The following is a 144,179-nucleotide window of genomic DNA, read 5'->3' as shown; positions in this document are numbered from 1 at the left end:
TATGGAAAGAAATAACAACATATATTTGTAAATGTGAAATATTATATCGTTCACAATTTATTTTAGTAATAGTTTTAACCTTTATTTCATAGAGCCTTGATTTAATTGCGGCTACTCTGTAAAAGGGCGACATCAATTAGAGAAGCCAATATTGTTCAGACATGTATTGTATAACAACAAAAGAGACGTCTATTAGAGGGATTTATGATTGGTCTTAGATTTGGACGTCGACTTAAGGAATGAATGTCGATTAGAACCCGGAAACCAGTCTGGGCGACAAAATAAATGTCGATTATGAATCTTTAAATGCCCTGTACCAAGTCAGGGAAATGGCTATTGTTATATTATAGTTCGTTTCTGTGTGTGTTTCGTTTTAATGTTGTTTTTCTGTTTTGTCGTAATTCTCTTATATTTGATGTGTGTCCCTCAATTTTAGTTTGTGACTCGGATTTGGGTTTTTTCTCTATCGATTTATGAATTTCAAACAGCGGCATATAACTGTTGCCTTTATTTATAGACCAGATATATATCTGATAGACTATAAACAATTCGTGAGTTATTGATATTAACAACGTTTCATTAAACTCATCATAGACACCAGGACTAAATTTTGTACATACAAAAGACTCATTAGTACATTTTAAAGCTAAACAAGTACAAAGTGAAAGAGGATTGAGAATCTTGACGCACGTGTCGTCTACAAAAGACGATGAAAGGTGAGTTTGAAATCAAAACCGTTTCTTTTTTCATTTGCTGTGATCACCATATGTCGGTTTGATATTCACTGAAATATTATGTTTAAAGCTTTGTAGTTGAGTTTGTGCTGATATTAAAAAACATTGTATAAAAAGTGTACAATCATTGAAAATATTTCCAAGTTTGAAAGATTCTCTCTTTATATTGATATTCTAACCCACATGTGTATATACTGGACATTTTAAGTAAACCTGACGCGCTTAAGAGCCTGTGTCGCTCACCTTATGTCTATGTGCATAATAAACATGGCAGGGCTGGCTCATTGTACACACTTTTAAACTAGATACCCTAATGATGATTGTGGAAAAGTTTGGTTAAATTTGTCTAAGTCGTTTCAGAGGAGAAGATTTTTGTCAAAAGATTATCAAAATTTATGAAAAATTGTACAAAAATTCACTATAAAGGCCAATAACTCTATAAGAGGTCAACTCACCATTTTGGTCATATAAAAAAGAAGATGTGGTATGATTGCCAATGAGACAACTATCCACAAAAGACCAAAATGACAGGGACATTCAAAACGATAGGTCATCTTACGGCCTTCATGTTGACTTATCTGTAGATCTGGCTTTGCTGAACGTTATTGCTGATAACAGTTTATCTCTATCTATAATAACATTCACGATAATAACCAAAAAACGGCAACATTTCCTTGAAATAACCAATTCAGGGGCAGCAACCCATCAACGGATTGTCCCAATCATCTGACAATTTGAGAGCAGATAGATCTTGTCCTGATTTTATTTTATTATGTATGATTTCCTTTAAATGCTTTAGTTTTAGAGATATAAGCCAAAATCTACATTTAACCCTTATTTTCCCTATTTAGCCGTGGCGGCCATCTTAGATGGTTGACCTCGTTTCCGGACATATTTTGTAAACTATATTCCTCTATGATGAATGTGGCCAAGTTTAATTAAATTTGGCCCAGTATTTCAGAGAAGAAGATTTTTGTAAAAGTTACCGACGACGGACGACAGACGCCAAGTGATAAGGAAAGCTGACTTGGGCCTTTGGGTCAGATGAGCTAAATAAAGTGGATTCCTCACATAAACACAGCATAACAGAACCATGCATCGTATGTCGCTCGACTTGATCGACGCACAAAAGTGACGTCACAAGTAAATTTCTAAACATTTAAAAAAAAACAGACCCAATAAAATCAAGAAAAACTGTTTTATTTAAACGTTTATAAACTCTTTGAAGATTCCAGAATTCAAATTTTTATTTATGTGAGACGCGCGTTTTTGTATACAAAATTTCTTCAGTGACGCTCAAATCAAAACAAGTTCAAAAAGGTATGTCATTGTAAACTTTTCACAACTCAAAATATTATATAAATAAAATATATAAGTCTGTTATAAAAAAAAACCAACATGAACCATGTTTTTAAGATTGTTATCAAGAACGTCTATTAAATTTGACGACAATGTAGCTGTGACTGTCAAAGAATACAAATAGGGCTGTAACAAGACAAATGAAGGCGACTCCTACACATCCTATGAATTTAGCCGATAAACGATCATCTGGAGCTGATGTCTTGGAACGACACATCTGCGATGTATTGTATTTGTTTATACTCAGTTCTTTCTTCATTAAGTCTAATTCTGGTTCCTGTAATTCTGTTAATTGATCAAGAGTGAGATTCATTCTTCGCAAGAAATTCCATTTGCCTTTCCCGACCTTAGAACAGGGACATATGCATTCAATCATCATGTTTGTAGTTGTCAACCGTGATTGAGCATGGGTTGTTTGTTTTGTTGTTGTCAATGTAGATTCTTTCCGTGTTTTCATATCTGTAGTTTGCACTGTAGATTGTTCAGGTGTTGTCATCTCTGTAGTTTTCTTTGTAGATTGTCCAGGTGTTGTCATCTCTGTAGTGTTCACTGTAGATTGTCCAGGTGTTGTCATCTCTGTAATTTTCACTGTAGATTGTTCAGGTGTTTTCATCTCTGTTGTTTGCACTGTAGATTGTTCAGGTGTTGTCATCTCTGTAGTTTTCTTTGTAGATTGTTCCGGTGTTGTCATCTCTGTAGTTTTCACTGTAGATTGTTCAGGTGTTGTCATCTCTGTAGTTTTCACTATAGATTGTTCAGGTCTTGTCATCTCTGTAATTTTCAGTGTAGATTGTCCAGGTGTTGTCATCTCTGTAGTTTGCACTGTAAATTGTTCAGGTGTTGTCATCTCTGTAGTTTTCACTGTAGATTGTTCAGGTGTTGTCATCTCTGTAGTGTTCACTGTAGATTGTTCAGGTGTTGTCATCTCTGTATTTTTTTACTGTAGATTGTTCAGGAGTTGTCGTCTCTGTAATTTTCACTGTAGATTGTTCAGGTGTTGTCATCTCTGTAGTTTGCACTGTAGATTGTTCAGGTGTTGTCATCTCTGTAGTTTTCTTTGTAGATTGTCCAGTTGTTGTCGTCTCTGTAGTGTTCACTGTAGATTGACCAGGTGTTGCCATCTCTGTAATTTTCACTGTAGATTGTTCAGGTGTTGCCATCTCTGTAGTTTTCTTTGCAGATTGTTCAGGTGTTGCCTTCTCTGTAATTTTCACTGTAGATTGTTCAGGTGTTGCCATCTCTGTAATTTTCACTGTAGATTGTTCAGGTGTTGCCATCTCTGTAATTTTCACTGTAGATTGTTCAGGTGTTGCCATCTCTGTAATTTTCACTGTATATTGTTCATGTGTTGTCATCTCTGTAATTTTCACTGTAGATTGTTCGGGTGTTGTCATTTTGGTTGTTGAGGGCACTGTTGAAATGACTATGAAAATATAAATATAACAAATTACAAAATAAACCAAGAACATCTGTACAAATTTTTTAAATGAATTATTTTGGCTTAATTCCTGTTGCTGGCTTAGATTGATGTCTATTTATCACTCAATGTATGATAAAAAAAAAAGTTGGAGACACTGTACAACAAAATAAAAAAATATATAAGGAACACAACACTTACAAAGAATGAATAATAAACGTCCGAGGTACTTTTTCTTTTGCAAATATTTTATACCCTTAGGAGGTATAAGTACTTAAACAAGAGTTCCAAATATTAAAATCATCCCTTCGTAAATTTTACGGACTCCATCACGAGTTGGTTGATCGTTATGGAATAACCGTTTCACAAATGATATTGGATATGTTCCTTACGTCGTAACTACAATACCCTTTCCTTTCATGAATGTGACCTACCGAATTAGACTATTTACCGGATTTGTTATAACATTAGCAACAGGACGGGTGCCACAGGTGGAGCAGCATCAGCTTACCTTTCCGGAGCACCTCATATAACCCCTAGTTTTTGGTGGGGTTCGTGCTGCTCATTCTTTAGTGCTCTATGTTGTGCCATGTGCACTATTGTTTGTTTGTTTGTCTTTTTTTCATTTTTCGCGATGGCGTTGTTAGTTTATTTTCGATTCCTGAGTTTGAATGTCACTCTGGTATCTTTCGTCCCTCTTTCATACTGCCCACCGGTAATTGCAATGTATGAAAGTAAATGCATAGTTTGGATAAACGAAGAGAAATAATTCTGAATAGGAAATTCCCTTATCCAACCATATATTGCTTACTGATATTTATTATAGTTGAATCCGAAATCTATATTGACATTATATATCATTACGCATCAACATTTCATTGATTATTGCTGACAATTGGTTTAAATGAATGATATCACATCCAACGTATGTGATAAAACACCCATTATAGATACCAGGATCAAAATAATGTAGCACAGATGGGCTTTCGTCTGAATGAAAATTAAGAAAATGTCTGTTCGATAACATAGTGTGCGACAGTTAAGTTGAAAACATATAAATCTTGATTATAATTGTGTTGTTGAAACCCCCCTCCCCCCCAAAAAAAAACATGTTGCAAACTACATTTGAATTTTAATTCTCTTCATATATTTTGGGTTATAATTAGAGAAAGGATAAGTACCAGAAACACATTAAAAAAAGTTACATTCATAAACAGAACTTCGCCAGAATCCACCACATTTTTGCGACGAATCCCCTTGACATGCGTAATTACATTCACTTTCATTTGTCTTTTGGTACACATCTGAACCGCCCAAAGAATCGCCACAAAAACACTCATAGGAATTCTGTAAACAAATCAACAATTTGACAAATTAAGAAATATGATATAAATGTTTATAATATAAAATTGCCAACTACAGACACAGGGTCGATGATATAAGTGATCATAAGCTAAACACACTAAACTTGTGACTCACACCAAACACTGAAAATTAGTAGCTTAAATTTACACAGATATACAAAGAATGCGGCGAGGTTAAACCTATAAGTGACATGACAGTGGATTAACAGCAACACCAAACAACAAACTGATCCCTTTGAGATTTAACTGCTTCACATTTTACGGCAATCGGCTCATAAACATGTTACATGTGGAGCAGGATCTGCTTATCCTTCCGGAGCACCTGAGATCTCCCCTAGTTTTTATTAATGGGATTCGGGTTGTTTATTCTTTAGTTTTCTATGTTGTGTGTGCTATTGTTTTCTGTTTGTCTTTTTCATTTTTAGCCATGGCTTTGACAGTTTTTTTTTTCGATTTATGAGTTTGGCTGTCTCTTTTGTATCTTTCGTCCCTCTTTTATGAAGCTAAGGTCTTCGTCGTAGCCGTACGCATCTGGTAATAAAAGTTTGGTACCGTTAATGTAATTGTTACCACTAGGTCGATGCATCTTCTGGTGATCTTTTAATCCATGAGAGTATTAGCAGCCCAGAAATTGGAAACTGGCATAGTATGGATATGTGTTTTAAAAATTCTTATAAGCTTGGTACCTTTGATAACTATTTTAGGCTTAACATTTTTGGATTTTTAAATATTTTGGCATGATTGAACATGAGATATGTATTGTCGAAATGCGCATATGTTGCACAAAATTTTGTACCGTTAATGTCATTTTATACCAAGTCAGGAACTAGGCGGTTATTTTTCATGTGTATGATGTGTTCTAAAATCATTCATAGAATCATACGAACAAGAACAAGTATCACCTCAAGTAATATGCTTGTAATTATAAAGGCTACTTATCTAGAAATTTTAAATTAATCCATCTTGGGCAGCTTAAATTTTGCTATGTTTATTCCTATTGACGGATTAGATTGTGGCAAGTCGTTCTCGTCAAAACTATGTTTAAACCCTTTTTTCGAAAAAAAAATACACACTGAGATTTAAAACCCTAAAATAACACACTGAGAAATCGAAATTACACACTGAGATTTTAAAATTACACACTGAGATAAAAAAAAAAATGAAAAACACACACTGAGAAATGGTAATTACACACTGAGATTTAAAAAATACACATTAAGATTAATATGCAAATTACAAATGAATATTCATGAGATGAATAATTCAACAGATTAAAATCTTGGTCTCTAGAACTCTTGTCATTATAATAATGCGGTTCCTTCAACCAAAATTAATAATAAATTTCATAACACATCGTCTCATACATATTAACATCGTTTTTAGCTAACTCATAGTCATAAGTTTCTTGTCTATATAATTCAGATTAATATTATTGCTAACGCTGTATCATGATTGTTTGCTGAAAACTGTTTAAGCAAAGGTCTTTTTTCAAAAGTTTTTCAACTGTTACCCTGATTTCGCAGGGTTATCTTTTATTTTTTTGTTACGTTTATATGCTATAATAGACACTTGGTCAAACATGTCATTGCATTGTTGGTCTTTTTGTAGATCGTTCCAATGTTTTGTACAATTTTTATAAAGTTTTTCACCATTTGATTGTATCAGAGACATTTTAATACATGTCTCTGGTTATATTTTGTAATGTGAGTAAGTGGGTATTTTTCTTGTACTATTGGTCTTTTACGTTGTATTTCTAATGTATTTTATCAAACATTTGGCGCCAGATTAAAGGACTTCCGAATTCTGTCCCCTAGTTGTTTTAAGCTTGTAATAGATTAAGATTACGTATGCTAATTAGATATGTGCCCATATAAAATGCGCAGAAATCTCAGTGTGTAATTTAAAATTCTCAGTGTTTAATTTCAAATTCTCAGTGTGTGTTTTTCAGTTTATTTCATCTCAGTGTGTCTTTTTGCAATCTCAAATTGTAATTTTCAATTCTCAGTGTGTAATTTTCAATTCTCAGTGTGTGTTTTTATTTTCGTAATCTCAGTGCGTCTTTATGAAATCTCAGTGCGTCTTTACGAAATCTCAGTGTGTAATTTCTTATTCTCAGTGTGTGTTTTTAAGTTTTTTAATCTCAGTGTGTTTTTTTTTTAAATTCTCATTGTGTAAAATTTTCGGAAAATGTTTTAAAATAGTTTTGACGATAACAGCTTGCCATATTAGATGTCAAATACACTCGCTTGCAAAGAAGTCCACAACAATCGAAAAAAAGTTGTCCAGTTATTTACGAACACCAAAATTTAAATAAGAGCAGCAGGAATCTTTTGTACATATCTTTTATTCAACATTTATATTATGAAATATGGAATAACCGTTTCGCAGATTATATCGTATGTTCACTGAGATGGTCACAGATTATCGTGTTTAAGATTTTTTATATCAGACTTGAGCTTAAATTAAAAAATGTAAACAACATTCGCATTATTTTTCCCCAGATAGCAAATTTCTTTTCTCGCTAGACTCTACTAGATATTATACATATCAACAAAATTCCCTTTTTTATATTCTTATATACATAAAACAATGGCTATACAATCACATAGAGCTATCGTTAATAGTTCTCCTACAAGAACGTAACCACAATACCCTTTCCTTTTAACTATTGTGACCTACCGAGTTATACTGGATTTGTAATAACATAGCAACACAATGCTTGCAACATGTGGAGCAGAATCTGCTTACCATTCCGGAGCACCTGAGATCATCCCCAGTTTTGATGGGGTTTTCTATGTTTTGTCTTCTGGATTTTTATTTGTCTATTTGTCTTTTTCTTTTTAGCCATGGCGTTATCAGTTTGTTTTCAATCTATATCTATGAGTTTGACTGTCTCTCTGGTATCTTTCGTCCCTCTTTTATACATCAACTTTAATCACCAGTCATAGTAAGGTACAATCAGATGAACGATAATAAATTGTGCATCTCAGTCACACATTAGTCGAGTTAAATCAGATTAAATGTTAAATAATGTAAAATTATCAATTGTGCACAAAAAAAGAAAAAGTGGTTTAAACCATAATCCCAAACGAAACAAGTGATGCATGTCTCCCAAAAAAAAGGGACAAAAGATACCACAGGGACAGTCAAACTCATAAATCGAAAATAATCTGACAACGCCATGGCTAAAAATGAAAAAGACAAACAGACAAACAATAGCACACTGACACAACACATAAAACTAAAGAATAAACAACACGAACCTCACCAAAAACTAGGGGTTATCTCATGTGCTCCGGAAGGGTAAGCAGATCCTGCTCCACATGTTTCATTGTTTACCACTTACTTGTAATCCTAGGTACCGGTGATTAATGCATAAGCCTTTGCACTTTTCAAGTGTCATTTGACCAAAAAAACAGTACCATGGCCTTCATCTAACATCCGGCTTGAGTCATCAACGTAGCAACCAAGGTATTTAACTTCTGGAAACAAATATTCAGAATGAAAAACCTTATCTATAAGGACGACATGCAATATCAAAATACAGTTAAGTAAGTGGTAGTCCTAAAGAGCAGGAACTACAGTTGCCCAAAATGACATTAAATTTCAACTGTTTCATAAAAGGTAAAATCACAAAAATACTGAGCTCTAATCGTAAAGTTCATGATCACATGGCAAAAATAAATTGACAAAACACATAAAAAACGAATGGACAAGAACTGTCATATTCCTGATTTGGTACAGACATTTTCAACTGTAGAAAATGGTGGATTAAACCTGATTTTAAAGCGCTAAAACTCTGACTTTGATGACAGTCTCCTCAAATTCCGTTATATTCATAATGATGCGTGAACTAAACAGACAATATTAATAAAATATTCAAAATATGGGTACAGCAGTCACCATCGTGTTACAATTTTAAAAGCAACAAAATAACAGAACACAAAAAAAAACATCCATATCTACAAACAAATTCATTGATTTGCGTGTCTAACGTTAGAAAATACGTCACGAAAATACGTTATATACAAACAATTTAAAAAAAAAAAATATGGGCAATGCTAGCATATAGGGTTAAAAATGAAAGTATGTATGAAATAATTTCAGAAGTAGACCGAGATTCAAAATAGTCCAAAATAAAGTTATATAGAATTGATAAGAATTCACAAATAGTTCATTCCACTTCGCGATTGCATAATTTTGACGTATGTGGTTCAACGTATTTTCTTATTCATAATAGAAATACATCATAATGATATATTATAGAACAATAACATATTGACGGGATCTTTTAAAGTACAGAGTCACGTTATAAGAACCAAAGAAACACAAAAAGTCGCATATAAAAAGCACACCAGAAAAAATGAAAGATAATACAAACACATTGACCGGATGTTTAAGTACCGAGCCACGTTAAACAGATATCACGTAAAACAATCCAACAGTAACAGTAATATTAATAATAGAACAAAGACAAATGAAAGAACAATATAATACGTTGTTTAGATGATAAACAACATCAGTATGCAGAATCTACACATCAAGACCATCATGTAATATTTGTGCAGTTGATACGGAATATTTATCAACAAGGTATTGATACCTTCCGACAAACTTTTTTTAGAAAAAGGACGAGACGTTTTTTGACATACCCCTGGTTCATCAACTTTCTACTCAGACACTGATGACGTTTTACAAAGTCTGAGTAGGAGCTGCAAGCTCATGAATATTGAATAAGTTGGGAAATATATATCCCATATGCAGGTGAAGTTGGTATATTGCTACTAAGGTGGGGGGAGTTTATAATTTTCAAAATTAAAATCGTCTCGTGTGTCATAGATTCTGGTACTGAGATGACTGTGTAAGACAAATTCGAGATATAAGTCTAAAAATAAGGCGATGAAAACCGTGTCTGTTGTTTCTTTAATTTCTAGTTCTGGGGGATATATTAATGGAACTCAATCAGAAAAGTTCTGATTGTTTATGGAAAGAAATTATCAAAAGAAAATGAGGACATTTGGTATGATTGCCAATATGACAATTTTCCAACAAATTCAAATAAAGTGGATGTAAGCAATTATTAGGAAACCGGACGGCCTTCAACAGTGACAAAAACTAATATCTTATGATCGGCTACAGAAAGCCTCCACATGTAAACTATGAAACAATTATATTGAGAAAGCTTATGACCTCAATTAATGAAAACAAATATAACCGATCTGAATCAACGACGACAGCCACTGGACTACATGCTCTTACAAATGTTTTTGATTGCCCAACCCATCCTAATCTGGGCGGTGTAACAGTTTGACATAACAACAAACTATAGAAACAAACAGTAGAAAAAGGCTAAACTGATCAGTTGAATACACATAGAAATATAACTAGCATAAACACAATGTGGACGTACACAGGTACTTAAATTTCCTCAAAACGAATAGACGTTCGGTACAGATTTGGGAGTACTCGCGCAGTTACTGACAGCTAGGTCCAGGGGCAATTACAACTTATGAAACAAACCATTTATTTAAGACTTTCATATTTATCCGTTCACATCCACGAGTGAAGAGATTTAATGAAAAGCGTCATTAACATTCAAAGAAAAACATTATCTTCTGATGTGCAGTTGTTGCTGTTCATATAAATTTATTTATAGTAATTTCCTTTTGGTAAATTTTGTCAGCATTGTAATAGAGTTCGTGATTATTAACAAATAAACTTTATTGCCAAAACGTATATAAATTTTGTTTTAAAGAAAAAAAAATAGTGTTTCAATCCTTTCATCACAAAGTTAATCTAGCATATTTCCCTTTCTCATAGAGAAAAAAAAATCATATATGAGTTTTAGCAAAAATTTTTGCAACCAGATTTATATAACGATCATTGACTTAAATAGGAAAACTTTAGTTATATTTTAAGGAAGTTTAGTATTAACGCTTGAAAAAATCAAAACGTTCAACCAACATAAAAGGACCATCAAAATAAATTGAGAATGGAAATGGGGAATGTCTCAAAGAGACAACAAATCGGCCAAAGAGCAGAATATAGCAGCAGCCAACAAATGCGACAAAATCCCGAAACCTAAATGCAAGCTTCAGCTGGCCCGTAAACAAACAAAAAGATTTGGTTTTGAAGTTTGGTTGTACCTGTAGAAAACTTATTTGAAACGGGATAGCACATCCTCATTTTTACGGAAATATTGTTAACCGTGCCCGGAAATTTAGAAATGATCCATGTAAACTTGTCGCTCCTTTAAATAAACTTAATCTAAAATGTTACCTATTCAACACTGTAATAAGATCATTGAATATTGTTATATTGGTATAAATATTGATTTTGTAATCAGTAAACTAAAAGCAAAATATTACTAGTATGTTATATACATATACAAATTCGTTGATCTACAATCTGTCGATACCTGTAACTTGGCATTGCACAAGGTCATGATTTTCTCTGGCTGGTTCGATCAAAGTCCGTTTTCAGAGACAAAGAGGCCATGGAATGTCTATCATCTCTTCATGATAAGTATGTTGCTGTTCCTGCGGAGAAAGCTTCAGATAATATTATCTTTGTATGTATATCGTATTAATACGAATGTCTTGTAAAATAATTGGGTATAAAACAGCACTCAGGTAATCCCACATACAAAGACATATCATTTTACAAGTCCTTCATGAGTTCAATAAACATTACATTGAACACAAAATCGGAGGACTTACCTTGTTTGTATTGGATACCAAAGCTTCATAAAATTCCGTACAAACAACGGTATATTAGTATTATTACTGGCTCATCTTCATGTTCCACTAAAGAATTGTCCATTAGATTGAAAAAAATTCTGTCAGCAGTGAAAGAGGGTCTTCAGAAATACTGTGAAACTGTTTACTCGCGTAGTGGTATTAACCATATGAGGATTCTTAAAACTTCTACAGAACTTCTAGACAATTTTAAGTCTTTGTCTTTTTTTAAAATAAGTTCTATCAAAACTTTTGATTTTTCAACCCTGTATACCACCATTCCCCATTTGAAATTAAAAAATTGCCCTAAAGAAATAATCCACAATGCCTTTCAACATAAAAATGGTAGCATACGCTATAAATTTATTACTTTGGGATTTCATAAGGCATGTTTCGTTTATAGTGACAAACAAAAAGGTAAAACATGCTACATTTGTACACAGAAGAACAAGTGGTCAGTATGCTGGAGTTTCTTATCGACAACATATTTGTTGAGTTTGGGGGTAGACGTTTCCAGCAAATTGTCGGCATTCCTATGGGAACACACTATGTGCCTCTTCTTGCCGACCTCTTTTTATTTTCATATGCATCGGAGTTCCTCCAGACACTTGTCAAAAACAAATGGTCAAAGAAGCCAGATTATTTAATTTCACTTTCATATATATTGATGAGGTTCTTTCCATAAACAATCCGAACTTTTCTGATTGGGTTACATTAATATATCCCCCAGAACTAGAAATTAAACAGACACGGCTCATGTTTAGATTTATATCTCGAAGAAATTTACTTACACAGTCATCTCAGTACCAGAATCTATGACACACGAGACGATTTTAGTTAGTAGCAATATACCAACTTCACCTGCATATGGGATATATATTCCCAACTTATTCGATATTCAAGAGCTTGCAGCTCCTTCTCAGACTTTTTAAAACGTCATCAGTGTTCAATGTTCTTTAACCCTGCTGACTGCCATTGGCGATTGCCAAATAAAATTTATCACAAGATGTAACAAAATGGATCTTAATACAAATTTAATACTAAACAGAACAAATTTTACTTGTGGCCACGATGTTATGCCACAAACATAAGTTGTCAATATTTTTTTAGTACACCAGATCCGGATTTCGACAATAAATGTCTTTCAGTGATGTTAGGGATCGAAACGGTATTTGGAAGGTCATATAAAAAGTACCCTCATTTTTAGATGATTCTTGAATTTTAAGAGTCAATATAGGATGAATGGATCATAAAAACCGGAGGGAAAATATGATACAAGCCAAAACGAAAAGATATAAACGAGTCTAAAATGAAAACTACGTTCAAACCTATGATTGCGTTGGATAAAAACCGCAATTTTTATACGTGTGCGTGTAAAACAAATTTCGTTGTAGAAGGGTCTAAAAACAGCACAAACAACATTTTCCAAAAGACCAAAAACGTGAAAAAGTATATTTAAACAAAACGCATTTGACTAACAGGTCGAACAACTGATGTGCTTTAACCCTGCTGACTGCCATTGGCGATTGCCAAATAAACTTGATCACAAGATGTAACAAAATGGATCTTAATACAAATTTAATACTAAACAGAAAAAAATTTACTTGTGGCCACGATGTTATGCCACTAACATAAGGTGTCAATATTTTTTTAGTACACCAGATCCGGATTTCGTCAATAAATGTCTCTTCAGTGATGTTAGGGATCGAAATGGTATTTGGAAGGCCATATAAAAAGTACCCTCATTATTAGATGATTCTTGAATTTTTAGAGTCAATATAGGATAAACGGATCATATAAACCGGAGGGAAAATATGATACAAGCCAAAACGAAAAAATATAAACGAGTCTAAATTGAAAACTTGATTGCGTTGGATAAAAACCGCAATTTTTATACGTGTGCATGTAAAACAAATTTCGTTGTAGAAGGGTCTAAAAACAGCACAAACAACATTTTCCAAAAGACCAAAAACGTGAAAAAGTATATTTAATCAAAACGCATTTGACTAACAGGTCGAACAACTGATGTTCTTTAACCCTGCTGACTGTCATTGGCGATTGCCAAATAAACTTGATCACAAGATGTAACAAAATGGATCTTAATACAAATTTAATACTAAACAGAAAAAAATTTACTTGTGGCCACGATGTTATGCCGCAAACATAAGGTGTCAATATATTTTTAGTACACCAGATCCGGATTTCGACAATAAATGTCTCTTCAGTGATGTTAGGGATCGAAACGATATTTGGAAGGCCATATAAAAAATACCCTCATTTATCATATATATATATACAACTCGTCTAAACATCAACCCAACAATGTTAGATCTGCAAATTTGATTTCGCAATTTTTTGTTCTTCCCTCGTCGGGTTTCGAACCCATGCAGACTTCACTGACCCAGGTGGTGGTGTGGTCTAGCGGGACGGCTACAGTGCAGGCGATATGGTGTCACGATATCTCAGTAGCATGGGTTCGAATCCCGACGAGGGAAGAACAACAAATTTGCGATAGCAAATTTGCAGATCTAACATTGTTGGGTTGATGTTTAGACGAGTTGTATATACATAATGTACACAGCCATGTATCACCATCATTGCTGGTGATCCGATGGAAAAATCTGTTGTAGTGTTGTCACTGACTTAGACATACTTATATATATATATATATATATATACCACCTCTGTGTTTATTATATCAAACGGACAGAAAGTCACATATTAAAACGTCACAGGACATAACGTCACAAATTAGATAGGATAAAAAGGATAAAAGGGATAAAAAGTCAAACATGATTCGTTGAAGATTATTTGAATAGATATGAGAAAGATACTGACATTTTTTTTTAATTTTTATTACATATAATCATTTTAAGTTTAAGAAATTGTACATAAGATTTGAAATTAAAAAGTTTAAGTAGTATTAATCATGCAAAGGATATATTTCTTGGCTCAATGACGCCAATATAAGTACCAGGCTACTTTACACTCTGTTTTCATAACAATTATTCGTTCATTATTGAAACTTATTGAATACACTTTAATTACAAAGTTGCTAAAATATAATTGTTCATGAAAAAACAAAACATATTTTTAAAATAAGGGTTTCTTGTTCAAAGAAAAATAATCTCAATACTTTATTATAGATAAAGGAACATTTGGTGTGAGTGCCAATGAAACAGCTCTCCATCCAAATAACAATTTATAAAAGTAAACATTATAGGTCAATGTACGGTCTTCAACACGAAGCCTTGGCTCACATCTTCACAATAATCTATAAAGGGCCCAAAATTACTAGTGTTAATCCATTCAAACGGCACCTGTCTGAAATCAAGAACCAATTTAATGTGCACGTACTTTTTTTCATAGATCATGTAGATAAGGGCTACGTGTTGAAGTCCGCACTTTGATCTATAATGATTTACTTTTACAGACTGTAATTTAAATGGAGAATTATAATTATCTCTTTGGCACTGATACCACGTATTCTTATATTGATTTAAACAATCGGCTCGAAATAAGAGTAATAGCTCATTGAAAATCGCGTTAAATCTGATTCTGAGCTTCAGACAAATCCTCTGGTATTTAAAGACACTAAACAGTTATTATCTATAAAATTGTATACACTGTAGTTACATAATGTCAATAAAGGCAATAGGAGTTAATCGATGTTTAGATTCCTATAAAAATATACTTTTGTCGTTTTATAATTTGTATGTCTGAAAGCGATAATCTGGTTTTGGATGTATTTGTTTTGGTAGAGATGAAGTTCTAAATGATTTATTTTTTATAATGTCATACAAACTTTCCCCATCACATCTTAATATCCATCATTTTTTTATTCTATCTTTTCATTTACTCACTGATATTTTTTTGGTTGACAACATGCTATAAATAATAGAAAAGTTATTAGTATGACAGCAGTTCTAAATAATTCTTATTTATTATGTCACATCGATGCCATTACATCTAAATATCCAATATTCTTTAATCCTATTTTTCCATTCATATCACTAATTACCATCATCATTTTATGTTTCAAAGTTTGATAAAACGTCTCTTAAACTTTCCACTTAGCTTCATATGTTAGTGCATAACAGTTTATTATTGTCAAATTTTTATATCTGAAATAAAATTTTATTGATCGGCTGCCATTCCAGTACTTATGTGAAGTTGGCATTGAATATACTTAAAATTACTCTAAATTCTATTTGTCTGTGTCCAGGATTTTTGTTATTTAATTTTTTACTGACTTGCCTGTTCACTATGACGATACATTTTCACTTCTGATCTTTTACTATGAACTGCTAATTAATTTATTTTGTAAAAACTTTTTTCGTACTCCATGTTATCCTTACTTCCAAATTATATGTATTTAACTGTTTACGTTATTTTATTTATTGACAATGTGTTCAAGGTCGTAGTTGTCTTTCTAGTTTTGTTTAACAGCTCATCCCTTTTTTTATTATTTATTTTGTGTTTACAAATCAATTCTATTCGTTCGCTGTAAATTAACTTGCTTCTGTTGATATTACTTTTGAGTGAGTAACGCTATTTCAATTGATATTTTAAATGTTGCCTGTCCATTGTGTTATGTTTCACTACTATTTCAGGATAAAGTGAAAGCTAGTTTCTGTTAAACCCAAAATATTTTTTTGTACCTGTCTTCAGTCAGGAACTTTTTTTAAATGCACGTGGTTGTAGTGGTTGGATATTAATAAAGGCAATAGTAGTATACAGTTGTTTAAAAGTCATAAAATCAATATGTTTTGTTTCCTATCGAAAGTTACTTTTGTCGTTTTGATACTAGTATATATGTCTGTTGATTCTAGTATGCATGTCTGTTGATTCTAGTATGTACGTCTTTTGATTCTCTGTTGATTCTAGTATGTATGTCTGAATGTGATCAATCTGTTTTTGAATGTTTCTTTTTGGTGACGATATAGTTCAAAATAATTCTATCGATAATGTCAATCCCACTATTCCCATCTCATCCTAATATCCATCATTCTATTATCATGATAATTCTATCGCTTCATTAAATCAATTATATATTTGCTATACTCAATAACAAGTTAAAAGTCGGACAGTAGTTCTTAAAAATTCTTATTTATAATCACATAATATCCAATACTCTCTTATTCTATCTTTCCATTCATATCACTTATTACTATCATCATTTCATGTTTTAAAGTTTGGTAGTACGCCTCGAGCATTTATATTCGATTATTTTACCCTGAGCGTTAGCGGGGGGGGGGGGGGGTAAAATACGTATATAGATGCCAAACCCATGGTTAAATGAAAACAAATCTCAGACTGCCATGAATTATTTCGATTCTAATAGAACAAATACGGTAATTTTGTTAACCGTGAAAGCCCTCTACATACGATACTGTTTTGGCTGTTCCGTTTTACCCAATTTTGATAATATTAGTAATATTATATAATTCAATGATTATTTTTATTTCAAATCGCATTTTTAACTTATATATCGTCTTCCAATGTAATTTTATTCGTTCTGACGCGTACTAAGAGCTTCATAACGCCTAGTGTTTACATTTACGCTTTGTTTACGGAATCATACTTGTTACGTCACCACGTTTCGTTGCCATGCAACTAAAATAACATCATTTCGTGGAATTTTGCCATGAAAAATTATTGAAATGGACTGATTTGGACTGAGATTAATATATGTATCTGAATTTCGGCCTACTTAAAATGGGGTTTTTGATGTCGAAATTGAGAATATCTGGTAGTATGAACAATTGGTCGTAACGCGGAACAGCCGTTTTTGTGTATTACTGCGCTTGCGTTAAAAGTCGATATAGTATAGTGTGATTATACTGGTTGACGATAATAGGTCGTCATTATGGTCATATTAGAATTTAAACTAATTAACCACAGATTACTGATAGAAAGTGTTAGATAGAAATCAATTCAGAGTGATAAAAAAATATGCGAATTATGTGACTTAAAAGATCTTAGAGATGAATTCTATAATGTAATAAGGTGTAAATTTATGGCTATAGAAAAACAGAAGTATGTTGATTATCAAAATATAATTAAATTAAATGAAGTTATGAATATGACAAAATAATCATATGTTAAAAAGTTGTTTACATTTTAAGGTATATTAAGTCAATTGTGTTTTTTCTCGGCTAAATTCAACTTCTATTTGTGAATAGTGCATGTACATAGTATGTTTTATCATAATGTATAACTGTGATATTCATTACATGTTACTTCTACCATCTGTATACCATTATATTGACGAAAGTTTATCAGAATAAAAATATATGATATAACATACTCTTAGTGATTTAATATTAATCATTGTTATGTATTAAAGACAAACGTTATCCCTCATTGCAATAACAAGCTGTTAAGGGATTTCTCAAAATATGGTATACAATATGTACGATCAAAATAAATAAATGTAGTAACGGTCCCGCTTTAAAGTGTAGCCACTGTTTGTTTATATGAAAACCCCGGGCCTTTGTTCAATCTATAAATGCATCAAGTAAATGAAAATAATTCAGTCTATACACATCTTGGAACACTTTTCTATAAAAGAGGGACGAAAGATACCAGAGCGAGAGCCAAACTCATAGAAAATAAACTGACAACGCCATGGCTGAAAATGAAAAAGACAAACAGACAATTAAAAGTACAGAAGACACAACATAGAAAACTTAAGACTAAGCAACACGAACCCCACCAAAATAGTCTTATTCGGTAGGTCACATTCGTGAAAAGGGAAGGGTATTGTAGTTATGACATAAGGAACATATCCGATATCATCAGTGAAACGGAGAATTTATGAAGGGATGATTAGAGGCGAAAAATCATAGGTCTAAAACTACCTTCAACGCCATGACAAATATATGAAAAAATACGACAACATGACAAACAACAGAACATAAAAAAAAAACGTTTTAGAAGACTGAATTACAGAACCAAGTGTTATATTAGTTGCTCTGGTAGGGTTTGTAAATCCTGCCTCACTTGTGGCACCCGTCGTGTTGATATTGTAAGTACCAACCCGAAGATTAGTCAAAACGGTAGATCATTCTATGATAAGTGGACGGGAGGTCCAACAGTCACATTACGTTATAATTCCTTACGCAAGGTAGATACTATAACATTAACTTGTTAGAATGCTTGTTGTTTTATGCTGTTAAACCGTGATTTATAATGCTATTAGGTAAAATTAAAAAGAGGGTTTAAAGATATACAACGGGAAAATTAATAATCATAAGGGAAGGGTTGAGATCTCATAAACATGTTCAACTCCGACGCAATTTTGCGCCTGTCCCAAGTCAGGAGCCTCTGGCCTTTGTTAGTCTTGTACGATTTTTTATTTTAGTTTCTTGTGTATAATAAGGAGTTTAGAATTACGCCCAATATCACTATTCTAGTATACATATTTTTTAAGGGGCCAGCTGAAAGACACATACGGATGCGGGAGTTTCTCGCTACATTGAAGACCCATTGGTGGACTTCGGCTGTTGTCAGCTCTATGGTCGAGTTGTTGTCGCTTTGACACATTCCCCATTTCCTTTCTCAATTTTAAAGTCGGAGATATACTGACAATACCACGACAAGGAACAACAAACGGCAAAAAAACACTTACCAAAATCTACACAATAGTACATAGAAAAAATATTCATAAACTGAAAGTGGATAAATTTTAAAAAGTGACAATGAAGAATACTTTTGACAAAGCCCTAATCTTTTAGTTTCCGTTTGTTCGTATAGAACCTTATGAAGCTGAGCTTTTGTTTAGTAGCTTACTTATGGTACTTATACATTTATGGCTTCCATATGTTTAATCATTCATGGTACAAGTTTAATCCAAAAGAACGTCGAAGCCTAAATTATTAGTTTTTGATATCTCCAAAAATGTCTTTGGTCAATGTTAAAACATCCCGCGGTAAATTGTGACCTACCATTACTGTTACGACTACAAAGATACAGTATCATTTATTTTTACATGAAACCAAACATTAGATACAATTTATATATGAGTATCAACCATTTACGTTTGAAATATCATTTATTTGTAAATGAAACCAATACATGGATACAATTTATATATGAGGATCAACCATTTTCGTTTAAAATATCATTTATTTGTACATGAAACCAATACTTAAATACAATCTATATATGAGATTAAATAAAGATAATTACACACTTACTTTTTTCAATTTGACTTACCTATTGTATTAACTATCTGTAGCATAAAACATATCCAATACAGAAAGTAAAAAATATGTTTAGAATTGATGAATTTAATAACAAGCATAATGCCAATAACAGCCTTGTCTCTACAATCTACATTTTATTCATCCTCATATTAACTCAATATCTATAAAGACGCAATTCAGATGACGAGTTATTAAGTAAGAAGAATCGTCGATGTGTAAAACAATTTTTAACACATAACATATTTATTGAAAACAGAATGTTAGCAACTTACCTATTCTTTGGATGTCAGTTTTTGTGAACCTCCTCTAGGGACCCGTGTTCGAATAAAAACATTAAAGCCTTTCTATAATCAATAATATAAAGTGACGATCTTGTATATCGATCATAATGATATAATGATACGAACACTTAAGCATGAATATTGTTTATTTTTTTTAATAATTATACTTAGACACGGGTCTAGCGAAAACTATGATGAATCTGGAATATCTGATGAGTTGCATTTAATATGTCAAAGAACGTCTCTTACTTTTTTTTCTAAAAAAGATCATCGGATGGTACCAAGACCCTTCTCTTTCTCATTTTTATATATTTTAGACCGTTGGTCTTCCCCTTTGAATGGTTTTACACTTGTAATTTTGGGGGCCCTTAATAGCTTGCTGTTTGGTGTGAGCCAAGGCTCCGTGTTGAAGGCCGTACCTATAATGGTTTACATGTATAAATTGTTACTTGGATGGAGCGTTGTCTCATTGGGACTCATACCACATCTTCCTATGTGTACTTGTTCCGTATCAACTGCACGAAAAATAAAAGATGGTCTTGAAGTATAGATTCTGGGTTCTGACGTTGTTTATCATCTTAATAACGTCTTATAGTATTTTTGTATTTGTATTTATTAATATTACTTTTACTGTCTAGTCTGTTTTAGTGATATCTATTTGACATGACTCTGTACTTTTACATCCCATCATTGTGTTATTGGTTTATGTTAATTTCAGTTGTTTTCCTATTTTTGACATTTTTACCTATTATGTATATTTGTCATATAACAAAGGAGTTAAGCTAGCAATAAAGACCAGGTTTAATCCACCATTTGCTACTTAAGAAAATGTATGTACCAAGTCAGGAATATGACAGTTAAAATCTATTGGTTTGATGTGTTTGAGCTTTTAATTTTGTAATTTGATAAGGAACTTTCCGTTTTAAATTTTCCTCGGAGTTCAATATATTTGTGATTTTTCTTTTTACACTACCGATAACCCAAATGTCGTCGTTGAGGTAAGCAAACTAATTTTGTTCTGTATTCAGAATATTAATGCCTAGTTTGAAAGCATGTTACTAATAACTGTGAATGGCTGTTTCATTTTAAATATACTGATAAACCGTACTTGCATTAAATTTCAAAATAATTGAGGTCTGCGCTATGATAAGTGTGTCATATTGTGCATGCATCCATCAACTGCCATGCAAATCAGAGTCAGAAAAATTTTCACGATGAGTAAAGGTTAAGATTTAGTATAATTCATATCACAGTACTGTATTGGTCTTAAAACCATAAGACAACGAAGACATGTCGCTGTAATTTATCTTTTTATAAACATGCGCAATCTATCAGTCGTTATATTTACCTTAGATCTCTGCAAAAATGTTTTAAATTTTTTTTCTCGGTGTTATATGTTTATCATTTAAGGAGAATATTTATTATAAACGAAGTTAAGGATTGATACGACTTGTGGTTTACTAAAATGGAAGGGATGATTTAGTGTGAATGGCATTGAGAGATCTAAAAAGGCATGTTTACAAAATGTTCATTTTGAAGTTTGATGTAAGTACGGGATACTTGTATATTCAAATTGGAACAGCCATTCACAGATATTTGTAACACGCTTTTAAACTAGGCAGTAATATTCTGATCACTGAACTGGATTATATTGCTCATTTTAACGCCGACATTAAGATTATTGGTTGTAGTCTAAGTAAAACTCATCAAATATTCTGTTTTGCCAGACACGTATCTAAGTATATATATTATAAAAAGTATTCATGCTGCATGGTTTTATCATAATGAGTATATTAGATTGTCACTTCAAATCATTATTTATATGAGTGCTGTAATGTTTTAATTTGTACACGGGTCCCTAGACGAAGTTCAAAAAACTTACATCATTCAAACTACAGTTAAATTGCTAACATTCAGTTTTCATTAAATGTGTTAATAACAATTTTACCTTAATAACACATTATTTAAATATACTTGTCATATATATTATGTCAGTGCTTAAGGATGGCTAAAATATAGATTGTTGAGACAAAGTTCGGCATTATGCTTATTATTAAGTTCATCAATTTAATAACTTTATTTCACTGTTTAATTTGGATATATTTTATGCCACAGATAGTTAAAACAATTGGTAAGTCAGATTGTAAACACGCAGGGCTTCTTGTACTATATGTATTAAAGTGGGAGGTTAAAGATTAAAAGTAAACGGTTAATACTCATATATAGATTGTATTTCAGTTTTGGTTTGATGTAAACATTAATGATACTATATAGTAATTGTAGGTCACAATTTACCGTTGGGATGTTTTCACACTGACCAAAGCCATTTGTAAAGATATCACAAATTCATAATTAAGGCTCCAACGTTCTTCTGGATTAAACTTGTACCATCAATGATTAAACATATGAAAGCCATTATTATATAAGTACCATACGAGAACTTCTACACATGAACTAAGCTAAATAAGTTACTATCACTAAAAACCAGACATATCTGTAGTCGACTACACTGATGTTTACTCTGAATTGGTCTAACATTACTTAATACTACTCGACTGTAGTCTGAACCAAACTTAATAGTCTGAACCTGTACTCGACCTTTACTCGACCAGTATTAACTATTTTATATGTGTCTGAACCATACTCGACCTAGCCTGAACAATATTTGACCAAGTCTTATCCAACCTATGACTATTTTCTTTTTCGATCTATTGTATTTCATCAATCAAAGAACTGTTTGTTTTAGATTTATGAGTTTGACTGTCCCTTTGGTATCTTTCGTCCCTCTTTTTTTAACAATTTTTAACTATTTTTCCTTGTAAAAATTTGAACAACAATTTGAAACAGTGAACATTTTTTTGTTTTATTAGAATAGATATAAAATAGTATATAAAGCTATTTTATAATAAATGTAAAAAAAATAATATTATCATGATAATTAAACTTCCATAACAATCCTTGATAACCTTTTAAAAAAGATAATGTGTTCCAAAGTTTAAACTAAAAACTCAATTCAAATGCAGCTACTTTTGTCAACTTAAAGACATGACATACAAGAAGCACTTATATAATGTTAAACTATCCAGTATATGCGTTTTAACAGGTTAAAAGAGAGCCCTATTTTTCTTAAATGCGTATATGACTAGTCTAGTGCATTCAAAAGGCCCTGCGATTTAAGTTGAACAGGATGTTAAAAGTTTGACAGATTGTAATTTTGATTTCATTACTCACTGACCAGATCTTTTTTAAGAATTTAACCCAAGCAGGAGGTATTACTCTATACTTTACTACTTCTCAGATGATCAATTCTAATAATTATATCTTTGATTTCATGTTCCTTTTTTTATATTTATTATATACAAAATATTCCAAATTATAATAAGAAAAGATATATTTCAGTGATTTCATAATACTACACTTCCACAAGTTCTTATCTAACTAATATTTTCCAATTTAAGCTAATGGTCGTTTGATAAATCTGGTTTCAAATTTATTTGCTGCAACTTATATGATTTTTTTCTCTAATGAGAAACAGAAATATGCTAGATATAGTTCATGAAGTTATATGATGACATGATTAAAGCACTAGATCGTTTTCCTTGACAAAATGTATATACGATTCGGTAATAAAGTTTATCGACATATTTTAAAACTATGGGCACCAATTATGCCCATTTAATAACAGATTTGTTCTTTTACCATGGATAAGAGTACTAGTTCATGACAAAACTCAGAAAATACTCTTTTGCATTGCATACATTTGATAAATATATCAACAATAACCGTTATCTTAATCGTACTTTTTTTTCACAAACTATCTAACTATAGATTTTACTAAAACAAAAGGAAATTACTATAAATGAATCTAATATGAACAGCAATAACTGTCCTTTCATAGATTTAGATATTTCAGTATTAAACCAGAAACTATACACAAACATTTAAGAAAAGAAACCCCTATTTTCTTACCTTCCAAATTAGACTATTAACTGCGTTTGTAATAACATGAACAACACAACGGGTGCTGCATGTGGAGCAGTATTTACTTACCCTTCCGGAGCACCTGAGATCATCTCCAGTTTTGGTGGGGTTCGTGTTGCTTAGTCTTTAGTTTTCTATGGTGTTTCATGTATACTATTATTTTTCTGTTTGTCTTATTCATTTTAGCCATGGCATTGTCAGTTTATTTTTGATTTATGAATTTGACTGTTCCTCTGGTATCTTTCGCCATTCTTTTAAGACCAAAAGGTTGTTTTTTTCTTGCCCTATTGTTAATGTTTCCTTGGGTATTGATGTTGCTTTTGGCATCGTCTAATGGGGATTATATATTCAAACTTGATCGCTATGAGCGTGTATGAACTGACATTTTGGATTTTTAGGAGCGTTATCTATGTATTACTAGTAAATTACTAAGTTAGGGACTCAGTTAACACAAATTAATTAAAATCTTTCCTAAATTCACTGTAACTATATATACACAATAGCCTATTTCATGATAAACAGTTTTTTGGTATTATTTTGTTAATGTTTCCATCCATAAAATGTTACAAAGGTCAAAAGTTAAATCGACCAATAGAAAGCTTTGTTTTGTTTAGCACTTACATTGATGTTCAAGATGGATTAATATAAGTCCATAATGAGTATATTAGATTGTTACTTCAAATCATTAATTATATTAGTGCTGTAATGTATTAATTTGTACACGGGTCCCTAGACGACGTTCAAAAAGCTTACATCATTCAAATAACAGTTAAGTTGCTTACATTCGGTTTTCAATAAATATGTTATTTGTAAACAACAATTGCGTTTAACGGTAAACCCTACTCTTCAGGACTTCCACAAGCTAAACTGTATTTGGATATTACTAGTCATCCTCATAGAAATGTTAAACTTTTTTTTGCAGACGTTAAATACCTTGGTTGCTACAAAGATGGCTTCCGGAGAATGTTAGATGAAAGGCATGATAATAGTCTAATGACACTTGAAATGTGCAAAAAAATATGTTATAATCGACGGTACCTAGGATTACAAGTAAGTCGTAAGCAAGGGCACTTTATGAATCACTGGTGTCACAGGGGTTTAGGGCATGGAGCTCTTTTTATCTTTGTATGCCCAATTTTTAAGTAAGGATTCTTAAATATTTTATCTGATATTAATCGACGAATGTGTGTCTGTGCTTCGAGCATTAGCTTTAATCAATAGTTTATATATGCTACATATTTTCTTATATTTTCCTTTAAGGTAAAAGTAAGATGCAAAATGCTTATTGTTCGTCTGCTTGCACCTTTAATTTTGTCAATCATTTACGGATGGGGAAAGTTGATGTAGAAATATTGTGGAAAACATGTTAAAGATTATCAAAGGTAACATGTATATAATTTGCTACGCCAGACGCGCGTATCGTCTACATAAGACTCACCAGTGACGCTCACATCAAAATAGTTTTAAAGCCAAACAAGTACTAAGCTGAAGAGCATTGAAAGGTGTGTACAAAAGATTCATGCTGCTCTTATTTGAATGTTGGTGTCTGCAAACTATTTCTTTTTGATTTTTGTTGACTTTTTGACTTCACGCTTTGTAATCGCTATTTAATTCTGTCAATAAGGATTAAACATAGGAAAATTTACACTACCGAACAGGGTTAATTTAAAAAGATAGCTTTTATGATTTAATATTGTGTAAAATATATGTTCAAAGAATTCCTTCTGCTCTTATTTAAATGTTGGTGTCTGTAAACAACTGGACATTATTTTCTTCACTTCACGCTTTGCATATGGAGTTTGCAAGCGAGTGTGTTTGACATCTAAATCCGTCAATAAGAATACATAGCAAAATTTAAGCTACCCAAGAGGGTGGTTTTAAAATTTCTAGACAAGTAGCCTATATAATTACAGGTATTATTTACTAACCTAGAAAATAAACGCAATTAAACTATCTGAGTTTATACATGGTCTATTTCGTATGATTTAATGGATGATTTTAATACACATCATACACATGGAAAATAACTGTCAATGTTACTGGCTTGGTATAGGCAGTTTCCTAAGAAAATGGTGGATTGATCCTGGATTGACAACAAAATAAACCTCTCACTTGTATGACAGTTGTTTCTCAATACTTAGCATTTTCTTATCCCAGACATAGATAACCTTAGCCGTATTTGTCACATTTTTTTGCAATTTTGGATCATCAATGCTCTTCAACTTTGTACTTGTTTGGCTTTCTTACTAGTTTGATATATGCGTCACTAGTGAGTCCTATGTATACGAAACGCCATATGGGCATACTCAATTATAAGCGTGGTGCATTGATTACTATAAGAATGTCGGAATCTACTATTGTATTGTTTATTTCTCTGTCCTGAATTGTTCTTGCATTTATCTTTATTGAGTCCTGTCCTGTCCTTTAGTCTTATATTTAAAAATGCTCAAAGCTCTGATTCCTTTCACGGATTTTGGCTATAGTTTTTGGACCTTTTGGATTATAGCTCTTCATCTTTTATATAAGCTTTGGATTTCAAATATTTTGACCACGAGCATCACCGAAGAGACATGTATTGTCGAAATGCGCATCTGGTGCAAGAAAATTGGTATCGTTAATTTTATTACTACCACTGGGTCGATACCTCTGCTGGTGGACTATTAGTCCCCGAGGGTATCACCAGCCCAGTAGCCAGTACTTCGGTACTGGCATGAAAATACGGATTTTTTGTGTTATTAAAATTTGCTGTTACAAAATATTAGAAATTATTATAAATTAAGGAATGTATCTCCCTCATGCAAAGCTCTGATTCCTTTCACGGATTTGGCTATACTTTTTGGACCTTTTGGATTATAGCTCTTCATCTTTTATATAAGCTTTGGATTTCAAATATTTTGGCCACGAGCATCACTGAAGAGACATGTATTGTCGAAATGCGCATCTGGTGCAAGAAAATTGGTACCGTTAATTTTATTAGTAACTTAGCCAAAAAAAGTGAGGTTTTGCTAGCCACAAAACCAGCTTTAATAAACAATTTTTTCTTTCAATGTCCTGTACCAAGTTAAGTAAATGGCAGTTGTTACTTTATAGTTCATTTCTATGAGTGTTGAATTGTCGGTTTTGTTTTTTTTTGCACTTCAGTGTTTCTATTGTTTCGATGTTTTCCTCTTATAGTTGATTGGTTTTACTCAGTTTTAGTTTGTAACCCGGATTTATTTTAACTCAACCGATTTATGACTTTCGAACAGTTGTATACTACTGATGCTTTTGTTTATAGTTTTATTATATTGACAATATGGGATGAGCAACACAAACAGACATTATCGGTAATTGTGAAAATAATTGGGATCCAGCACCTAAAACTAGACATACAACAAAACCGACTTTATACATCAAACAAACATACAAATAAAATGACATTGATAATATGTGTGCAACATATGCGCATTTCGACAATACATATCTCGTCAACATGTTCAATGAGGTCAAAATATTTAAAATTCCAAAAACGTTTAGCCTATAAACCAAAAAGACTTTTGTAATACATATATATTTTTCAATGGCAGTTTCAAATTTCTGGGCTACTAATACTCTCAGGGATTAATATATCACCAGCAGAGGCATCGACCTAGTAATAGTAATTACATTAACGGTATCAACCTTTCTGCACCAGATACGCATTTTGAAAATAAATGTCTGTTCAGTGATAAACGAGGCCATACAATTTGTAAATCCAAACTTTTAAAAAACTATACCAACAAATCATATACGTCACATCAAATCGCTGTACATGTCGTCTTTCATTATACTAGATTTTCCCCAAACTTTTGAACTGATTATGACAAATTTGACAGTTATGCTTAAGAAAAACAGTTTTACAATGGAAAAAAGTCACATTCAGTTTATACAACAAAAAAGTCTTCTATATGTAATACCATCAAATATAGTACATCGCATCCGGTTGCATACAAAAATAGGTCGACCAAAGATATTCCCTTGAATTTGACAGTTGTAGGTTATTAATCCTACATTTCCTTGCAGTTAAACATTTCTGGGTCAAAAACAAATATCTTGAGTATTTTACAGCACCACTATTTTTTATAGTAGGTTGCTATAGAATATTTTGGAAACTTGAGGTTACTTAAGCTCGTACACAGGTTAAAAGAGGTAAAAATTTGATTGGTTAGCTTCCAATGATGGTTATTTTCTTATATGCAATGAAATGTTACGTGGATTTTTTCTATAGTACGGGACAGGATAAATTTTATCCATGTCAAGTATTTCGTTATTTGAAACAAAGATTAATTCTGTTATTTTTTTTTTAAAGTGCAAATTAAACAAACTCTGATATGGAAAAATTATTGGTGGTGGTATATCACCTAGAGAACTTATAAACAAAAAGGACAGAAAATATAGCTTAAGTGGGTCTTTGTACGAGGGAGATACATTTAAAGTTTATTTCAAAATGCTGGAACAGCAAAGTTTGAAAACACGATATCTGTATGTCTGGTACTGGCGATTGTCGTTGTTAATGCCTAATGAAAACTCAATTAACATGTTTGATTGCCTTTGAATGAAAAGCAGAAATTTTGAAAAAGATCGGTTTGTTGCTTGCTGTTGCTGTTAATCCACTGTAATGTCACTTATATGTTTAACTTTACCACATTCTTTGTGGATCTGTCTAAAGTCAAGCTACTAATTTTCAAGGGTTGGTGTCAGTTACTGTGTACCATATTTGATTTTCAGTGGTTGGTGTTATTCACTGTGTACCATTTTTTTTTTCAACGGTTGGTGTCATTTACTGAGTACAATGTTTGATTTTCAGTAGTTGGTATCATTTACGGTGTACCATATTTGATTTTCAGTAGTTGGTGTTAATTACTGTGTAAAATATTTGATTTTCAGTGGTTGGTGTCAGTAACGGTGTACCATATGTGATGTTCAGTAGTTGGTGTCAGTTATTGTGTACCATATTTGATTTTCAGTGGTTGGTGTCAATTACTGTGTATAATATTTGATTTTCAGTAGTTGGTGTCAGTTATTGTGTACCATATTTGATTTTCAGTGAGTGTTGTCAGTAATTGTGTACTATATTTGATTTTCAGTAGTTGGTGTCAGTTACTGTGTACCATATTTAATTTTCAGTAGTTGGTGTCAGTTACTGTGTACAATATTTGATTTTCTGTGATTGGTATCAGTTACTATGTACCATATTTGATTTTCAGTGATTGGTGTCAGTTACTGTGAACAATATGATATTTTCAGTGGTTGGTGTCAGTTACTTTGTACCATATTTGATTTTCAGTAGTTGGTGTCAGTTACTGTGTACCATATTTGATTTTCAGTAGTTGGTGTCAGTTACTGTGTACCATATTTGATTTTCTTTGGTTGGTATCAGTTATTATGTACCATATTTGATTTTCAGAGGTTGGTGTCAGTTACTGTGCACCATATTGGATTTTCAGTGGTTGTTGTCAGTTACTGTGTACCATATTGGATTTTCAGTAGTTGGCGTCAGTTACTGTGTACCATATTGTATTTTCAGTGGCTGGTGTTAGTTTCTGTGTATCATATTTGATTTTCAGTGGTTGGTGTCAGATACTGTGTACCATATTTGATTTTCAGTGGTTGGTGTCAGTTACTATGTACCATATTTGATTTTCAGTGGTTGGTGTCATTTACTGTGTATCATATTTGATTTTCAGTAGTTGGTGTCAGATACTGTGTACCATATTTGATATTCGTTCAGTTTATTGTTTTTAGCTTATGATAACTCACATCCACGACGCTGTGGTTTGTATATTATTTTATTAACATTGATATCCTATTTCGTAATTTTTCAAATTCTTATTTGTTTTACAGAGTTTCTATGAGTGTTTTTGTGGTGATTCAATGGGAGATTCAAATATATACCAAAAGGTAAATGATACTGAATGTAATCTTGAATGTAGAGGGAATTCGTCGCAAATATGTGGAGGACTCTTTCATTCTGTTTATGAATGTAAGAAATTTTTCATAGGATTCTAGTTCCTAACCCTAACCCTTACCCTAAACTTAACCCTAAATAGATGAAGGGTATCTATGACTTATTGCCCTTCTCTTATTCAATATTATTTATTTACAGTTATACAGGAAATACCGTAACGTTTCCGAAATTGGACCTGTTGTTTGTGACACTCAAAGTCTCATAGCAAACGATACCAGAAGAAAGAATGATTTCTGTGCAAATGTGGGAAATAAAAAAGTTATTAAAACAAGGTTAACGAGTACATTGAATTTTTTTTTATATTTTTTAAAAAAAAATTTCGTGAACACACGAAGAACGCTAGATTGAAAATTTTATGTCATTTCAATTAACGAATATATCTTTCTCATTCAAGTCTCAAGTGGTTTTTCAAATATTTTCGAGAATCACCAAAGAGTCATTACTTGTAGATACTCAAATCTGTTGTAGAAATAAAAAAAAATTCTTTATAAATGTTAACGTTCAAAAAGATTATTGAGAAAGGGTAAGTAATCAAAATTAATTCTCAAAGAGGCTAAAATATTTTACGCAAAAAAAAATATTGTTACAAATAATTTTGATACTGACGTTGATAAATACAAAGTTCACAAACTAACAAACTAACTAGAGAGTACAGTCTGTCTACAAAAGGCATCCAATGTTTAAAAGGCAATGACAAAAACTCCAGGATCATCTGGTTTTATATATTTTGTCATATAGGTCTTTAACGGTCTCGGTACATATACATCCTCGAAATTAAATGTTTGGCTTTGAGCGTTCTTGATAAAGATAAATCTAGGAAAGCACTTCAGACGCATGGAATTATTCAACGTGTTGTTTTTCAATGTTTTACAGAGAATTTTTTTTAAGTTTCCTGTTTAGAACTGGTCCGTTTGTTGTAAGATCTATAATTATGGCTTCGAAAAAGGTCAACTCTGTTTCGCAGAGAAAAGGTAAAATCACATGAGATAAACCTCGACAGTTAAATAAAAACTGGACGCCAATTACTCTCTTAAACATTTCTTTAAAAATTGCATCTGGGGTGATTGCTAATCGATTTAACAAGTCTTTGGAATCTAATAGAACCTTATCATAATGGTTTTATTCTTTGTAGATTTATAGGAGAACACACTAAAGTTTTATACGATTTGATGCACATTTCAGTAGAAAAAAACATATCAGGACTTTCCTATTGGTCGGTTTAAAAAAGCTTTCGATTCATTATCATTTGGTTGGTTTTTTTATAAGAAATATTTTAAAAAAAAATCAATTTGAATAATCTATATCACTTTAAAAGAAAGGTGGTAAGTTATCACATTTTTTTCACATACAACGGGGTTGTCGACAGACTTAAGATAAAACTTATCTACAGTAAAACCCAGGTTATATGGATTGGCAGTATGAAAAATAGTAAGAATGTACTTTGTACTAGCTTAAACTTATCATGGGGTAAAAGTAATTTTGGTGTAAACAATATTTTTATTATGAATACTACAAGTATAATTATAAACACATAAACAATTAAATAGTATTTATTTGTTCTACACTTTGTTATAACAGATAATTAAGATCATCCGGGTTTCAATACTTATACATCCTTAGCTTATAAATATATTTACAAACAAAGCACTTCGGACGTTTATAATTCATAAAGATTTATTGTAATTCTTTGAAAAAGAGGGACGAAAATACCAGACGGACAGTCAAACTCATAAATCGAAAATAAACTGACAACGCCAAGGCTTAAAATGAAAAGGACAAACAATAGTACATATGACAGAACATAGAAAACTAAAGAATAAACAACACGAACCCCACCAAAAACCAGAGGTGGTCTCAGGTGATCCGGAAGGGTAAGCAGATCCTGCTCTACATGTGGCACCGGTCGTGTTGCTTAGGGGAATGTAGTTACGACGTAAGGAACATATCCGATATCATTTGTCAACTAGTGATGGCGTCCGTAAAATTTACGAAGAGATGATTTCAACTTCACCATGTGGAACTCTTGATTTAATAGCTTCCTTGTCAGCAACAACTCTCTATCAAGAAAATTATAATAGGAAATGCATGCACGGGAATATCATATCAATTGGGAGATATATACACCGTATACAGGCGCTGCTGGAATGTTGCTACTTAGAAATGGAAAGTTCACAATTGGAAAGCTGAAATCATCTCTTTTGTCGTAAAGTTTTGTTGTTAATCAACCCTCATTGTCAATTTCTAGATGTAAGTCAAGATATGAGTCCGACTTTACTGTAATTGTTGTGTTGTGTACATTTTTAAATGTTGTGTGCATAGTGTTCAACTTGTTTATTATCATAAATTAAGTAAGTAATGGACATTAATCAGAGCCAGCAACAGGAAATTAACCCAAAAAAAATTATTCAAAAAATTATCAAGATGAATTTCTTTTTTTTGTTATGTTGGAATATTTTTTATTTAACAGTCATAATAACACCAGCAGTGCCAACCACCAAAATTACAACACCTGGACAATCTACAGTGAAAACTATCGACATGACAACACCTGGACAATCTACAGTGAAAACTATCGACATGACAACACCTGGACAATCTACAGTGAAAACTACAGAGATGTCAACACCTGGACAATCTTCAGTGAAAACTACCGACATGACAACACCTGGACAATCTACAGATCAAACTAACAACATAATAACACCTACACAATCTACAGTGAAAACTACCGACATGACAACACCTGGACAATCTATAGTGAACACTACAGAAATGACAACACCTGGACAATCTTCAGTAAAAACTACCGACATGACAACACCTGGACAATCTTCAGTGAAAACTACCGACATGACAACACCTGTACAATCTACAGTGAAAACTACAGAGATGACAACACCTGGACAATCTTCAGTGAAAACTACCGATATGACAACACATGGACAGTCTACAGTGAAAACTACCGACATTACAACACCTGGACGGTCTACATTAAAAATTATAGAGACGACAACACCGAGAGAATCTACAGTGAAAACTATAGAGACGACAACACCAAGAAAATATACAGTGAAAACTACCGATATGACAACACCTGGACAATCTACAGTGACAACTATAGAGATGCCAACAAAGAGTGAATCTACAGTGACACCTACAAAACAAACAATCCATGCTCAATCAGAGATGAAAACTTCAGTCATGATGACTGGATGCCTATGTCCCTGTTCTAAGGTTGGAGAGGATAAATGGGATTTCTTACGTGGAATGAATCTCACTCGTGATCAATTAGCAGATGTAATGGAACCAGAATTATACTTAATGAGAACAATACTGAGTATCAACAAATCAAATACCACCCGGATGCGTCGTTCGAAGACATCAGCTTCAGATGATCGCGTATCGGCTAAATCCATAGGATTTGTAGGAGTCGTCTTCATTTGTCTTGTTACAGTCCTATGTGTATTCTTTGACATCCATAGCTACATTGTCGCTAAATTTAAAAGACGTTGAACTTCTTGGTTACAATTAAAAAACTATCTGTCATGTTGGTTGTGTTTTCCTATCACAGACATATATCATCTACTTATATGACATCTTCAGGTCTGAAATGTGCACATAAATCATTCACTGCCATTCGTACAAACATAACAGTTTGTCTTGATTCTAATTAGTCTATAAGACTAAATCATTTAATTCACAATTCTTATACAGGGAAACATATTTCGTTGAACCAGTACTGAATATAAAAACAAGATGTGATGTGATTACCTCTGAAACAACTCTTCAAAAGACTCCAAATGATACAGAAATTAACAGCAACAGGTCATCGCACGATTTAATAATGTTGAGCGATTGGTTGCAAAACTTATATTGATATATTGCACGAATTATTCGGCAAATGAAATTCTTATAATTAGTATTCAGCACATCTATCTTCAAAGAATTGTGTTTATGTATAATAATTGTTTCAAATAGTTATCAAAGGTACCAAGATTATAATTTAATACGCCGTACAGTGGCAATGCTGCTTCTGTCAGACTATCAATAAAGATGCACAAATAATTCCTTGCAATGCCAGAAAAGGACAAACCTGATCTAGATTATCTTCTGATAATACTGTTAGGTCAACAGTGAACGGGATAACTTTTTTGCTTTTCTGTTCCTGTAACATTATACTTCAGAACAATGGTAAGCACCAGTTATTACGTAAACTGGTTCAAATACCAATTAGTAATAAATTACATGATCTTTTAAAGGAGTGTGCAACCATCTCTTTCGTCATGCCACTGTATGAATATTGGCGTATAATTACAGTTTTTTGCCACCATAGGCTGTACTTGCGTATCGACAAACCTGAAGATCATAAACGTCATTTTTGAAAATTAAATATGAAAGCAGAGTATCTAGTATATTTAAAGACTCTACCGTACAAATCTGTATACCTCCCTATTTTGATATCACAGAATCACCTATTATTTCATACATATACAAAAAATCCACAGAAGTTTAATTTTCAATTATACGTCGGAAAAATCAGACGTCAATGTAGTAAATAGTACTCTTCTAACTTGAAACTGTGAATCGTCGAATCTTAGATATGTTTCCTATGGCCATGTTATTAAGGGCCCAATATCTTCCTGTACACAAAGGTTAAATAAATTCTAAAAATAGGACAACATATTGTCCTCCATCTGATATAGATTGGAAACAGTGTCGTCAGGTCACTAAAGATGCTCTTTCCTCGTTTTGTAAAAGTTCGTGTGCACGGGGAAAATTTGATTAAAAATCTCTTGATTCTTATTTAAATAAATGTATGAGTGTTATGGGTAATATAATCACATTTTGAAAATAAGTTAGAAGTAAATAAAAGAGTACATAATACACCTATTTCCAGAATAAGAAATACACATCAAGAACTTTCAAAGCTGTTTGTGTGTCACTGTGAACCGACCGATAAAGCAGCCAACACTGTGGTGGTGGTATGTCGTAAATACTACATGGACGTTAAATGGACGTTCTTTAGAATTAAATGTTAAATTCATCTACATTCAAGACCATGCGCTCTACAGAGAGTTATATAGTACACACACATATCATAACCACATCTCAGCTTAAGGCTTCTTCTACACATTTGAAGAACCCTACTATGTATTAGTTACATAAACTACACAAAACAAACAGGAAAATCGTTTCATCTCGGCCTCTAATAAGTGTTATACAATTAATCTTTCAGTGCTTTTACCAAGTTCAAAGTGCTTATCATAAACTACTGTAATAAAATATATAAAAATAGTGGACTTAACTATTCTTGAAGTGTAAAAAAATCTTTGGATGTTTAAGATAGATTACGTGCTTTCGATAGTCCTTTTGATTGTGTTCAGTAAATTAAAAGCAAACTAAATATTATTGTAACATACATATACACATTCATTGATCTACAATCTAATTTATTGTCTCATGTATCTTGGCATTGCACAAGGTCATGTTTTCTCTGACTGATTATGACGTCTTTACACTAAATTCATTGGATATTGGCACTGTACTGATTGATAAATAGTCATAGATGTATGATTTTTTTATTAGTTGGTATTGGCTTTGAACTAGTTGCCAGTAGCTGCGAGTACCCTCAGATCTGTACTCAGTGTCTTTTTGTTGTTGGATGTTTAAGTACCCGGCCACGTCCACTTGTTTTTTTTTTTTTTTTTATTATTTGAATTTGTATCCATCTGATGAGTTAAGCCTTGTTCAACTGGATTTTATAGTTTGTTATTATGTTGTACTGTTACACCAATGTCCCTGGTTTACAAGAGGGTTGGGATCCCGCTAGCATGTTTATCCCCGCCACATTCTGTATGTATGTGCCTGTCCCAAGTCAGGAGCCTGTAATTCAGTGGTTGTCGTTTGATTGTGTGTTACATATTTGTGGTACATAAATAAGACGGTTAGTTTTCTCATTTGAACTGTTTCACATTGTCAATTCGGTGTATTTTGTATAGTTGAGGATAGTCGTACGGTGACCAATAATTGTTAATTTCTGTGTCATTTGGTCTCTTGGAGTATTACCTCATAGGCAATCATACCACATCTTCTTTTCCAAATTTAAGTACGAACGACAAAAATAGTTGTTCTTGTTTATCCTGCACAATGACGCTCAAAAGACGCTTGTTGAACAAAGATGCACAAAATTGACGAACTTTTCCCGTGAGGGAAATAACTTAAAAGTTGGCAATTTGCTGTCATAAAAATGAGAAGTTAACTAGCGATAAAATCAGGTTTAATCCACCATTGTATATATAAGGAAATGCAAGCCCCAGGTCAGGAACATGACAGTTGTTTTCCATTCGTTTGATGTGTTTGAGCTACTGTTTCCCATTTGATTAGGGACTTACCGTTTTGAATTTTCATTGGAGTTTGGTGTTTTTTTGTTAGTTTTTACCTTTTACAAGGCGGTGTCAAAATATACACATGTGAGTTAGAATATAATATATAGAGAGATAATCTTCCCAGTTCGGACAGTAGTTGTACAAAGTTGTGTAAAGTTCTATAAAGCTATTGACATAAGGTTTAAGAAAATATCAAACAGGAGAGAATGTTACGATCAATACCTGGTAGATATAGAATACACATACATTGTTTTGCGAGAAATTAATATTTTATGTCTTTATTTGCCAAAATATAACGAAAACTAATTTAAGATGATGCTAAAAAATGCTTCAAATTAGATTTGGTCAAGATTTGGAAAGGAACAAGAAATTACATGTCTCATGGTGAGCACAGCAAATGAATAAAAAAACGATTTTAATTTCCCACTCAACTTTGAATTTGAAAATTTTGTTAATATTAATACCCAACGAATTATTATAGTCGCTCTATAATTGACATGTTTTGTATATATGAAAACCAACATAAGCATCGAGTAGATTTAGACAAAATAACCATAGACTCAGATTTGAGGAATGACGTCATAAACGAATTATTTATAGTCGCTCCGATAGATATCCGGTTTCTTGTGCGATTCTTATCTACATTCATTCCTTAAGTCGACGTCAACTTCTAAGACCAATCATATATCCCTCTAATAGACGTCTCTTTTGTAGTTATCCAATACATGTCTGAATAGCACTGGCGTCACTAATTGATGTCGTCCTTATACAGACTAGCAGCAATTAAATCTAGGCTTTATGAAATGGTATGAGAAACCTAATATTCTAATATGACGTGTTTCTTCTGCTTTGTGAATAAACCCATTAAATTCAATAAAATGTGTTTGCACATGCGTATATTGACTACTGCAGAATAATGAATTTTATCAAATTGGCATTATGACGTCTTTGCGCTAAATCCATTGGATGTTGGATGTGTACGGATTGATTGTTTAGTCTTAGATGCATGATTTTTTATTAGTTGTTAGTGGCTTTGAACTAGCTGTCAGATAACTGCGAGTACTCTCAGATCTGTTCATTGCGTCTTTTTGTGTCGGGATGTATAAGTACCCGGCCACGTCTACTTGTATTTTTGTCCATCTGATGAGTTAAGCCTTTTTCAACTGATTTGTATAGTTCGTTCTTATGTTGTACTGTTATACCACTGTCCCAGGTTAGGGGGAGGGTTGGGATCCCGCTAACATGTTTAACCCCGCCACATTATTTATTTATGTGCCTGTCCCAAGTCAGGAGCCTGTAATTCAGTGGTTGTCGTTTGTGTATGTGTTACATATTTGTTTTTCGTTCATTTTTTTACATAAATAGGGCCGTTAGTTTTCTCGAATTTTATTTGAATTGTTTTACATGGTCTTATCGGGGCCTATCATAGCTGACTGTGCGGTATGGGCTTTGTTCATCGTTGAAGGCCGTACGGTGACCTATAGTTGTTGGTGTCTGTGTCATTTTGGTTTTTTGTGGATAGTTGTCTCATTGGCAATCATACCACATCTTCTTTTTTTATATGCATTAAATATATTGCATTAACTTAAAACACTTCCAAACTCTTAAATGATGCACTTGTTGTTACTAATTCATTTATCATGATTGTAATGGGTTGCAATTCGAAATTGACATATTTGACCTAGATACGACAACCGTTCATGCCGGCTGTTCAAACTCCTCCATTTGAACAATCACATTGCCAGTCGTTTGCCTGTTTACCAAAATAGAAGTTCATGGAATAGACTACACATACGCTCTACACATCGGACATAAAAATTACCTTAATTGTCCTAGTCAGAATCGAAATAATTGCTGCAAGCTATACTTAATTGTAGTTTTAAAATGGGTAAACATTATATTCGTGTTATTTTAGCCCACACTATCGCTCGGGCAAAATAATACCGAATCGGATATAATGCCTAAAACTACAATAAAGTAAAGCTTGCATCAATTATTTCTTAACTAAAATCAATTGTGTGTTAATGATATAATATATTACATCATTCTACAAATACATGAAATTTTTTTTTTCAATAACAGTATGTACTTTTTTATATATTTTTTATTGATTAACCTGTATATTGAACTATACTTATATTATCTTTTAATTATTTTTTGCGATGGGTTGTCGTATTGTTGAATAAATTCATATGATATTTATGTATATGAAAATGCATGAAGGAATATGGCAACGTAAATCCAGATTCACCAAAGTATTAATATGCATTTGATATTTGACCATTTTTTTTAAACCGTAACTTACCTTGTTACTAGAGGCTAGGTGCCATGTGTTTAAACAGGCGAACTAGACTCAAAAATACATTGTCAAAAGACCATGACTAAGGGGTTGACCAACTAATATCCATTAATGAGATGTTATATTTCGTATATATGTACAACAACATACCAAATATCATTATTTATATTACCCCTTATTTTTTGCTTAAGTTAAGTGGGAATATGAAACGGAGTGGACCACAACTACAGAGTCATCGTACTACCATGTTCTTAGTAGTTCAATTTCAACTTATTTGTCACTGTAAAATATGAACACTGTAAAATTGATGTATAGCTGCAAGTAATATCATTTTTTTTTTAAATGCATTGCATTTATATGCATTGTCAATATAATAATTGTAGTTTACTGTTATATCTTTATTTCAGATGTTGTGATACATAGTCTTAATCAAAATTTACACAAAAAACATGTTTATGTCAGTATAGCATTTGTTATAGTTTTATACAAATAACAGACATTCTTGGAGTTCAGCTGTATACCAATAACAACAATTCCTTTCGTTTAGATTTGTACATCTCAATTCCACTGAGCAGACCAGTTCATAATATCACATGTGATTATAGATATAACTGGAACTGCAATAATACCACTGCCAATAACACCAATACAAATGGACGACAAACGTGTGTCTCGTTGTGAGGTTTTAGATCTCTTATATTCAGATGTGTTTTTCTTATCAATTGTTAGTTCTTGTTTGATTCTGGTTACAAGAATATCTAATGGAGTTATTTCATTCGCGTGAACATCCAAATGAGTATTTACGTTTGTTTGCTGTTTTTGTTCACAAGAACAGAAGCACCGAGTGTTATTTTGTGGAGGAATTATGACCGATCCTTCTTCCTGTCTTGTTAAAGATGATGATATGGTATTTGTTGATTCATCACAAGTAGCAGCTGTTGCTGTGGTAATAAAAGATAATATTATTCATAACTGTTGTTCTATTGATTGAACATATTTGATATGAAAACATGTTTGTGAGAAGTTCATAAGTTAACGAAGCCTTTTTATGGGTTTCAAACTTTCAATATGTTCTTGTAAATAGTACTCTCTGGTGCCCAGTGTAGGGATATCCAGTCGAACTCGGTTGTGTCAAACACTCGGTTCAGTTCGACTGTATTTCCTTTTGGTATTTTCGTCAAAAAACTGTGACAGAATTTAGTATCAACGTTAAATTGAAATAAATGCATTTAAATTATCAACAAAAAGTGATGGCGACCTTGACTACAAGGGACATGCTGCAATGTTAACACTATTTCCTTTTAGTGTAATTATTAATAACTATATCGATCTTATGATAAAGTCAAGTGATTCGCAACTGTTTGTCATTGTTATTATTAAGATCAATAATTTGTGTTTGCAATCGTTGGAACTTGTCGTGACGTGATCAGAAACGATAAACAGTTAACATTTGTTAAAGTAATTGCTATAATGAGAACCCACATTTTAATCTTATCAACTGCAATATGTCAATGGTAAGGAATCTGAAAAAAGGAATATAAAAATAAAACACTGAAAAGTTTGGTTTTTTTTTATTTTATTTTATCCTATTTTTGAAGTGTCATATATCTTTAAATAGCACGTGTAAGTGGAATTTCCATGTTATACTGATATTGTGTTATAAAAAATTGCTGTTTCAAAATATATCTTCTTCATGCAAAGCTCTGATTCTGCGGCTTTTTGGCTATACTTATGTCCTTCCTACTTTATAAGCTTTTCATTTTTTGGATTTTCGTATTTCTTTTACCACAAGCTTTATTTAATAGACATTAAATGGCGGAAGACGCATCTGGTGCAGAAAAATTGGAACCGTTAGTATTAATATTTAAAAGTGCGCAACACATTTTTAGGTTATTTCCTAGGCAAAAAAATGCTAGGCCAATCAGAAGACGTGTTACATCCATCATTAAATTATAACATACACTTAGTGTCATCAGATACGTTAACAATTGTTCCATGAACCTCGACTTCACATAAGGTTAGATATTCCTCTGTCAACTTGTGGATTTGTATTCGCACATATCTACCAATGGTGTCCAGGTGACATCTGTGTTCTGCATATATTGTTGCCTCATCTTGATAAGAACAACGTGTGGTTAAACTATTATCGAACCATCCAGAATGGTTGTTGCATGGTCGTGTTGCGTCAATGCTGAAGTTTGACAAGCGTTCAACTGAAAATATACCATATAGTTTGGATAATGCTCTTCTTATAACTAAATAATTAGTATATATACATATATAATGTGAATAGTTGAGTAAACCTTGTACTTGTTTATATTTGTACTTACTTATATTTGTACTTACTTATATTTGTTCTCACTTATATTTGAACTAATTTGTATTTGTACTTACTTATATTTGAACTTACTTATATTTGTTCTTACTTATATTTGTTCTTACTTATATTTGTATTTACTTATATTTGTACTTACTTATATTTGTACATACTTATATTTGCACTTACTTATATTTATGGTTACTTATACTTGTACTTACCTATTTGTTCTCGTCTATATTTGTTCTTACTTATATGTGTAACTACTTTTATCTTACCTCCTATACATTTCTAGGAATATGATTGGTCATGAAGCGTCCGCGTGCAAACCGTGCATATTTGATATTAGGTTAGTAGGGAGGCGGGGCTTATCTCATACACGGTTAGTAGTGGTGTTACGTTCCTTTATATTCTATAATAGGTAAGAAGGGAGGCGGGGCTTATTTCATACACGGTTAGTAGTGGTGCTACGTCCCTTTATAAAAACAAAACGGTACTGCGAAAAATCTTAACGGTTTCAACAGACGAAGAAATTGATGAGTACGATGGAAATAAATTCATAAAACACATTTAAACCTAACAAGATGTTCATGTTTGCAAGTGTTTTTTGTAGGATCAATGGAAGTAGTTTCTTATTAAATTCTAACAGTATCGAAGACTTGCTCATTCTGATAGGTCACTAGTCTAAATTTCGCACGTTAAGATAGTCGGTAAGATAAATTCGTTACATAGTGTGCTAGTGACGTAATACGGTATATATGTGGTCAGTAAATCCCACATAGAATTTACTGACCCCATATGCACCGTATTTGGTCACTAGCACACTAGTAACTAATAATATTTGTACTTACTTAGATTTGTTCTAACGTTTATTTGTACTTATAATTGTACTAACTTTTATTTGTTCTTACTTACATTTATACTTATTTATATTTGTACTTACTTATATTTGTACTTCTATTTGTACTTATATTTGTTCTTACTTATATTTGTACTTACTTAATTATATTTGTTCTTACTTATATTTGTACTTACCTATATTTGTACTGACTTATGATACTTACTTATATTTGTACTAACTAATATTTGTACTTACTTATATTTGTCTTTACCTACATTTGTACTTATATGTGTACTTACTTATATTTGTACTTACTTATATTTGTACTTACCTATATTTGTACTGACTTATGATACTTACTTATATTTATGGTTACTTATAGTTGTACTTACTTATATTTGTTCTTACTTATATTTGTTCTTACCTATATTTGTAACTACTTATAATTGTTTTTTCTTTAATTTTGTACTTACTTATATTTGTTTTTACCTACATTTTTCTTACTTATATTTATGGTTACTTATATTTGTTCTTACTTATATTTGTTCTTACTTATATTTGTTCTTACTTATATTTGTTCTTACTGATATTTTTTCTTACTTATATTTGTACTTTAATTTAATTGGTAGGGGATTAATTGATCATTAAAGCAAAGTTTTAGTATTTTGAAAATTTTTGCTGCTCGCTCTAAAAGAAAACTTCCAGGGAACTACTAATAACAACACCAATAACCCAGAATACAGTTTTAAAAATGACTTTTCTGAGAACTCTACTTTAAGGGACTATTAGTTACACAGTGTGTAATTGTCCTAATACGAGAATTTATCGGGTCAATAAAATTCATATCGGGTGAGGCGAAGCCAAACCCGATATGAATTTTATTAACCCGATAAATTCCGTATTAGGACAATTGAACACTGTGTAACGAATTTATCCTGATTTTGTTATATTACTTATTATTATATTTAAATTCAGTATAAGGACAATATCAACCAAATATATTTAAGATATTTAGTCATGTTAATCTAAAACTGTGAAAAATTAAAAAAAAATTATGACTATGAAGCAACTCATTTTTTTAATTTTTTTATTAGGTCAATAGTAAAAGGGAGATAATCCCAATTGACGTAATAAATAAGGGAGATAATTCCTATTGACGTAATAAAAAATTGTACTGAAATTTATTAGGACAATATCAGCCAATCAAATTGCGAGAAATTACTCTAAATCAGGATAATATTTTTTACCTGTACTGTTCTCTTGAATTTTCATGTTTTGATTTTGGAAAAGGAGGGGGTCGTTTGTCTTGAAATTTCTTCTTTTTAATGTCATTTTCTTGATGTTTCTTTGTTTGTTACTCTGGTATGCTTTGAAGCCAAATTAGGACCTCCCAAAATAGGCCAAGCAATTTGTATGGCTAACACAAATATTATATCTACTATAACAGTTCACATATCTAAATATCGCCACAACACTTACCACTCGTCCTACTGATATTATTGCAGCACACATTTCAAAGGTCTTCCCAAGCAAATAGGATAAAAAAAACTTTCTTTATTAAACTGTGTAGCCGAGAACAAAAATAGATAAATGAAATTTTTCTACGTATTTATACATTCCCAACCTTCATATGTTTGATTTGGGCATTCCTGATAAGGTTAATCCAGAAAAGCGCATCTGACTTATTCACGAAACTCATTTTGTTTGCACCGTCTACAGCTGTAATCACGAACATACACCGTCACAAAATTAGTCTAAAAGCCTGCGAAGCCAATTTAACAATAACAGACGACCTTTTCAGTCCTTACTTCAAAAGTATGTTTGTTTCAATACCACAAAGAGGATCACAACCACATTACATCATATTTAACTGAACGAAAGCAATGCCATGTAGTAAGCTATAAACCTGAGTGTATCTATCACAACCGCACTATATATAATATGTTACTGAACGCTTAATACAACAGTGTGTTTGACCATTTATAGCGCGTATCAACACGGTATGTTTAAACATTGGGTATTAAAATGTATAGAGTGCCAGTGAGACAACTCGCCATCCAAATGACAATTTATAAAAATAAACCATTATAGGTCAATGTACGGTCTTCAACATGGAGCCTTGGCTCACACCGAACAACAAGCTATAACGAGCCCCATAATTACTAGTGTAAAACCATTCAAACGGGAAAACCAATTTTTATACCTTTTACAATAATAGCCTTGCCTGAATTAATTTGAATAGACGTACCACAGCAGTCCGTTCTCCCAAAGACTACTACGGTGTGAATACTGTAAACAGCTTCGAGGTCAACTGCCCACCAAGGCTGAAGCTCAAGAGATGTATGTGAACACCGTGCATCTAATTCGTCAAGGTCTTGTTTGTAAATACCATCAACTACCGTGTTCGCTATAAACCTGCTTTGGTTTTCAAATAAACTCGACTGTTGTGTTTGTTTGTGCTGTGCAATATTTGGAGTCTCTGAATAGAAAAAGCGTTGTTACTTAACAGTGTATCTGCGTAGTTATAAATGAAAAGTCATAAACTAAACTATATAATTATGCAAACAAAAAATTATAAATGAATAAAGAAATTAATAAATATACATAAATATGGAATTCAAATAGTTTATTTGAATACACTAATGATTTTGAAAACTTACTATATACACCTAAGTCCTTCATTGCGCTACTTTGTAGACATATGATTTAAAACTATTTAAAATTATTAAAATGTCTTATTGGAAAGATGATCAACTACATATGTGTTATAAAATAGGGCAGTAAAATTTGATATATAAATAAAAACGATGATACATATTAGTGGAAAATGATATATATACACAAAAAAGTTAACCCCTTTAAATAAAATATGTTATATGTAAGGAGATTTAAATCAAATTACGCAACATTGGCTTCCATTTATTGTGTGTATGATCATTTGCAAAGTACTGACGTTGTTTATCACCGCTATCAATTGTTATAGTGTTTTTTATTTGTGTTTGTAAAGTATTACATTAACTATGGTTAGGTTGGTCTATTTTATGAATATTAATTTGCCGTTCCTTGGTATTTATAAATCCAATGATTGTGTTACTGTACTATGGCAAATGTTTGTATTCTTTTCTTTCATATTTGCTAAATTAAATGTGTTTTGTCTATGTGTCTTTTTATTTTTACAATGTTGACTGATGTATCCCTATATTTTACATTTTCACCTATTATTTCTATTTCTGTTGTTGTGAATATACGACTGTCAAACAAGTGAGAGATTTAGCTAGCTGTTCAACCAGGTTTACTTCATCATTTTCTACATAAGAAAATGCCTGTATGAAGTCAGGAATATGACAGTTGTTATCCATTCGTTTGTAATGATGTGTTTGAGTTTTTCATTTTGTCATTTGACAAGGGACTGTCCGTTTTGTATTTTCGGTATTTTTGTTATTTACCGTTTTCAATTATCTTAATGAAAAATATGCGTATATAATTAGTAGCAATAGATATTTTAAATACTTTTAATATATTGTACTTATTCTGAAATGTATTATATTGTTACATTGTTAAGTTTATTTTCTAATATTGAGGATGACTAAAAATTGCTCAAATTTAAAAAAAAAAAAACAGAAACATATATAGTTTTATTTTGGCTAGTAAATATTGTATTATTTGTTTTAATGTATGAATGTTGATATACAGTGGAATGGTTTATGAAGCTTTACTTATAATAAGCATTATTTGCAAAAGGCTATATTTTATTACGTACCAATATAAACTAATAAGATATTGTTATCATTACCAATGTACCTACAGCATTTTCTTCATCATTTTTCACATTTAACGAAAAAGTATATCAAATTCTTGTTTAGGCCAGGGATTTGTATGCGATACTAAATCCTTCTTTAGACAAAATTGTTGGTACATCATATATCCACATGTCAAATATACGAGTAAATTAGAAAATTTTATAGAAGAATTTGTGTTATGTGATATTTAGATGGCATAACATGTTGATTCTAAGTTATTCACGTGGCGTGAAAGAAACCCTCTTATACAATGCCGCTTAGATGTTTTTTGGTTGATCTCGAACTTCTCGTCAAACAGGGGTTCCCTAAAATTCAACTTAGGGTAACTAACAGATAAAGATAATGCGGAAATACTGTGGATTCATTATTATTCGTTGGATATCCATTTTCATGGGTTTCGTCAGTACAAGTGAACCACGAATTCAAATGTTCAACGAATTACAAATTTTCTATGGCTTTGTGTGCACAGATTGACAAAACCACAAAATCAAATTTCCACGAATATGCAAGTTTTTCTCAATCCACGAAAATTGATACCCACGAAAATAAATGAATCCACAGTAGCTAAAATATACTTCATCAGAATGTGATGATAAAAATCACAATTTAAAAAATACAGATTTGAAATGGAAAATCATCAAAAGTGAAATAGGAGCCGAAACCGTTAAATATTCTTGAAAAACATAAATGCGGGAAAAACATACCAATTCAGAAACATATTTAGATAAAGATATTAATACACTATTAATGGATTCTTAATCTGTCTCTTATCCTACAGAAAGATAAAGACAGAAAGCACTTGTCGGACTGGCGTCCTCTTTCTCTCTAAAATTTTTATTGCAAATTATTAGCCAAGTTAATGCGAAGACAGAATGAAACTATTTCTTCCCAAACTAATAGAGCCGATTCAGACAGCATATGTGGCTGATAAATACATATGCAAAAATCTACTACTCATTGCTGGTATTATTCTATTTACTGCCTCAAACAATTATCTAGGTCTTATATTACTGTCCGATTTTGAAAAAGCGTTTGATACGCTAAAATTGAAAGTATTCAAAAAGCACTTGTTTTAATTTTGATACCAAGGTCGCGAAATTGATTTTAACATTATAGTCAAATATATATATGTAGTTAATAATAAATTTAGTTCTAATCCTTTCAAAATAGAGTGTAATTAGACCGTGGAACTGCTTAAATACGTATTTGTAAGACCAATCAGACACCTTGCATAACAATTTGGGACACTGAAACAAAGATATTACAGTCATCTCAACTCGATTGCTTTGCTCACTTTCGACGTACCGGCTAAAGCGAGAAAATCAATCTCTTAAAGATGACCAATGATAAACTATAATTATCATCCAAAAACATATATTGAACAAGGGAGGCAATTAAAAAAAAACTATATAATATGTCTTACCAGTCATTGTCCCAAAATTAAACGCACAGAATGTAAAAGAAAAACACAAGCATCTATCATACAGCATGTCAACAGGTCAATGTGTGTAGAAAGTAACAGAAAACAAAATCATCTATCATACAGCATGTCAACAGATTAGATTGTAACGATTTAAACTGATATAAGTATAATGTTTTGAATGTCATCTGCCCTTTTGTCATAAATAAGCAAACAATCCTTATGCTCGGCTCTTATCAGGTATATCATATATCTTATACATTTTAAACAGTTTCAGTTTACCGAAATTTCATCCACATTTAAGCTAATCTTATACTTGTTTTATACTTTTTTGTCTTTATATTGAAATATAATCTAAATTTAGTCAAAAGAATGATGCATAATTTAGTACATTTCATATACATTACTTTTGAATTGATCAATTGGGTTGTCATCTGACGTACATGTAGGTGTAGAACATAGGTAATGAAAAGTCAAATCACAAAAATACTGAGCTCCGAGAAAATTCAGACCGGAAAGTCCATAATTAAATGGAAATATCAAAATCTAAAAAACATCAAATAAATGGATATCCTGACTTGGTATATGCATTTTCTTAGGTAGAGAATTGGCGATTAAACCTGGCTATATAGCTATCTAAACCTCTGACTTGTTTGACGTTAACCTCAAAGGACTAGTATGAGTTATTGCTAACATTCAGCTGCCTTGTTTTGTCAATCATCCCACCAAAAAATCATTTCCAACGATGAACTAAATGAATTGATTGATATATTTGTGATTTAATGTCGCTTTCAACACTATTGTGCCATTTCTTGGTGGTCAATTATTATTGGTGGAGTGTGTAACAAAGTTACTTGAATCATCAATATATTCGTAGCAAATTCTTAATCTGTCCAGTGATTAATATATATTTATATAGACTTATACTTACATCGAGGATATGTCAGTCGAACAATGGAACAATGATTTATCTACTTACCTCGTGATCTTACAAATGACCAATACATTGTGTTATGAAACAATAGAACGCAACACATGTTGCTGATGTCAGCCGAATGTTTAGATATATAAACTGTGTTGTTTTCTAACCAGGGGGTAACTTGTGCGACTTGGAGCGACTTCTCTGATGCCACTATACGCACGGTGTCTCTCACATACATTGTAAAATAATGTAATAAAAGTTTGTCAAATTATCTAGTGTTAGTGTTACACTAGTAATTTTTGGAGCCGCGTGACCAGGATAGAATTGGATTCAAGCTTTAACAATGCAAAGGAATATAAAACGTAAGAACTAAGTTACTTTCATTTTTCTTGATGGACAATCAAGATATTTCTTGTATGTCAGTACAAAGAGTAGAAATGGCTTTTCAAGGGATGGCACACATATCAGTTAAAGTTTTTAGTTTCAAAGGGAGTGAGGCCGTTAGTTTAAAAGGCTTAAAATCAGAAGTTTGTTCGCGAGATGTGGTTGGCACGAATATTTCTATTATGTACTTGTAGGTATTATAGGTCAATTTAAAACATTATGAATACACATTTTTTTATTATTAGAATGAAGGGTTATTTGGGTTATTTTTTTTAGTGTTATTTTATGCTGCTATTGAATGGATAGGATTATCATATATATTCTTAAAAAAAGAAAGAAAAAAAAAACCTAAAATGTCTGATACTATATAGCATTTTAACCCTTGTATTTTAATGGTGGGTTTTGGTCATATTATGGGTTATTTTTTGAAGATACATTCAATTATTCTAGATATTATATGTTTACTTTAAATTTGTAGAGCACCGGTAAACATTGTATATAAAGGTTGAATTGGAACTTTTGTAGATGAAGTTAAGGGTACATTGAAGATAAATATGTTTGCGTATTATAACCATTGGTGATTATGGTTTACGCAGTTGGGAAGTGTTAACACACGTTTGTTTAGAGAAAACAAATAGTCTATAATTTTAGATTCCAACCCCTTCTTAAGAGAATTAGTATAAGGGATGATAATTAATTTACATAATGTTAATAGATAAAGAAAAGTATCTTCAATAATAATAATGAATTAAAGAAAAACATTGATATGTTTTGCCCTAAACAATATACAGTATTTTTGTAGTAGATTGATATTTGAAAAAAATTCTCCGTGGGGTTAGGTGCGATCTTCATTGGAATAGCCATATTGTTGTACTGTTAATTTATTGGTAATATGTTTTGGTTAGCCAAAGAGAAATATGTGAGGTCTGGTTCTAATTCCACGAACAATGGGTACAAAATGGTGTCAACACAATTGGTTGGGACAGATGTTACTGCATCCAGAGAGATATCTTCCTCTGCACCATTCGATGTTCATAGAGCCTAGATGTGTCAACAACTTAGTAATGGGAATAGATTGTAAACCTTACAGCGTTGATTCCTGGATTCACAAGCCTGATGAAGAAGTGGTGGGTTTCACAGATGAAACTCGGAGCGTGGTCACCGCAAATGAAGATGAACAATCTAAGCCACTATCATTTATAAAGGGCTTGAGACAGAAGTCGAAACGGAAAAGATACACTTCGTTGTCAAATCGAACACCTCAGCATACATATATATGTAACAAGGAACCTGAAGAACTTTCATTGGAAAATCGGTTGCTGAGGATAAGCCGAATGCCAACCCTCGGAAATATTCCCGAGTCGATTCACGAAGTGGAATCAGAGCACTAATTTGTACAGAAATACTATTATATAACATGAATTTTGTTGTGATAATAATTATATATTATTACTGTGGGAACTATATAGCCATAGGAAAGTGAAGAAACTGTATACCAGGAATAAATATGTTTAAGTATATATAACATAAACTTTAATATGAAGGAACCAGACAACGTCATGATGGACTTACCTTGGAACATTCCGTATAAATATTTTATTTCCATATAAACATTTTATAAAAAGATATATATATATATATCTTACAAGGACACTGTTATTAACATCGAACTTTAAAGAAAGTTTCTATGGTTAGAAACTTTCTTTTTTTAGCATTGGAGGAATGTAACAAAGTTACTTGAATCATCAATATATTCGTAGCAAATTCTTAATCTGTCCAGTGATTAATATATATTTATATAGACTTATACTTACATCGAGGATATGTCAGTCGAACAATGGAACAATGATTTATCTACTTACCTCGTGATCTTACAAATGACCAATACATTGTGTTATGAAACAATAGAACGCAACACATGTTGCTGATGTCAGCCGAATGTTTAGATATATAAACTGTGTTGTTTTCTAACCAGGGGGTAACTTGTGCGACTTGGAGCGACTTCTCTGATGCCACTATACGCACGGTGTCTCTCACATACATTGTAAAATAATGTAATAAAAGTTTGTCAAATTATCTAGTGTTAGTGTTACAAGTGCCCAGAGAGAACCACTGACCTTCAGAAGGAAAACTGACAAAACTTTTCGATTAAGATTGGAGTCGACCATCATATATCTGTTCACTTAATTTCATAATCGTGTTATGATAGTAATGGGATATAAATGAACTGAAAGATCAGTACGGCTATATATGCATGTGTATTGTTGACAAACAATTATTTACAAAAACAGTTTACGCATCAATTGCAACATCTGGTATATTGAAATAGTAGAATGGTACAAGTATTTTCTTTATTTTACGAATGATAGGATTACGAATCTTGATGCAACGGTTGCCGCCTGAAGAACACCTCCAAAATGGCAAAAGACTAAACTGTATTAGTATCAATAGAGGTTGTGAATAATTGTCATTTAAAACAAAATAGCTAATCCGAATAGTACACCATCTATTTGCCACTATACATTATTTCTGTGTTACAACCCATGATAAATAAATACCGCTGTTTAAAAGTCATAAAAAGATAAAGCTGACGAGGAAAGACATAATATCGACCGCCGAAAGCTATATATGTTTATGAACCAGAGGTTCATGAGTGGTCTAGGGCACTGGACATGGTGCAGGTGCTGTTGCCACGATGTCACATACGCAAGGGTTCGAATCCTGCTGACGCAATTTCGATAATCTAACATTGTAGAGCTAAATTTGAGACGAATAATATAATTTCGTTAAATAATCAAAAATTTTAGAAATAAACTGCCAAAATTTACCCAGCGGAAATTACTTTAAATTAATCAAATATAAACGGTCATAGCTGTCCTTTCCTAGATTTGGATGTATCAGTTTTGCACGGGAAAACTACACTAAAATAAACTACAAAAGTTACGATTTTTCATTCCCTATTGTTATTTTTTTCCTTTTTTGGATGGTGATGTTTCTTTTGAACAATTTTACGATGTTTTTATGTCACAACTCGTTTGCTATACCCGTGTCTGCATCTACTGTTTCATATTTCAATGAACGTAATCTTTGTATTACTTGCGGTTAAACAATTAAAGCAACAGTAGTATACGGCTGTTCGAAAGTAACAAATCGATTGAGAGAAACCAAATCCGGGTTACAAACCAAACTAAATTCGAGGGAAACACATCAACTATAAGATGAAAACAATGAAACAACAGAAACACCGAAATGTCAAAAGAAAACGACAATGCAACACACAATTGACATGTTCCTGATTTGGTACAGGACATTTTTAAGACAAAATGGTAGGTTGAACCAGGTTTTGTGGCTTGTCAAAATCCGCGCTTGTATAGCAATGTTAAGTATAACACTAAAATGACAACTTACATGACATTATACCACTGTCCCAGGTTAGGGGAGGGTTGGGATCCCGCTAACATGTTTAACCCCGCCACATTATTTATGTATGTGCCTGTCCAAAGTCAGTAACCTGTAATTCAGTGGTTGTCGTTTGTTTATGTTGTCATATCGGGGCCTTTTATAGCTGACTATGCGGTATGAGCTTGGTTCGTTGTTGCAGGCCATACGATGACCTATAGTTGTTGATGTCTGTGTCATTTTGGTCTCTTGTGGACAGTTGTCTCATTGGCAATCATACCACATCTTCTTTTTTATATTACATGACAAGAATACAGTACAAAAAATGCAAGAACATTCAAGACAGAAAAACAATATAGAACAGCACACAAAAAACAGCACAAAAGAACCACGAGCTGTCAATCACACGACAAGAGCAACAAATGGAAGTTTTAACGACCTTGACTGGCTATACAGCCCTTGCACGGTCGTTAACGACAAGAGCAACGACACAAAAGTGACTTCACCGGTAAATTTCTGAAAAGTTGATATAATTCAAGAGTAAGTTTGTAATTTTGTTATTTGGTATATTTTATAACAATTACAAGAATATTGATGCATAATTGTGTACGAAATTGGTTAATTAATTGTATTTTTTTTTAGCTACAATGTATGTCGGTAATTCGTCTAGATCAAACTATAAAAACAAGTAAAAACATATCGTGTACATATAGGTACTTTAAAATTAAATCTTATAAACTACCTTTACATACAAAAAGAACATTAAAAAAATAGAAATACATCTACAAATTATTAATCTTTCCATATATATAAACATTTGGTTTTTAAGTTTGATTGCACCTGAAAAAAACTTATATTTAACGGGATAGCACATCATAATTGTCACGGAGATATTGATTACCACTAACGAATAATCTTATCAATCCACTACAATCAGATTTTTAAATATTGTTTTAATTGGTGTTAAAATTAATTGTGTTATCAGTAAATAAAATCAAACTAAATTTCATTTTATATACATATGCACATGCATGGCTCTACAATCTGTCGATACATGTATCATCTACATGTATCGTTGCATTGCACAACGTACCGTAATGTTTATCTTTGACTGTTACTTTCATCTTTACACTTAATCCATTTGATGTTGGATGTGTACTGATTGATGTTTTAGTCTTAGATTCATGTTTTTTATTACTTGTTATTGGCTTTGAATTAGCTGTCAGTAACTGCGAGTACTCTAAGAACTCTGTTTTGTGTGTTTTGTTGTCAGGATGTACCCTGCCACTCTGTGTTTTTGTTAGATGTATTTCTGATTTGTATCTGTCTGATGAGTTAAACCCTTTTCAACTGATTTTTCTAGTTCTTATGTTGTACTGTTACAAAACTTAACCAGGTTTGAGGAGGATTGGCGCATGTTCAAACATCCTTAACCCTCCAACATTCCGTGTGTGCCGGTCCCGAGCCAGATGCCTATTATTTAGTGGTTGGTGTTTGTTAATGTGTTACATATTTGTGGTGGTTCATTTTTTTACACAAATTAGGCCGTTAGTATTAATTGTTTGACATTTGTCATTCTGTGGCCTTTTATAGCTGACTATGAGGTATTGGTTTTACTTATTGTTGTACACCGTATGGTGACATATAGTTGTTAATTTCTGTGTCATTTTGGTCTCTTGTAGGAAGCTGTTTCATTTGCAATCATACCACCTCTTCTTAAGTTTATATATAGATACAAAATCAAAAGCTATTTCAAGTCTCAAATTTTAGGAGTCAAAGAAACAACACAAAATTACTGAGTTCCGAGGAAAATTAACTGTCATATTCCTGTCATATTAAATTTTAGGAGTAAACACACATAATCCGTAGCATGTTACAATTTGCCTTATGGAAACCTAAAAGTGTTTCTACACCAAAATGAAAATGACATTACGTTGTTAATGATATTGTAAACCAATCAGAACGTTTTGGTGTACGCTTTACAAATAATACCCATAATGCATCATATTCTGAAAATGCAAATTTTCCAAACGTACACATTTCTTTTTTATTAAACTCTCCATATTAACTAAACAAAACTGGTACCATATTTGTCAACTAGACATGCACAGATACGCTTCCCGAGATTAAGATCGAACTTGGACAATAATATTTACAATATAAAAATTGTGTTACTGAAACACGAAACATACAAGTCTATACCAACTGAACTCCAAAGGGTTGGTGAATATGGCTACTTCAAGTCTTCTTCTGACCGGCAGTAAAACCCTTGCCAAAGTGGGGCTTCTGTTTGAATGTGTGGGATGTATAAGTTCGAAGCCACGTCCGGTCAATTAGAGACGTAAAATTCAATACCTCGTGAAGATAGAGTGTCACGCTCTCTTTACGTTACAACCTTTTATAACAGTTCTTTCGATGGTCCATAGTTGGCCTGTTGCAATGTTCAAATTTAGTCTCTATTCAATTTCCCCCTTATTTACCAGTGGCTAACAAAATTTTCCCGACCTTCATCCCGGTTGTTCTCTAATACAGGACCTACCTATTGTATTAACTGTTAAGTTGTTCTCGTTCTTAACATGCATGAAATATTTGCCACTGAACGTTAACTACCAATCAATCAAACAATCAATCTACCAACAAAGCACATTCTACTCTTTGTAAAAAATATAACTTTATATATCCTGTACATTGGTTAATTATTTTACAGAGACAAGGCTTGTGCGAGTCAGGTTCTTTACCGTTCTTATAGTAATTATAGTTTCACCGCGTTTTTTTATTTTCTTTGTCGTGCGTCTCTAAGCAGAACTTATTCCTATACGGTCTTTAACCTATATTGTGGGTAAGGTAAGATATGATTTCTCAACAATATTGTTTAAGCATTTCAATTAGTTTGCACACTTTCAAAAAGAATGCATTAAACGCATCCTTTAACAAATTTAAATTTAAAAGTGAAATAAAATTGAATTCATGAACATATAAAGCATGTTTCAGAAAGCAGTTTGGTTCAGCTTAAAGTATTGGCTAACATTGAATGCAGACACAATCAATTTTAATTGTATAACAACAACATACATATTTACTGTATGGATACGGTAGATATAAAGTATAATTTGAGACAGAAAAAGAGTCATATTCGCTAATTATAAAGTTACTTTTTTGTTTGCACATTGTTATTGTTTTTTCTTCAGTGAAATATACTCTTAATTATAATGATAGTAAGAATCCATAACATTGTTATAATATTGTATCATTCAAATAAAGGCAACAGTAGTATGCCGCTGTTCAAAAGTCATAAATCGATTGAGAAAAAAAACTAAATACGGGTTACATACTCAAACAGAGGGAAACACATAAAATATAAGAGAAAAACAACGAAACAACAGAACAAGTGCAACAAAAAACAAACGACAATGCAACATACATAGAAACGAACTATTAGATAATAACTCCCATATTTCTGACTTTGCACAGTACTTTTTAAGACAAAATTATGGGTTGAACCTGGTTATTTGGCTTGCCAAACCTCCGCGCCTTATTGCAATGTAAAAATATACCGCTAAAGATGAAGACACCGATATAATTTAACAAGACTTATGATAATATTGAAATCTCCTTCATTTATCAGTATAATATGTATTTGACAAGTGGAGAAGTGCAATGAATTAAAATACCCTATGTAGGTTCTTTGATATTTACTCACCACTGGCTAATGGACACACTAATTTTCTTAATAGTTGTTTTATTTGGATCTGTCTAGTTTAACAGTTCACCTTTTTACTGTAATTTTAACTATATCGTCAATGCAAAATAAGTAACACCAGATACAACATTACGAGCCGTAGCCAGCATTGTTAGTTTTTTACATCTCAGGTTTTTTTCAAATTAATCTATCATGGTTAAATATGATTGTCTTAAATATTTTATTTAGTTTCATTTACTTTGCTAATTGCATTTCAAAATTTATATTTTCTTATTTACCTGTAATTAACTTTCAATGTTGTATAGTATTGTATAGAGTCGAATGGTCAACTTACTTTAGTGATTAATTGTCAACAAGTCAATACAGTATGTATGGAACACGGTATAGTGAACCCAATCAATATTATTACCGCTCAGAAAATGAAGACAGGCATTATCAGAATTATGATCAAAGAATACCAAGTCAATTCTCATATCAAACAGAACTAGAGACTCGAAACATCTGCAAGGATAATCTAATAGAAGTTGTTCCAAATTGGACAAACCAAGATTATGTCCAAAACCACATTTCTTCTCAAAACAATACAACACAACATAACAATCAGCCAACATCAGACAATCTGCATAGACACATACATGTAGGACAACCGTTGTACTATCAACCTACAAGACACACAGATAATTTTTTATACCACCCAAGCCTCAACCAGACACCCCACTAGATGAGAAATTGCTTACATATGTAAATAGTAACTGTACAAATAATGTTTTAGATTTTAATGATTGTGAGCAGAAAAATATGAAAATTCTGAGTTTTAATTGTAAAAACATTTTAACTGGTGGACCATTCTTCATGCAGATGAAGGAAGAAATCGATATTTATTTACTACAGGAACATTGGTTGTTTGACTGTCAACTCAACATGTTGAATGAAATTCACTCTAACTATATAGGAATAGGAAAGTCGGTTGACACTGATGACCCTCTGCCACCAATACAAATGCCGAGAGGATATGGCGGAGTGGCAATATTGTGGCGAAAAGAACTAGACCACCTTATATCGACTGTGAAAGCAGGAAATAGTAGAATCCAATGCATTGAAATAGAAGGTGAGCCCAACATCATCATTATTTCTTTATATCTACCATGCAAAGGACCCACTAATAGTACACAAGAGTTACTAGAATGTATAGACCAACTGAATGAAATTGTATGTACATACTCCAATACTCATCAGATAATTATAGGAGGAGATTTCAATGAAGACATAATTAATGGTGCTTCCTCTCAAAGAAAAAAGTGTATCAATGACTTTATGCAAGATCATGAGCTATCTTCAAAAGAAACTGGACTTACCTTTATACATTCAAATGGAAAAGATGCCACGGCCATTGACTTTATTCTTTATCAAAACAAATATTCAGAGAACATAATAGATATAAAGAAACTAAACGTAACGTCAAATGTCTCTGACCATTACCCTATATTATTGTCTGTTCTACATCATCAGAAAAAGCTCAATACTTCTGGAAAGTCGCAAACTTCAACAAAAACATTTAACAAAAGAATTAAATGGGACAAAATTGATACAGAAAAATATGCAAGTCTCATCTCTACAGAAATTAGCTCAACAAGATGCAAAATACAAAACCGTGAAGACATTGTGAGTGGTTTTAGCACTTTAAATAACATCATAATTAAAGCCTAAATTAAATAAAGGAAAAAAAAAGCCAAAGTTACAAGTGATGAATGAGGAAATCCGTAAAGCTATCAGTAATAAGAAAGTTGCGTTCTATAACTGGAAAAATAACGGAAGCATTAATGATCAGCACAACTACTATCTGAAGCAAAAGAAACTAACAACTTACGAACTGAGGAAGCAATGTCGTTTAGAAATAGCACTTAGAAGAATAAATGAGAGACAAAAACTAATTGAATCTAAAGTTTCCGATACCAAAACTTTTTTTAGAATGATCAGAAATCAAAGAGGAAAAATGTCCAAACATATAGATGAGCTCAATGTTGATGGTCTAATTTATAACAGCGACAATGAAATAATTAACGGCTGGCATATACATTTTGGAGAACTAGCTAAAAAATCTGTCAATACAAAGTTTGATCATAAAAATTTGGAAAATGTCGAACAAGAAGTTAAAGTTATATCTGATATTTGCCAAGAAAGATATATCCATATGCAAGTGACTGATGAAGAAGTAGAAAAAGCAATATCAAGTTTGAACAAAAATAAAGCAGCAGATATTTATGGAATAACAGCAGAAAATATTATATATGGTGGTGAAGATCTGAGAGCTTATATACGTGAACTCATAAATATGTCATTTAAATACTGCTATGTTCCAGACCTACTAACAATAGGCACATTATTTCCAATATTTAAAAACAAAGGAAATATTAAGGATGCTAATAACTATCGTGGAATAACTGTCACTCCAACCTTATCGAAAATAATAGAAAAGATTTTGAAATTAAGAGAAAATGTGAAAATTATAGAATCTCAAAACCCATTACAAAGTGGATTCACAGAGGATACCACCCCATTAATGTGTGAACTCATCATAGAGGAATTTGAGAGAGAAAATAAAGACCGAAAAAGACCAACTTACTTAGCTATGCTTGATGGGAAATCAGCATTTGATGTTGTAGTACATGCAAATCTCATTAGAAGACTATATCTGACCAATCTCTACTAATGATACAAAATCTGTACCAAAATGCTGCTACATGTATTAATTGGAATGGTCACCTTTCAGAACCTTTTCTAGTAGATCAAGGAGTACATCAAGGTGGAGCTATATCTGCAGACTTGTATAAAGTATATGTTAACCCTTTATTGAACCTCTTGTGTGAAACAGGACTAGGCGGGAAAATTAGTAACATAAACTGTTGTGCACCTACCTGCGCTGATGATGTCGCTATTATAGCAACTAATCCACTTGAGATACAGTCTTTAGTCGATATTGCAGTTGACTTCAGTAGAAGAGAAGGATATCTGCTACAACCAACTAAAAGTGTTATACTGCCAGTAAGAACAACCACAAAAACAATAGAAACTGCAGAAGGATTTTGGGATATGGATGATAAGCCAATGACAGTAGTTAAAACAGCAAAACACATTGGAATACATAAATCAGAAAAAAACTCAGTCCTTTTAACAGTCGAAGAAAACATCAAAAAAGCAAGGCGTACTTTATATAGTTTAATGGGATCAGGTCTACATAGAACCAATGGATTTAGACCAAGAAACAATACTCACACTAGTTAAAACTTATGTACTACCAATTCTAACATATGGACTAGAAATTTTGATTCCAAAAGGAAAATCTCTAACAACTTTAAATCTATACCACAAGAAATTATTAAAACAGCTATTGTCATTATCTACAAATACAGCACACCAAGCAATTTATATACTCTCTGGCATGATACCAATTGAAGCTGAGTTACATATCAAAATTTTGACATTATTTGGAACCATCTCTAGATCCGAAAAAAACTCAAATGAGTGGCGAATAGCAGAAAGACAACTTAAATTAAAATCCTTTAATAGCAACAGTTGGTTCATTGATATAAAAAAATCTGCTTGTTATATAATATAGAAAATATAGAGAAAAATCTGGATAATCCACTTACAAAATCAAAATGGAAATCATTTATAGACAATAAAGTGCAAAACTACTGGACTAACAAAATTCTTGATGACTCAAAGATGTACTCAACTCTTCAGTATATGAACTGTCAATATACTATCGGGAAAATACACCCACTGATTACTACAAAAACAGCAAATAATAGAGACATTGTAAGGATTCCTTCAAGAACTAAAATTGCTACAGGAACTTATATATTTCAATCAAATCGAGCATCGTTCAATAAAAAAACAAAGTCAATCCAACATGTAAACTTTGTAATAAGAGTCCTGAAACCTTGTCACATTTTCTATTGACATGTGAGTCACTTGAAATGGTTAGAAAAGATTGGTGGATATAATAATTGATATGGGTAGTGAACTTTTAGCAAAATCTTCCTTTGCAGAGGAAGTAGACTTAGTTCAACTAAAAGCTAATCCCTTCTACTATACTGTGAATAAATGTAACAATGAAATCGTTCAAAGTATTGCTGGACAACTAGAAAGAGTGTGTAGACAGCTTATTAACATATCTGCATATGAAGCGATATGATCTACTAACTAAACAACAAAAATGTGAAAAGAAAAACAATCTTTCATGAGGAGTGAATGTTAAGTAACATGTGACATTATGCTGATGATCAGGGTGGGAATCTCCACAGGTATCATCACTTGTAATCAAATCAAATAGACAGTTAAATCAACCTTAATAAATTTTTTGGTTATTATATGGGTGCATACAGATCTATATTAAAGATAAATTTTATCTTTTTTATCTTTTTATTGTCTAATTAAATATTAAATGTACATAACGGTGGCATTATAGAAGTCACTTTTTACCGATATATTACTGTGTATTCATAATTGGATTAGACATTCATTGTGTATTGTAACATTGTGTGGTGGAGGATTACATATTCAACTCCTTTGGAGGTGTGCCTTGATTGGCAGAATTTATATTGATACAGATACAGATACAGATACAGATTAGCATTGATTAACAAATTGTTTACATTCAGAGTTGTCATTTAACTGTTTTTATTTATTTGCAATAGTGTAATTAAACATAATATAGATAATTTGCCACAAAATGAAATATTCATATGCATTTATATGTAAAGTTGTATTTATTCTCATAATCTGTATATTTCAGATCTGTCGTGAACTAAACACTTTAGAAATATCCCAGTTAGTATAGAAATTCACCACGCACTATACAGATTGCTAATTTACTAAATAATTCAAAAGTGGTAATTATATAGAAGATCGGGAATGAATTTGTGAGACTAACTATCTATGAAAGACTAAAGGACAAATAAGTGATCTACCAATAGAAGGTCGTCGTATCCAATCAAAATTAAGCTAAATCATACCATTAACAAAGGTCCCCGGTTGACACAAAATTATGTATAAACAACTGTCGACGAACAGCTTTTGAGGTTCAAGCGATTCCCTTGTTAGTCTGTTTTTCAAAATTGAATGTCGTTAAATTACTGTTGATTAAATTTGGAACCGGCTTATTAATAACACACGATGATTTTACAATTTTGTGAGCGTTTAAGCTGACTTTTTTACTTTTAACACACATCCCAGTTATTCTGAAATAGCATTATAAATAGCAAAATAAGTTGATGTACGGATATTTAAATACCGGAATTCTATGGCTGAATGTTTCAATAATAAAGTGAAATCAGGTTACTAGTATTAATTTTTAAGAAGTAGTATACTCGTTTCACCCGTTAGACAAAATCAAAAAGATGATAATGATAGATCACTTGCTCATTTTCCTGTTTTCTTATCTAACACGCTCAAAATGACGCCTAGAGGTGGCCATTTCGAAAAAAGCTGCAAAAATTAAAGGGTAAAACTATTCATTTCGCTCAAAAAGACAAAATGTAAACTTCTGAAAAAGTTTGGTGCTTGTAATATCAATTAAAAAACATTTCGCTACAAATATAATTTAACATTTTGCATAGTACACGTGGTCATCTTGAAAGACAAAACAATCCAAACCAACTTGTTTAGGGGCCAGCTGAAGGACGCCTATGGGTGCGGGAATTTCTCGCTACATTGAAGACCTGTTGGTGACCTTCTGCTGTTGTTTTTTTCTATGGTCGGGTTGTTGTCCCTTTGGCACATTCCCCATTTCCATTCTCAATTTTAAAGACTCATAAAACCAAAAGACATTTACATCAACAGTTACAAATAATAGATAAGAAACAACACGAGCTTCACAAAAAACCGGGAGTGAAATTAGGTGCTCCAGAAGAGTAAGCATTTCCTGCACCGTATACGGCACCCGTCGTGTTATTTCTTTGTTCAGTTCGGTAATGATGGAAGGTTATCTTGACTTGGAAAGAATATAAGATATAATTTCTGACACACTTTTGTCATAATGGCCAAAGTCAGGTTCACAACTTCAACTTGTGGTTAACATTAATGCAATATTCCATCAATATTGGTCTATTCTTCAATATCGATGGAACCTTATAATGTTATGAGTTACAAAACTAGAAAATTTAGGTTTTACTTAAGAGCCCCTTTTTGGCGATATAAAAAAAATGAAATTTTACTCCTTTATAAGTCATTGTTGGTCTGTTGTCGGAATAAAAAAAGTATCCTGGGCTCCTCAAATAATACAATTCTTCTAAGAATGAAATATAATAAATGCGTGTCCAGCTATTTTGTTCTAAGTCAATGTCCGACATAAAGTTTCCTTAAAGAATCCTAATTATTTCATGCATCATAATTGCATACTATGTATTGATTAATTTGCATAACATATTGTTTAAACTGAAGTTTTCATCCTTTAATGCCAGAGAAAACAGTTAAACTAGATCTGATTCAAGAAAGTGGAATAAGAATTAAATCTTTGCCCTACTGAACTTACACACTCTTATTTAAAGTTTCGAAAAACAAGAAGCAATTGTCCAGTAAGAGAACTTGTGAAACGTGTGCCCAAAACAAATAAAGTTCATTCAACATATTGGAAAGGTATAGACAAACAACAGATAGTTATGCCAACGACAGAAAAATAATCAATCAATTCAACGCACTACTGTATTAAAATTGTCTAGCTGCTGGCCAAATGTGTTAAGTACTACTTGAGTAAAGTTTGAAATATTTGCTGCATTAACAGACAAACGTCCCAAGTCAGGAGCCTGTAATTCAGTGGTTGTCGTTTGTTTATGTGTTACATATTTGTTTTTCGTTCATTTTTTTACATAAATAAGGCCGTTAGTTTTCTCGTTTGAATTGTTTTACCTTGTCTTATCGGGGCCTATTATAGCTGACTATGCGGTATGGGCTTTGCTCATTGTTGAAGGCCGTACGGTGACCTATAGTTGTTAATGTCTGTGTCATTTTGGTCTTTTGTGGATAGTTGTCTCATTGGCAATCATACCACATCTTCTTTTTTAAACGTATGGACGAACGAACAATGTGAATGCAACACAACTTAATTGGAAAAAACGATATTCAACACTAAACATTGTTCAAGACAGACAATGTTGATGAATTGCTATTTTTTTATAAACAATGTTGCATTCAGGTAAAGCGAAACCAAGATGAAGTATTCTAGATCTTAATAACAATACACAGCTTTATGACTATGGTTAGGAGTGTCTTATTTTTCGTTTATATAATTAAAAATAAAAGATAAAAAGCTATATTAGATATCTTATAATTATTTGAACACAAAAAAAGCTTAATGGATACAATAGCATAGTTTCTTCTCTTATATCGAATAATTAAAAATAACATAAACAGTATCAAAAGCTTAGATCAGAGTACTTGCAAAATACATCTTTATTAATTTGATCAAATCATGTTAAAAAAGGTACTTATATGTGTTTATCAATAATTCTAACGTGATTTAAATATGTGCAATACGATAGACTACCGCTTGAGATCAGTACTTGGATCATTTTATTTACTTCGAACAGACGACACAGGTAAGCTCTCTGCCACCAACATAAGGTGGGCACTTTAAACTTCCACACACACCTTCAACCAAGTAAACATTTCCCTGGTCGTTATCGGCCTTATTACCGTCAACGGCATCTAAATTCTCATCCACGCAAATATATTCCGAAGGTTGACGATTACCCGCGATGGCCTGGGACATCAAATATCCTGTATACTCCTTGGTCCATCCAGTAGGACATGTGACTTTTCCAGGCACCATTAAAGAAGTTGATTTTTCTGTTATAAGACATACTGAGCATGGCATTTCTTTATCATGGAACGAGGTGGAATAGACTGAGTTGTCTTTTATCTGATATTCAACACCAAATATACGTCCTATATAAGTTGCTTTACTATCCGAATAACTGCGCCATTCGGGGTCTTTCGGAAGGCACAAGAAATTAGCTCCACCTCCTTTTTCGTATTTAGCATTTCCTGCTGCATATCCTAATAAAAATAGATATCGGGAAAATTAAACAAAACATTAAAGCAGTATGAGTTAAAAGAAGTGATCTGGATTTTTTTTTTTTATGTATATCATATTGGACCTTTCTTACATTTCATGTTAACGAAAGGTACGTACGCTTGACGAATCATACGTAAAACTCGGTATAGGGATCCTTTATTTTGACATATTTACATAATCGTCGTGGAACTTCTATGTAGTTTTACCCTTATGTTAGTCTATTACTGATCGTAACCCTGTATGACTTTTGGACGTACGATATGTAAAAATATAATACAACTAGAGGGAAGGAGATAAGTCTACAAAATTCCCTAAATATAGGCTTGTAAGTTGAAAAAAATATCCCTAAAACAAATACAAAAATGCTCCAACTCCTTTGCGTAATTCAACCGAAATATTTTTATAACGTTATGAATAAGAATTAAACCGCATTGTTAGATGAACGAAGATAGAAATGAGAACCAAGTGGCAATGTTAGATGAACAAAGTCAAGTTAAGAACCAAGCGATAATAATATGAATAAAAATCAAGCGGTAATGAAGGATAAATAAGATATGAATAAGAATCAAATGGTAATGTTAGAAGAACAAAGGTTTGAATAAGAATACAATGGTAACGTTAAATGAACAATGCCATTCTCAATTTAAAAGACTCGTGTCGGGTGTGATATCACATGAGCAATAAAGTTAATTATACCAACCTTCATACACAAGAGCTGCAGTTGATGGGCATGATGTTTTACCCCATCTGGTGTATGTATTTCCCGATCCAGCTTTACCTAAAAAGAAACACCGTTCATTACATATAGCAAACCAAACATATTCAACTGATCTAATATGTTCAGTAAAACAAAAAGGGCGAAATAATATCATATCAAATGTTGAGATCGGTTTTACTTCATTTGTTAGGTTCGTGTTGTCTTTAGTTTTCTATGTTTTGATTTTAGTTGCTTGTATTTTTTGTCTCTTTTTGCCATTATGTTGTCAATGTATTTTCAATTTACGAGTTAGAATGTCCTTTGGGTATCTTTTGCTTCTATTTTTTCAAGCATGTTCATTATTCAAATTATCTGCTTGATGTTTTAAATACTAGTATAACGCATGGTCGATTATCAAACATACTATTTTAAGGCGTCATCAAAACTTAAACGATTAAAAAGCCATATGTATGTCCCTCCGACGATGTTTATACATTATACTTATGTGTAAATCATACCTTGTCCGCCTTCCCCCCGACGATGTTTATGCCTTATAATTATGTGTAAATCATACCTTGTCCGCCTTCCCCCGACGATGTTTATACATTATAATTATATGTAAATCATACCTTGTCCGCCTTCCCCCCGACAATGTTTATACATTATAAATATGTGTAAATCATACCTTGTCCGCCTTCCCCCCGACGATGTTTATACATTATAAATAAGTGTAAATCATACCTTGTCCGCCTTCCCCCCGACGATGTTTATACATTATAATTATGTGTAAATCATACCTTGTCCGCCTTCCCCCCGACGATGTCTTATAATTATGTGTAAATCATACCTTGTCCGCCTTCCCCCCGACGATGTTTATGTCTTATAATTATGTGTAAATCATACCTTGTCCGCCTTCCCCCCGACGATGTTTATACATTATAATTATGTGTAAATCATACCTTGTCCGCCTTCCCCCCGACGATGTTTATACATTATAATTATGTGTAAATCATACCTTCTCCGCCTTCCCCCGACGCTGTTTATGTCTTATAATTATGTGTAAATCATACCTTGTCCGCCTTCCCCCCGACGATGCCTTATAAATATGTGTAAATCATACCTTGTCCGCCTTCAACTTTCTCATATAATTCATCGAGAGCAGTTTGAATCTGTTTAAATCTGTGATCAATGTTATTATTCTGTCTCTCTTGTTGTTTCTTGAATTCGTCTAAGACTCCGAGTTGATATTTAATGTTATTAATCTGGTCCTTTATATCTCCCCCTGAACTGGTACCCCCTGTTGGTGTATTGTTTTCTATCATCTCATAAACCTCATTCAATGCATCTTGGATTGCTTTGATAAGCGCGGCGTTCTGTGTATCTTTCTTTAGCTGTTTATCAAGATAGTCTGGCGCCCACGTTGGTTCTCTCCCTTTGTTGACAAGGTTTCTAAGATAGTCTGTCCACCAGTCACACTGACACGACCCAATGAATAGGAACAGTAGAACAAGGAACGTGACTTTTGCCATTCTGTCAAGATTTATTTTTTATACCTATAAGGGTAAATGAAATTATTTGAATTTTTTGATACTGATCCGTAGTGCAAAAAAACATTTGTTAATTACAAAAGCTGTTGGACTAATTAAGTCTGAACCTTTCTTTGATTCTATCTAATTATATAAAATTAAGGTTAATCAGAAGTCTATTACAATATTAATAGTAATGGACTAACTGAATGTAAGATTTTTAAATGTACACACAATTGTATATGAATACAAATATATACAATATACACTGTCCAACCTTTATTATGGTGTCCTACATCATTCCTAATAATCAATCAATTTGCTTTTATCAACCTTCAAAACAGTTTGCCACCACCTATGGTTTCGAATCCATATATACCAAGATAATTGCATCCTTTTTCATTCTTACTCCTTCTATAAACTATAGGAAAGATAACTCTCACTGTATTTTTGTATATGTTTTCAAATTAAACGTTTTATAACATTACAATACAACAATTATGAAATATTTACATGTCCAACCACTTACCTTTTTATGTTAATGCAGCCGTAATCTTACAACCTTATAAAACACTACTAGGATGCATTCATTACTTATACTTAGTGTATCAACCTCAACTATTCTGTTTTATTTACGATCATCCTGTTGACATCCCGGTGCACTCAGCAGAACAATGTTATCAATTACTATACAGGCAATTTTATATAGATCAGTTTCCGATCGATCATGTTTAAAAGATAACTAACTGTAAATAAACCTTACATTGTTACACAATAGTACATTAATCAAATATAATGAACATTTAGGACCTTTGTGTTTATACTACTTCTTTGAAATGATTAATAAAGGCAACAGTAGTCTACTGCTGTTCGAATTTCTTTGCAAACCCAAAAATGATTATCTGTACGTTTAAACAATATTTTATTCAAATAAATTGAATTGGATTGGGCAACATGCATAGCCTATGTAAGCCCTCTCCACAAAACAAGGTACAATACATTACATTCAAACAAAGCAACACATACACAAACATAATGATAAAACATAATTAATTTTTCAAAAATACTCTTAGCTGACTGGAATGATGTTTCAAATAGTTAACTCAGATCAAAAGTATGACTATTTTAAAAATGCTTCAAATGTTAACTCAGAAAAATTAATAAAAATTAAATTATGAAAAAAAGTTTTAATATTCTAGGTAATAAACTCCAACATTGATTTCCAGGTCTCACATTGAATTAAATGGTCTCCAGTCAGCTATATAAAATAATAAATTTAATAACTAATTTTTAAAACAACATGTTTGATATCATGTACTTATTTTTACTAAATTATTGCACCTGAAGAAAAACGACAGCGAGTAGTAACCATATTGATACATTAAAGAATTATAATAATATAAAAAGAATTTAGAATGTTAATAATAAAAGAAGAAAAAAATAGATTTAAGAAATTAAAGATATACAAATTGAATATATGAAAATCTGTACTTACAATTTCCTCGTTACCTATTCTTTCCACCAACGCTGAAAAAGTATAATAACTTATTATGCTTGCTGTTCTTTTTTATATATATTTCAAGTCAGTGATATGTAAATTATGCTGACTTTTTGATTCGCAGTTTAGATTTACCCTTTCACCCTTTTTGTGCTAATTTTTTCAAGTGAAACAACCTAAACCGCAGATTTAATTTAAAGAAATGATTTCAATATTTTTTTTTAATTTCGATTTACCTGTGTTATATTTTTAGCAGTTTTCTTATTGTCACTATGGAAGTAATGATTATATTCACGGCCGACACTCGGCTAACCGAGAGATTGGTCGGTTAATCTATATTGAGTATGCGGCTATATGGGCGGTTGGTCTGTTAATCGGGTTGGCTGAAGTCTGTTAATCAGGTGTTATCGAGAAAATCATTGCAAGATCATTATGTTTCCTTGTATAACTTTTTAAATATATTTGTATCATAAAAACTATTCATGTCTGACAAAACTATTCAGTGCACTGAATCCAGCGGTGTAATTTTTTTCTAGCGTCGATAAACGATCTACAAAATGAAAAGGCGGATTACTCATCAATAAATTTATACACAATTTATACACACAAAATGTACACAAAATGACAAGTTTGTTGAATTTACTTGCATGCAATATTTTGAACATCGACAAAAGACAGGCATATGGGGCTGCTTCGTTTGTTCTAGGTCGGGCTATGCCCGGTTCGCCCTATCACGTCACAGTGCAACTTCCGAAGCAAGGTTGTCGGCTCTCCGGACATTCCCGAAGTCCTGCGTTTAACACCCTTGCCTTCAGCCGTACTCACACCGTGCAAGATCTTGCAGAGATTAAGCATACATTTTTTCGTTAATTGCATAAACATATATTTAAAACATGTTTTTGTATTAACTTTAACGGTTCATTTTTAAACATACGACAATTTGTAGCCGTTTGACCATTCTGTGGAAAGTGCGTACATGCGAATTACTTTGTTTACGTTTTCCAAGTTGGCGGCCGCCAGCGTACAAACCATACAGGTATGATTTTTTACTTATATTAAACGATATAACTATTTTAAATCAATGTATATGACAGAATTCAATTGCCTAGGTGTCAGGTCTGATCTCTGGTGGACATTAAACAAAATTGCCGTTTCTTGGAAGGAGAAATAACAGAAATTTAAAAAAGGGGGAGGGAGTACTTAAAAAAAAAAGGTATCACACTTTATTTTAGCTGCGGTACCATACTGTGGCATGCATAAATTTATTCTCATAGACAGAAAATAGTGTTTGTTGGATATTAAAGATAGTAGGATTACAGTAGGATCACCCCCTCCCCCCCCAAAAAAAAAAATAACCCACTGCATTATCATTATTGTGTGGCATTAGCATGATCAAGGATTTGTACTATAAAAATCCTTAGTAAGTAAGTAAGTAAGTAAGTAAATCAGTAATTAAGTAAGTAAAAATTTATTTGGATTCAGCATATTGACACTGACAAACAGTACAAACATATGCTCTAATGAGCTTTTCACCGAATATAAAAACATATGCAATAAAAAATAAAACAAGGCATGCGGCATGCAAAATAAATTATAAAAAGCAGCACCAAAAATTAGCTCTAAGCAATAGCATATACATGTATCTGCTATTGGAAGTCGCATGCATGATTAGGAATCAAATGAGCTAGCAATCAAAGGTTACCTATGAAATTATGGTGTCATTATTTATTTGTACATGTATGTCATGAAAAGAAAAATCTACTTAACAGGTTTTGAAAACTAATTATATATTTTTCTCTGTGTCTATAATTTCTAAACAATTAAAACATTTAAAAGCTGGAGTATATATCAGTAACACTCAAGCATGTGTCCACTGCTTGAAAGGAAGATAGATAGATAATCAGAGGCTGCAAATACTAATAGTTATGTTCAAATGCCAGAATCATGTATTTTAATTTACAAAAATGTACAAGTACAATGCATAATCACCCATTTTTTTACTATGTATACAAAATGTACATGTACATTCCATTTATCAGTTGGATCATCTAGCTACTAACGGCTAGTTTACAGAAAACCAGGCATATATAATACTTTTATATTCCACTAACCATATATTATATGATTATATATTTTTTATTTTTGTGTTTTTGTTGAATTTATGCTATTTTGCATTGGTGTCCTTGTCTTCAATTTCCCCCTTTAAGACTTGCATGTGTAGGCTGAAGGTAAAGACACAGAAGAGTGCAGGGGGAATTCATGATCAGTACCCCTCTTTTGTTGACTAGCTGTATATTTTAATATATATAGTGCTGATTCTGATGATAGATAATTATTTTTTTAGGTTTCTTATACTAAGTAACTGATTATCATGACACTGTCATAACATGAGGTGCCAGGACAGGCAGGAGATGTGAGAAGTAGCAGTTTTAAAATTTTTTTGCGGGAAATGTTAATTTCAATAGTATTTTATCTTTTGGTAAGTTTCAGATAGTCTTATATATAAAATAATTAGAATTTTGAATGTATACATGAGGGTTGGATGGGGTTAAATGATTAAAGAAAAATGCCCTTAAAAAATGAAGATTAGAGAATAACGGGCAAAAAAAAATGAAAATTATAAGAGAAAAAAGGGGTTAATTTTTGAAGATTAGAGAAAAAAGGGGTTAATTTTTTAAAGATTAGAGAAAAAAAAAGGATGAACGTTAAATGTTTACAGAACAATAGACCCCCCCCCCCCCAAATCCAGACCCTCATACATACATGTACATACGTGTACATATAGAACATAATTTTTTTTTTCAAAAATAGGACAAGTGAATTCATGTTTAAAGGGTAAATTAAGTTTCTAGTTTAAAAAAATAACATTTAATGAAAAACATATATAAATGTAAAATACTGCAATCTTTTAAAACAGATAAAATAATGTCAAATGGCAATTTTACACCATGAAATATAGTCCTCATTAAAACTGAGTATTTCTGTAATATGCTAGAAATATAGGTAGGGTCAAATAACTCTACTTTTGTACTTGAATGTCGGTTTGATAGTAAACTAATGTGCAATTATATATGACTGTAAATGAGAAATCAGCTAATTTTGATTATTTTTGTCAAAATAGTCAATATTTAGAGAGTGTGTTCGGAGTTCCAAATAAAACATATTCTAAGTATGAAAATAAACAGTTTTTCTAAAACTTGCTGATCTTACTCTTTCATTCATATAATATTACATTCAATTTTGGCAAAAAATGACAAACTATAGCAAATCTATAGCAACTCACCAAAATTTTGATCATATTGTAAATTAGTTCAATACACTGTTTCATAAGGTTTTCATCATCATGTAAATATTGAAATCTGTCACTAATCATGTGTATTCTTCAAATATCTATAAATTTGAGATTTTTCTTTTCTTGATTTGAAGTTGGAGAGAATTGGAGATTTGAGCCACTATAAACATACATGTATAATATCACTGTACTAGTGTACATGTTTTTTAAGGGGCCAGCTGGACACTGCCTCCTGGTGCGGGAGTTTCTGGCTACATTGAAGACCCATTGGTGGCCTTCAGCTGTTGTCTGCTCTATTGTCTGGTTGTTGTGTCGCTTTGACACATTCCCCATTTCCTTTCTTAATTTTATATATAAAATATATCTATGCATATCTGAAGCCCCAGACTAGTATATTTCTTTTGGACTAGTAAGTTTTTGCAAAACTTTGTTTGAACCAATAAGAAAAATGTCAGAATATTGGTCTTTGGACTAGTAGTTGAGAAAAGATTTTGGTGCAGACTGTATATATATCACATTTCCTTTATCAAAAGTTTTTTTTTCAAGCAGAAAAGTTGAATTATTGAAAGCTACATTTGTCAAAATTAAATATTTGCGGAAAATTTGCTCTTTTTAGTGGCCTCCTCTCATACTTGTTTCTAGCTATAAATTGCACTTATCAAAGACTTAGACAAACGCATGTTTTATTTTACTTATCATATAAATATATATATATATTATATCAGATTTTGAATTATTTCTTCTAGAATGGTGTTTTTCTATGCATTCTACAAACTAGTTTTCTTTAAACAAAGCTCTAAAATACCTTGTGAAATATAATTTTAGCTTTTAAATAACATTCTGTAGTACATTGTAGTTGCAAAGGGAGATAAGATCAATATGTAATAGCTTCAAAGATATGAAAAAATATATGTTATATTTTACTAGATTTTTGCACATCTCCTGATATGTTCTGAATTTGATCATAGGTATTTTTTTTTATTGTTCATGTATCATTATGAATTGGTTTTTTTCTTATTTTTGTATGAATTATTCTGATCATTCATAAAGTCAAATAGACAATACCAAACTATGATAAAAATTGGTATGCAATGCTGTACATATACTATAAATCTATTAATTAATGATTTTTTCTTCTAGAATTGACATATATGGAACTGTAACACGGAGAAGCTGACTTGAAAGAAATATACTTAGTATTTTTTATGCTGATAGAGAATGACAGTCACAGACTTTTATTAATGTTGTAATTCAAACAATTATCATACACACAGGAAATAAACATATACAATTTTTACTTGGTTTTTTTTAAGTCAATCTATGGAGAAGGGTCATAGTCAAAAACTAGTAAATTTTGATGTAAGCCATTACATACATCCATATGGCCTTTACTAATGAGAAATAGTTCTAAGCCTAACATATGTTAATGCACCAGAATACATTTTAAGAATACATAGGCGGATCCAGGGGGGGGGGGCTGGGGGGGCCCGGGCCCCCCTTTCGTGGGAAAAATATGGTTGATTATATTGGGAATCATTGAAGCATGACTGGAGTGCCCCCCCCCTTAGGTCAGTCAGCAGGCCCCCTTAGGAAAAGTTCTGGATCCGCCACTGGAATACATGGTAATCCCTACTGAGTTTTAGGTGTTAAGGTCAAACATGAAGAGATTATGAAATTGCATGGTCAATCTTTTTTTGATGATGTGCCATTAATTTATAATTACGATGATAAAGAGTTGAGTCATTTTTTAGCTCACCTGGCCCACAGGACCAAGTGAGCTTTTCTCATCACTTGGCGTCCTTAGTCTTCCGTCATCTGTCGTCCATCAACTTTTACAAAAGATCTTCTCCTCTGAAACTACAGGGCCAATTTAACCAAACTTGGCCACAATCATCATTTGTGTATCTAACTTAAAAGAATGTGTCAAGTGACCCGGCCAACCAACAAAGATGGCGGCCATGGCTAAAAATTGAACATAGGAGTAAAATGTAGATTTTGGCTTACAACTCTGAAACCAAAGCATGTAGAGTAAATCTGACACCGGATCATATTGTTAATCAGGTCAAGATGCATTTGTTCTGAAATTTTCTGATGAATGGGACAACCCATTATTGGGTTGCTGCTCCATAATTGGTAATTTTATGGAAATTTTGCCGTTTTTGGTTATTATCTTGAATATTGTTATAGATAGAGATAATCTGTTAACAGCAATTATGTTCAGCAAATTAAGATACACAAATATGTCAAGATGACAGAAATGGTCAGTTGACCCCTTAAGGAGTTATTGACCTTTATAGTCAATTTTTTTAAAACTACTGATATATAAAAAAAGAAGATGTGGTATAATTGCCAATGAGACAACTATCCACAAGAGACCAAAATGAGACAGAAATTAACAATAAGAAGTAACCGTATGGCCTTCAACAATGAGACAAATTGAACCAACCTTGTCCACAATCATCAATAGGGTATTTATTTTTAAAATATGTTTCCGATGACCCTGCCGGTGAACTAAAATGGCTGACATGGCTAAAATTAATACTTAAAGTAGAATGCAGTTTCATATCTCTGAAACCATTTAAAGCAAATCTGACGAGAATACAAATGTTCATTAGACCCAGATCTATTTGCCCTGAATTTTTTTAGGCCAATCAGGCAATTTGTTGTTGGATTGCTGCTTCTGAATAGATAATTTTAAGAAATGTTTGCAGCTTTCGGTTATTATCTTGAAATTTATTATAGATAATACAAATACTACAAATAAAATGGTCAAGTGACCCCTTATTAAGGAGTTATTGCTCTTTATAGTAAATTTTTAACAATTTTCTCTTCTGGGCCAAATAAAGGCAACAGTAGTATATCGCTGTTCGAAACTCACAAATTGACTGAGAAAGTAAACAAATCCTGGTTACAAACTAAAACTGAGGGAAACGCATCAAATATAAGAGAACACATAACAGAAACACAACATACACATTGTGTAACACACACAGAAACGAACTATAATATGACAATGGCCATTTTCCTGACTTGGTACAGGATATTTTAAGAAAAAAAATGTAGGGTTGAACCTGGTTTTGTGGCATGCCAAACAACCCGCTTTAAGGGCAATGTTCATTATAGATAGAGATAATTGTAAGCAGCAGGAATTTTCAGTGACGTTAGATCTACAAACACATCCCCAAAACACAATTTTTGTCATGAATCCATTTGTGTCCCTTGTTTAATATGCACATAGACCACGGTGAGCGACACAGGCTCGTTAGAGTATTTTGTTTAGATGCTATAAGCAACTGGCTAACTATATAGTTTAAATTTGACATTTTGGTGCTTTAATAGCTACTTATGCGATATGGGTTTTGGTGATTGTTGAAGGCCGTATTGTGACAAATAGCTGTTACTTTCTGTGTCATTTGGTCTCTTTAAGAGTTGACAAAGTGGCAATCATACAACATCTTCCTACTAAGCAATATTGCCGTAAGATATGAACAATCATCTTTGCCATATGTACATAAATTCACCATATGTAGACACTTATTTCATGATAATGGAACACCGTATCGGTGGTCACTTGGTAGCGTGTTTGTCTAGGGGTCGTGTGTTCAAATCATGGCTGTCTGGGTCAAACCAAAGACTGTAAAATAGGTGTTTGAGGCTTCTCAACTAAGCACGTAGCATTAAGGGAATATTTTTTTTATCATAATGAACAATTGAACAAAACATATGGGACGAGAACTGTCATTTGAGACGATAATTTGAGATTTTTTGATTGATTGATTAGAAGTGTTTAACGTCCAGCCATAAATATTACACATATATATCTATGTATATATAAATATGTTCCGGGCCATACGAGTATGGTCATGACCGTATAGTTATATACTCATACGAGTATGGTCATGACCGTATGGTTATATACTCATACGAGTATGGTCATGACCGTATGGTTATATACTCATACGAGTATGGTCATGACCGTATGGTTAAATACTCATACGAGTATGGTCATGCCCGTATGGTTATATACTCATATAGTCGGGATCATTAACAAATTTACAGTAAATACTTTTAAAATCTTCATAAGGTATAACATTTTAGTTGTCATGTCATTATAAAAGATGGTATCAAAGGTCATTTTATTATATAATAATGATAAAAGATTAATTGAATAAAAATAAGCAGTTTCAAGATTTTCTTGTATGACATTATTAAGATTGCATTTTTTAATATGTTGTTCTATAAGTACTGTTTGTTTTGATTTGCTTATGTAAAGGGTTGTTTGAATGTTAGAGTGGGGTGCTCATTTTCGCCATAACTTTCCATGTTTTCTTCAGTTTATGTTCAGGTCCGAAGTTTATATTTTTGAAGTATACTGATATTTCTATATGAAGATAACTTCAAATGCAAAATAATCTTAGCTTTAAAACGTGTCTGTTTTGAGAAAAATCCTCTGAAAAGTTAGATTAAGGGTGTTTGAAATTTCCTGATGTTTTGTCAATGGCGGACACATATTCGCCGTTTTTACACATCTATTTTAAAACCAAATAACTGCAGCTTTAAACAATATTTATCAAATAAATTCCTTTATAGATGAATAGCAGACATTTGAAAGGTGTAAAAAACTGAAATTCAGGGCAATCAGTCAAAGAATTTTTAAGAAATACTTCTTTGAAATCGTTTTTGTCATTCAGAAAATTTGCTGAAAATCGTTGTCCGTTTTTCGGCCCTTTACGGTAAGTGCCGAAATTTGGTCTCATTGCCAAAAATAATCATACTTGTTATAAAAATATAACTTACCGGCATAATTCTTACATTTCAACCATCCTTTGACGTTTTTACACCTCAAAATCATAAAACGGCGAAATTGTGTCCACGGCAAATATGAGCGCCCCACTCATGTAAAGTAACTTTTAATGAATTTTTCAATTTCAAAATTCCACATTTTTTTTAAAATGACCCATATGTAAAGCTTTGAAATAAAAGTAAAATTGAGAATAGAAATTGGGAATGTGTCAAAGTCACAGATCCGATTGAATACAATTATCAGCCAAATTTTATTGATTTTGTAACATTTGTTTTAAATATGACAAACTTTTTACCCAAAATTACCAGCACCGTATCAGGACCCACCAGCACAATGGCAGGACCCACCAGCACAGTATCAGGACATGAATAAACTGAGAAAATGAAAAATTTTACTAAATTGCACTGGTTTTTCACAAAATAATTCTGTCGTTGGGATTTGGGTATAAAAAGCGGACTCCATGATCATTTTTTTTTAAATTTATTATTTCTAGATTTTATGAAAATGAGCACTTTTGTGTTACGCTTACTGAAACAGTTTAGAGGGTCAACTTTGTAATGGTTTGCATATGAACCCACAAGAAACAAAATTGAAAAATCTCAACTGTTTCCTCCCAATTTTTATGAGAGAAAATGTCTAAAATCATCATTTTCGTCTTTGTTTACATTTTTGTATTGATCACCAGCACCCGTAAGGACCGAATCACTACCACAGAACGTTTTTTCGATGTCCAACCTTACCCACCGTGTACTCATTGGTAATATTATTTCATTTACTGCCTTAAACAATTATCAAGATAACATATTTCTATCCGATTTTGAAAAAGCGTTTGATACGCTAGATTGAAAGTATTCAAAAAGCATTGATTGGTTTTAATTTTGATACCAAGTTCGCGAAATTGATTTTATCATTACAGTCAAATGTGTATATGTAGTTAATAATGGATTTAGTTCTAATTCTTTCAAAATTGAGTTTAATTTGAACGTGGAACTGCTTAAATAAGTATTTGTGAGACCAATCCGACACCTTGCATAACAATTTGGGACACTGAAACAGTTGGCTAATGATACCAAATCATACCACTTGTTTTCTGACATACGTGTTTTCTGTCCACTTTTTACTGAAATCTTTTAACGATTTTAAGAAGTGTTCCTGGTTAAAAGGATTTTTTTCTAAAACCGAAGGAATATAGATTGGAAGAATTACATTTAACAAAGATTGTTCCCTTCCCATTAAATGAACTGATAGCTTTAACACCTCATTGATAATCTCAACTCGATTGCTTTTCTCACTTTTGCCGTACCGGCTCAAACGAGAAAATCAATCTTTTAAAGATGACCAACGATAATCTACCATTATCATTAAAAAACAACATATTGAGCAAGTGAAGCAATTAAAAAAACTGATTATACTATATGTCCTACCGAAACACTGAAACAAAGATATTACAGTCATCTCAACTCGATTGCTTTGCTCACTTTCGACGTACCGGCTAAAGCGAGAAAATCAATCTCTTAAAGATGACCAATGATAAACTATAATTATCATCCAAAAACATATATTGAACAAGGGAGGCAATTAAAAAAAAACTATATAATATGTCTTACCAGTCATTGTCCCAAAATTAAACGCACAGAATGTAAGAGAAAAACACAAGTATCTATCATACAACATGTCAACAGGTCAGTTTGTGTTAAAGTTACATAAAACACAAGCATCTATCATACAGCATGTCAACAGATTAGATTGTACCGATTTAAACTGATATAAGTATAATGTCTCCAATTTCATCTGCCCTTTTGTCATAAATAAGAAAACATATTGCAATCCTTATGTTCGGCTCTTATCAGGTATATCATATATCTTATACCGAAATGTCATCCACGTTTAAGCTAATGTTATACTTGTTTTATACTTTTTCTGTTTTATATTGAAATATAGTCTAAATTTAGTCAACAAAATGATGCATAATTCAGTGCATTGATGAACATGTCATATACATTGCTTTTAAATTGATCAATTGGATTTTCATCTGACGTACAGGTAGATATCGAACATAGATAATGAAAAGTAAAATCACAAAAATACTGCACTCCACTCAAACGGATGGATAACAACTGTCATATTCTTGACTTGGTAAATGCATTTTATTATGTAGAGGATGGGCGGTTAAAAATTTGTTGTATAGCTATATAAACCTCTCACTTGTATGACGCTGACCTTAAAATAATTAGTAAGCAACTGGCATCAAAGGACTAATATGAGTTTTTTTCTAACATTCAGCTGCCTTGTTTTGTCAATCATCCCATCAAAAAATCATTCCAATGATAATCTAAATCGATTATTTGATAGATTTGTGATTTAATGTCACTATCAACACTATTGTGCCATTTCGTGGTGGTCAAATATAATTGGTGGAGTGCCAAGAGTGAACCACCGAGAAGAAAAACTGACTATAATTTGTTAATCTTGTATTACTTCTGTTTATCTAACTTATTTTATTTTTATTGTAAGGGTAATCTTTAAAAAAGAATAAGCATTTTACAAATAAACAGTGAATGATTTTTTGAAAAAGAATATGTTTTCTAATTACAGGTAGATATTAGGTGAATTTTTAATTAACCTTGATTATTATAAAAACATCTTAATTTATCAAAACATCTATTGTTATTTGCATGTGAGATTAAAATGAAGTGCCATTTATCGGAATAGAAGGAAGACACCTAATGATTGTATACATTGAAGGCAACAAGAAATTACCAATAGTCAATTCTCCTTTATTCATCAAGATACAAATCATTATAAAAAACAACCACTTATTTAATATTAGTATTGTTGTATTTGATTATACATCTTTATGCATTTCACTTTTTACTTTTAACATGTTTATGTAGACGAAACGCGCGTCTGGCGTACTAAATTATAATCCTGGTACCTTTGATAACTATTTAAACCATAGTGTGCTGACACCCGGAAAAATATCTTTATAGCTACAATACTAGTTTTAATGCCTATTAGAAATTTAAACTTGTGGATGAAATCATGTTAATTTTCTGTTTTATTGTAATATACAGCAACAAAAAATGCTAAAACTTGAACGCTAGACTTTTTAAGTTCATGACGCATACTTCTTTAGTCCTGCAAACTTTTGTATGTGCCTGTCCAAAGCAGAATACCGTTTTTCAGTCAAGGCAGTGATTATACAGTTATTTGCTGTCTGGTCAGAAATGTCTTTTGTTTGCTCATTGATGTAGTATACATATGCCAGTTGGGTTTTATCCTCTATTTGTTTTACAGTTGATCATATGTGTGTCAAGCCATTTTATAGCTCACAATACGGAGAAGGGTCTGAAAGTGGAAAGTCGTGCGGTAACATAGCATTGCTTTTAAATTAGTCTTTGTGGATATGTGGATACTTCTAACATTGGTTATCTTACCACATCTCATAATTTTCATGTATATTTACACCTGTTAAGACTGAAAATGTTAAAAACATATTTCACACCCGTGATATACGTTCGATATATGCACACGTAAAATATTTACATTTAATGCGTATCGTTTGACATGACAGGAATACAATACAAATAAATGCAAGAACATTCAGTACAGAAAAATACACAAATAAACAATACAATAGTACATTTCGTCATGCTAACTACAGAATAAAAACGAACACGTAAAACAACCGTGGACAGCACAAAAAACAGCACGACAGAACCACAAGCTGTCCGTCACACGACAAGATCAACGCCACAAAAGTGACGTCACAGATATATTTCTAAAAGTTGATATACATTTGTAATTCAAGATAAGGTTTGTAATTATGTTATTGATGAACTTTATAACAATTACAAGAATATTGATATCTAATTGTGTAAGTAATTAGTTAATTACATTGTTATTGTATTCTTTAGCTTTGTCGGTATTTCTTTTAGATCAAACACTAAAAACAAATGAAAACAAATCGTATACATATAGTTGCTTAACACTAGAATATTATAAATGAACTGGGTGATAAATTACTTTAACATACGAATAGAAAATTAAAAAAAATAGAATTACATCTATAAACGATAAGACATTTAACAATATCTGATCAGAAATACAAGTTCAACATCATAACTAAATAATAACATGAATGTTGGCTAAACAAATACCGTGACACGTTTTATAACAAACCTCTTATATTAAAACCTTTACTTAATCTTTCTAAGATATACAACTTTGGTTTTGAAGATTGGTTGCACCTGAAAAACTGATGTTTAACGGGATATAGAAATATCCTTTAACTTTACTTTTCGCTATATAGATGATGTTCTCTCACTAAATAATTTAAAATTTGGTGACTATGTTGAACGCATCTATACCATCGAACTAGAGTTAAATGATACAACAGATACAGTTAAATCGACCTTATATCTTGCCTTAAATCTAGAAATTGACAACGAGGGTCGGTTGAAAACAAAACTTTACGACAAAAGAAATGATTTCAGCTTCCCAATTGTGAATTTTCCATTTCTTAGTAGCAACATTACAATAGCATACGGAGTTTATATTTCCCAATTGATACGATATTCCCGTTCTTGTATTTCCTATCATGATTTCTTTGATAGAGGGTGGCTGCTCACAAGGATGCTATCAAACCAAGAATTCCAAATGGTGAAGTTGAAATCATCCCTTCGTACATTTTACGGACGCCATCACGAATTGGTTGACCGTGTTTGAATAACCGTTTCACAGATTATATCGGATATGTTCTTTACGTCGTAACTCCATCCCCTTCCCTTTTCATGAATGTGACATACCGAATAAGACTAGTTACCGGGTTTGTAATAATATGAGCAACACGGCGGGTGCCACATGTGGAGCAGGATCTGCTTACCCTTCCGGAGCACCTGATATCACACCCTGTGTTTGGTTGGGTTCTTTCATGTTGCTAAGTATTTAGTTTTCTATGTTTTGTCATGTGTACTATTATTTGTCTGTTTGTCTTTTTCATTTTTAGCCATGAAGTGGTCAGTTTGTAAGAGTTTGACTGTCCCTCTAGTATTTTTCTCCCCTCTTTCACATATTTGTTTTGGTTCTTTTTATACATAAATCAGGCCGTTATTTTTTTGTTTCAATTGGTTGACATTTGTCATTCTGTGGCCTTTTATAGCTGACTAATGCGGTATGGGTTTACTTATTGTTGAAAGCCGTATGGTGACATATAGTTGTTAATTTCTGTGTCATTTTTTGTCTCTTATAGAGAGTTGTTTCATTGGCAATCATATCACTTCTTCTTACGTTTATATATACATACAAAATCAAAAGGTCTTTCAAGTCTCCAATTTTAGGAGTAAAAGTTAAATCACAAAAATACTTAACTCCGAGTCCCATCAAACGAATGGCCACAACTGTCATAATTCTGACTTGGTACAGTTCTTTTTAAGACAAAACTGGGGGGTGAACTTTGGTTTTCTTTTTTTGGGCTTGCCAAACCTCCGAGCTTTATGGCAATTTAGATATATCACTAAAATGAAACCACCGATTTCATTAAACAGCACTGTATGTTGGAATCTCTTCCATTCATTCGTATGATACATATTTGATACGAGGTGAATTAATCCAGTTAGTATATAAATTTGCGACGCACTATACAGAATGTTAGTTCACAAAATAATTCAAATGTGGTATTATAAAGAAGATAGGGTATGAATTCGTGAAACTACCCATAAAAGACGAAAGGACAAAGAAGTGATCGGCCAATAGCAGGTCATCGTATCCAATCAAAATTAAGCTGAAGCATACAATTAATCTATAAAAGGTCCCAGGATGACACAATGTTATGTAAAAACAGCTGTCGACGAACAGCTTTTGAGGTTGAAGCGATTTCCTTCTCAGTCTATTTTTCAGAATTGAAATTCGATAAACTACTGTTGTTTAAATCTGGGACAGGCTCATAAACAACGCACCATCATTTCACTATTTTGTGAACGTTTAAACAGACGGGTTTACTTTTAAAACACATGTCAGTTATTCTGAAGTAGATTATAGATAGCAAAATTAGCTAATGTATGGCTATTATAATATATGAATTCCATGGCTGCATGTTTCAATGATAAAGTGAAATCAGGTTCTTAACTTTTAAGAAGTAGTATACCCTCTTCATCCGTTAGACAAAATCAAAAAGCTGATAAGGATAGATCTCTTTATCATTTTCTAGTTTTCTAATCTAGCATGCTCAAAATGACGCCAAGAGGTGGTCACAAGTCGAAAACGCTGCTAGAATTAGAGTAGCAAAACTATTCATTTCGCTCAAGAAAATCAAATGTAAACTTTCAATAGAGTTTGGTGCTTGTAGTACCAACTAAAAACATTTAGCTACCAATATAATTTTACATTTTACATAGTACACGTGGCCGTCTTGAAAATTCCAAATTTAGGTGTATAACTTCACGTTTTGGTTAACATGATATTTAGGTTCCATCAAGATTGGTCTATTCATCAATATCGATGGAAGCTTACAATGTTATGGGCTATAAAACTAAAAAAAAACAGGTGTTAATTTGGACTTCCTTTTTGACCTTTATACGTCATTGTAGGTCTGTTGTCGGAATGTGAAAAAAGTTTGATGCATAAGCATGAATGGGTCTCATAATATATTATAACAAACTTGAAATTTCTACATTTGCTTGATTTTGCAGGAATCTAACAAACGTCAATCACAATATATGGCACCCTCTTATGTCCCGTTGGGGTTCCTTAAATAATACAATTCTTTTTAGAATAGAATATGATAAATGCGTGTCCAGTATCTTATCCAATTCAATGTCAGACATAAAGTTTCCATGAATAATCCAGTGTATTTCATGTATCAGAATTGCATACTGTGTATTAATTTATTTGTATAACATATTGTTTCAAGTAAAGTTTTGATCCTTTACTGCGAGAAAAAACGGTTAAACAAGATCTGGTTCAAGAAAGTGGAATAAAAATGAACTCTTTGTCCTACTGAACTTACCCTTATAAACTCTTATTTGAAGTGTCGAAAAACAAGAAGCAGTTGTCCAGTAAAAGAACTAGTGAAATGTATGCCCTAAACAATTACAGTTCATTCAACATATTGGAAAGGTATTAACAAACACTAGATAGTTATGCGAAAGACCGAAAAATGATCATTCAATTCAACGTAATAAATGTATCAAGTACAACTTGAGTTAAGTTTGAAATATTTGCTGCATTAACAGACAAGTATATGGACGAACGAACGGACGAACGAACGGACGAACGAACGGACAATGTGAATAAAATAAAACTTAATTAGAAATACGATATTCAGCACTAAACATTGTTCAAGAAAGACAATGATGATGCAGTGCTATTTTTTTTTTTTTTATATAAAATGTTGCATTCATCGAAATGCGAAACCAAGATGAAGTATTTTAATATCAATACACATCGTTATGTAAGTTAGGATTATCTTATATCTCGTTTGTTTTAATTAAACTTAAAATGTATTAAAATTTTATTAAATTATCTAATAATCAGTTAAACATAAAACAGCTTCATAGATACAACTACATATTTCTTTCTTTATATCGAGCAATCAAATAACAGAATCTGAATCAAAAGCTGAGAACAAAGTACTTACAACATACATCTTTATTAATAATATCAAATCATGTTGAAATAGTACTTATATGTGTTTATTGATAGTTCTGACGTGCTATAAATATGTGCTATATGATAGACTACTGACGCGAGGCGGAAGATCCGTGTATTTACCTCGAACAGACGACACAGGTAAGCTCTCTACCACCAACATAAGGGGGGCACTTCAAACTTCCACACACACCTTCAACCAAATACACATTTCCCTGGTCGTTATCAGCCTTATTACCGTCAACGGCATCTAAATGCTCATCCACGCAAATATATTCCGAAGGTTGACGATTACCCGCGATGGCCTGGGACATCAAATACCCAGTATACTCTTTGGTCCATCCAGTAGGACATGTGACTTTTCCAGGCACCATTAAGGAAGTTGATTTTTCTGTTATAAGACATACTGAGCATGGCATTTCTTTATCATGGAACGAGGTGGAATAGACTGAGTTGTCTTTTATCTGATATTCAACACCAAATATACGTCCTATCCAAGATGCTTTACTATCCGAATAACTACGCCATTCGGGGTCTTTCGGAAGGCACAAGAAATTAGCTCCACCTCCTTTTTCGTATTTAGCATTTCCTGCTGCATATCCTAATAAAAATAGATATCGGGGAAATTAAACAAAACATTAAAACAGTACGAGTTAAAAGAAGTGATCTGGTTTTTTTATGTATATCATATTAGACCTTTCTTACATTTTAACGATAGGTACGTACGCTTGACGAATCATACGTAAAACACGGTATAGGGATCCTTTATTTTGACATATTTACATAATCGTCGTGGAACTTCTATGTAGTTTTACCCTTATGTTAGTCTATTACGGATCGTAACCCTGTATGACTTTTGGACGTACGATAGGTAAAAATATAGAACCACTAGATGGAAGGAGATATCTAAAAATTTCCTAAATATAGGCTTGTCAATTGAAAAAAAATATTCCAAAACTAATACAAAAAGATAAAACTCCTTTGCATAATTTAACCAAAATAGTTTTATAACGTTATGAATAAGAATTAAACCGCATTGTTAGATAAACGAAGACAGAAATGAGAATCAAGTTACAATGTTAGATGAACAAAGTCAGGTTAAGAATCAAGCAATAATTATAGATGAATAATATGAATAAAAATCAAATGGTAATGTTAGATGAACAAAGACTCATGTCGGGTGTGATATCACATGAGCAATAAAGATAAATATACCAACCTTCATACACAAGACCGGCAGTTGATGGGCATGATGTTTTACCCCATCTGGTGTATGTATTTCCTGATCCAGATTTACCTAGAAATAAACATCGTTCATTATAAAAAGCAAATCAAACATATTCAACTGATATACTATGTTCAATAAAAAAAGGGCAAAATAATATCATATAAAATGTTGAAATCGGTTTTACTTGATTGGTTGGGTTCGTGTTGCTAAGTCTTTTATATGTTCTGATTTGTGTACAGTTGTTTGTATTTTTGCCCTTTTTGCCATTATGTTGTCAATGTATTTTCAATTTACGAGTTAGAATGTCCTTTGGGTATCTTTTGCTTCTATTTTTTCAAGCATGTTCATTATTCAAATTATATGCTTGATGTTTTTAAATACTAGTATAGCGCATTGTCGATTATCAAACATATCATTTTAAGGCTTCTTCAAAAGTTAAACGATGAACAAGCCATATGTATGTCCCCCAAACGCTGTTTATGCATTATAAATATGTGTAAATCATACCTTGTCCGCCTTCCCCCCGACGATGCCTTATAATTATGTATAAATCATACCTTGTCCGCCTCCCCCCCGACGATTTTTATACATTATAAACATGTGTAAATCATACCTTGTCCGCCTTCCCCCCGACGATGTTTATGCCTTATAATTATGTGTAAATCATACCTTGTCCGCCTCCCCCCCCCCCCCCCCCCCGACGATGTTTATACATTATAATTATGTGTAAATCATATCTTGTCCTTCTTCCCCCCGACGATGTTTATGTCTTATAATTTTGTATAAATCATACCTTGTCCGCCTTCCCCCCGACGATGTTTATACATTATAAACATGTGTAAATCATACCTTGTCCGACTTCCCCCCGACGATGTTTATGTCTTATAATTATGTGTAAATCATACCTTGTCCGCCTTCCCCCCGACGATGTTTATGCCTTATAATTTTGTGTAAATCATACCTTGTCCGCCTTCCCCCCGACGATGCCTTATAATTATGTGTAAATCATACCTTGTCCGCCTTCAACTTTCTCATATAATTCATCGAGAGCAGTTTGAATCTGTTTAAACCTGTGATCAATGTTATTATTCTGTCTCTCTTGTTGTTTCTTGAATTCGTCTAAGACTCCGAGTTGATATTTAATGTTATTAATCTGGTCCTTTATATCTCCCCCTGAACTGGTACCCCCTGTTGGTGTATTGTTTTCTATCATCTCATAAACCTCACTCAATGCATCTTGGATTGCTTTGATAAGCGCGGCGTTCTGTGTATCTTTCTTTAGCTGTTTATCAAGATAGTCTGGCGCCCACGTGGGTTCTCTACCTTTGTTGACAAGGTTTCTAAGATAGTCTGTCCACCAGTCACACTGACACGACCCAATGCATAGGAACAGTAGAACAAGGAACGTGACTTTTGCCATTCTGTCAAGATTTATTTTTTATACCTATAAGGATAAATGAAATTATTTGAATTTTTAGATACTGATCGGTAGTGCAAAAAAACATTTGTTAATTACAAAAGCTGTTGGACTAATTAAGTCTTAACATTTCTTTGATTCTATCTAATTATATAAAATTAAGGTTAACCAGAAGTCTATTACAATACTAATAGTAATGGACTAACTGAATGTAAGATTTTTAAATGTACACACAATTGTATATGAATACAAATATATACAATATACACTGTCCAACCTTTATTATGGTGTCCTACATCATTCCTAATAATCAATCAATTTGCTTTTATCAACCTTCAAAACAGTTTGCCACCACCTATGGTTTCGAATCCATATATACCAAGATAATTGCATCCTTTTTCATTCTTACTCCTTCTATAAACTATAGGAAAGATAACTCTCACTGTACTTTGTATATGTTTTCAAATTAAACTTTTTATAACATTACAATACAACAATTATGAAATATTTACATGTCCAACCACTTACCTTTTTATGTTAATGCAGCCGTAATCTTACAACCTTATAAAACACTACTAGGATGCATTCATTACTTATACTTAGTGTATCAACCTCAACTATTCTGTTTTATTTACGATCATCCTGTTGACATACCGGTGCACTCAGCAGAACAATGTTATCAATTACTATACAGGCAATTTTATATAGACCAGTTTCCGATCGATCATGTTTAAAAGATAACTAACTGTAAATAAAGCCTTACATTGTTACACTATAGTACATTAAACAAATATAATGAACATTTAGGACCTTTGTGTTTATACTACTTCTTCGAAATGATTAATAAAGGCAACAGTAGTATACTGCTTTTCGAAATTCATAAATCGATTATGAAAAAAAAACATTTCCGGACTACAAACTGAAACTGAGGGAAACACATCAAATATAAGAGAAGAACTACGACACAACAGAACCACAACATTAAAATGTAACACACACAAAAACTAACTGTAATATAACAATGGCCATTTTCCTGACTTGGTACAGGACATTTTAAGAAAATACACTATTGTCTTCTATCCAGTTTTACTAAAATTTTTGAGAACACAAAGGAGCAGTGAAACAAAGTTTTAAAAAACCCACATAAATGATGAGTAACAGAGAAAAATGACTAGAAGTATGATGGATTCAGAAGAGTGTAGTGTAGAGCCAGACATGACTCCCCTTCAAGAACATAAAATTGTTTTTCAATTTAACACTTATATGTAGAAGAAACGCGCGTCTGGTGCACTTTATTATATTCCTATTTACACCACTGGGTCGACTCCACTACTGGTAGACCTTTCGTCCCCGAGGGTATCATCAGCCCAGTAGTCAGCACTTCGGTGTTGTCATGAATATCAACTATATCATCATTTTTATCAATTTCCTTTTACAAAACTTTGAATTTTTCGAAAAACTAAGGATTGTCTTATACCAGGAATAGATTACCTACGCTGTATTTAGCACAACTTTTTGGAATTTTGAGTCATCAATGTTTTTCAACTTGTACTTGATTGGTTTTATAACCATTTTGTTTTGAGCGTCACAGCTGAGTCTTATGTAATCCTGATACCTTTGATAAATATTTTCAAAAATTAATCTGCTCTACCAGGATCAATCCATCATTTTCTTTTCTGCATAAGAAAATGCCTGTACCAAGTCAGGAATATGACAGTTGTTGTCCATTCGTTTGATGTGTTTTATCCTTTGATTCTGCAAATTGATTAGGGACTTTCCGTTTTGAATTTTCCTCGGAGATCAGCATTTTTGTGATTTTACATTCTACAAGAGAGAAAATGTTCTGCTACCTAATCCTAATGTTTTTAAGATTGATTAAAAACAAAACTATTTTTTTTAGTAATTAGCAATATAAGAACTCTAAACAAGATTCAGAAATCTCAACTATTGTTCAATTCAGCTGAACATTGTCATTACCTTATTCAACTGAAACCTTTTAAAAAAAGTTAAAGACTGACTTAGAATTGTATTTTGTGTTGTTAAGTGTATCCATATAAAATAAGAAAATGTGGTAAGATTGCCAGTTGTTGTAGTTCAAATTCAAATCAAACCGCTTATTTATAATATTTGAAAATTAAAACCACAATTTATATTGGAAAACTAGATGTATAATTCTACGTCAACTATAATAACGTCTATATACCTTGTTCATGAGGTTCTTTGTAAAGAAAATCATCATTGATACCAGGATTAAAATTTTGTATCTGCGAAAGACGGTCGTTTCGTCTACAAAAGACTCACTGGAGACGCTCGAATAAAAAATGTTAAAAGGCCAAATAAAGTACGAATTTGGAGAGTATTGAGAACCAATTATTCCTAAGAGTTTTGTCAAAAAAAGCTACGGTAATTTATTCCTGAGAAAGAAAGGCCTTGAAAGAGTAGGCAATGGAATTAGATGACAAAACATCTATTGACGGACAAATAAAAAAGGTAGCGTTCTACATGTGTATGACGAAACAAAAAATCAGTTTGAAAAGGTAAGACCAATACTTTGCACAAATGCTAAAACAAATAACAAAATATGCTAATACAAAAAAAAACTCGAATATTTTAACAATAATTGAAACTACGCACCCCGATACAACCGATACCTTGAAATTCGACACTAAAACAATCTGTTAAATTATGGAACTCAAGGTAAAACCAGGTTTGATCTGCCTTTAAGAAAATGCATGTACTAATTCAGAATTATGACAATTATTATCCATTCGTTCATCCGTCCCGCTTCAGATTAAAGTTTTTGGTCGAGGTAGTTTTTGATGAAGTTGAAGTACAATCAACTTGAAACTTGGTACACATGTTCCTTATGATATGATCTTTCTAATTTTAATGCCCAATTAGAGATTATCCCATATTTTACTTTATGTGTATTTTTAGTTGATAACAAAAGTATCCATAATCATACATAAAATATTGTTTACGTTTTAAACAATTTAGATGTTCTTTTATGAAAGTTTTGTGGTGGACCAAAAACCTCACAATGACATTCAAGAAGAAGTAGGATATGAAAAACGTCTACAATCTTCGACTAGAGGGCTTCATATGTAAATTTCATAGTAGATATAAGCAACATCATGATAATTACAGTGCAAATATAAACCGTTAAAATTAATTAGGTGTTGAAATAAAAGAAAGACAGAAAACAAACTTTGTAACTTTTGCATTTTTTTTTAATGTGCTTGGCAAGCTTACTATGGCGATTTTGTCTGGTTTGTTATTACAAAAATCTATCTTCTTTCCGTTTCCAAATACTCATTGTCGAATCCTTCGTTGAAACCAGCAATATATGTCAACAATGCATAAGAAAAAAGCATTCCGGAGATTTCATTGGTGAATATAATCTCAACATGCATTGCATTATAAAGTAGAATCTGCGGGATTTTACGTCTTTATGATATTATCTGGCCGTTTTTTTTTAAACGATGAAATGTTTTCGATTTCTAGTTATCAATTTCTTTGCAAACCTAAAAATGATTATCTGTACTTACAATTTCCACGTTAAATATTCTTTCCACCAACGCTGAAAAGGTATAATAACTTAGTATGCTTGCTTTTCTTTTTTATATATATTTCAAGTCAGTGATATGTAAATTATGCTGACTTTTTGATTCGCAGTTTAGATTTACCCTTTCACCCTTTTCATGCTAATGTTTTCATGTGATACAACCTAAACCGCAGATTTAATTTAAAGAAATGATTTCAATATTTCTTTTTGATTTCGATTTACCTGTGTTATATTTTTAGCAGTTTTCTTATTGTCGCTATGGAAGTAATGATTATATTCACGGCCGACACTCGGCTAACCGAGAGATTGGTCGGTTAATCTATATTGAGTATGCGGCTATATGGGTGGTTGGTCTGTTAATCGGGTTGGATAAAGTCTGTTAATCAGGTGTTATCGAGAAAATCATTGCAAGATCAGTATGTTTCATTGTATAAGTTTTTAAATCTATTTGTATCATAAAAACTATTCATGTCTGACAAAACTATTCAGTGCACTGAATCCAGCGGTGTAATTATTTTTTTTTTCTAGTGTCGATAAACGATCTACAAAATGATAAGGCGGATTACTCACCAATAAATTTATACACAATTTATACACACAAAATGTACACAAAATGACCAGTTTGTTGAATTTACTTGCATGCAATATTTTAAACATCGAAAAAAGACAGGCATTATGTTTGTTAACCATATTAATATCATTATGTGAAAAATCTACACGAAAATCTGTATTTTGGTGACATTAATCAATTTTCATTAAAAACCTGGTCAGTTAATGGGTCGGATGTATAAAACCCGGTCTGTTAATTGGTCTTTTAAGAGTTATGAATGGCGATAAAAGTATAATTTGATTGCTATATATGGGGTGTTATCGGCACAAATGGGTAGGCTCAAGATGAGTGGCTAAAATATACGGAAACAACACACGAACAATGAAACATAAATTAAGACAATGGGAATTGAAAATTGGTTTCCAAAAGTGTCATATTAAAAGTAATATTAATTGCATCCAAGAATGGTCGCATATATCATGTGAATTCTGTTTCATTGTAATGAATGACACCAATCATTTTGTCATCTACACTGGTAACCAGGGAATTCAACGTCACTGTAATAAATATCATATTGTAGTGATACAAATCAGTATACTGACTCTCAGTCTGGTTTGTTCTGAGGGTTAGTTGTTATAATTATAATATGAGGAAGGCGCTACCTTAAATGCCAGCTTTATACATGTACATATTTATGATATACCTATACGGCAGCAACCATTTGATTTTCTGGGGGAGGGGGCTATGGTTTTTTTTCTGTACAAACTTTTTTTTTAGCAACAAGTCGAAAACAATTTTTTTCTTTCAATTTTAGCATTACATATAGTGGCAGCTGAGGGTGAAACAAACAATTTTTTTTTCTCAGAATCAAAAACAAATTATTTTTTTCTCCAAAAAATGGAAACAAACTTCTTTTTTTTTTTAAACCATAGCCCCCCCCCCCCCCCCAGGAAATCAAATGGTTGCTGCCTAAGCTGTATTGCTAACTATTAAATAAATACTAAGACAATGTCCTATATATATTGATTGGTTGTTGTTTAACGTCCAGTGGCAAATATTTCATGCATGTTCAGAACGAATATGTCCTAGGCTACATTAACATATTGTTTATGTCTAAAATAAAATTATAACTTCAGATGGAAAATGTTTAGGGAACGATCATTGAACTTGAAAAGGCAGGAGGGGTTATGGTATTTTTCTTAAAAAAATATACTGATTCCCAAATTGATGAATAAAAAATCTGTTCAAGCAGAGGACAAAAAAAATATTTTGAATCCAGACCTTCACCAAAAATGATTTTATCTTTCAGAATTATATGCAAAATAAATTTAACTTTTATATATCTAAAAACATTTAAATCTTCTCAAACCGCACAGATAAGTCTGTACACAGTAGTTTTTTAGGTGATAATGGCCATATTTGCCAATTTGTTATGATAAACTTTAATACTAGTGTTAAATTTTGACTAAATAATTTTAATTGATAATGCTGAAAGGCTTCGGTGAAAAAAATCCGACTCGAATAAAAAAACATTTGTATTCCTGATCATCTTCAGTTTGTGAGTCTCATGTATTCAGAGTCAGTTTTATGTCATTTCTTGCATATATTTGTTTTTGTTACTTGTACATGACGTAGGTTACTTTTCAAGTTTTTATATGACAGCAGGATAAAATTGAGAATGGAAATGGGAAATACAAGCATGTCAAAAATTTGCTTTCGAGTAATGCTTAATCATGTCATAGTTGTTTTTGAGAAGACACATTTGGTTTCCACAGAATAACTTGAGTATAAGTGAATGGATCTCTATGAAATTTTACTAGAAGGATCAATACATAAAAGGAAGATTAGAATTGATTTTTTGGTTATGGAACAACATTTTTGGGTTGGTTTTTTATTAAAATTTTGGGTTTTTCTTCACAAAATAGGGTGTTTTAAATATTTTATCTGTAATTTGGTTCATTTTTCCTATGATGTGTACTTCTTGATAATGTCGACGTGAGTATCATGATAAAGAAAATATATTTGGTAACTAAGTATTTATATATTCACAATTGATATGCGCCAGTGCGCTGCAAAAGGATCTTCTTTCCCTTTAATTACCAAAATTGCACATGTTTTTTTCTCTCACAGAAACACATGAATTATTTGGTAAATAAAACACTTGTCATTGTTTGAAACTTTCAGTAATAAAAATTTAGTTTAGCCTGTTTGAATGTTTCACTTATTGTGTGAAAATTTCAACAGAAAATGTACAAAACACTTGGTAAAATTGCATTATCTGCAGAATTATTGATAACTTTCCTCACTATATATTCACAAGGACATATACCTAACATATTGTCCATGCTACATTGTATTCTGATCTGAGTTTTCATTCATACATACATGTATTATACTGGCATGAATTGTGCTGTTCCAATTTGTCTTCTTTTTCTGTTTCTTGAGAAGTATTTGTTTAACCTGTTCAGTCACTATAAAGTGTTACAATTCTTATTTAGACGCAACACATAAATAGTGACCAAAAAGGTACCGCTTTCACATGAGAGAAGCTAGAAAAAAATTTAAATGTACACATTTTCAATATTTTTGTAGGACTTACTATCATATGAAATTAAGGAGTTAAAGACTTCTGCTGAATAGAAATGTTTGAGTTCACCTGATACCTGTTTTCAAATTAGAAATTGAATATGTTTGATTTCAACTGACATAAAAAATTTGGTGTTTTTTAATATGCTAAATATATACATCTGTGGTTGTATCAGGCTGTGCATGGCAAAGCATTTTATTGCCTTTAGGGTTGTACTTTTTTTTTTTTTGGTCATGAAAATAAATTTGTAGTTCTGTTGTGAAGTTGATAACATGAGAATACCCAAATTGTACCTACAATGTATATTGTATGTACCAGGCAAAAGTTTATTCTGTGCTTATTTTGTAGACTATCCTTGTTTACAATATAGTTACAACCATTTAATTTTGATTCCATGTAGAGTCATAGAAAAATGGGTTTGAAATTACCTCTAAACAATCCATGATACTGTAATGAGGTCAGTACCCAAATTCCATACATCATTACATGTATGGTTAATTTCAAATCCTTAAAGCTGGAATATAAACAAATGTTATGTTTTATTTCTTCAAATATTTTAAACAATTTGACATTATTCCATGCTTCAACTATTATTTTTTGAAGAAAAGGATGCTGGTAACAAATTTAATTTGCTCATTTTAAAAAGATGATAATTATATAACTTTACATGGTCATGGTGAAAGAAAACTTGTAAGATTTCTGCAGGTTTTTTTTTTGCTGAATAGCAATTTGGTAACTGAGTGCAATTTTGGTACTGTGATGTTATATACATGTACATGTAACCATAAGTGTGTATTGCTAAAATAATGAGTAGGTTGAAATGTGAACCTGACAGTAATATTATATAGTGATAAAGTACTTGGTAGAGTGAAAATGTTTTGATCAGGTTTGAACTGATGCATAAAATATATACAGGGGACTGCTGCAGCTTGAATTTTAAAGGATGTAGCCCACATACTTCCAAGTAACATACCCTGTATATACTTACATGTATCAAAGTCATGGTATTCTCATGGGTTATCATAATCTGCCCATAAAATATAATTTTGGACAATATGGGAGCATCAATGTATACAGTACTAAATGTACTACTCAGACTCAAGTCTCCTTTTATGATTAACCTTAGAGAGAGAGAAAACAAAACAGTTTCCTTCTCCTGGGACTTATACATGTATCTGATATGTGACATAATCAATAAAAAGATGTGTTGAGAGTTTGCCAAAGCAAGGACGTATAACTAATATACGTCCTTGGCCAAAGGTAGTACAGAATTAAAAGATTGTGAATTATTTGAATTTTTTGTTTTGTTTTAAACTTTTGTTATTAAAGTTGTTATTTAGTCTGTGGGCTACCATAGGCGGATCCGGGGGGGGGGGGCTTTTTCGTGGGGAAAATTTTGTTGATTATATAGGGAATCACCGAAGCATGACTGGAGCGCCCCGTCAGCGTGCCCCCCCTTATGAGGGGGGGATAGGACCTTTATCGGGACTCCGGGATCGGGTGTTTTTAAGCTCGGGATTTCGGGATTGACCCTTTCGGGATCCGGGAATCCTTTTTTTCGGATTTCGGGATGTCGGGATTTGCTTTATTTAAATTCGGGACCTTGGGATTTCGTTTTTTTAAGTCCGGGATTTCGGGATCAAGACCCCTCCTATCCCCCCTCCCTTATGAAAAGTTCTGGATTCGCCATTGGCTACATGAATAATTACCGTGATCACATTCAACAGTATAACCAACGTCATTATCACTGTTCCTTGATGTGTGGAATTATGTGGCAGATGAACATAAGTAGTCCTGATCAATCAGTGCACCGGAGTTTACCCCGCATGGTCATTATAAAAATAAAATCCGAAATGTATTGCTTGCAGAGGTTTTTTCTGTATTCCCATGGCTGGACGGAATGTTTACGCTAAATATGTTATCGTTAATTATGATTTTGTGACTTTTAAATGAAGTACCTGTGATTATTCAAGTAATTTGTTTTGACCTCACTGATAATGGAAAGTTGTAGGCTAGCGGGCGTCAGATGTTGTTGTCCTAACTTCGGTAATTTCCGTGGTATAATTAAATTTAAATAAGCTACACAAGTTGCCAAATTTTGTGAATTCTTGTTTTTGTAAACAACCAAAAATTCATGTCGTATTTAACATCGAAATTATTCCGATCTGTCCCGTTTTTTCAAGCTCGCGTTGAAACGTTAAATTCGGCCGCCATTAAAAAAAATAATCGTACGAGATTTAACGAGAGTGACGAAACTTTTCAGATGGGTCGTGTAGAGAGAGTTATCGTTCTTTATTCCAAAACGATGCTTCTACCATAAGTGCCAGCTAAAGCTGGCATATTACATTTGTATTTTACACTGAGTTAAATGTATATATGATGTTCATCCATTTGTATATCATTCTATTCTACTATATAAATGATAGTGCAATGCAAGTGCATAGTGGATACTCTTCTAATAGATTTTATTTGAGTAGGCATTCATATTTTCCCGCATAACGTTCAATCTCACATGCAGAGTTATCGGTCCTTGGGAGATTGCAAACGTTCTTGAGATATTCTTCCGCATGCGTTATAACAATTGTTATGTACGTGTGCATAGATATTAATGATTCATTGTGATTGTTGACTTATATATATATATATATATATATATATATATATAAAATAATAAAATATTTTCATATTATCAATTCATGTTCTAAAAAAAATATTTTATGAGTATTCATTAAAGAAATGAATTTATAACAAGTGATAAGGAATGTTATTTTGCACTAGACGATGTCCGCGTATTTATAAATTATAGATCAGTTACCAGCCAAACACGAATTTACGTAATGGAAATCTCTCTCGTAACAATACATCAGAATGCCCTCACGGTCATCGCGATGTAAAAATGACAATAGGGTGCAACAGTGTCCTTCTAGTAAGATCATTTTAATTTTGACTTTCTTTGCATTTTATTGAAGGGTGTCCATATAGCGTGATATGGCACCTAAAGAATGAAAGGAGAAAATCTTGGTTTACAATACAAATATCTGGCGTATCTAGACCATAGAAAACAAAACAATTTGTTAAAAATTACTCATAAAGTTGTTTACAATCACAAAAATTGTAAACCGTATGACCGTAACAAAATCACCTGTAAAGTAAAAAGTGCTATTATTTCATTATTATTGACAAAAGAAATATTACATAATACCAACTTGTTTGTTCTACAACCGCACTAAAAGTTCCTTTAAAAGATCCGGATCTGCTTCCCACGCTGAACTTTACACCAACAAAAAAGTTATCTTAAATTGCTAAATGTGCATAAATCCCACACAAAGCAACTAGTTTTGAATATGTTGACCGACAAATATAGCATAAAGATAACATCTAAAAGTACTTGTGATATGATTTAAAGGTAAAAACAAAAATAAATCTTTATTTTTTTTAATTATGTACAAATTTTTACCTTAAAATATATAATGCAATTTATTCTATCAATAAATAAAAACATTTAGGGGCTCAATGTGTCAATAAACAAGGCAGAAGATACCATGGTTGTTGGTACAAATCAGAATTAAAAAAATAATAATAGCTTTAAGAAAATAAATGCTAAATCAATCTTAAAATACCCAGATTTTGCAAAACACCTGTCCTACATCTATGGCAAATATGTTTTGTCCACGCAGATAAAGGCCCAAACAACATCGTGTTTTTGTGAAAATCACAATAAGTAGTGGGGGAAGTGGGCATTCTGGCGACCTTTTGCTAATGCAAACCCTATGGGAGTGAGGTTAACCTCCCAGAGTTAACCTCCCTAATAAGTGACGTCATTTTTAGGTATTCTGACATTAATTAATTGTTTTCATTGAATAACGTATGTAGATGCTTATCATTTTTCAGGTATGTGTGTGTAGTTGTGTGTGTGTGTGTTTGTATATGTATCGATTCGAAGTTTTGCTCATGTCAATTTGAGCAAGGAATAAACCACTCTGAATCTGCTTTTGTATGATTGTATCCTTTTTTTTTTTTTTTTTTTTTTTTTTTTATAGTTTCGGCTTCTTGGTACCCACACTAGTAATAATAATAACAATATTAGTATGTACAATATTTAATATCTCCGTCAATTCAGACAAACATGGGTCGGAGAGCCATCCACATGGTGCCTTTACAATATAACAAAATCACTTTAACTAATTTATACATAAAAGAAATAGGGAGTCGTCTATCACTCAACAGTATCTCTAACCTCACGAAAGGGCCAACAGTATGCTATCTTTCGTGCAGGGGTGTAAACTGTCGAGACTTGAAGTTAGTCTTTCCGGGATAGTTAACTCTCTCAAATATCGCGAGCTTGAATCCAAGAGTTGAATTTGTTTGACCAATGTAACCATTTCACATAGTATTGCTTAATTCGATATGTGACTAGTACAGTTCATATTTCATCATCTTCATCCTCCTCTCCTTCTTCTTCCTCGTCATCATCATCATCGTTATTATCTTCACTTTCATAACTATTGTTAGTCTCGTCGTCAATAACTTCATCTAGATAAATTTCAAACTGAGGTTTATATTTCCTGATAGCTAGTTTGATGGCTTTCTCGTAATCCATGTCATCGTTAACTAGCTCTGTGATCTTATTCATGACTTTACCATGTAGTTTACCATTTTGTAACTGTAGTAAATACTCAATTAAACTACTATATCTGGATATCAACTGATCCATATCCTCGGCTTTTAGCTTGCTATTAGCCTTACTCCTGGCGTGGTCTTCGTTCATGTCACCATCGATGTATTTATCAACTTTTTCTTCCCATATATCTGCATTTGCCTCTCTGGCAAGTTCAGCTAATTTTATAAAAACCATATCTTCTCCACCTTCTATATCAATTTCGTTTACATGAGGCTTCTTTGAGGGTATGTCTTCATCCCAAATTTCCCTTTTTCTTTTTAAATCATTATTTTCCGGGCACCACTTATTCATATGTCTAGCTAAATCAGGAACGCTTTCAAAGACTACACCGCAATCATCACATGAAGGCATGATTTCTTTCTCGTCTGGTAAATACGTCTGATCACTTTGAAATGATTCTTCAAACTGAAGTGGTTCTAGTTCTTTTCTACTAATATACTCTTTAGAAACACCCCCACCAACCATGTTCTTGCTTTCAAATATATTGAGTTTTAGTCTGTCGTCTTCCGGTGTATTCTGTTTCAGATCAATGAAAAGACTCCCATATGGTCGTTGTGTCCCTTCTTTGTACTTATTCATGAATTTCTTCGGATTATTAGGATACATCTGTCTAGCAAATATGGCTGGCCCAACTTGATCACGTGGGTTTTTGAATAGGACTATATACTGGCTATTGATGCTCATGGTTCTACTCTCCTTTCCCTTCGAGAACGCATTTTGAAGTATACAAGCTACACTTAGGTTCCTGTGATGGCTACCCTCCACAAAGAGTTCACACACATCCTTACTATTAGTGACGTCTCTCATTAAATCGTCTAGGATGATTAAACTTGGAAATCTAGAGTCTATGAATGAGTCATCATTCAAATTTTCAGGTAAACCTTGAACAAACAAAATGTTTTTAATGGTCTGTTGCATTTCACTAAATAATGGCTGCCATCGTTTATAACACCATATTATCCTCTCTGGTGATGGTGTAATCATACTCCGCGCTCTCTCCAATAATGTTTTCATCCAAAACGTCTTACCTGAACCAGTAGGTCCAGCCAGCGTCATAGTGAACGGATGATGTAGTATCACATTCTTTGGCGGTGGTGGTGGTGGTGGCGGCGGCGGTGGTGGTGGTGGTGGTGGCGGCGGTGGCGGCGGTGGCGGCGGTGGTGGTGGTGGTGGTGGTGGTGGTGGTGGTGGTGGTGGTGGTGGTGGTGGTGGTGGCGGTGGTGGATACGCATGACTGCTCGGTGGATATGGTTGATTTGTTTTGTGTTTTTTCCTATAATGTCTCAACATAGCATCTTTTCTCGAAAATTCCGTGCCACAATCCGGACAGGTATCTGACATCTTAGAGAGCTCTTAAAACACGTCCTCTACCGTCAAATGATAGAAACAAAGTGATTAGAATATTGACCTTCATCCTAATTATATTCTCCAATGTCCATAGGCTAAACTTTGTATCCCATCATCTAGTAAGTATCTTTTGTCATCATAAGGGGATAAGCCCAGTTTGTTGATGGATATATTATATAACTTGTGGTCATATGAACGGATCTGTGTCATGGTAGACATGTGGATTTCTTTATTGAACAGACATTGTTTATAATGTTCATGTCTTGTATCATGTTTGATCACACTCTTCTTTATGCCTTTTGCTGTCTTCTTCTCGCAGAGCTGTTTATTCTCCTCGTATATCAATGAGTACATCTTAGACTTGAGACCGACAAATTCCTGTATGGGAATACCATGTGTTTCATCCTTCATCTTTCCTAACACCTTCTTATTCAATGTGCTATGTAGTGGATGATTTGGGTCATATTCTGATGTATCGAACAAGTGATTGTCCTCCATCATATCCTGATATATATCATTAGTGCTAACGGTGTAGCATAATGAGTCTGTGTCGGTAAATAAAAGTTTTGCCTTGGGTCCATATTTGTTCTTCATATAGTTATAATGAAAGTCATACATTAGCGTCTTTGACAAATCGAGTATAGCGAAGCCAACGTAAATGGGTCTGTTCAAGTATAACCGTTGTTTCAGCATGTGAACTGCCACCAAGTTTTCGTTGAATATTTTGAAGGCATGGAAAGTTGGTTTGCTGATAAGTTTTCTTGCTTTAGACTGATCACTCAAAAGCTTTATATCTGTTCTTTTCCTTAAATTTTCCATTGTTTTTCCAAAGACTGCATTATTCATGAGTTTAAAAAAGTCCTTCTCAAACTCATTCTTTGCAAGTTTTCTTTTCTCTGTGTTAAAATCGATATATTTTTTTAGCCAGGGTCGTTGTTCAAACACGAGTACCCTATGAATCTTGGTAAGTCTCATTCCAAGAGATAAGTAGAGTTTCAAATTTCTATAATGTACCACGTATTTTTCCTTTGGATATAAATTCGGTATCAATTTTTCTGTCGACGTTCCTTTTAAATCTAAATCTTCCAATAGCTTTTTCGCATAGGGCGATAACATTTCATCTGTAACCTTCAACTTTTCGGGAGCGAGTGGATATTCGCTGTGGTCATCGTGCAGTTCCATTGGATAGTCTAGGTCAACTTCTAGTATATAACCATTTTCATTCTCATCTGCAATGTTATTTATACGAAGGTTTTCAATTTCACAATCGTCTAGCCATTTGAAGTCTTTAACAGGAAGAGCCTGAGACATGGCCCATCCGTATAAGTTGTTGGCATCTAAGTACATCACATGGCTATTTGGTTCATTTTCGTTGTAATTTGGAACATCTTTATTGTTAGCTTTAGCATGACGCTGGGATATCGTTGATATTCCCCCTCTTAAACCTTTCTCTATAAACAAATGCATATCTACGTCAGTGAGTAATTCTAAATTCACACCTGTCATTTTCAAGGCAGCTTGCCAGGCTAAACCGGGCGAGGTATAGAAATGTGCAGCATCCAGTCCATAGTAGTTGAGACAGATCTCCCTGAAATTTTCAAAAACGTCGGATAATGCAAGGACATCTGATAGAACGTATAGATCGTGGTACTGTCCGAGATTCTGTATGTTGAACAATTGCCATACCTGTTGTGCATGCGCATAGTCCAGTGTGGTTATACCTTCTCCCGATAGTGTACTATAAAAATTTTCAATCGGTGGTAGTTGAGTTTCCACAAACTTTGCCTCGGAAACAAAATATTCGTATGGGTATACTTGTTTTCGTAGAAGTAGACTTATCTGTTCTTCTCCAAAGTGGCTTGTCATATGTCTAAATTTACTCGAACCTTCTTTTGCCAGGTTTTCCACGAGCTTTTGTAATGAGGAAGACATAAACTGTAGCGAGTCTATAAAATCCATACATCCTAATGAAAAGGAAATGTACTTTTCCATATTATTAGCGATACAATTCAGCTTTTTCCCTTCAACTTTTCCAATAGCTTGCATGATTAAATGACTATCGTATCCTCTAAGGTTATGAAAAACAACTGGAATTCGACCTGTAAACTTATAATTGATATTACAGTCATTATGAGCCGCTCCTCTAAATTTTCCGGTCACGTGACAATGATCTCGTACTCTACTGTCCGCTAGTTCTTTTTTACATATGTGACAAATGGTTGCCTTCTTAAAGGATTGCCAATCACTCCCAGTCATGATCATTGGTTCGCAATGCTTGAATTTCTGTTCTATATTATCTTGTTCTTGTACCATACACTCCACAAATTTATCAGCAGCATCAGCACCCCGATAAACTACTGGTTCATTTGATGTTTCAGGTGTAAGACCTACCACTTTGTATGCAAAGCCACATGGTACATGTTTCGTAGTCTTTTTCGTTTTTTGATCACACTCGTTGCTATCTATGATTGGTTCTTGAAGACATTCAAAATCTGCATAAATAATGTATGGTACTTTAAGTTGTTTCCGAATATCTTTGTAATGTAACCACTTGTTTTCTTCTGTTGGGAGTTCAATTTTCTGTGGTCCGTGGGTTTGGCAGTATGGTAAGTGGTTGCTTAATATTCTTTCTTTGGTAAATCCGTGCAAGCAGTATGGGCAGTAAAAATGTCGTCCGTGATGTGTGTGCTGGTCACCTAACAACCGATTAAGATCTTTTATCCAGCAGAAATGTGACTTCTTGTTGTCCGATATCATGAGTAGATTAACATGTTGTGCATACTGATGTTTCGAGATGTGTATCGGGAATATCTCGCCTTTGTTGAATCCAAACACGTTAAGAGATATTGTGTTCTGCTTTTCGAACTTGGGTATGTCGGCTAATTTCACAGGAAACATGATGGTATCAAAGTTTAAGCTTGAAGTGTGTTCTTTGTATTTCCAAACTCGCTCTCCGTCACGTTTCGCTGGGTAAATTGCTGCCAAAATCGACCACATAAAACATTTGCTATCTTTGTTTTTCACATTGACTATGGCATGTTTAGATCTGAGTTTGATTGGAAGTGGAATATAACTTGAGCCTTTTAAGGGTCTGTAGCGTGCCATATGTATGGTCAAATTCATCACTTTATCCACTGTCCAATTACTTCCTTGTCGCTGATATTCAATGAAAGATGTATACATCTTTTTGATAGATTCCTTTAATCCGGCATCGATATCCTCCAATTTTAAACTGGTCTGGCATCTCCCCCGAAAATGAGGTTCTGCAGTTTCTACGTCGTCTCCTTTTCGTCGGCTCATTTTCACTTTCATTGATAAGTACCATTTTATACCACCCCTTTCTTTAATTTTAAATTTGATGATTTCTTTTACATCGTCATACTGACTCTTCAAAAATGTCATCGGATCAAATTTATTCAATCCTTTTGCTTCGAAGATATGTGTTTCTACGGTCCCATTAAGAGCTTTGAAATTACAAGGTTCCGACTCGTTTTCCTTATCTGTATTAGCTTCTGTACTACCACCTCCAATTTGTTGGAATTCGTGTCTCTTCATGTGACGTAAATAGTTGTCTTGTCTATTAAACGATATACTACATGATCTGCATTCAAGTTTCTCTTTCGAGTGAGCAGTCCTTTTATGGCGAGATAAACCTTGCTTTTGTGAAAAAGATTTTCCACATACACCACATTTTATTGGAGATTTTGCCATCTTTATTTTTTTCGATGCTGGTTCCATCTTTTTGACCTGAAAAGTGAAAGTGTGCTCAATATTGTTTAGGCATTTTTATTTTTATTTTTATTATTCTTTATAATATGATAGGGTCAACCAGTTATTATTCATATCAAAGGAGCCTATCGCCACTGGTACTCGCCCACGGGTCGGAAAAACGACTCCTCAGTCTACCGACCGTATGGGTTCCCAGTCTTGATACTGATATGAATAACGATCTGATTGATATTCAAGAATGTTTGACTAAGGCTCTCGCCAAAGTAGTCACCGCCCGTCAACATTTCCATCACTGGAAACAGAGCTGCTCTCGCAGTTAAGCAAGACTGCAAAGGTTTTGGTCGGAGAGGTCTTCCTGACTATAGCGGGGCATGCCACATGACACTTCCTCTCCATTGTTAGCTAAATGACACTGCCCTAAGTCAGTACACCTTACCAGTGCAGGAGACTACTTCAAACTTTCGAGAACTCAAAATTAAAATTCGGCCTCCCCCTTTTATTTGTTCATTCTAAAGATAAGCATATGTCTATTCCATTTATTTGTTATTCGTTAAATAAGTTTGAAATTTAAAAACAAAATTATCAAGAAAACTTTAATTTGTATCATATAATCCTTTACTATTAAACGTTAAAAGTTGTTTAAAATAAACAAATTATAAGCCATACCAAACCTTTAAATCCTTAAGATACTGTTAATGTAAACTTGATTTCACCTTTAGAATGTCTTCGATCAGACTGTACGAGTCCCGCATTTCAAGCGTTTATATAGCAGAATTTTCATGAATTGTGGAAATTCCGTAATTTACGTAATCTGATTGGTTAATTTCAAATCCGGCAAATTTTTTCGATCGATCATCAGTTCAGTCTAATTTACCTGTTGGAGCGATCAGACGTAGTTTTCTTTGTTTTTGCATTCTGATCCTGATGTTATACAAAATAACTTGAAATAAAAGCATTTATTAATGAATAAGTTTATCAAAAATTAATATTACTTAAAAGATTAAGTACAGCCTAATAAAAAAAAAAAGGTTGAAATAATCATTATTTGATAAGAATTACTTGACATGTTTACATTAATGGCCATTCACCTATGTACTTAATCACACCAGGTTATTGGGGTCAACAGTAACTGTTGAAATGTCTTGTTTATCAGTTTGGCATTTTATAGTAAAAGGATTTCAGTTTAAAAGTGAATATGATCGAGGAAATAATAAAATAAGTTTTCAATTCATACAATATATTATATGATTAACGGAGGGATTATAGTTGGATATTAAAACAATAAATAACAGTATGTATCATCGAACACATTAAAATTAACTACTGGATAAATGTCATCTTTGTAAGAATAATACTATTCAATTCAATTAATATTATGATTTACTTATTTCAAAAGACTGCATATAACGCGACAATGTTTATAATATTTTCAGCATGGCGACTATAAATTTAAATCCGATTATTGACAAGTCTAAACTTGATAATGACACAGACAAGTTAACGCACGCCTTCATTGATTTAGCAATTATATTATGAATACTTTAAAAAAAAAAAAAAAATCCTCATAATTATTAAGATATTGTATACTAAGTAGTGCCACTAATAAGAACGATTTAATGATTTTAAAAGACAACAAGACATTTTGTACACTAATTCAATATGGCGGATTTATTGACACGTATCAACATGTTACAGGTCACTACGTACAATACTGGACAAGTTTAAACACGCATTCAATATTGATTTAATAATCAGAGATAAATAGCCGTAGGTGAATAAATAATACCAGAGCCATATAATACCATAATGATCTGTAAATACACACGTAGATGGGTTTTTCCTGTGTATCTATTTATAGGTTGGGAATTTTCATCAACTATAAAGAAAATATATATATATATATACTTATCCGTAATTAAAAACAAACGTAATTAATTACAATAAATAATGACCTTATCTAAAGTAATTAATTTAATTAATTAATGTCGTAATACTTAAATTGACGTCATTTATTAGGGAGGTTAACTCTGGGAGGTTAACCTCACTCCCATAGGGTTTGCATTAGCAAAAGGTCGCCAGAATGCCCACTTCCCCTACTACTACAATACATCAACTGCTTGATCCCTCACGACACTTACCAAGGAGGACAATCAAAGGTCTTTTTTATGCTGGAATTTCAATAAAACATTTAGAACTTCACCGTGTTCGATATCTTAATTAAATAGGTATCATTTCAAACAACGTTATATTTATTGTGTCTCCGCGAAACCTCTTTCTAAGTTATAAACACCAACGTTATCTACAAAGCCAAACTTTAAACTCATTGAGAAACTACCTATTCTAGAGGCTGCTTGGATCAGATGTGTATACTGAAAAATTACATAGATATGTCAGAGAGCATACAATCTAAAAGTCTTTCTTCTTGCAAAAGTATCAAATCACTTGACTTTTCGGACACACTTCACAAATATCCCCCATTTCGAACTAAATCATTAATTAAAAGAAATGGTCCTGCTTTGTTTCATAAAAAGAATGGCCAACGAATTTACACGTAGTATGTCTAAATGCACACTTTGAAGGAAATCAATCCGATTCAAACAAAAGTTTTCTGAAACTGACATTATTAATGACAACATATTTGTTACGTTTGGAGGACGTGATTTTCCAACACACTATCGGCATTCCCATTTGAGCCAACGTTGGGCCTCTTTTTGACTACTTGTTTCTTTATTCATATGAGACTGACTTCATAAAAATGTGTCCCGGGGAGGACAAAAAGAACCTAGCAGTATCCTTCATCTTCACTTGCCGCTATATAGATGATGTCCTCTTAATATTGTGAATATGTTGAACGCATCTACCGCATATAACTTGAAATAAACGATTCAACAGATACATTTAAGTCTGCCTCTTAACTATAACTTGCACCTAAAAATTGATAAAGAGGGTCAGTTAAGTACAAAACTTTACACTCAATGAGATTATTATAGCTTCCCAATTAAGAATTTATAATTTTCCATTCTATGTGGCATCATTCAAGCATAATGGAGCCTGCATGTGGAGTATACATCTCCGAGTTGATACGATATTCAAGGAATTGCGTTTCATATCAAGCCGTTTTACTACTTATTAAAACATAAATTTTCTCATTTAATATATAATATATCTCCTATAATTTATAAGATATCTCCTAATATGAGGAAGGCGCTACCTTTATAAATGCCAGCTTTATACATGTACCTATTTATGATATACCTATAAGCTGTATTGCTAACTATTAAATAAATACTAAGACAATGTCCTATATATATATTGATTGGTTGCTGGTTGTTGAACGTCCAGTGGCAAATATTTCATGCATGTTCAGAACGAATGTCCTAGGTTTCATTAACATATTGTTTATGTCTAAAATAAAATTATAACTTCAGATGGAAAATGTTTAGGGAACGATCATTGAACTTGAAAAGGCATTAGAATTGATTTTTGCTCCTTGATTTTTTGGTTATGGAACAACATTTTTGGGTTGGGTTTTTTTCAAAATTTTGGGTTTTTCTTCCAAAATTTAACTTAATTACATTTATTCAACTGGTCTAGTATATATAGATGCAACAAATACTGATTTGGCAGGAGATGCACACAAAATAGGATGTTTTAAATATTTTATCTGTAATTGGTGCATTTTTCCTATGATGTGTACTTCTTGATAATGTCGACGTGAGTATCATGATAAAGAAAATATATTTGGTAAACTAAGTATATATATATTCACAATTGATATGTGCCTGTGCGCTGCAAAAGGATCTTATTTCCCTTTAATTACCAAATTGCACATGTTTTTTTTCTCTCACAGAAACACATGAGTTATTTGGTAAATAAAACACGTGACTGTCATTGTTTGAAACTTTCAGTAATACAAATTTAGTTTAGCCTGTTTGAATGTTTCACTTATTGTGTGAAAATTTCAACAGAAAATGTACAAAACACTTGGTAAAATTGCATTATCTGCAGAATTATTGATAACTTTCCTCACTATATATTCACAAGGACATATACCTAACATATTGTCCATGCTATTCTGTCAGATCTGAGTTTTTATTCATACATACATGTATACTGGCATGACTTGTGCTGTTCCAAGTTGTCTTCTTTTTCTGTTTCTTGAGAAGTATTTGTTTAACCTGTTCAGTCACTTCAAAGTGTTACAATTCTTATTTAGACGCAACACATAAATAGTGACCAAAAAGGTACCGCTTTCACATGAGAGAACCCAAAGCTAGAAAAAAAATTAAATGTACACATTTTCAATATTTTTGTAGGACTTACTATCATATGAAATTAAGGAGTTAAAGACTTCTGCTGAATAGAAATGTTTGAGTTCACCTGATACCTGTTTTCAAATTAGAATATGTTTGATTTCAACTGAAAATAAAAAAAATTGGTGTTTTTAAAATGCTAAATATACATCTGTGGTTGTATCAGGCTGTGCATGGCGAAGTATTTTATTGCCTTTAGGTTTGTACCTTTTTTTTGTTTTGGTCATGAAAATAAATTTGTAGCTCTGTTGTGAAGTTGATAACATGAGAATACTCAAATTGCACCTACATGTATATTGTCAGTTTTTTTTCACCAACTTTTTTTTTATGTACCAGGCAAAAGTTTATTCTGTGCTTATTTTGTAGACTATCTTTCTTTAAAATATAGTTACACCAATTTAATTTTGAGTCCATGTAGAGTCATAGAAAAATGGGTTTGAAATGACTCTAAACAATCCATGATACTCTAATGAGGTCAGTACCCAAATTCCATACATCATTACATGTATGGTTAATTTCAAATCCCTAAAACTGGAATATAAACAGATGTTTTGTTTTATTTCTTCAAATATTTCAAACAATTTGACATTATTCCATGCTTCAACTATTTTTTTTTAAGAAAAGGATGCTGGTAACAAATTTAATTTGCTCATTTTAAAAAGATGACAATTATATAACTTTACATGGTCATGGTGAAAGAAAACTTGTAAGATTTCTGCAGGGTTTTTTTTTGCTGAATAGCAATTTGGTAACTGAGTGCAATTTTGGTACTGTGATGTTATATACATGTAACCATAAGTGTGTATTGCTAAATAGGTTGAAATGTGAACCTGAGTGACAGTTATATAGTGATAAAGTACTTGGTAGAGTGAAAATGTTTTGATCAGGTTTAAACTGATGCATAAAATATATACAAGGGACTGCTGGAGCTTGAATTTTAAAGGATGTAGCCCACATTCTTCAAAGTAACATGCCCTGTATAGTGTATATACCTACATGTATCAAAGTCATGGTATTCTCATGGGTTATCATAATCTTCCCATAAAATATAATTTTGGACAATATGGGAGCATCAATGTATACAGTACTAAATGTACTACTCAGACTCAAGTCTCCTTTTATGATTAACCTTAGAGCTAAAGCTGGCATATAATCACTAAGATCTCCTATAATATATAAGATCTCCTATAATTTATAAGATATTTCCTATAATTTATAAGATGTCTTATCAAGGAAATCATTTAAGAAATATTCTATAAACTCTATGAGATATCTTATAAACTATATGAGATATCTTATAAACTATATGAAATATTCTATAAACTCTATGAGATATCTTATAAACTATATGAGATATCTGATAAATTATATAAGATATCTTATAAAAAAAGACACATAAATATCTTATATAAGATATATTATATGATATAGCTTTTTAAGATATTTTATATATATTATATAAGATATATAAGTGCCTATAAATAGCAGCACATCACATACAAATCTATGGGAGTGTGGATTAATCAGTACAGAGATATATAAGATATATCATATAGTTTTCAAGATATACCCTATCATTATAAGATATATCATATAGTTTATTAGATATCTCATACAGTTTTTTTTAAGACTTCTCATATAGTTTATATGATATCTTATATACTTATAAAGATATTTCATAAAGTATGGACCTCTGACTGTATCTAATTAACAGAGCGAGCGGAGTAAGAAAGATTGGAATGAAAGTGTGAATGATCGTGCTAAATTTTGTACATTTGTAATGCCTGAAAGAGCCCTGTGATTATGAAATAAAGAATTTGAATTTGAATTTATAGAAGTCCATAAAAAGAATACAACTTTTAGAAAACTGTATTTTTTCAAGAATTATTATCGACTGAGTTGATTGTATGCCACTATCGAAATACAGACTACATAGCTAATAAGTCCCTCGGAATATTTGTAGTCCACCAACAATGATATCGGTTTTTTTTTCTGTTTTACTTAGGTTTTTTCCTGTTTTTTCCAATTGGATCCTGATTAAACAAATTATGCAAATATTGTGACATACACCTAAAGATCATTTATGTGTATCATTGAGCTAATTTTGTTAGATAAAAATATTTTATTTGTTTCATAAGAGGGAAAATATTAAGCGGGAGGTTAGAAAGATGTGGGCGGGAATTCCTCCCACACATGAAAATTTGTATTTAGGACTAGTCTTTATCTATTAAAATACATAACTGAATTCATGGCGTGCAGGTAGCCTTGAAATGTACTCTGAAGTAAATTGTCACAAAACATTATCGGAAAACATTGCATTTGACTTGATATAAAACCGTATTGCATAATTTTCTCTTCAATAATACCAATGATGTTATATGAGACGACATAAACGTCTATGATAATATATATATATTTTATTATCATTATTTTCATTCAGTTCATTTGATTTTTCATGTTGTTTTTCTCTAATTTCAAAAGAAAGAACATTTATTTCCCACTCAGTCTGTATTTTTCTTTAACTTTCCACCCTATTTAACTTTTAAATCGTATCATTTTACTTGTTTGACATTACATTCGAAAATGCGCTTGAGTTTTTGATTTTGCCATTTGATAAGGACTTTCCATTATGAATTTTCCTTGCAGAGTTCTGTTGTTTTTTTTTTTTTTTTCATTGATATTGAGAATATCAATATCATTATAATAAAACATTAAGGTTGGTAAAATGATTTTGAACGGTACATTTGTACTTTCACAACATTGGATGTCATTCTATTTATAGAAAACTTAGACCGTTGAAAGATACAAACGAGAAAAGTCCGTTGAAAGCTACGTGCGAAAAAAGTAATTTGGTCGAGTTGGTTTCTGAATTATTAGCAAAATTTAAAAACAAAAACAATGCATGCCGAAATGGCCAATTTTCATGTATTTGCGAACTTTTGAAAATAATTTTATGCGGCAGTGGCTATTTAGCCGGCGCCGGCAAAAATTATAAAAACATGGTATTTCAATGCCAGCTCTGATTAAAATATCCGCGTAATTAACTGGCAAAATAGCACATGTCTGTATAACAATGGCTATTTTGCTGGCGTTGGCAATATATATATATATAGGACTCTAAAGTGCGATGGGGACGCTAAAGTGCGATGGACACGCTAAAGTGCGATGGTATATCAAACTCCATACAGCGTTATCGTTCGGGTCATACTTCCCTTTCTCTGTAAAGAAGCGTAGCCAGATGTCACCACTGTTTCGGAGTTTGATGGTATACGCTAAAGTGCGATGCTTCCATACGCTAAACTGCGATGGTCCGCGAAAGTAAAGACGTAAGAAATGTAGTTAGATTATGACGTTAAAACCAAACCGTGCTTTGACGGCTAAAGCAAAGGTGTTTTATTTTGGTGGCTTGAAGAAGAACTTGTATCCTGCTGTCGACCGTTTTACTATAGTCCCTGTCGATACAAGTAGTATTTGCATAAATATCCTGTATTCTGCTTTTATTGGAAGCGAACGGATGCATTTAAATCATTGTTTTTGTTGCAGTTTATTGTGTGATCTCCGTTAAAATGCTGTCGCTCTTATTGAAAAGCAACGTCGGCAAAATAAAGGGACATGTTTTCGTGCATAAATTATAAATTGTCGGCCAAAACATTAGCATGCACATTGCAGGATAATATAACATGGATGTGTACATGGTGTAGTCGCTACAAAAAAGGCGTAAATTAGGCTCGGCAAACATCGCCTTTCTCTCTCATTTAAATTAAACAAATAAATGTTACAAATAACATATTCCGATAATAATTACATTTTGTATCTTTAATTATAAAGACGATTGTAAGGGGATGTGTTCAAATAAGTGATAGACTACGTGTGAACGGCAAGCTACACCAATTATCACAATATTTGTAAATACGCCCAAATTGTAAAAAATTATTGACTAGTACAAGAAATATAGTATTCTGTGCCACCTAAATTACATGTTTAGCAATTATTACATGGTCGGTCTTTTAGAATAATTCACTTCAAACTATCGTTAAATTATAATGCCTTTCACATATGGTATACCTTATAATACTAGATTATACAAAAGGACTATTTTTACATTGAGTGTTCTTTAACGTGTTTTAAAAAGCCCTAGAACCTTACCCTATTGGTCCATCGCACTTTAGCGTGATATACCATCGTACTTTAGCGAACAAACAACCATTGCACTTTAGCGTGAGACACTATCGTACTTTAGTGTAGACCATCGCACTTTAGCGTGACCATCGCACTTTAGAGTCCTACATATATATAGTGAAGTTGTTATTTTACCGGTCCTTTGTTGAGAGTGAATTTTGATTTTTACTGAAAATGTTTTATGTGAATTAAATGATTAATTAATTACTAATGTACATGTAGTTATTAGATAGTATATATCCATTTGTAGCACTGAAATCATATCAAAACATGTTTCTGAAATTACATGAACCTCTAATATTTAATGGGAAAGCGATGAGAGAGGTTGTTAGGTTTGATATATGTCTTTTTGTGCTTCTTTGTTGAATACTTGTTTGTTTTTGTTGTGATTAAGATGATTGTGGTACTTTTACGTCCTGTCATTATTGTTTGAGATATTCTAGTATTCTTGTCTTTCGTTTTTGCTGATGTGCTTTGTCTGTATGCCTTTTGGTGTTGTGATTTGTCTATATAAAATTGAGAATGGAAATGGGGAATGTGTCAAAGAGACAACAACCCGACCATAGAAAAAACAGCAGCAGAAGGTCACTAACAGGTCTTCATATGCCTTTTTATGTTTCTTTGTTACATATATGACGTGGCTCTGTAGTTATACATCCCGTCATTGTGTTATATTGTACTATGGCAAATTTATGTATTCTTGTCTTTAATATTTGTTAATACGCTTGGTCAATATGCCATTTTGTGCTTCTTTGTTATGCTTATTTTTTTTTAGTGATTACGAATATAACACAATGTTGACTGCTGTATATTTGACATTTTTACCTATTATGTCTATTTGGTTTGTTTGCGCATCGTTGTCAAAATAATGGAATTTGATGCGACTGTCATATACAAGTGAGAGGTTTAGCTAGCTATAAAACCCGGTTACGGTTAAATCCACCATTTTCTACGTAAGAAAATCGCGGCCTGTGCCAAGTCAGGAATAAGACAGTTGTTACCCATTCGTTTCATGTGTTTGAGCTTTTCATTTTGTCATTTGATTAGGGACTTTCTGTTTTGAATTTTCCTCGGACATTTGTTGGAGTTCAGTATTTTTTTTTATTTCACTTTTTTCAGAGAAATATGTCTTATCAGAGACATACAGTGTCTCTGGTTATCTGGCTTGGATGGTGCTATATAAAAATAAATTTCATTGTTTTTATTTTAAAAGCTCATATTTGGAAAAGCTGTGGTATCAATCCATACGCCATAACTTTATCATCATTAAAAGCCAAACTAGCGACTGGAACAGTATGTACCTTCAATATTACCGTTCAAAATTTAGCATTGTTCATGTGTCACCAATCTGCATAATTTGTAAAGAGGAAGTAGAAGATATCAAACATTTCACAGCGAGATGCTCATCATTAGAGATGATATAAGGTCCAACTATTTGATTCTGATACAAGAAGTATTAACAGAAAGGCTTATGGACAATGATGTCACTATCGAATTGATGACAAATGATGACAATTTGTGACAACTTATCGTCGACTGCTCAAAATTTAGGTTATTGGACGAAATCGCAAAGCAGAAAATAGAAACTATATCCCGTGGCCTCTGAATTATTTCAAGAACGGACAATTCTCTTGGAGAGGTAGTATCTATGATTGTAGTGAACATATCAAGGTTTTTTGGATGGTGAACAGATGTGTATATAATTGAGGAACATTTTAGATTTTTAACAAGGAATGAACTTTTTTACTTTATGTATGTGTATATATAGAAGCGATGGACCAGCCTAAACGTGTACGAAAGGCTTATGTAAATATCTGTGATAGGGTCACATACCCCAGAAGAGGTTTTTTATTATCTCTGTTTAAGCTTTGAAAGTTTTACCTTTTAAATCAATTGAAGATTTTTCAACGTATTTATAAGGGATTTTACTCCGATCTGGAGTATTGGTGGTTCTCCAGTCTGAGGTTGATATAGGGAGTTACAGAATAGGTAACAGGTAACGGGTAATAGCTCATCACAAACTTATTTGATATTGTCGCTTTAACTGAAACTAATATATTAAAAATAGTCCTTCAATGAATCTGATTTAAGTATATATTACATGTGGAGTACCACAAGGGAGTATTTTAGGACCACTTTTATTCCTTTATTATGTTAATGACATGTCTAGAAGTATTAGTAAAGACTGCAAAATTTTACTATATGCAGATGATAGTACCATACTATACTCTCATAAGAATCCAGAAGTTATATCTGAGAAACTTGGTAAGGAACTTGAATCTTGTAGCAAATGGCTGATTGATAATAAATTATCAAGTGCTTCATTTTGGGAAAACAGACTGAAACTATTCTGTTTGGGTCAATACGTAAATTATCTAAAATCCGTAACTTTGATGTTACTTGTAATAATCACAAAATTTCCTCGCAAAATTGTGTGAAATATTTAGGCCTTAATATAGATAATTCTCTTTCTGGAGAAATTTTTTTAAATAATATTCAAAAGATAAATTCAAGATTGAAATTCCTATACAGACAGGCAAAATGTTTATCAGAACAATAAAAAAAGACTTTAGTTACAGCTTTAATTCTATGTCATTTTGACTATGCCTGTTCTTCATGGTATGCTGGTGTCAGCAAAAAATATAAAGATAAGTTACAAGTATTACAAAACAAATGTGTTAGATTTATATAAAAAAAAACACTGGATATAGATCAAAAGTTGACCATAATGTATTGAATAGTATTGGTTATGTTAATATTGAAAATCGTGTTAAACAATTGAGATTAAACCATGTACATAGTATTTATTACCACCATTGTCCTAATTGTATGTATTCAAATTTTACAAAGTTGAGACATTTACATCATCATTTCACACGAAATAGTGAATATAACTTCTGGGTTCCTCCAGTTAAGAGTCAACAAAAAGACACGTTTTATTCTAATGGCATACAAGATTGGAATATGTTGCCAATTAATGTTAAAAAAATAAAGGAATTCAAAATCAGCGTCAAAGAGCACTTGACCAAAAGTTATAGTACGGCTTCATCAGACTCCTTTTTATATTATTAATCATTATTTTTATATGAATTTTTATTATGTCATATTAATTTGTGAATTATCTTTTTTGGTATGTCGAAACTATAAGCCGTTTACTTCTTCTTCCTTTATAGTACAGGCCTCCCAGGGGAGTATTATCGTACTGTTTTATGTACATGTTCGATGAGAGAACAACAAATGTGCGGTAAGTGCGGATTATCTACAGTGAAAACGGTGATTCTTTTAAAATAACGATAAAAACAAGGTTGTACATCTATCGAAGCTGGACCACTTGCACACCCCTTTTGAATGATTCAAGAGTTGTGCAGCTTACTATGTGTTGTGGTAGTCCATTCCAGATTCTGATGGTATCAGGGAAAAACGAGTGACGATATACTTGAGTCCTGGCATAAGGAACGAGGAATCGTTCATTGTGTCCTAGTCTTACTGTTGATATTACTGGCTGTAAATTTGTTGTTGGTACTGCAATCAGTTCGTGTACTACTCTGTAGAACATGATGACCTTACATTGAGCTCTTCTTTCCTGTAGTGTCTTCCAGTTTAGTGCCTGTAGCATTAATGTTACGCTACTAGTTCTTCTGTAGTCATTAAGAACAAATCGTGCGCATCGGCGTTGTATAGCTTCTAATTTGTTTATGTTGTCCTTAGTAGATGGATCCCAGATGGTGCTAGAGTATTCCATGAGTGGTCTTACAAGCGTTTGATAACATAATGCTTTTGTTTTACTAGGACAGCTTTTGATGTTCCTTTGAAGAAAAGCTCGGGTGGAGTTAGCTTTCTTTGCGATGTTGTCAATGTGTTTGTTCCAACTCAATGTTTTGTGTATGGAGACGCCAAGATATTTAGCAGAGTCAACCTCTTCTAGGATGTGGCCGTGGATGTTATAATTTGCCATGACTATTTTCCGCTTTGTTGTTACTCTGAGGAGTTGGCATTTTTGGGGGTGGAATTCCATCTGCCAGTCTGCCTCCCATTGTTGAAGTCCATCCAGGTCGTTTTGGAGGGTGTTCACATCCGTTTCGCTTCTTATCTGTCGGTAGACAACGCAGTCGTCTGCGAAAAGTCTAACATTTGAAGATGACACATACTCTGGGAGGTCATTTATAAAGAGAAGAAACATAAGCGGGCCAAGCATCCTACCTTGTGGGACTCCAGACTGCACTGGTGAGGTTTCTGATGATTCTCCTTCCAGGAGTACACATTGCTGTCTGTCCTCCAGAAAGTTTCTCAGCCATTTTAATGTTGTTCCTCTAATACCGTAATGGTCGATTTTGTACAGTAGTCGTTCATGTGGGACTTTGTCAAAGGCCTTTGAAAAGTCTAAGAGAATTAGATCTACTTTCCTCTTTAGTCCTCTGCTTCAGTGACTCATTTAGAAGATGTAAAATTATATCATTTACATGAATGGACCCCATTGGAACAAACTTTAGAGCTTTCATGGGTTATCCCTGATGAAGTATTAGCAATTTTTTTTCATACACTAATAATTTTTTAATGCCAATATATTTTACCATAAATGTGTTAGTTTTGTCTTAAACTTTATGTACCGTATATATTCTGTGTTGTAATTATAAATATGCTTGATATTTTATTGAATAAAATATTATTATTATTATTTCAATTGGTCCCAATTTTAAACGATTTAGGATACTTTGACAGAAACCTCGATCGGCGGTGATCCTCTAATTTAGGATGGAGATCCCAAAGAAAAAATAATAATACACATCGCTTCCCTCCCTTTCAAAATAATTCCCCTCTGATTTTCAGCCCAAGGTATGCATTGTACATGTACATGTTGTAGTAAGTCAATGTCAGTTGCAGTTTTATTTCACACCCGAAAAAAGGACACACGTCAATTATACATATACAATATCAAAGCCTAAACTCGTATGCATTCAAATAAAGAAAATCCATTACATGAATTGGGTCAATATTTAGATCTTTCAGGACCTTTGGCCCTAAAATCGGAAAGGTTAGCAAGTTAGCCTTTTTGTCGAGCCTTCGACTTGAGTCGAAAAAGCGAGACTAAGCGATCCTACATTCCGTCGTCGTCGGCGGCGTCCACAAATATTCACTCTGTGGTTAAAGTTTTTGAAATTTTAATAACTTTCTTAAACTATACTGAATTTCTACCAAACTTGGACAGAAGCTTGTTTATGATCATAAGAAAGTATCCAGAAGTAAATTTTGTAAAAATAAAATTCCATTTTTCCCGTATTTTACTTATAAATGGACTTAGTTTTTCTGCGAGGAAACATTACATTCACTCTGTGGTCATGGTGGTTAAAGTTTTTAAAATTTTAATAACTTTCATAAACTATCCTTGATTTGTACCAAACTTGGACAGAAGTTTGTTTATGATCATAAGATAGTATCAAGAAGAAAATTTTGTAAAAATAAATTTCCACTTTTCCGTATTTTACTTATAAATGGACTTAGTTTTTCTGTGAGGAAACATTACATTCACTCTGTGGTTAAAGTTTTTAAAATTTTAATAACTTTCATAAACTATCCTTGATTTGTACCAAACTTGGACAGAAGCTTGTTTATGATCATAAGATAGTATCAAGAAGAAAATTTTGTAAAAATAAATTTCCACTTTTCCGTATTTTACTTATAAATGGACTTAAATTTTTTGCCAGAAACAAAACATTCACTCTGTGGTTTAAGTTTTTAAAATTTTTATAATGTTCTTAAACTATCCTGGATGTCTACCAAACTTGACAAAAGCTTGTTTCTGATCATAAGATATTATTCAGAAGTAAATTTTGTAAAAAAAAATTCACTTTTTCCGTATTTTACTTATAAATGGACTTAGTTTTTCTTCCAGTTAACATTACATACAGTCTGCAGTTAAAGTTTATAAAACATTTATTAGATTCATAAACTATCCTGGATTTTTTACCAAACTTGGAAGCTTCTTTCAATCAAAAGACAGTATCGAGAGGGAAATTTTTATTGATGTTTTTCCTCATTTTTGTCGAGTCTGCGATTAACAGCAAACGTAGGCGAGACACTGGGTTCCGTGGAACCCTTACGAATTTTTTTATGGTTACAAAGCTTTACTTGTAATTTTGTTTTGTTTTTTGAGAACAAAATATTACATGACCAAGGATTTGTTTAGAAAGAAGGTTCAAGATTACAAATCCTTGACATGACCAACAAAAATTAGTCAAAATATAAATATGTAGTGTTTTAAATTTAAACACCACAAGAATATTTTGCTTGATAAATTAAGTTTCCTCTTTAGTCCTCTGCTTCAGTGACTCATTTAGAAGATGTAAAATTATATCAAAGATGGATTTTATATCAGCTATTTTCATTTCTGCAGGTTTTCTGTTTCATTTGTCAATATAAAATGTTTGTTGATGGTATTTAATTCTTAATTACACCTTATGTAAGAATGCTGCATTTTGATTGGTTGAGAACCAGTGTATTTTTTGCACATTCTAACTTTTTTTCCTCATTTAAAAAGAATTTGCCTCAAATACCCATGATACCATGGTGTTTGCCATTTTGGATATCCTTTTTTACCCTCGCGAGACTGTTCCAGCCAAAATTATTCGGAACCTTTCTTACTTATCCCGATTGTTAAGACAACTAGGTTAAACACTTGATTGAATTAAACCGAAAACTGTAAGAGATATATACATATAAAGAGCCTGAGGGAAAAAAGACGTCTTTACAAATGAACGATTTAATGATGGAATAACAATGACGTATACACATACTGACATATAGATACCATGACGTTAGAAAAAACAGCATTAACGGACATGTATAATTCCCACGGTACTACGATTACCATTCATATGTACAGAAAGTATCAATCAAAATCTATTCAGTGTAATTAAGGTGGTACCCAATGCTTTCACTAAAATTAATTTGGCTCGTTTAATTTTCATAAAATTTTGTCAAAGTATTTACTTTGAGACTTTAATAAAAATATAAAAATTTAAAATTTTTTGAACCAACTGTTTTGTTAGAAAAATTACACTGGTTATATAGCAATTTGACAAACACCAATTTTGATCATTGAGAAGCTTAACACTCCTTTTACAACACAATGTAATTAAAACGTATAGCTGACTTTACAGAGTTATCTCCCTGCAGTGTTAGGTACCACCTTAAACAGATATATCATGTTATTGAGTAGTATTTGCAAAAAATACCAGTCTTTGGACCAAATTTCCCTCGCCTAGCGGCTTGTGGAAATTTCACAGTCCCTTGACATGAAAATAAGATAAATAATATGCTGTCTCATTTACATTATATATGTTTTTTAATATCTAGTTAAGTTATATTCACAGAGGGTGGTAAAGGGGGCCCTGAACACAGAAACGGGTGAAAAATAAAAAGGCTGAAAACGTTGCACGAAAATAACCCTTTACTGTCCTCTTCACATATATTTATACACTGTAATAATGATATTTTGAATATTTTATTTTGCAGCCAATTATGGCAGTCACAGTTTCTGTCTTAGCCAATATTGTTGGAGTTGTTGGCCTTGTTGTCATAGTGATAAAACTGGTACAAAAAGTTCTGTCACACAGGAAGTGGGTAGCAGTTTATGATGCTTTGCCTGGAGAGAGTCATAAGAAACATTGGCTGTGGGGACATGTACATCTGGTAAAGTTATACAGTTCGTCATAGCTACATTTTTACTTTGATGTAAATAAAATTGAGAATGGAAATGGGGAATGGGTCAAAGAGACAACAACCTGACCATAGAAAAAACAACAGCAGAAGGTCACCGACATGTCTCCAATGTAGCGAGAAATTCCCGCACTCGGAGGCGTCCTTCAGCTGGTATTATAGATTCATTAATATTCGTTGCATACCAATTTTCTTTGATTTTGTTGGTCCAGAGGGACCATGAATTTAAATGAACAAAACAAATTTTTCTTAAGGAAAGTATGCAGAAGTTTGCCAAAGCAACCATTGGAAAATTGGTACCCATGAAAATAAAGGAATACATGCAGTATTACATGTGTAACATCATCTCTCGGAGTGTCCAGAATTTTTTTTTGTTTTTCCAATATTTTCTCTAGTTTAAAACAGAAAGACAAGTATTGATAATTAAAATACAAATTAATTGGACAGAATTTGATTAAAATTTGTGATAAGCAAAACAATCTATCAAGCTTGAAGAATAATGAGATCCACTATTTATTTAGCCTCTGAACTCACAAAATAGTAAAGTCTTTCAATGAACAACTTTCGAGTTCGATGCATTTCTGTCAAAAACTCTTGTTTTAGTGAACATCACTTATGTGTTTAGGGGCCTCCTCCCTTCCATTCCCATGTTGAGTGAGTGGTTGGAAAACTATGATACTAAGCATGAATTATTCGGCAAATTGAATTCTAATAATTGACATTCAGCACTTGTATCATTAGGGAATTGTGATTAAGTACCTACAGAACAAACATTATTGGTAGTTTACCCTGCACAATGACCATCACTAAGACGCTTGATGAATTTTGATAGTGCAGGAATACAGGCGATCCCCTCTGTCTGGTAAATGACGTCATAAAGGCGCACATAATTGACGATTTTTTTCCAGGTGAGGGATGAACTTGAAAGTGGTCTATTCTTTCAAAATTATGCAAGTTCTATAGTTAATTAGGTTGATATAATCTGTTCAGAAAAATCAGTTGTAATGTCACTATCACAACATCAATCATTTAAGAGGAATATACTGTAGACCAACTAATTTTAGGGAAAAATTTATTTTTATGACTTTCATGAGTAGGAAAATAAAGCAAATAAATTGTATCCAATGTGTAAAACTTAGATCTTTCCCTATATAACCATGTCAAGTAAATTTGAAGTTCATGACTTTAAATCACCCTTCAGTGGCCATGGGCTAGTAAAGGGGCTAAACATAAAAATAAAATGTCTGCAAAAATGATTTTTATGCAGTTAAGCTGCATTATGCGAGCACCCTAGATTTGTGTTCTACCCAATAAATGCTGAAATACTTGCCATTGTTATTACCTAGCTCGCTACTATGTTATATATAACTAATTGAACACTTTTTTAATACTTTTTATTCTGGATTACAAAAAATATCACCAGAAAAACCTTAAATGATCGTCGATTTATCCAAAAGTTTTGAAGTTACACATAGGAAATAGTGCTTATTAAGAATCCTTGTGTAGTTCATTATGACTTGTGCTTTTAGCTAAGATGTCAAAGAACAATTGTATGAACTATTTTAATCGCCGAAAATCTCTTAAGACAAGTAGTTTAGATTTCCCAAATGGCAAAAGTCGTAGGGATATTGTTTGTCATCAATACGTAGTACAATTACGTCAGTAGTCTATTATATAATAAGTTCAACTGTTCATGCTGTTGGCGGCAATTTCAAATTAGAAAAAGAAATTTTCGTAGCTTTTCAATTTGGAGGCATGTGTGTAAATTAGCGGTGGTCCGAGGTCCTCGACCTTCCACTTTTGCAAGCGGAATTTCGAATAGGATAGTTGGTTTCTAGCTACGCCCGACGTAGTTACCTTCCACTTGAAAGAAAATAAGAAATTACTTTGCAAACCTTTTCACCATGTTCACCAAAGTCTCCAATTAAACGAGCTAAAAACTTATTTTTATCATTATTATTTATGACAGCGATATTCATTTTGTTCAACCGCTAGCTTTATACAGAAAATCGCCAACAAATATTGTATAAATTCGAGTAAAATCGTATCTGATTGACAAAAACAACATTGTAAACACATAACAATGGCGGCCGTGGAGACAAAATTTTACAATATCGGACACGATTCCGGAAGCGGATAAGGATAATTCCGGGTTTGGCGATCAATTACTAAATAAATCAAAGCGATCCTTGATCAAAGCAGGTGAAAAATAAAACTATGCATGGTAAATGAATATAAACACTAGAAGATATATGTAAAAGAAAGAAAAAGCAGAAAAATATTTTATACAGAAACTCAAAATTACTTTTTGACAAATTTTAATTTAAAAATCCAATACAACGTGACAGCTGGGAACAGTATATCTAACAATATACATATTCATGGTCACAGTCTAAATTTTCTTTATCACTGATAAATGATGATAATGCATGTGAGATACTTTTAAAGTGTAAACATATTACTGCAATTTCGAAGGGTTATTTGTTTTTCTCAATTTTGAAGGGTCAATTAAAGTACGGTAGCTGAAAGTGTCTTTCTTTATTTTCACAAATAATGCACTTATATTATATATACCTAAATGTAAGTAAATCATATGATATATAGGTGGCATTTCTTTGGGCCACTCTACCCCCTCCTGTTTGATAACTTGGAAACGGTCGAGCTCCCCACCCCTAAACCATATGAGGGCAGATCCAGGATTTTAGGTTAGGAAGGGTGCAAACTTAAATTTTCGCCGAGCAGAGCGAGGCTAAAAAAAATTTGAGGTAAAATTATCGGAATATTCTTTATTAAGCTGAGAACAACCCATGCTTTGCAAATTTAAGGGGGGTGCAACCATATATATTCATGTTTGTGACAATATGAAAAATCAAATGAAATATAGAAAGAGTCGCTGGGGGTCACCCCACCCTTCCTGTTTTAGAATTTAAAAATGGTCCAGATCCCCACCCCTAAACCATATATATTCATGTATGGGACAATATAACAAATCAGATGAAATATAGGGGAGTCCCTTGGGTCACCCCACCCCCTCCTGTTTGAGAATTTGAAACCCGTTGAGATCGCCACCCCTTAACCATATATTCATGTACGGGACAATATAACAATTCAAATGAAAGATAGGGGAGTCCCTGAGGTCACTGTACACCCTCCTGTTTGAGAACTTGGAAATGGTCAAGATCCTTACCCCTACACCATATATACTCATGTATGGGACAATATAATAAATCAAATAAAATATAGGGGAAGTCCCTGTGGTCACCCCAACCCTCCTGTTAGAGAACTTGGAAACGGTTGAGATCCCCACACCAAAACAATATATATTCATGTATGGGCCAAACTATAACTAATTAAATGAAATATAGATGGAGTCCCTGGGGTCACCCTACCCCTCCTGTTTGAGAACTTGGAAACCAATGAGATCCCCACCCCTAAACCATATATATTCATGCATGGGACAATATAACAAATAAAACGAAATGTGGGAGAAGTCCTAAGGGTCACCCTATCCCCAGTGGCGGATCCAGAAATTTTCGTAAGTGGGGGCCCACTGACTGACCTAAGAGGGGGCCCGCTCCAGTCACACTTCAGTGATTCCCTACATAAGCAACCAATTTTTTCCCAAAAAGGGGGGGGGGGGCGGCCCCCCTGCCCCCCAAATCCTCTGCCTACCCCTACCTGTTTGAGAACTTGAAAACCTTGAGATCTCCACCCCTAAATTATATAGCGGTATATTCATATGTATAGGACAAAATAACAAATCATTTACATTTACTATGGGCAGGTCAGTCAGACCTCACCTTTGATCCCTGTTGTAGTGAACATTTGTCTGATTCGTGTCTTATAACTTTTGTACTATAGAACAAAAACTCAGTTTTCTTTCCAGGGAAACCAGTCCGTTCATACAATTACATGTTCATACTAAATCAACTTGAACTTCTAGCAGTCAAATAAAACCAAGGTTAACTACCAAGTAGAACAACTGCAATCATTGGGAACTTGTACCACTGCAGACTCACCATAAAAAAATATACATTGATATATGCATTGCTTTTGAAACCTTGATAACGTATAAATTATTTGCCTTAATAAATAAATCATTACATAAACATGAATGGACTATATATGATTCTTTAATGTTGAGGCAACATTGCCACAGTTTTCATAATTACGGTTGCCTTGGTTTTTGGTTAACTGCCTTCAGTGCTTACAGCGCTTTGATTACAGTATTTAACCTAGATAGACCATTTTACATATGTTTTTGGTCAAATGAGTAATGAAACAAGGCCATAACAAAAAAGAATGTGTTAAGGTTGCCATTTTTTTATTAGACATCTTGCAGCACAGTATCTCGTAGGGTAAAGCCTGGGCTGATACATGTATCTATGATACCAATTTATATTAATGACTAGATCACTAAATGAGGTTGGTTTTAAAGATTTTTTAAAAATTTGAAGTTTTAAAGCAAAATGAAAGATACAATTCCCAAATGCTGATATTGTTTTGTGAACACCTGCATGATCATATTTGGCTGATATCTATATATAATACCAATTTATCCTTTAAAAATTGCAATAATAAATGCACACAATAATTTCTGAATTTACAGTAAAAGTTATAAGTAAAATTAATGTTTGCAGATTTATATTTTCAGTACCCAGGTCCAAATGAAGAAGGATTGAAATTTCAGATGGAACGGGTTGCAAACTTTCCTAAAATTTATTGTATCTGGATAAGTCTCATTCGCCCAGTTGTTGTGATACATCATCCAGACTCAGTCAAAGCTATTCTAAAAACGTCAGGTTTGTGCTATCACAAGTACTCAAACGTAATACATTTGTACTATGATAAATACATGTAGACCACACATTTCACTCCCTGTCTGCTCTCCTTTTGGAGACTTACATGTACATGGCCGAATTTTCCAATTTATTTAGCAGACTTTATGTTTTTCAGTACCCTGGTCCCAATGAAGAGGGGTTGAAATTTCAGATGGAGAGGGTCTCAAGATTTCCCAAACTTCACTGCTTGTGGATAAGTTTTATTCGTCCTATCATTGTAATGCACCATCCAGATACCATGCGAGCTATCCTCAAAACTTCAGGTTTGTTATTTACAGATTATCCTATCAAACTAGATGGTGTTTCTTGGTTTCAATCTTATCAAAGTTGTGAATGTACAACATAAAGAAATTGACTCCAAGTTGATTGATTGTTTGCTGGTATTTGACACCAATTACACCACACTTGGCAGCTGGGAAAACTAGCAATCCTAGTCAAATAAGATAACACCAATTACTCCACACTTGGCAGCCGGCAAAACTAGCAATCCTTGTCAAATAAGATAACACCATTTACACCACACTTGGCAGCTGGGAAAACTAGCAATCCTTGTCAAATAAGATAACACCAATTACTCCACACTTGGCAGCCGGCAAAACTAGCAATCCTTGTCAAATAAGATAACACCATTTACACCACACTTGGCAGCTGGGAAAACTAGCAATCCTAGTCAAATAAGATAACACCAATTACTCCACACTTGGCAGCCAGCAAAACTAGCAATCCTTGTCAAATAAGATAACACCAATTACACCACACTTGGCAGCCAGCAAAACTAGCAATCCTTGTCAAATAAGATAACACCATTTACACCACACTTGGCAGCTGGGAAAACTAGCAATCCTAGTCAAATAAGATAACACCAATTACACCACACTTGGCAGCTGGGAAAACTAGCAATCCTAGTCAAATAAGATAACACCAATTACACCACACTTGGCAGCCGGCAAAACTAGCAATCCTTGTCAAATAAGATAACACCATTTACACCACACTTGGCAGCTGGGAAAACTAGCAATCCTAGTCAAATAAGATAACACCAATTACACCACACTTGGCAGCTGGGAAAACTAGCAATCCTAGTCAAATAAGATAACACCAATTACACCACACTTGGCAGCTGGGAAAACTAGCAATCCTAGTCAAATAAGATAACACCAATTACACCACACTTGGCAGCCGGCAAAACTAGCAATCCTTGTCAAATAAGATAACACCATTTACACCACACTTGGCAGCTGGGAAAACTAGCAATCCTAGTCAAATAAGATAACACCAATTACTCCACACTTGTCAGCTGGGAAAACTAGCAATCCTAGTCAAATAAGATAACACCAATTACACCACACTTGGCAGCTGGGAAAACTAGCAATCCTAGTCAAATAAGATAACACCAATTACACCACACTTGGCAGCTGGCAAAACTAGCAATCCTAGTCAAATAAGATAACACCAATTACACCACACTTGTGGCAGCTGGCAAAACTAGCAATCCTAGTCAAATAAGATAACACCAATTTCTCCACACTTGGAAGCCGGCTAAACTAGCAATCTTAGTCAAATAAGATAGGAGTAAAACTCACCTTATCAAATTAGGGTTTTAACCCACAACTTCAGTGTTGACAGGCTATTGCTCTCTGTCCTTCTTAGACCACTCACCAACCCATCTACTCACTAAGGTTGAATCTTCTAAGTCAAGATAAAGCATGAATACATTGACAACCACTGACAAGATAGCTGATTAATTACTGGCACATGTACAGGGTTACACTAGATTTGTGAGATTAACTCAACCGATAGCCTTATCCAAATTGCTCTGTATTACAAAATAATCAAAATACATCTAAGTGAAGCAAAAATAGTTCTTGAATCATATCAAAGATCTATAGCACATATATTAGAACTAGTTTCATGCCTAATAATAAAAAAGAACCTATCTGTGTGTACTAATTTGTGAGATGGTGTACAGGTACAGATTTTCAAGATTGCAAAACATACAGTTTTCTTTATCATTCTCAATGAAGGGTTTATCTTTTTTTTATGATTTAAGTATTGCACATATGTCATTTTAGTTTTGACTTTTTGTATTTTAGAACCTAAACCAAGAGGCCTTGGTACAGTGTATATAATGGGTGTGGACTGGTTAGGAGAAGGTCTACTGATTGCCAATGGGGAGCGTTGGGCCAGGAACAGACGACTACTGACACCAGCTTTCCATTTTGATATACTACAACCATACATCAAGGTTTACAATAGAGCGACAGATGTACTGTTGGTAAATATTTGTATACAACCAGAAGTACTTTGAGTATGAATGCATTATATATTCTGATGGTATTCATCTTCTTAAAAAGTCAAGCATATGTACATAATAGTATTAATGATAAGTATTACAGATGGATGGGTGTAGATGGCAAATTGAATGCATAGATATATTGAAGACATGAACATAATAATGTGATATGAAATAGACTGTGCTGTTGTAGGAGACTGACACACAGAGCAGCCAGATTTGTTTTTTTTTTTCTTGTTCAAAATATTACAGTCAACAGACCAACATATCACCTTTATATCCAGACACGTTAGTTTTTAACTCTAAATCTTTTGGAATTTATTCAAATTGCTAAATCCAAAACTATTATAGGGTAGATTGTTTTGCTGCTGATCATATAAAGGAACAAAGAAATAACCTGCATTCTCCTAGATTATTTGCATTGAATAGGTAACAATGACTTTATGTACACTAAATAGTCCATAAGTTTTTTTCTTATTTAAGGAATGGCTGTAATATTTTTTTCTGTCTATGAAAAAATAACATAAAAAATTTGGTGCACACTGAATAACGCGCATAGCGGGTTATTTAACAGTGTGCACCACATTTTTTATGTTATTTCGAATAGACAGGAAAAATATTACAGTCATTTCTTATAATTTAATTCTAAATTCCATTTTAAACCATAGAAAACCATGAAAAACGTTGATGACGTTACGGTCACATGACTAAATTATGTCTATGGGCTCATAACAAAATAACGTCAGCCAATCAGAAGACGTGTTACATCCAAAATTAAATTATTCTATTTTGCTTGAAAAATAGGTAGAACAATAACCTTCAATCTCAATTTTATTGTGTTGTTAATATTTTTATAATTTATTTTTAATAATTTTGTAGGAAAAGATAGAAGACCGATCTAAAGCTAACAAGTCATTTGAATTGTTCTCAAACATAGGCCTGTGCTCCTTAGATATCATACTGAGATGTGCTTTCTCCTATGAGAGTAACTGTCAGACACTAGGGTAAGATATCATTTATATTAAAAATTGATGTGAAATGAGCTTCATCTGAAATTCATGTGATAGAAATATAGTTGTCCTCAAACCAATGAATTTTTATCTAAACATTGCTGTAATTCGATTTAATACTTCATAAATTAAAAAAAGAAATAAAAAGATTTAAATAGACAACCATCAGGTACATAGAGAATAATTTGGAATTTGATGCAGCTGTTAAGTGAGAGGTTTAGCTAGCTATAAAACCATGTTTAATCCACCATTTTCTACACAAGAAAATTGCTAAACCCAGTCAAGAATGTGACAGTTGTTATCTATTTGTTTGATGTGTTTCAGTTTTCAATTTTGCCATTTCAATAGGGATTTTCTGCTTTTAATTTTCCTTGGAGTTTGCCATTTTTGTTTTTTTACCTTTTGGCATTGATTTATGTAGAAATACCTAATAAAGGGAGATAACTATGGATGTAGAAATACCTATTAAAGGGAGATAATTGTGGCTGTAGAAATACTTTATAGGGGTAAATTCAGTAAAACATTTCCCATTGACTTTAATACTAATCTATGTATGGAATTAAATTTATACCTGATTTACCTTTAGAAATTAGAAGCTTTCATATATCATTCATCATGTTCATGAAAGTGCAAATGTAGCCCTTTCTTTTGCAACAATAAAAACATAGGGTCATGCGGCATTTTTGGGCATTCACATGGCCTTGTTTACAAACAATGTAGATTCGCACTGAATTCCTATACTGACCCCCATTACTTTTCAACCCTGAAGTAAAACAAATTAGTACATTCAGCATTTATTTTTTTTATTTTTTTCAACTCTAGTTTTGATCCATCAACCAAAAAATATTTATTACAAACATTATCTACCAATCAGAAGAGCATATGACTTCAGTTTTATACAGAAAGCTCTCCCCCAATGGCTGGTCCCTGATGACGTATATTTATTTACTGAATTTACCCCAACAAAGGGAGATAAATTTGGATTTACAAATACCTATTGAAAGGAGATAATGTTGGATGTTTTATTATTTCAGAGAGAGCCATCCTTATGTTTGTGCTGTAGAGAAATTGAGTGAAATTTGGGTGGATAGATCTTTGTAAGTATACAGATAATGATTAAAACAAGGGTTTATTAATAAAAGATATATCTATTTTTGTATTGTTATCAAAGGGAGATAACTTTCAGCATTGAAGATGATGAAAAATAAAGTATTAATCTTTTCCAACATTTCTATTTTTATTTAATAAGCTTTTTTTAAGAGTATTTAGATGTTTGTATGCCCTTGAAAACAGCTTGAAGTGAATTTGATTAAAAATTAAAAGTTGTTCTTTCATAATCCAATTAAGAACATAATACAGTACAATTTTCGCGAAAGCCATCCCAAACTCCATACACCGAGTTTTTTCCTGGTGTTACACCAGGAAACTCCGACATCACTCCCTAAATTCTCAGAGAAATTTGGGAGTATTCCCTCCGACTTCCGCGTAAATCCATTACCTTTTGTTTATTGTGTTAGCGACATCTCTCCCAGTCTGGAGTGACGCGGTGTCACACCAGGTAATTAATTGCCCTAATTCTTCTGATCTATGCCGGCACGCGACAGTCAAGGTATGCGAGATTTCTTATGTAATTAAACAATTGTATTTCCTGTCTATTGATTATCAGTTTATATCTGATTGCTTGAAACAAATGAAAGATTAAAATAAAAATCAAAACGTTGTTGTTAATTCTTTTCATTACTCTGTACCATCTAAATCAATTTTTAAAAACAACTATATTTGATTTTGACTTCCGTTTTTTATCAGTAAATAAATATTTAATTTAATTAAAAGAGATATAATTGTGTAACAATAAACGTAGACTAACGTTGAATAAATTAGGGTAGTTTAAAGAAAAGTGACACGTCTCAAAGTTTTTTATACAAGTAAAAAAGAAAATATTATTCACTATCTGTTATGCTAATAAGTCTACGCCATTTCCATTTTACGATTACAAAATAAAAGTTTTAAAAAGCAAAAGGTTGTTGTTATTAAATGCTTTCAATTGCATTAAAGTTTTATAAAAAAAAATCTATACTTGATTATGACCTCGGTTTTTTTTTTATCGGTAATTTATATAACTTACGAAAAGAGACATACTTGCGTGAAAATAAATGGAAATGAACGCTGAAGGTATTAAATGTGAGAAAGAAAGAAAATTACGTGTCTTAAAACTTGTATATGCAAGAAAAAAAGAAAATACTTTTCACCATTCCTTATGCTTAATAAGTCTACAGCATTTTCTCTTCACGATTTGTTAGCATTACTTTAATAGGATAAATAATATATTTCGGCTACAACAGGAATACTTCTATAGCTGTATCAGCTCGTTGTTGCATAATATTCATTTACGCACAATGAATGTAAACTTTTGTGTTGTATTTAGAACAGTGATCTTTAAATATTTTTAAAGCAATTAATTGCCGTGGGAAGACGATACGCATCTCAGTGATCAACAGTGCGTAGTTGAACTTGAACTTGACTTTGCTCACAATATTGAATGCTAAGACATCAATTTTGTCCACGAGATTTTTATTTGGCGGACAATAGTATCATGTAACAGTAAACTCAGGTGACCTTTCTGGATAACCGTGGGAAAATTCATTCAAGGTTTAAACTTGCTTTCTAATGATTGACATAAATTTGTGTGCGTTCAGATTGAGGCTCTAGAAGGTACTTTTACAATTGATTAACCGGATTCTAAATTGTATTCCTTTTCTGAATTAACCAACATCAGCCTTTTATTTTTACGTTTCTCAATCAACAGAGGACATAAAACCGGACATTATTTATACGTCCATAGTCAACACTATATATTAATGGTAGATGAAAACAGGATGCATGTCGTTCAGTTCCTGATGGGCGTTGGTAGAGATCCTCTGTGAAAATTTGCCGATCGTAAAAATCCGATCCACATTTTTTTTTACATATTTCTTTCTTGTAGAACACGATATAATTTCATTTAAATATTCTATTTTATAATTGTTGAAATACTTCTTTTTATATTTCGCCGAGGACTTTTAACGAGCTGTAAAGTACGGATTGCGCCAATCCAATTTTATTTAAAATAATTAAAAGATCAATAACAGATCATAACGGATAAAAAACACGATTTTTTTTCTCCATATAATTAAATATTTAAAGGTTGTGATTATTGTGTTGTGTCTGGGCGGCGAATGTATCTCAGTATTTATGAATATAGGGCTGCCACATTGCATACAAATACAAATACAAATCTTTTTATTGGCACAAACTCATTAACAATAAATGGTTAAGACCTATGGCATTACATATAACTATAATAATTGACATGGTAGAATGAAAGGTTCCATGATAACATACAAAACTATTTGTCACTTTACAGTTTCTTTTTTAAATTCAAATATTTCAAGTCTGTAATCTACCGAGGTAGTGAAACATAATATTTTACATTTCAAAATAAATTGAAAGTAACAGAGTTCACTTGTTGATCCGATAAATTAACTCTTGGGTTTTAATTTAGTTTGGACATATTACCGTAAAAAACATCATTTTGTTTTAAGCCAGTTGATATTAATTATATAATATTGAACTATTAATGAACCGAATATTGCTCACTGAGTAGGTCATAAAAGGTTCTAATTGTGGTAAAATCGACTTTGTTGAAAAAAACAAAATTATGACCTGATCGGACTATAATGAAAATACAAAATAAGTGTTTTAATCGTATTTTTATACGTTTGTACGTTGTATGTCATATGACAATGACATGGGCAAATACATACAAGAATAATTATCTTATCTTAAATAAAAATGTCACACTTTTATCTGACAATGAAAGGACATTTAAATAACGTATTTTAAAGCACTCAGGTGCAATCAAGATCGATTAAATGTACAAAGGTAATAAATCTGGCTAATCCGATGATGTTGTCACACGTCATTAATTTTCAGTACATCCAATGGGCAATAAACCAATAAACAGCCACGCGGTGTTGGGAGAGAATCTTTGGAGGAAATTGGGAGTATAATCCGTGATTCGCGGTGTCACACCGCTACACTCAGAAATCGGTGATTAGAGTTCGCGATTACATACTCTCTGGGCGTACTGTATGTTATGAAAGATGGCTTTGGAATGAGAATTCATGAGTGATATATAGAATTACAACAAAGTATACCTGTCCCTAACACAGGTTTTTATGCAGTTAAGCTGCATTATGCGAGCACCCTAGATTTGTGTTCTACCCAATAAATGCTGAAATACTTGCCATTGTTATTATCTAGCTCGCTACTATGTTATATATATCTAATTGAACACTTTTTAATACTTTTTATTCTGGATTACAAAAATATGACCAGAAAAACCTTAAATGATCGTCGATTTATCCAAAAGTTTTGAAGTTACACATAGGAAGTAGTGCTTATTAAGAATCCTTGTGTAGTTCATTATGACTTGTGCTTTTGGCCAAGATGTGAAAGAACTATTGTATGAAATATTTAATTGCCGAAAATCTTTTAAGACAAGTAGTTTAGATTTCCCAGATGGCAAAAGTCGTAGGAATATTGTTTGTCATCAATACGTAGTACAACTACGTCAGTAGTCTATTATATAATAAGTTCAACTGTTCATGCTGTTGGCGGCAATTTCAAATTAGAAAAAGAAATTTTCATATCTTTTCAATTTGGAGGCAGGTGTGCAAATTAGCGGTGGTCCGAGGTCCGCGACCTTCCACTTTTGCAAGCAGAATTTCGACTAGGATAGTTGGTTTCTAGCTACGCCCGACATAGTCACCTTCCACTTGAAAGAAAATAAGAATAAAATTTGCAAACCTTTTTACCATGTTCACCAAAATCTCCAATTAAACGAGCTAAAAACTTATTTTTATCATTATTATTCATGACAACGATGTTCAATTTGTTCAACCGCTAGCTTTATATAGAAAATCGCCAACAAATATTGTATAAATTCGAGTAAAAATTCATATCTGATTGACAAAAACAACATTGTAAACACATAACAATGGCGGCTGTGAAGACAAAATTTTACAATATCGGATTGGATTCCGGAAGCGGATAAGTGTAATTTCAGGTTTGGCGATCAATTACAAAATAAATCCAAGCAGGTGAAAAAATACATCTATGCATGGTAAATAAATATAAACACTAGAATTGTAAACCAAAAGATATATGTAAAAGAAAAAAAGCAGAAAAATATTTTATACAGAAACTCAAAATTCTTTTTGACAAATTTTAATTTAAAAATCCAATACAATGTGACAGCTGGGAACAGTATATCTAACAATATACATGTTCATGGTCACAGTCTAAATTTTCTTTATCACTGATAAATGATGATAATGCATGTGAGATGCTCTAGATCTTAAAGTGTAAACATATTATTGCAATTTTGAAGGGTTATTTTTTTATCTCAATTTTAAAGGGTCAATTAAAGTAGCTGAAAGTTTCTTTCTTTATTTTCACAAATAATGCAACTATATTATATATACCTGAATGTAAGTAAATCATATGATATATAGGTGGCATCCTTTGGGCCACTCTACCCCCTCCTGTTTAATAGCTTGGAAACTGTCGAGCTCCCCATCCCTAAACCATATGAGGGGCAGATCCAGGATTTTAGGTTAGGAGGGGCGCAAACTAAAATTTTCTCCGAGGAGAGCGATGCTAAAAAAAATTTGAGGTAAAATTATCGGAATATTCTTTATTATGCTGAGAACAACCCATGCTTTGCAAATTTAAGGGGTGCACACCCGCCCCACCCCCATCACCAACCCCCTGCACAGTATATTCAAGTATAGGACAACATAATAAATAAAATGAAATGTAGGGGGAGTCCCTGGAGTTACCCCACCCCCTCCTGTTTGAGAACTTGGAAACAGTTGAGATCCACACCCCTTAACCATATATATTCATGTTTGTGACAATATGAAAAATCAAATGAAATATAGGAAGAGTCGCTGGGCGTCACCCCAACCCTCCTGTTTTAGAATTTAAAAATGGTCGAGATCCCCACCCCTAAACCATATATATTCATGTATGGGACAATATAACAAATCAGATGAAATATAGGGGGAGTCCCTTGGGTCACCCCACCCCCTCCTGTTTGAGAATTTGAAACCCGTTGAGAGTCCCACCCCTTAACCATATATATTCATGTACTGGACAATATAACAATTCAAATGAAAGATAGGGGGAGTCCCTGAGGTCACTGTACACCCTCCTGTTTGAGAACTTGGAAATGGTCAAGATCCTCACCCCTAAACCATATATACTCATGTATGGGACAATATAACAAATCAAATGAAATATAGGGGAAGTCCCTGTGGTCACTCCAACCCTCCTGTTTGAGAACTTGGAAACGGTCGAGATTCCCACACCAAAACAATATATATTCATGTATGGGCCAATATAACTCATTAAATGAAATATAGGGGGAGTCCTTGGAGTCACCATACCCCTCCTGTTTGAGAACTTGGAAACCAATGAGATCACCACTCCTAAACTATATATATTCATGTATGGGACAATATAACAAATAAAATGAAATGTAGGGGAAGTCCCTAGGGTCACCCTACCCCCAGTGGCGGATCCAGAAATTTTCATAAGTGGGGGCCCACTGACTGGCCTGCTCCAGTCACACTTCAGTGATTCCCTATATAAGCAACCAAATTTTTCCTCTGCCTACCCCTACCTGTTTGAGAACTTGAAAACCGTTGAGATCCCCACCCCTAAATTATATATATTCATATATATGGGACAAAATAAAAAATTATTTACATTTACTATGGGCAAGTCAGTCAGACCTCACCTTTGATCCCTGTTGTAGTGAACATTTGTCTGATTCGTGTCTCATAACTTTTGTACTATATAACACAAATTCAGTTTTCTTTCCAGGGAAACCAGTCCATTCATACTATAACATGTTCATACTAAGTCAACTTGAACTTCTAGCAGTCAAATAAAACCAAGGTTAACTACCAAGTAGAACAACTGCAATCATTGGGAACTTGTACCACTGCAGACTCACCATAAAAAATATACATTGCTATATGCATTGATTTTGAAACCTTGATAACATATAAATTATGTTGATGTAACTTTGCCACAGTTTTCATAATTACGGTTGCCTTGGTTTTTGGTTAACTGCCTTCAGCGCTTACAGCGCTTTGATTATTTATTATTTTCTAAACTGATTGGTTTATTATAAAATATAAGTTATAAAGTTTTATTGATTACAAGTGAGAGTCCTGAATGTGTATTTAATAATTGCTGCTAAAATTAAGCAACACTGAATTGGTAGCTGTCATTTATCTTTTTTATGCCCCACCTACGATAGTAGAGGGGCATTATGTTTTCTGGTCTGTGCGTCCGTTCGTCCGTCCGTCCGTTCGTCCATCCGTCCGACTGTTTGTTTGTTCGTCCGTCTGTCCCGCTTCAGGTTAAAGTTTTTGGTCAAGGTAGTTTTTGATGAAGTTGAAGTCCAATTGACTTCAAACTTGGTACACATGTTCCCTATGATATGATCTTTTTAATTTTAATGCCAAATTAGAGATTTTACCCGAATTTCACGGTCCACTGAACATAGAAAATGATAGTGCGAGTGGGGCATTCGTGTACTGAGGACACGTTCTTGTTTTATTCTATATTTAGATGCTATATTTATAATTACAGAAACCCAGTTTTGTTTCCAGACTTCATTTTCTACTTAACCAAAACAGGGAAGGAATTTAGAAAAGCTTGCGATTATGTGCACACTGTTGCTGAAGAAATTATTGAGAAAAGGAGAAAAACACTGGTTTGTAGAACAATATATCATAAATAAGTGGATATGTGGGGTATATCAATTACACATAAATAAAGGCAACAGAAGTATACCGCTGTTCAAAACTCATAAATCTATGGACAAAAACCAAATAGGGGTAACAAACTAAAACTGAGGGAAATGCAATAAATATAAGAGGAGAACAACGACACGACATTAAAATGTAACACACACAGAAACGGACTAAGCATTAGACAAAATCCCATGAGAATAATAAACATAACATCAAAACCAAATACATGAATTTTGGATAGATAAATTCTGTGACAAGTCTTATAGTAATGTGAATTCACACTCAAAAATAAGAGAAAACAAACGACACAACGGAAACACAACGTTAAAATGTAACACACACAGAAATGAACTATAATATAACAATGGCCATATTCCAGACTTGGTACAGGAAAAAATGGTAGGTTGAACCTAGTTTTGTGGTATGCCAAACCTCCCTCTTTTATGGCCATGTGAAAAATAACAGTGAAAAATAACAAAAAAAACACCATTATCCCACAGATAACCAGCTAAATTTGTTATATTTCTAAAAATTGTTTTGTTCATCTAATTCGGTAATGTTTTTAACTGTGTATTTACAGGAGGTCGAAGGATTACCAAACAAAGACACAGGTAAAAGAACTAGATATTTAGATTTTCTGGATATATTGATAACAGCTAAAGATGAGAATGGGGAAGGATTAACTCCCTTAGAAATCAGAAATGAGGTTGATACTTTCCTATTTGAAGGTAATTAAGCTACAGATAATAAGGATGTTGATTTTTTTTAAGAATTAATTTAGAGCAGACTTTAATTTGGTGCAGATTTTACAAAATGGATGCATTACTTTTGTTAAAATTTTCCCAGTGTGCTCTTCATAAACATACTTGCCAAGTGACATGATATTCGCGTGTAATACACGCTTTTTCAACGATTTACACGCCTCGATTTTGTCACATGGCGTGTACACGCTTTTCACCACTTTACACGCGATTACACGCTTTTTCGTTCTTTTCATTTTTTGGTCGTTAGTGATTTCGCTATTCTCGGGTTTTTTCCTTATTCGGCGATAAATACCGAAAATTTCGAAGAAATTGTTTGGCTGACATTGTTTGTTTTTCTATACGAACGAACAGCAAAAGGTAAGTAGTTTGTGATTAGTTTTTACGATTTTGTGACTTTCTTTCAAATTCACTTTAATGGGGAGATGAACACGGAAATAGGTCGCTTTCAGGGTCTGTACTATCGTCTAAACCGCTGATTGTTAAGCCAAACGATGTGTACATGAACGTACCAAGATTCAAGATTTATAAATCATATTTTGGAGTTCGAGTTTAAATGATAGAGTGACGAATTGTGCATTCTATGTTGCAATGATGTAAAAAATACACATGAGAGGGGGAAAACAATTTAGCTATTTGAGTAAGCATTCAACATGTTAAGTTAAATGGAAATCAAGTTATAAAACATTTTTCTTTTTCAATTTCAGTTTCAAATCTAGCCAAAAGATTTCAATGGGCCATGGGATGAAAATATCGCAGAACTGTTGGATCAGCTCTCATAGTGCCAGCTATCTTCTGATAAACTTGCCAGTTTTGACCAGACAATAGCAATGGGAGCAATGGCAGAGATTATAGATGACATTTTACAGTGCCAAAAAAAAACATTATGACATTCTTCCAAAGCTTGATAAAGCTAGAGCTAATTGAGTTGAGCCAAATATGATTGAAATATCAATTCTTACTGAGAGAGAGCAATTATAAAGAAATTCACATTGAATTCTTATCAGAACTTAACAATGTTACATTTGTATTGTGTGCTGTTACAATATGTATCAAATAAATTTAACAAAACTTGAAACTGGCAGTTGTTTTCAATATGTGCCTATATATAGCTAGTGGTGCATTAAAAGCAACAAAACAGACCACTGTAGGATACAATAAAGTTTACAGAGGACTATATATTGTTCTTTTATAATAACACTTTTGTATAATGTGAACATTACCACATTCATATTAAAAAGTCCGCATCTATGTCACGCGTTTTCACACGCTTTTTGACATGTCATGTCATGTCATGACATGATTTTCTATTGTCAGAGGTTGGCAAGTATGTTCATAAATAATATACCATGTGGTAAGATTATATAAATGAAGCAGACAATCCCATTTCACAAAAGTATGACGTATGTACACAGACCACATTGTATTTATTTTCATTGCATAAAGTATTTTACCATAGCTTTATTCAAATAACATTACAGGCATGGTCTTATCAAAGTCATATTTCATCTATTATCTCTAACAAAATAAAATCATGTTATGACAGATATTTTTTTTATTTTAATACCCCATACAAAGTTGCATATGGTATAATGTTTTTGACCAATCTGTCAGTCAGTCTATTTATCGGTTCTGTTCTTGTCATCACAACTCCTCTGAAACCACACAACAAAGTGTCATGAAACTTTATAGACAAGAACAATAGGACATACAATGAAGATCTGCATATCAACAGGAAGCTATGATTCAATTTTTTTCTATGAATCATGCCATTTTGAACTTTGAAATTTGGCCTAAATATACTGCTACTGTAACAATAGTTTGAGTGTACATGTGTTACTTTTTTTCGCTTCAAATATCTTCTTGTTATGAACGCTTAAACTTTTTGTGCTGAATTAGAAATATTTTTTTAAATGGCTGCTCATTGACATATACTTTTCATGTTTAAAGCCTTGAACCACAAATTCAGAAATCCATGAAGCAATGATTTCCCCACAAATAACCATAAATAAACATGTTTTTATCTTACAGGACATGATACCACAACCAGTTCTATGTGCTGGACTTTGTATTCTATCTCACAACATCCCAAATGGCAGACAAAAATACAGGAAGAAATAGATCATTTATTGAAAGCTAAAAAATCTTCTGAAATTGAATCGTAAGTTATATAGAGAATACATTCAGTGTATTTTGTTTGGACCAGACATCCTAATACAAAATCTAAGGGGAAACAATATTTGCAAGGATCATATGAAAATAGATTCCTCGAAAACATAAAGTATGAGAGGCGGTAGGAGGGGTCCTGATCCCGAAATCCTGGGCTTTAAAACACCAGATCCTGAAATCCTGGGCTTAAAAACATGAAATCCTGAGGTCCCGAAATTGAAAAAAAGAATTCCCAGATACAGAAAGGGTCAATCCCGAAATCCTGAGCTTACAAACACCCGATCCCAGAATCCCGATAAAGGTCCTATCCCCCCTCAAGTTAGCTGCGGAACGGTAAAAAATAACATAATGACCTAAGAGCTACGGTTCCGCAGCTACCCTCAAGTATGATTTTAAATTTTTCCAATCAAGAACAATTTTGGAAGGGTAAAGTGCCCTAATTAAAAATAATTGTTAAGTATGAGGAAATTTTAAGATGTATTATATGTTAAATATCGGAATATTTATAGATATTTTATGTCAAAGGTTGCAAAATTCTAATTTTTCTACAAATAAGGATAAAATTTGCATATTTTCACACATATTTCTTATTTGGCAATATGAAGTGCATGCAAATTCTACAAAAGTATTTACATGAAATTTTGTATTTATATAGACAAGCATTGTAGTAAATTATTGAGTTGGTACTTGCATGTATTATAAATTTGCAGGCCAAAAAGCTAGGGAAAAATGAGAAAAGAAAGGACTTTTTTGTGATGACAAAATGTATTTCAGTAGAAAGTAAAGCCAAAAAGGAATTGTATTACAAAATAAATATATTTTTGTAGGGAGGACTTACCAAAACTAGAATCCCTTACCCTTTGTATCAAGGAAGGAATGAGACTCCATTGTCCTGTTGGTTTTATATCTCGTGTCACCACCAAGGAGATGATCATAGATGGCATTACAATCCCTGCCAATACAACATTAGCGTTACAGATCTATAATCTGCATCACAATGACACTGTGTGGGAAAATCCACATGAGTTCATGCCTGAACGATTTTTACCTGAGAACTCAGCTGACCGAGATTCTTATGCTTTTATTCCATTTTCAGCAGGGCCAAGGTAGGTATTACTTTTGAATATAAGACAAGGCATGAATATATAGATTATTGTGAGGATTTTATCATTGAGAATAATGTGACTGCCTCCCATAATAAGAACTCTCATTCTGATATCTGATACTTTCCTGAAATCCCAATAATTAAACCACATCTTTGTCCAGTCTTCCAAAATCACAATAATAAATTCACACAATATTTCTTAATATACAGTACTTCTAAGTGTGCTGTTTATTGCTGTAAATACACTGTTTCAATATAAAAAAAGAAGATGTGGTATGATTGCCAATGAGTCAACTCTCCACAAGAGACCAAATGACACAGAAATTAACAACTATAGGTCAACAAACAGCCTTCAACAATGGGCAAGCCCATACCGCTTAGTCAGCTATAAAAGGCCCCGAAATGACAAATGTAAAACAATTCAAACGAGAAAACTAACGTTTTGTTATTTGAAATTTACTTGAAGTGCAGTAACAAAATTTCTCTTTTTCTGTTCAAATTATTCATTACATGTTATAATATTACTTTATTAGTGAAGAATTATAATATTTCTACAACCATCACATGAGTTCTTCAAAGGTCTGTATAATGCATACATTATGTTTTCAGATTTGAACCAACTGACTTTTGTGTGCAATTTAGGCAATATTTTCAATAGAAAAATAGATACTGTGAATTTAATATTTGTTGGATACCAATTTTCATGAACCAAGAATTTAAATGTTCAACGAATTACAAATTTCTATCAGGTTGTATGCAGACTTTTGCAAAACCACAAAATCATATATCCACAAAAAGGAAAGTATTCTGCAATCCAGGAAAATTGGTACCCATAAAAATACATGAATCCACTACAGTAGAATATGTCAACATTGATTTCCTCTTATATCACTTTATCGGTAATTCGTATATTTTCCCTTTGATCTTACTGCCTAATATTTTCGAGTATCGACGTACTGGCTGTATCACTGAAAATATAAGGCAATACATTGTGTGACGTCAATTACCGATAAACAGAATAATAGGTTGTTTCTTTTTTGATACTGACTATATCATGTGGAATATCTTAGCTCACCCTAACGGGCTCGTCTAGATATTCCAGGTCTGATATAGTCAGTATCAAAAACGAAACTACCTATTATTCTATATTTATCAGCAAAGTTAGAAAATTGAAAAATGCTATCACAAAAAAGGAGGCAAGAAAAGTCTTAGCACTAAGAATAAAAGTGTGAAAAAATAAATAGTACCAACTATATCTAGGTAATTTTCAATAAAGAACATTTTAATTTATACACGAATGATATATTTTTTTCAGAAATTGTATTGGTCAGCATTTTGCCATGAATGAACAAAAGGTTGTACTTGCCAGACTTCTTCAAAAGTAAGAATACATTAGAAGTCCCAGTTGTCATACATTCTTCTTTAAAACAGACTGACAAGGTTAAACTAACTGGGAATGTATGAAACCACAATCTCATATTTGTTGCTACAATGTTTTATAATTTGGTAACATATACAAGTTAGAAAGAGATGTACTATACACAAAAATACAACAGCATCCCAATAATTCAAGTTACCAAAATATATAGAGAGGTCAAAGTTCATTCAACAATAAACAAATGTTAATAATATTTCAAGCTCTAAATTTCAAGCCTAACCAAGCATCATTGTTTACTTCTTCAGGGATGAGAAAATCGGTATATTTTTCAAGAGGAGATAACTTTCACAAATGTGCTAAATTCCAGGGATGCTGCAAATCAACTAAGTTAAACACTTCTCTAGGTCAAATGATGTTCTAAGGTCACACTATATTATCCACAACTGGCTTACTCACTTTTTTTTTTTTGATGGCATGCTACACATTATAGTACTAATGTACATTCGCTTCTCCTCAAAAGTCTTTAATTATAATTTTATTTAAGCTTTCTTAGAACCCTTACTATATAATGCCATTTTGGATTTTTTGTGGTTTCTGGCCTGAATGATTTCTACAACTTGATAATCTGTTTTCTAGGTTTACTTTTCAACCAGATCCAGACTGTCTGGTGAAGAAAAAGATTGGAGTTGTAATGCGAGCTGAAAATGGAATAAAACTGTTAGCACATCCGAGGTCTTAAAGATCTGAAAAATAATGTAGTTTGTTATTATCTGATTTTTACTTCTTTTTTATTGGAATTATTTCTTGTAATTTGTTATTTTCACATTCATTTGTTATGATTAGATTTTAAGAATAATTTCTGGATTACTTTATTATTTATATGCTTAGTAACCAGAAGTGTGGACATTTTGTATAAAGGCCTGTGATAACATGTTTCTAGGTTATTTATATGATACATGATCATAACTGTGCAGGTCATGTCTGGGTTTCTTAAAAAAAAAGACGTAAGCCATGAACAATTCAATATACTAATGCTCAATTTTAGTTCAAGGATTTTTCATTTGTGAAACTCCGTCCCAGGCCTGATGTTTGTGATCTTTTAACCTGATGTCCTCCCATTAATTCTATTGTCAAATATTCAACTTACCTGAATGATGGAGATTTCATATCAATAATTGTTGATAATGAACCAAATGTCAATCAGACATAGTTTAACTTATTTGACAACATTTTTTGTCAGATTGTTCAAGGGGTGCTAGGGGTGGGTAGGAAGTCACTTGACATAAATAACTGTGATATATAGTTGGTTGTATTTTAGATGATAAAGGTTTTGCAAATATATTGAATTTTAAAAAATTATATTTCATGTGTCAATGGGAGTATAGTAAATATGTGTCTAGATGTCAGAAGGACATTCTAGTTAAAAATCATTTATCTTATTTTAAACTTTCAACAATAAGTTTGCATACAAAATAAATTATGACTTGATTGTGTGATGGTTTGCTGTAACTGTAAAGTAATTAAAAATTAATATTTTATACTGTACTATCTAATGAATTACGAATGTGATAATGTTTTATTGTGAGAAAAGTCAAAGTGGACAGAAAACAATCAGATTTAATTAGAATGAATTTTAGATAAGCATGGTGTACCAAATTATCTTTCATTGGTGGTTATTATTAACACCGACTTTGAAATTGAATAAATTTACAAATGATATTAAAAATAATAGTATGATTGTTGTTATGTTTAATTTTAAAAATTATATCAAGGACATTGTTCATAAATTTCTTAAGATTTTGTAATCACTTTTCCAGGATTAATTTGTTTAATTATATGTTGTTATGGAAAAGAAAAGAAAAACACTCCATTTAATTTCTATGCAAGACCAAATAAAAATAATCTATACTTTTTATTGAGTTTTCTTGTGATTCATTCCATTTTTAGCTTACCTGACATGAAAGGTCAAGTGAGCTTTTCTCATCACTTGGCGTCCGGCGTCCGTAAACTTTTTCAAAAATCTTCTCCCCTGAAATTACTGGGCCAAATTTAAGCAAACTTGGCCTCAATCATCCTTGGGGTATCTAGTTTAAAAAATGTGTCCGATGACCTGGCCATCAAACCAAGATGGCCACCATGGCTAAAAATAGAATACAGGGGTAAAATGTATATTTTGGCTTCTATCTTTAAAACCAAAGCATTTAGAGCAAATCTGACATGGGGTAAAGTTGATCAGGTCAAGATCTATCTGCCCTGAAATTTTCAGACAAATCGGACAACCTGTTCTTGGGTTGCTGCCCCTGAATTGGTAATTTTAAGGAAATTTGGCAGTTTTTGGTTATTATCTTGAATACTATTATAGATAGAGATAAACTGTAAACAGCAATAATGTTCAACAAAATAAGAACTACAAATAAATCAACATGACTAAAATTGTCAGTCAACCCCTTAAGGAGTTATTGCCCTTTATAGTCAATTTTAACAACTTTTTCGTCATTTTTTTGTAACTTGTACAAAAATCTTCTCCTCTGAAACTACTGGGCCAAATTTAAACTAACTTAGCCACAATCATCCTTGGGGTATCTGGTTTGAAAAATGTGTCCGATGACCTGGCCATCAAACCAAGATGGCCGCCATGGCTAAAAGTAGAACACAGGGGTAAAATGTAGATTTGGCTCTTATCTTCAAAACCAAAGCATTTAGAGCAAATCTGACATTGGGTAAAATTGTTGATCAGGTCAAGATCTATCTACCCTGAAATTTTCAGACAATTGGAACAACCTGTTGTTGGGTTGTTGCCGCTGAATTGGTAATTTTAAGGAAATTTGGCAGTTTTTGGTTATTATCTTGAATACTTTAATAGATAGAGATAAACTTTAAACAGCAATAATGTTCAGCAAAGTAAGATCTACAAATAAGTCAAACATGACCAAAATTGTCAGAGAACCCCTTAAGGAGTTATTGTCCTTTATAGTCAATATTGAACAACTTTGCGTCATTTTTGTAACTTGTACAAAAATCTTCTTTTCTAAAACTATGGGCCAAATTTAACCAAACTAGGCCACAATCATTACTAGAGTATCTATTTTGAAAAAGTGTCTAATGACCTCGCCTACCAACCATGATGGCCGACATCAGTAAATACAGTAACAGGTGAGCGACACAGGCTCTTGAGAGCCTCTAGTTGTCAGTAACTAAGTTTCTGTTTGGTTGAAATTCTGCTCATTTGTAAACATGTATCATGTTAATTCATCTCATTTCTTGGAAAAACCTCACTATATTGTTTCTAGCTATTTTAAATCATCCCAATTCTTGGAGGCAAAACCTCACTATATTGTTTCTAGCTATTTGGCTCGTTTAATTTTCATGAAATTTTGACATCGTATTTACTTTGACCCTTTGACAAAAATATGAAAGTTTCAAAACTTTTGAACCAAACGTTTTATCAGATAAAGCAGTTTGACAAACAGGAATTTGATCATTGAGAAGCTAAATATTGCCTTCACAACACAACGTAATTAAAAAGTTTAGCTGATTTTACAGAGTTATCTCCCTGTAGTGTAAGGTACCACCTTAAGTCAATTGGAGAAACCACTAAATTATAATGGTAACTCAATGATATATGGTATTTGGTTGTTTTCACTTGAGAATATCTCATTCTCATGGAGATTATTTGACCTCTCTCCTTCAATCAGGGCCAACTGACTGAGGGTTTTTAATGGTCTACACATTAAAGTTTGTCATTTAAATTTTGATTTTGCATTCTACTATTAAAAGTAAAAACAGAGAAGGAATACCATTGCAACATCATTTTATTTTGGTTTTATTCCAGTATGAGAGTGAAGGATAGTTTACTTTAAGTTAAATGATGTGTTAATTGCAGCAACTGCGGGCATTATAAAATATTCTTCAACACGTTTTAAAAATTGAAGCTACAAATAAGAAATGATAAAAAAATACACCAAATATCAAATCAATACCTTCAAGCATGAGGAAATGAAGTGACAAGAACTGATTTGTCAAACTGACTGGTGGACTATCAACCCGGGGGGTATCATCAGTCAGGGGACTTACCTAAACAAGTGATTTTCTAAATCACTGATTCAAGTAACATTATTTCTATAAAGGTTGGAAGTTAGAGTTGTCTTTCTTTAATAATCACCTATTTAAGTAGTACAAATAAATCACTAGAAGTGATTTAATTTTATAGTAGCTTTAAATATAGAATACTAATGATCCAGGGACTAATTATGTATCTTAACTTATCAGAACCAACATCTGTGTTGTCTAGGATGACCAGGTCATTTCAGGTGATGACCTTGTACTGAATCTAGGATAATGACATAAAAATCACTTGTTTA

General features: G+C 32.7%; 2 protein-coding genes and 4 long non-coding RNA genes across 14 annotated transcripts; 2 read left to right on the top strand and 4 right to left on the bottom strand.

Annotated features, from left to right (window-relative positions):
• Nucleotides 1–39,137: 39,137 nt before the first annotated feature.
• On the bottom strand, nucleotides 39,138–47,266 carry LOC143056387 (uncharacterized). The gene is made up of 4 exons (XR_012972317.1): nucleotides 47,136–47,266; nucleotides 44,161–44,391; nucleotides 40,716–40,967; nucleotides 39,138–39,695 (listed from the first exon to the last, which is right to left on the bottom strand). It is a non-coding gene; the product is annotated as an uncharacterized LOC143056387 (long non-coding RNA).
• Nucleotides 47,267–62,848: 15,582 nt separating this feature from the next.
• Nucleotides 62,849–95,646, bottom strand: LOC143056800 (uncharacterized). Of its 6 annotated transcripts, none has more exons than XR_012972512.1 (5): nucleotides 95,632–95,646; nucleotides 67,333–67,364; nucleotides 65,432–65,864; nucleotides 64,315–64,392; nucleotides 62,849–63,595 (listed from the first exon to the last, which is right to left on the bottom strand). It is a non-coding gene; the product is annotated as an uncharacterized LOC143056800 (long non-coding RNA). The 6 variants fall into 6 exon arrangements; XR_012972514.1 differs by lacking the exon at nucleotides 95,632–95,646 and adding an exon at nucleotides 89,410–89,424; XR_012972513.1 differs by lacking the exon at nucleotides 95,632–95,646 and adding an exon at nucleotides 67,572–67,586.
• Nucleotides 68,197–71,924, top strand: LOC143056304 (uncharacterized). Its single transcript, XR_012972291.1, has 3 exons — nucleotides 68,197–68,371; nucleotides 69,680–69,814; nucleotides 71,768–71,924. It is a non-coding gene; the product is annotated as an uncharacterized LOC143056304 (long non-coding RNA).
• On the bottom strand, nucleotides 83,064–89,386 carry LOC143056801 (uncharacterized). Of its 3 annotated transcripts, XR_012972518.1 has the most exons (5): nucleotides 89,272–89,286; nucleotides 86,001–86,144; nucleotides 85,318–85,750; nucleotides 84,298–84,375; nucleotides 83,064–83,679 (listed from the first exon to the last, which is right to left on the bottom strand). It is a non-coding gene; the product is annotated as an uncharacterized LOC143056801 (long non-coding RNA). The 3 variants fall into 3 exon arrangements; XR_012972517.1 differs by lacking the exon at nucleotides 86,001–86,144 and having other exon boundaries at nucleotides 89,272–89,386; XR_012972516.1 differs by lacking the exons at nucleotides 86,001–86,144; nucleotides 89,272–89,286 and adding an exon at nucleotides 86,252–86,398.
• Nucleotides 95,647–96,514: 868 nt separating the features above from the next.
• On the bottom strand, nucleotides 96,515–103,075 carry LOC143055933 (uncharacterized). Its single transcript, XM_076228985.1, has 2 exons — nucleotides 102,854–103,075; nucleotides 96,515–102,200 (listed from the first exon to the last, which is right to left on the bottom strand). Exon 2 carries the CDS (start codon nucleotides 98,445–98,447, stop codon nucleotides 96,849–96,851), a length of 1,599 nt encoding a protein of 532 aa, XP_076085100.1. The 5' UTR covers nucleotides 98,448–102,200; nucleotides 102,854–103,075; the 3' UTR covers nucleotides 96,515–96,848.
• Nucleotides 103,076–115,436: 12,361 nt separating this feature from the next.
• On the top strand, nucleotides 115,437–141,731 carry LOC143057912 (cytochrome P450 4F6-like). 2 transcript variants are annotated; one of them, XM_076231373.1, is made up of 12 exons: nucleotides 115,437–115,507; nucleotides 118,187–118,363; nucleotides 123,347–123,494; nucleotides 125,325–125,506; nucleotides 126,404–126,528; nucleotides 127,569–127,631; nucleotides 134,242–134,365; nucleotides 134,986–135,133; nucleotides 137,198–137,327; nucleotides 138,163–138,441; nucleotides 139,756–139,821; nucleotides 140,455–141,731. In XM_076231373.1, the coding sequence occupies exons 2-12, from the start codon at nucleotides 118,193–118,195 to the stop codon at nucleotides 140,555–140,557; spliced, it is 1,539 nt and encodes a 512-aa protein (XP_076087488.1). In that variant the 5' UTR covers nucleotides 115,437–115,507; nucleotides 118,187–118,192; the 3' UTR covers nucleotides 140,558–141,731. The 2 variants fall into 2 exon arrangements, with proteins under 2 accessions (XP_076087488.1, XP_076087489.1); XM_076231374.1 differs by lacking the exon at nucleotides 123,347–123,494 and adding an exon at nucleotides 123,045–123,192.
• The last annotated feature ends 2,448 nt before the right edge of the window (nucleotides 141,732–144,179 follow it).

This window comes from Mytilus galloprovincialis, chromosome 13 (genome assembly GCF_965363235.1).
Source record: "Mytilus galloprovincialis chromosome 13, xbMytGall1.hap1.1, whole genome shotgun sequence".
Taxonomy (NCBI): Eukaryota; Metazoa; Mollusca; class Bivalvia; order Mytilida; family Mytilidae; genus Mytilus; species Mytilus galloprovincialis.
This window is presented reverse-complemented; position numbering and strand designations above follow the sequence as displayed.

Excerpts from the sequence above, each read along its gene's own strand:
- LOC143055933 (XM_076228985.1), bottom strand. The coding sequence starts at position 98,447 with ATGTCAGATACCTGTCCGGATTGTGGCACGGAATTTTCGAGAAAAGAT.
- LOC143057912 (XM_076231373.1), top strand. The coding sequence starts at position 118,193 with ATGGCAGTCACAGTTTCTGTCTTAGCCAATATTGTTGGAGTTGTTGGC. Across the intron at positions 127,632-134,241 it reads ATTTGGGTGGATAGATCTTT|AAACCCAGTTTTGTTTCCAG; the intron begins GTAAGTATACAG and ends TTATAATTACAG. Across the intron at positions 135,134-137,197 it reads TGATACTTTCCTATTTGAAG|GACATGATACCACAACCAGT; the intron begins GTAATTAAGCTA and ends TTTATCTTACAG.